The sequence below is a fragment of the Gossypium hirsutum genome, chromosome D11 (assembly GCF_007990345.1).
Source record: "Gossypium hirsutum isolate 1008001.06 chromosome D11, Gossypium_hirsutum_v2.1, whole genome shotgun sequence".
Lineage (NCBI taxonomy): Eukaryota > Viridiplantae > Streptophyta > Magnoliopsida > Malvales > Malvaceae > Gossypium > Gossypium hirsutum.
The window spans coordinates 7610872-7714912 of NC_053447.1; the positions used below are offsets into that span (position 1 = coordinate 7610872).

Here is a 104041-nt window from a genome sequence, read left to right on the forward strand (position 1 = left end):
TCAATCTCCTAACTTGTTCTTCCGATGTCTGAAGCATTGCTCTCAGCTTTCCAGTAACCAACTTGCAATCAAACAATTGTTCTCTTGCTTTGGATAGAACTTTACCCATTTCTTTAATTTTCTCAGATGCACTAAACAAAGTTGCATGAGAACACAAAATAAGGAACTGCCAGAATCAATAAGAGCAAAAACAGAGGTAACATAGACCACATAGCCAATGAGATTCAGGATTGAGTATCCTTTACCTGTGAGGTAGACCGGAATCAGCCGTTGACTCTCCTAAGGCCTGCTGAATCTCTTTCAGCCTAATTTGCAATTCTTGTTGCAATTCAAGCTTATTTTTCGACTTAGCTATACTGACATAAACCTTTGACATTATAATTTGATCCCTCATCAAGCGCACTGTGGAATCAGAGTTAACATTCTCATTTTCTCTCCTCCATAGATTGTATTTGCCCAAAACAGCAGAGTCTACAGCTTTGGATCGTTCAATGGCAGCACTTTCAAGTTTCACGGTAACTTTCTCATCTTGTTTCACCAATTCAGTGGCCCGCTTCTCACGTCTATCATCTCTAAGTTGCTGCAAGGTAAATAAAATGCCCATTTATTATAAAATTCTATATGACACTAAAGCAAGCGGTGCATCAAAAGAAGGTAATTACCCTTCGAAGTATTTTAGCAGGTGTATCATGTGAATGATCATCTGCATGGAACAGGCAGGTTAGCATGAGTGAATTTTTACAAAAAGCATTATGCATACATCTAACGGAGAAATAAATTACCATCTAGAAACTTTCCCTCTTTATCCTGGGATGTTTCTTGTTTCAAGTCTGTAGCCTTTTGGTTTGACTTTGAACATGTGAGGATCCAGCAAATATCAGTCAATCAGAAACTAAAATCGGAAAAATAGTTCCAGCAAAAGGATTGAGAAAAATGGGAAAGTGCCAATACAAGCGACAGGTTTATTATTCAAACCTTTGAAATAGCATTATGCTGAACCGAAGTCTCTACCCCAACAACTTTCCATGACGCAGACAAATTGCCTTTTCTAAAAGAATCAAGATTTAGTGGCCCCAAATCAGCCGTGCTTGTAGTTACAACATCAACAACCTAAAATTGATCAAGTGTGGCATCATATAATTGACAGTTAAAATCCAACACTTGTCAGAGCAAGAAACATGATTAGCTTGTACGGAATATTCTACAAGATGCATTTACCTCCTTAGTGAAAAGGTTTTTGATAGATTGCAGAGCCAACCTTTCTCTCCAATCAACATTCTGCAAAAAGCAACCATTTGAAAATCATAGAGAACGAAGAAGCCATCAAGTCTGTAACCTAAGACAACCAATGTAAACGGAAAAGCTTTAGAATAGGCAACCTGTTTGCTAAAATCACTTTGAATACTATTTTGATCTGCACAAGAAACAGAAATCGGTACAAAGGTCAAGTACAATCAAGTAGAAAAGACCAAAATGTTTGAAACATTGAAAAATAAAGAAATCAAAATGGATAAGAACGCAATTGACTTGATATCTCAATTTAGGAATCACAAAGCAATTCGACAAACTTTAGTTAGGTGAAGTGGAGAAACAAGTTAAAATTGAAACTTCCAAGGAACACCACAATTACCGACAAATGTAGTGTAACTGAAGTCAAGTAATTTGAACTTTTAGAATTTTCTAATCGGATCAGATGTCAAGAATTTTTGTATGGATCACTAACCAAAGCTCATAATCAATGAAAATGTAAGGTACTTTCCAAATTTTATAAGAGAGAAAAGACAAACACATATATATAAATCAAATATCAAAATCAAAGACGACGAGAGATCTGCTAATTGCAACTTAGAAATGTGAGTAAAAATAACAAACCAGAAATATAAAGCCCTCGACCGACAAAGAAAACAAGTGGCGCGAGAACTGAGAAGAAAACAAGAATGGCAATAGGCAATCGAGATCCAGAACTCCTGTTGCTTAGTACACGCACACTTGATAGTCCCCGCTTCAACGCCATTGGCTATCAAAGCCTAAGGAACAACAAGAAAAACACTCAGAAAAAGGGAAAAAGAAAAAAAGATACAGTGGAAATCCCAGAATAAAAAAAGTGAACGGATAATTACGAGTTAAAAAGTGAGGAGATCTCGTGAAACAGAGAGCAGCAGATCCGAAGCAAAAGCTAGTAGTAATGGAAATCCATTGAAAGCTAAGTGTTACTCAAATACTATCATTAGTTAAAAGAAAAAAAAGGATTAGTGTTACTTGGCGTGTAGAGAAAGGGAAGTGTGAACTGGTAGTGGAGTAGAGGCTTTAACAAAATTATATATCTCAACAGTGAGGAATTAAAATTTGGATAAGAATGTGTTAATCTGGTTGCCCTAAGCAAGCAACAGTCGATCTTCAATCACCGCCCTGGTTTTCGATTTTCATTTTTCTTTTTACCCTTTTTCACTTCACATATCATCTCTTTCCCTTCCCAAAGATAAGAGATGATATTTCATATTTGGGGATAATTGCTGTAATTTTAATAAATTATCTTCCGTTTAATAACTTTTTTCTAGCCAACACGTACGGTGTCGTTTTCGTAAGGAGTCTGGCCGGGGACGCCTGATTTTAATATAGCCAATATATGTACGACACTTGGCTGGCCTAAACTTATAACTACCCCAACTACGTAATTTGTATTTTCCCTTTTAAACATTTGATTGCAAACCAATTGAATTAGTGAATTGTGAGCGTAATGAGTAAGTAATTTGAGTTTGACTCCATCGCCCCTCCACTTTCACTTTCATCTTTTTATTTTTTAGTTTTGTTTGAATTGTTTTATTTTCAACGTGAGTGAATTTATTAATAATTATATTTTAGGCTTTTAAATTATATTTATTTTTTCATTTTAATAAAAACATATATCTCATTTTAGTACCTTCTAAATCATCATTTTCATCTCAGTTGACCTAAAAGTTGTCAATAAAAATATTCGATATGGCAAATTCTTATTGGGATAAATTGAGATGAAAATGATAATTCATACACCGAAATGGGATAAAAAAATTTGGGTATTGAAATGAAAAAAAATGTGTGTATCTCAAGTGTCAAATTGTGACTTAAACCTTTAATTTAGTACATAATTCTACAGCTTCATGAATCCGATTGTAATTTTAAAATATATTTTAACATAATGAATATAAAATAAATAAGATTTTATTAATGCTTTTTGATATAATATCACCCGGTTTAAACTCATGTCAATTAGGTATTTGATAAAAACATTAATTACTATCAATGAAATTGGGTTAAGTTGACAAACTGAAGCCAAATTTTAAACAAATCTCGGAAGGCCACCGTTAAGTTGCACTGAAGTTTCCATACGGTTAAAAATGCTACCCAAAAATCTCAAGCTACATTACTAGATCCATCTTACAAAGGATTAACAAGTCAAGGACCATTGAAGGTTCCCTACAAGGATCACTACCTTCCAAACATTCTACAAAGTTCAATCACACAATACTTGCATCTTCTTGATGATTTCCTTACATAGTAGGATAAACTCATGGGAAATGCATTGCAGCACCTCCCGATCCAAGTCACTTATCGGACAGAAGAAAGCTCCGATGACATAATAGCCACATCCAAGTAATCTCCAATCTGCATATGTCAACAAAAAGATCAATGCAAAGCTTGAGCAGATGTAAGAGACTAAACAATGCTGTTTCACGGGAGATCCAGCCTACCTCAAAGCTAAGTTCACCCAAGGTTTTGCTGTCATCTAATCGCCTCACATTACTGTAAGAAAAGGTCTTTCCCACCTGACGAAGGAATAACTTACATCATTAATCGTGCAAACTTTCTCATAGGAACAATTCATGTATCAGCTACATAATACATGCATTAATATACAGCATAAAGGTGTCTTATCTATGTGGAAATTCCAGTCCTTATCATCATAAGTTCATAAACTTTACTACATAATGCATACATATCATCACTAATGTGTTACCAACGTGACAGAGTTTAGCCTCACAAGGTTTCCCCCCAACCCTCGCGGGGCACTATCAGCCTCACAAGGTTATTAAAGCCATAGTAAAAGTTAATCTCAATAAGTCATCATAGGAACAACAACATACTGAACTCAGTTTTCGAAGTTATATGGATACACAAGGATGCAAAATTATGCAGGCAAGAGAAAAAAAAATCTAACCTCTCTCACCACAAAACGTCCATTCTTGTCAGGATATACAAATGCAAAGGACAGCCTTGCATCTCTTCTCCTTGCTGCTGGAGCTACCTCTTTCACCTGTAAAAGAAGTAGAATCAATAGAGTCAAAAAGCTTAGGAAAAAAGAAGAGAATGTTGCGTACCAGTAAAGTTCAAAACAGTACTGACAATTGAACAAACTACATTAAACTATTAACATACCAGATCAGTCAACTCACGAAGCGTAGCATCCTTCCATGTATAAATCTGAACCTCATCCTTGGGTTCCTTGCCTCTCACTGCAAAATCTTCTTTAGAATGATGACCACCAATCTGCGGATTTAACAACAAATTGTAAAAAGCTTGAAGAACTTCTCCATGTATAAGAAACAGGAAAAAGACTAATATTCCACTTCTACGAATTATTGTCTTTTCTTGAAAGTATTCCTAACAACAATTAACAGATGCTAACTGTTGGACACTGCAAACTTTCACCATAACAGTACCACTTAAAAGAGTATGGACAAATTGACTGCGAACTAACGTTTTGCTCACAGGGACTTATTCATCTTACCCAAAAGACCAAGGTTCTCTAATGTGCGTATGAACTTTAAAGTGTTTAGCTATTGGAAAATATAAAGGGAATAAATTTATGCTTAAATCTATTGATACTACAAGTCTTTCCAATCACCTTCTCCAAGTGTCCTGGACATCAGTTGACTTTGTAAATGTGATTTTGAAGTTCCTAAGTAAAAATTTTAAATATCTCCTAAACCATGGAAAAGGAACTTCACCAACAATGTAGGTTTCTATGGCTCAAGGCACAACTAAAGTGATGGGAGAGTTCAAAATCATCTACGCGGATCAAAAAAAGCATCTCATATTAAACTAGGAAAAATGAGGTCAGAGCTCTGAGAAATGAACATTACCTTAGTGAAAACGCGAAGCAATAGAGGACAAGTCTGCATTACAGAAGAAAAAGAAAAAGAAAATCATAACCCAAAGGATAGAGCTTTGAAACCCTAAAAAGATCTAAGCATTAAAAGACAACTAAGTTCCTCTAATAGAAACCCTATGCAACATTACAGATTAGCGATTCTAATTCAAGAATACGTAGATTAAAAGCCTTGAAACCCTAGAATTTCAAATATATAGGGGGTACAGAAACAGAAAAAACAGGGAAGGGGGTACCTTTTCGCGATCAACAGGTTCAAAGCGAGGGCGAGGAGGAGGAGGCGGACCTCTCGCCGATGGTGGGAACGGTCTCCCGCTCTGGCGTTTTTGTGGTTCAGCTGCTCCCGCCATGTTTTCCCCCACAGAAGTTTGTAATCGCAGTTTGGGCTTGCTGGTTCTTGCTTCAATTACGGAAAAGCTTAGCACAGCCGCGCTCAAAGATCATCTCGCCATCTTTCAGCTGATGATATATACTGCTATCTGTATCTGTAAAGTAAGTAATATTTGGGCCCTATTGGAATAAACTTTGAAGTCTTAAACCCTTAACTCACGTTACGGTTGCCAGGATTTCGGTCCAACCCTGCATTGCCTTACTAGCCCATTGCCGAGTTACAACTGCCCAACAAAGAAGATACCTTCCCACCCATCTAGCTAGGATTAGGGGTGAACAAAATCCTATTCAATTCGGAAATTTTTTCTAAAAAATTTAAATTTTGAATTGAGTAGTATAAATTATTCAAATTAATCAAGTTATTTGGATCAACTTAAATAAAAAATTAAAATTTTCAATTTTAACTCGAATATGAATTACACAATTTGAGTTATCCGAAAATCTAAATAAAAAAAACAAAACTACGCCGTTTTGATAAATGTTAATCTTTTCTAAAGTTAAAAGACAAAACCATTATATTGTTTATATAGTTAAATAATCTTGTACTTCATCTACTAGTTAAATAATCAGTCCATTTAAACGCAACATTAAATATAAACAATAGGATTCATTAACTCGACTCAAAATTTGTTTATTCGATTCTACTCGAATAAATCGAATGGTCACCCATAACTAGGATTACACCTAAATAAGTCAGCTTTTTGGTTATTTGGTTAGCAGTACAATGGCTTTTTGTTCATAACCCTCCCAATATATTTTAATTACTAGAACTCATATTCTGATTACCATATCCCTACCCAATACTCATATCAAACCAACCCAATTAATCTAAGCCCTAACAATACCCAACCCAAATTTTAAAACTGAAAAAAAAAGCCTCTAAGAACTAAAAAGGCAAATTTTATAAATATTAACATCGAATCAATCCGATGCACATCCTAATATTTTATCTCCAGGTTTCAAGCTTTCTTTCCGTATTATTTATAGATTACAAAACTCTTTCACAAATTATTACCATGCTTGTCACACAATCACATATTTATTGGAGTTTAAATTCAATCTTAGGCATTTTGATCTTATTTTCTCAAATTTTAAAAATAATTATTTGATAAAATAAAGAAAATCCAAAGTGAAAGATAAGTGTTAAACTTTGATTTATGCAAATGCAATTCAGTGGTGTAGAGAGAAAAGGCTTGAGAGAGGCACCCACACCCTGTACTGGATGTAGGCTAGGACAGTGATGTGCAGCAAATTGCAGTCTGTGCTACGGTTTTGTTTACCACCCATCTATCTTGGGGAACTTATTTGTTAAGCGGTTAAAACTTTAGACATAGAGGTGTATAACACCACTTCACAAACAAGTCAAGCTCGAAAACAAGTAAGTTTACTAGGGGACAAATTTGACATGCCATGCATCAATAATTCCATCTCGTCCTTGAGAAAGCTCTAATTTAAATCCCATTTGAATTGATTTGACGAAATGATTGTTATGCTTACTACGAAATTCGTACTCTATTACCTACGAAAAGCATGAAAAACAGAAAGAACTTTAGATAGAGCGCACCTTAAACATCTTTATTCCGTACTCTAGTCACAACCTTCACATTTAGTCCTTTGCTTATACATAATATTTTATTAATTAAAGGACTTGCAAATATGTACATACATTGAAACTCTTTTGATTTACTTCATTAATAAGTGTTAGATTCTTTTTTTCTTTTTGCATGAATCATACGTGCGGTTTTATTTGGTCCATATTAATCATATTCTCACTTATTTAGAAGGTTATAATGCTTCTTAAGTAATCAATCATTACAAGATAAGTGTAGATTAGGTGTGTAGACCTAAAGGCAAGAGATGATCATCTTCGCTTATAAATATCTATACTTGGCCTTTCGAGGGATATTATTCTCTAATTCACTACCTCTCATGCTTTATACATACGTCTTCTTCTCCTTTAACGACTCTTAGCACCTCACCACGGTGTAAACCACCACCTTTCAACTCTTTCCATTTTTGTTCTTTAAGATTTGGTATGTTGAGCACAATTTGAATATGTGATCATGAAATTGGCCAAAATGATGTTAGTTACTTTCTACATGAAGACCAATTTCCCAACTCCTATGGGCATGGGTACATGGGTTCAAACCTGTAAATTTGTTGGATAATTTTAATGTCCCTACAATTGACACAAGCCAAACTAATCGACCTAAGGGGACAAATGTGAGCAAACTAATCCAAAGATGTACTAATAACAAGACAAAAGATGGTCAACCATGATAATATAAGCGCAAGTCACATATGAAGACTTAGGGTAAAGAGATGACCACCTTCGCATATAAATACTTATCTTTGACTTTAGGAGAGATATTTTTCCCCAACTTTCCTCCTCTCATGCTTTATATACTCTTTTCCTTCTCCTCCAATGGCTCCTAACACCTATGAATCGTCATCTTTTATCTCTTTCCACTTTTGTTCCTCAATAAACGGAAAATTTGAAGTTAATATACCATTTGATACTTGACTCCAATAATTAACGTGGTATCCAAACTTTTTTGTTTTTCAATTAAGTAACTCAAGATTGGATGACATGGAGCATATATTGAAAACATGGTTTGATAAATAATAAAAGGGTAAACGAAATCAAGAGACTTTTTGGAACATTTTGGGATAGGGGATCTTTGCTGTGGACGGAAGCTTGCGAATTTTGAGATCGGTACGAGGGTTCTTAGAGATTTTAGCTGCTCCATTTTCAAACAAAATGATTTTAGTTCGATTTCCGTGACCAAATATCAGCATGTTTACCAATTTCTAGATCAGTGTTGTGGAATCCACATTGCCTACGACGGTAACTTTTTTGCTCTTCTGCATCTTATGTTTACTTGATAAACACTTTCAAGATTTGCATCTCACATCCCAACAGAATGAACAGTTTAAAATTAATGTCATTAAGCCGTTAAAGCTAAGATACTATTTTATGTAACTCAAATCAAACTTGAGTACCTAATTGGAAGAACCACACTCAAACTATGAAATGATATACTATCCCAAAAAAATTTGGGAAAAGAATAGTGCTTATTGGACTGTGTGCTAGCTGTTCCATCTAGAGCCCCAAAGGATGATGAGACACAGCATGCTTTAGCGTTAAGAGCTGAAAGTTGAGCTGAAGGTGAAGGCAGGGCATAGCAAGAAATGGAAATATGTGCTTTAAAAAAAGCTTGGCCCTTCCATCAAAGCTTTCTTAAAATGGTAAGCTTTTCTAACCACTACCATCACCCTCGTATTCTTGTATTAGTGAACCCATTCAATGGATAATGTCATTGTCTTTGGGGGCAGTTGGACCCACTAAAAGCAAAATTATCCTCAACCTTCACTCTTCAGTGTTCATTCCCTTTTAACCCCATTGTTCTTTTTAGTTAAAGTATGCTTTTTAAGTCATTTTAGAATTTAGTCTTCTTTTTTCTTCAAATAATTTAATTTTTTATTTTTTGAATTTAATAATTTAAATTTAATTGTTAATACTGTTAATTTTTTTTCGTTCAATTTAAGTTTGTTTTAATGTTATTTTTTTATTACATGACTATTAAATTATTTTTTTATTTTAAAATGTTACACCAATGAATATAGCAAAATAACTTCAAAAGTATTATGAATTGAATTTAGGGATAAATATCAATTTTATACATAAACTTTGTTTTCATGTGTAATTTGATACATAAAGCTTGGATTGTGGTTCATATGTATACATAAAATTTTGATTTCGATTTAATTGTATAAATTTAAAAAACAACAAACACATACTTTTGTTTTCATATTGGATTAATATAATATTTTGTTATGCAATAGTATTAACATAAAATAATGTTAATTTTATCATATTATTAGTAATTTTTAAAAATTTAATCAAATCAAAATTTAATGTATAAAATCGCATAAAATTAAAATTCATGTATAACATTACACATTAAATCAAAGCTCGTGTATAGTTTTAATATTTATCCCTTAAATTTAAATTTTAAAAGATAGAAGAAAAATAAAGGAATTAACATTCAAATGTATAAAAATAAATAAATTTGAATCATATTTTAATATTATTTTTTTATATATTCTTATTTAATCCCTTTTACGTCAGATGGGCATACCATTTTATTAAAAGTAATTTAGCATTTTTTGGTTGAACCATGTGCTACCCTCGTAGAGTACAAAGTTGTAGAAAAGGAATGTTTAAAATGCTAATTTTGAACTAATAGAACTTTGGACAACCGAGAGTTTTGGACTAAATTACCAAATCGCTTTGCCTTTAAGCCATTGGTGTGGGTTTAAGCACGTACGCTACAATCCCAAATTATTCTAATTTACCTTTTCCTCTCTTTTTTTGAAAGGAAAAAAATTAAAAGAAAATAGGATGTGTTTGGTAAGAAAAATAAAAAATTGAAAGAAATTAATTATTATTTTATAGACCCAAATTTTGAGAGTAAAGTGAACGAAATTTTTGAGAAGTGAATAAATTAATAAAAATTAATCCTAATTTCATTTTATTTACTGTTCACTTTTTCACTCTCTGAATCCTCTTTTTCATTCAACCAATCACACTTTGAGAAAACTTAATAAATTTAATATGCAAATTTCAATATTGATACTTTATTCCATTGATTCTATTATACCCAACTAAGCTAGACCCTAATCATTCTACTTGATGCCTATGCTTGATAATAGAATTCGACGAAGCTTAACCTCGCGATTTAGCCAAAAGCTTAGTCTCAGATTTACCAAACATTGTGTTACTAAGATATATAAGGAAGAACACCTATTAGTACCAATCAATCCATCACATCTCAAGCTTGACGTTGTTTTGTCTAGTCATCTCAGGCCGACTCCAACAATGTTCGAAGTTGACAACTCACCATTGTTGTCTACACTTGAAGAATAGAATGTTTAATGACTTGGATCCACACTAAGCCAACTTCCCTCCAACATCAAATAAGAGGGACAAAAGAATTCAATCACTTATTAAAAAAACACTAAGCAATCACTCTTTGTCTCTCTCTTAATTATCAAATACAACTTAAACATCCATTAATAATGGCTCTTCGCAACTCGTACCATATATAGTTTGAAACTTTGAATCACCTTATACACACAAATTTTGAGTCAAGAGTTAGACTTGAAAATTTAAAGTCAGTTTTATTGATAATTTCAAAAGAGTTACAATCTTCAAAATAGCTATGGTGTTTGTCAGAGTTTCTTCTAAGTTTCTTGAACTATGTAGCATGGCTTAGATAACCCCTTTTTTATAATGTCAAAGAGAGTTTAGGTGGAATTTAACTGTTTATAAGAATTTAAATTATTTTATTTATTACTTATCTCTAATTAATTATAATAATCATTTAAAATTATCACTTAAATTAATGATAATGTAAATTTTATTATTTATTTCTTAATTAATTTAAATTAATTAATAAAAATTAATTATGACACAGATTCCATCATTTTTACTCGTGATAAATTTGATTTAACCAACAATAATTTCAACTTAAGACGTGTTACTTTGTAATTGACCTGTAAGTTTTCTTCGTCTACACACCTCCATAATCTATCCCTCCCTCCGTTCTGTAAAACTTAATTGTCATACTAATTTTGAAATTTTTATAAGGGAGATTTCCTTCCAAACACAGTTCACCCTTCGAGACCAATTTGCTAATCCGACGGCAAAGGGTGTTCCGTTATTTTCGAGTGTCATAATCTTCATTAAGGCCAAGCTGCCGTACTAAAATGCACAAAAATGATGATGCGATTCGAACGCTAATTAATGGTAGGTTTGGATGAAATAATGTTAGATGAGATACAAATTAGATATTTAAATTCTCGTTATTGCACAACAGGTAACTAAATCTTGCATTTTTAGTCACATCTAATAGAGTGGACAAACACCCATGTTTAACTATAAATGACAAAATCAGTAGTTTTAGTATTAATCAATTCATGTAATCATAGGCTTAACCAGCTTTATCTCAAATTTCGTTTAAATTAAGATTTATTGCTTATCAGACAAGATATAGATATTTCAAGACAATCTAGTTTGTTTTGTCACGTGTAAAATTGAATTGCCTCTTTTACATACAACTCACTAAATAATTATCAGCTTAAGATTTTAATCATCCCTTTTGGTTTCTTACACGCTTTCGCCTTCTCTTAAGGGTTTTTATAGGAATTTACTTATCATATTTTATATTTTTCTCTAATTTTTATACTATTAATATTTTAATAATTTAACTGTTAAATTTATCAAAATATTTTTACTTATCATACATGTAAAATTTAGAATAATTTTGATATCTCTATTATATCAATCTAATATATTGTATATTATGAAATTCGAACGTCGATAATGACAATGAATCGCAAAGAAAGAGAAAAAAATAGAACACACAAATTTTACGTGGAAACTCTTTAGGAAAAAACCACCAGCAGAGAAGAAAAAAATTCACTAACTATTGAACTTGAATAATACAAGAGGAAAGATGACTACGTCTATTTATAGGTTTAAAAACCTTATTCTAATCAAAATCTAATAGAAGCAATACAGTAAGGTTGAAATATAAGGAGTGTACTTCTATACGGATTCCACTTGTGCACTCTATACCGGGTGACACGATCAATGAATAGGTCTATGCATGAGCTACATGAATAGAATATGATACATGATAATTGAATGATTAAGTATTAATTGTATAAAAAATTAAATATAAAATCATTTTAATTTAATATCAATGTGTGAATTCTTCCCATATTACTCCTATAATGTTTTATCTGTACATTGCATTTTGCTTATTATTATCATCCGCATGTTTAGGCCCATAATCACGCTCTTGTTGCCAAATAATTATAGGTTTTTTTCGACAAGTAATGTTTGCAAATCCAATCACCGAAACTGATGAAAGAAAAAGAAAGGGAAGCTTTTCAAACCCGAACAGCGTTTTGACATGAAACGCAGCAACAACAATATTTATACAACGATATATAAAACGAATAACCTAAGGTCTTCCTTACATGACACGTGTTCAACGTTTTTCCTTATTTCTAGACATGGCAAGATAATGATTATATTTCAGTTTTAATCCCTCTAATTTTTATAGTTAAATTTTAATTTTGATTTATATATTTCACTTAATTTTCTCTTTTTTTTTATATAAGAAGATAATGACTAAATTTTAATTCTAATACCTCCAATTTTTTATGATTAAATTTCAGTTTTGGTTCGTATATTTCACTCAAATCAGCTCTAATATGCCCAATGTTTTCTCTTTGTATTTTGTTTGACATGACAAATTCATGGTTAAATTTTAATTCTAATTCCTCTAATTTTTATGGTTAAATTTTAGTTTTGATTCATATATTTCTCTCAAACTTGAGATTTAATCTCTATACTTTAATTTTAACATAATTTTGTACTTCACATTTTAAAATGTCATTAGTTAGTCTAAATACTTTATTATGATTAAATGCTTATGTGAATTTTAAAAATTGTTAACACCGTTAAATTAAATTCGAGCCAATTACAATGACATTTTTTTGTTACACAGATATCAAGTGAGTATTTTTTTTTAATTTTAAAATGTCACATCAACAAATTTAACATAATAATTTTAACGGTGTTTACAAATGAACCTTAATTTTTAAATTCGAAAAGTAAAGGACTAAATTTCCAAAAATAAAAGTATGCATATTAAATTTTAAATATATGAGGAGTACAAGAACTTTGAGCATATTGTAATATTTAAAAATTTACTCTATAATTTAACAAATAAATAAATAATTAACTCAACACGCAACGTGAGTGAAAACCATACAAATATTTATGGTTTTGGTAATCTTCTATTTTTACCATTGCGAGGAACCATCATAATAACCCATATTTTAATCAATCGTCAATATTAAAAGTGAAGAGGCCGGTTCAATGTAAAATATCCAAATTTGTTAAGGAGCTTTTAATTTTAATTGATAAATAAAAATGTGTCGAAATAGTATAATTTAAAAATTCAAAAGGAATTTTTAGTATTTATTGTATCATTTTATTTATTTAATTATCTTTTCTATTTAATTAGATCTAGAGATTTTTTAATTTGTGTTTTCTTAAAAGATAATTCCTTTATTATAATTAAACTAACTAGTTGTAGATAAAATTCAACAAAACAAAAAAGGATTCTTTTATCAATTTCATTGTTTTGTATGAGTTTTATGAATAATAATTATTTTGTATACAATAATAGAATTAAAATTTTTTACAAGTGAAAAAGGATTAAGTATTTTTAAATTGTATTAAGAATAATAATTAATTACATAATTTTTTATTCATTTACTAGACTTGATAATCTAACCTAAATTTAAAATTTTGATTTAATCAATTTAAAATTAATTTATTTTTTCAATAAATTCGAAGCGAAATTCAATTAAAATTCATGGTATATAAAATCAACCCAAACCATAATACTAAGAATATATAGAGCTGCAAAAATTGAACTTGTTTGAAATAAAAAAATAATGTGAAATTGTTATACATGGGAATCCTTGTGATTTAAATGATAAAGCAACCTTTTAGGACAAAAGTTTGAAACATATCACCTAACCTTGGAATAATGAGCCTCTCGTATGTATTCCAGAATCTAGATAGCAAGAGAAGACAAGGGAGTCCAATTATTTTTCATATTATTACAACATTTACAGGGTATAAGTACGATAATGTAGGGAAATAAATGAGATAAAATTTGAAGGCCAATCTAATTGATTTATATAATAAAATTAAAGTTTAATGTTCAATGTCCTTAAATTGTTATTCTAAGTTTGAATTTGGATTTCCTCTTAAATTATTAATTATATTATACATCGATAATATTAATAGGAATGATCGCAAAATAATAAGAAAAAAGAATAAGAACGCGCAGATTTTACGTGAAAAATTCTTATTTGGAAAAATCACGGGAAGAGAAAGAAAAATTAACTAAGGTTGAAAAACAACAATACAAGAGTTTTGCGATAATGCGCAAATTTTAGACTTAGTTTAATATTAATTCTTAAAAGTACTTTTGGGCCAAAAAAACACAAAAGCACTTGTGAGCAAAAATTAAAATTTTCTACTTTTGCTTTTGCTTTTGGCTAAAAAAGTGTTTTTACAAATTGTCACAAAAATACTTTTGGAAAGCTTAAAAACATTTTGTTTAGTAATGTTTTTTATCTTAAAAATATTTTTTTGTCTCAAAAGTGCTTTTTAGAAGCAATGTTAACCTGACTCTTAAAGGGTTAAACAATCTGTTCAATAGAAGAAGTATAGTCCTTGAACCTTCGGTCCACAGATCCTCAATTTTACTTCTTTATTTTATTTCTTTAAAAAGTGAATTATACCTCAAACCTTTTAAATTGGATTAAATAAAATTCGGATCACACAACTCTAACAACATTATTGAATCAAGCTAGTCCACGAAGACTTTGAGGCAGGCTAAGGGTTGTCTAAGAAAGAAAAACAAGTTAGTTTAAGTGGTATAAAATGGGAAATTTTCCACTGTGTTTATTAATGCGGGTTGAAAATATAGGTCTGCATCATTAAGGAAGAAGAAACTATTGAATTGAGTACTATGGTGAATGAAGTTAAGAACAAGATTTAATATGAGGTTCCGGCAAAGACCATCAAAGGTCCAAAAGGGAAGAAACAAAGTTTGGACCCCTAAAAATATGTAAGTGGCATTTTATTTAATGGTTGTGCAGTGCAGCGAATGATGTAGACTATATTATTATTAACAGCTACAGTGCAACAGAAGAGGAATATGGGTTCTCTCAGTCTGTCATTGTCTCTACTTCCTAAAATGCATATTTCCATTTTCAAACTCATACAGAGTGTATGATGCAACAGCAAACATAGTGGGAAAACAAGCAAAAAAGGGGATAACAAAACTACTCCATTGCCACCCCATATATTTTAACTTTTAAACCTCTTGGCTTCAATTATTTCCCAATCAAGGAAACAGCAATAATGGAATTTACCATATCATGCCAACTGCTAGTGCTATATGGTTTTCCTTTTTAATCACATCATCAACCATATCTTGTGTTTGTTTAATCATCCATCTAATTTTTTTGTATTGAGTGATCAAACTTTTTTCTTTTTTGGAAAACGGTATTGCTTTTTCTTGGAGGGAAAGTGTTTAATCAGTCCCCTAATCAACTCACCTCCTACGGGTAAATTTGAAGGATATGCCAATTTTAAATAATATTTAAGGTTTTAAGCCCTTCTTTTTTTGGATATTTATTATTTTATTTTTTATAAATAAAAAATTTAAAACAATATGAAATAAAAAATGTAAATCTGCATAGGAAAGAAATTAAACCCGATATTCAAGAACAAAACCACTAACATTTAACCAAAAAACTGATATGTTAAATTAGTAATGAAAACGCTTTTTTGTAGGATGCGTTTTCAGACAAGTCAACAAAAAATGCTTATTGCAGGACGTATTTTCTATTCTCTCCAAAATCAACCTATTTTCCTAAATATTATTTAAAATAGGCATATACTTCAAATTTACCCCACTTCCTAGTTAGACCCCTTTTTTTTCCAGAAAATAAATTAATGGGATTGTTGCTGGTAAAAGTACCATGGCAGTCCCTGAGTTAGATTGCATTTTGTCTCTTTTACTCAAAAAATGTGTAAATTAATCTTTGTATAATATATCGTAGAGCACACTGGTCATTTGTTAAAAAAATCACCCATTTTTGTTGTTAAAAACAGGGCATGCCATTTACCACTGTGCCAGTTTTTCACAGTACAAATAGATGAAATTTTAAACAAAAATTACTAAATTGCTCTCTGATTTAAACGCATAGAGACTAATTTTTCCTTTTTTGAGCAGCGAAAGCAAACTGCAATTTGACTCTTAGTAAAAGGACCTCCATGATACTTTTACCTATTATTGCTAAAAAGTAATTAAAGATGAACTGGTGTAATATTAACTGTGACTTTGAACTCAAAAACAGGAATTAGGAAGACAAAATGGAATCACAACAAATCTTCTCTTCTTCATTTTTTCCCAAGAAATACATAAGTCGAAATTGTAGAGTGTCCCATACATCCCTAAATGTCTTGAATATTATTTAATATTTTAGGGTTGTAATCTCATTTTTGTTATGTTGCTTGGTTGTTTTCAATTAATTAAATTTGGTTTTGTATGTTGTTAATTGAATAATGGAATGTGAGGGTTATGTTCTCTGATTTGGGTTTATTCTAAATATGCAATGCAATGGGACAATATATATAATTACTAGGAAAAGGCAATGTCCAGTACTTATTGCAAATTCTTCGTTTTGGGTATGATATTTTCAGCAGTGTGATATATAGCGTACTAATGATTGGGGAGTGAAAACGAGTGGTCTTTCAAGTAACCAAATTTTAAACCCAAATGCTAATTGTTAATGCCAAGTTAAAAGCATCGTTTCATCAATTTTAATTTAATTGACATCGACAATTTTTTTTGGTATACTCTCAATTAAGGGTTGAGAGAAGTTATGCCTGATTTTAGGTATTTTATGTGTATAAACTATCAGACAAAAGGGCAAATAGGGAAATACACCATTTCTATTTTTAGTACGCTTTGTATTGATAATTCAATTTCAACCTTGTGATAGAATTATTAAATTCATTTGAAATTAATATTTTTAATGATTTAATTTTTTTACACACGGTGATCTAAAATAAAACAGTTAGATATGGAGAATATTTTCAATTATTAATTCAATTTTATTTTATTTGTTTTAATTATATTATATTACCCTGTAAAAACTTTACATTTAAAAATTTTGGTTTGGGTTTAAAACAAGGTAAAATGTTTAAAAATTAAACATAAAATGTAGAATATATATATATTTGTAATTTAAAATTTATATTCATTAAAATTTTAATTATATTCAATAAATTCAATATTTAAATTTTCAATACTTAATTTTCCAGCTTTTTGAAATACAAGTCCCTCAAATTTGTTATAATTTTTTTTAAATCTCTTAATAAGAAAAAATTTAAGGTATGGAGATGATGGTGATAAATTTTTTGTGGAGTTGGTTTTGCTCATAATTATTTCCAGCAAAACTATTTTTGTACAATCATCATGAAATTTATTGATGTAATTTGGGGCAAGGATCACGTGTACACGCGAAACATCCAATTACTTGAAATGCCGCAACTACTCATTTTTCTCAATTATTCCTATAACATTAATCTTTTTCTTTTTCTCAGCTAAAATAAGAAAAATTATTAAAAACATCAGTACTTTTTTTTCATATAAATAAACATTCGATTTGCTAAGTCCAGCATTTGAGTTGGGAATCCAATTTTCAAGGCATTGGAACTGTATGTTTCCTAACATTAGAATATATTTGGATTATTATATAATCTAATAATTATATAGATTTATTTATAATTCTAATTTTAGTTATATTTTTAATTTTTTAAAATAATTCGATAATTATTAGAAAATAACATTAAATTCTTAATTTGTTGTCTAGCCATACCTATTATTCCAAAAAAATATATTTATATTTTATAATTGAATTTAAATAAAAATCCATATATAAATTGGATTCACTTCACAAGAATAGTCCTAATTAAGAGAAAACAAGACACATTTGATAAATTTTAATCTTTATTAATAAATAGAGAGAATTGCTAAAAATTAAAACTGAAAAGAGAATAAAGAGAAAAGAAGAGATACAATTGGATTTCCATTTTATTGCAAAAGAAGATCCAGTAAGCTTCCTGCTGCACATTTCTATTTTTGCATAATTTATATAGCCTTTTAAAACTTTCACTTCTCTCTCAGACCAAGCAATTATTTAGTACACTCCTTAGTTTTATCTTCTTCATCACTATTTTTGTATAACACCAAAACCCCACCTCTCAGACACCACAGCCATTGTTCTAAAACCAAAAAAAAAATGGGGAGAGGAAGAGTGGAGCTGAAGAGGATAGAAAACAAGATCAACAGACAAGTGACCTTCTCTAAGAGAAGAAATGGTTTGCTTAAGAAAGCTTATGAGCTTTCTGTTCTTTGTGATGCTGAGGTTGCTCTTATCATCTTCTCTAGTCGTGGCAAGCTCTACGAGTTTGGCAGTTCAGGGTAGGGAATACATATATGTATGTATGTTACTATATAACCAAATGATGTTTCTTTATTAGCTGATTCTTCTTCTTCTTCTTCCTTCATTTTCTCTGTGGGTTTCTTAATTTTGCTTTCTTCCATCTTTCTCTATTCTTTAGCTTTATATACTGGCAAATTACTAGTGTTTTTCTTTTACTGTTAAGATTAATGAGTCATTTACATATACTTTAGTTATTTGTTATCTCTGACTTAACTGCAAACATGACCAAAATCTGGGCCTTGTCATGAATTTCCTTGGCTTTTACGGGATCATTCATGGGAAAACCTGAACTTACCAGTGACCGATCGACACGTTTCATCTCATATCCGAAACAATAAAAGAACTTCCTTTTATCTCTAACTCTTAACCGGGTCTTCAGCTGCCTTGTGAAGTGTTTTTAGTTTTTCACTCATTAGTGTTGGAATACTAGTACCAAAACTGACTCTTTCCTTCCACTTGAAAGCTGAAAGAAGGATAAATAGAAAAGGAAAAAGAAAACCCAGTATGAATTATGATGACTTTTCTCAGAATCCAATAAAAAAGACTAGGTTTTTGCCTTATGACCTCTTAGGCTATGTGCAAGATCTAGGGTTTTGCTTCTTTTCCCTTTACATTCTCCAGATAAAACAAACAAACAAACAAACAAAAAAGAAGAAGAAGCATGAACTAGTACTGAGTAGTCGGTGGAGAAATCAGGATGGTTCTTTTGTCTTCACGTCTTTTAATCCTTCGATCTTCTGGTTTAACCATTGCTTCTACTTTCTACTTTTCCAGTATTTTTCACCACCAATAATATCAATGTTGCGGTGGTTGTAGGGGCTTAGAAAATCAAACACCCCCTTCAGCTTTCGCTTGATTCTGGGGGATTTTTAAGGATTATTTTGCGCTTCAACCCAAGTTTTTTTTACTACGAATTCTTGCCTTGTTTTATATATCGTCCTCTTGGACTGTTTGTTTTCATCACCCTCTCTTTCTCTCTTGTTTTACGCTTCACCCAATATATCTGGATTCTGCTTACCATTAACTAAAATACACACTAGTTTAGACCACGCTTCTGTTTCATTCTCCGTAGTTCTTTTTTTTTCCTTTTTCGTTTGAACCCTTTTACAAGGTGTAATGTAAAATTTGCAGCTTGATGAGATCTAGGTTTTACTGTTAGAAAAAAATGGTGCTACATGGTGTCTTGTCCAGCTTTAACACAATTCTTACATTTAATAGGTTTATATATAGAGAGATGATATAGTAACTTTGTAGTTCCTTTTTTTGCAGTATGAGCAAGACCCTTGAGCGATACCAGCGTTGCTGCTTTACTCCTCAAGACAACAGCCTTGAACGCGAAACACAGGTTTTTTGGTCACTACATTTTTTCTAATGTCTTGTAGTGATTCCAGTATTCCAATTATTACGTAATAAGGTTATCTGTTTTCTGTAAATATATATACTGCCATTATTAGTGATGAGCTTGACTTTGTCTTCTTGCATATCGATACAGAATTGGTACCAAGAGGTAACCAAGTTAAAGGCAAAATATGAAACACTGCAACGCACTCAAAGGTTATGTTGTTTTCAAAGCAAAACCATATGATTTCTCAAAAAAAAAAAAGGTTTTATTGACTTGTTGAATATAAGTAATGATCTCTATTCATTTTATATATATATGTTTATATCAGGCATTTGCTTGGAGAAGATCTCGGACCATTGAATGTTAAGGAGCTGCAAAACCTTGAGAAACAGCTTGAAGGAGCTCTTGCACTGGCTAGACAAAGGAAGGTACTATCTTGCATGTCTTTATAAACAAGCCCTACTAAGTTTTTTTTGCTACTTTCACAAGGTTTATATTATATAATATATATTAAGCTATTCCTAGTAATTTTATTCACTTACATGCATGTGAATTTTCTGGCATTCATTTTTCTTAACTGCAGACACAGATCATTATAGAACAAATGGAAGACCTCCGCAAAAAGGTACTTAAGCAAGTATTATTAATATTATTATTATTATTATTATTATTATTATTCCCCAGTAATAATACAATTTTACCAAGATATCATTCCAATGGTGCTGAAATGTTGATAAACTTTCATCTTATTTACCCAATTCCTCACAAACAAGGATCATGCTTAACGTCTTTTGCTTTACACCCAAGGTTTGGCTTCATGAACTCATATCTAACAGCTGCTTTTCATGTTTTGGCAGGAGCGTGAGCTTGGAGACCTTAACAAACAGCTGAAAATCAAGGTTAAACTTGATTAGCAAACATCCCTTTTTTACTTAAACTTTCATCTTATGTACCACCAGTAAATGAAAAATGTTAATAGATTTCACATTTGCACTTTGGACACTATATATAAAGCTAATGTTTTCCCTGTATTTTGGGAGTTTCAGCTAGAGGCAGAAGGACAAAACCTCAAAACAATCCAAGGTTTATGGAGTAGTGGTGCAGTAGCTGAAACTAGCAACTTTCCTCTGCATCCTTCTCACCCACATCCTATGGATTGTGATCATGAACCTGTTCTGCAAATAGGGTAACCATTGTTATATACACAAACAAATAATTTGAACCTGTTTGGATGGTATGAATCCATAAGTGCACAATTTCAAGATACAGTCGGTATCCCTCAAAACATAATCTATATAACAAGCTCTACAAACCAAGGGGCAACCCCTCTTCAATGCATAACAACAGGAACTAGATGTTATGAGGAATATGACCATGTGAAAGAAAACCATGACATTGGATATTATTGAATGTTAAAAGCTCATCACAATTTTTTTGTTCTTTTTTTCCTTTTTCATATTATTTATTTTAGAAAACTTGTGAGTTCTGACCAACTTCTGCGTGTTGCATCAGGTACCATAACTTTGTTCAGGCTGAAGGATCTTCAGTCCCAAAAAGCATGGCTGGTGAGACCAACTTCATCCACGGATGGGTCATTTGAGCCCTCTCCTAAAAACAACACAGCTAAATATAATATATATATAAAATATTTTTCTGATTTTGTCTCTTGTTTTTTGTTTGGGATTTGTATTATTGCCATCATATATATAGAGAGAGACAGCTTGTTCAAGTGTACAACATAAGAAAACATGCATGGATCTTAAGGAGCATTTCTCCTCTATTGTGATATATACTGCTTTTTACTGTTATATTTCAATTTCAGGCACTATTACCATTTAAGCCTTCAAAATTGTTTCTGTTAATAAGGTTAAGTGTGTGGTATTCAATCAACCGAAACATCATGAGAAAAAGAGAATGTTCAATAATTGAGTATTGATAGCCATTCAAATTGGATTTAAAGAAAGGAAAAGCAAGTTGAAACAGTGGGTTGAATGTCTCTAGTCCCAAAAGTGGGTTGAGCCAGCAAAGCCCAATATTAATATGTGGATTACTGCCCATATACTCCCACCAGAATTTTTTGCCTTTCATTTTCAAACGCGGAAGTTTCACTCTCCACCAATCTTATAGCAATCATACCGTCTTAGAGCATCGATTTTTCGTTCAACTTATTGAATCCTTGGCTCATGAAAAAATTTAAAAATTTTAATTTATAAAAAAATAAAATATATTCAATTTATTTTTTAATTAATTTATTTTTTAATCAATTCGACTTATTTTTATATATTCAACTCTTCATTAATTTTAAAGTAATGATTAAATTGTGGATTTTTATTTCAATTAATCAACCCTGTAATGCTTTTACCTCAAATCTTTTTCCTCTATTTATTCTAAGGTGAATTATTAAAATAATCACTTTTGTTTATCTCCAGTTACATTTTAGTCACTTACGTTAATGTGTTATAACATTTTAGTCACTAAGCCGTTAATTGTCGTTAACGGTGTAACAATAAGCCGTCATGGCACGTTAAATCGTCATTTTAAACAAAAATTTAGGTTAAATTATACAATTGGTCCCCATATTTTTTTTGTTTTGAGCAATTTAATTTTTTTTCTTTTATGTTCTTTTAACTTTTTTTCTTCTTCTTTTTCCAATCTCTTATGCTTATCCCTTGTTTTCCTCCCTTCTCCATCTCTTTTGTTGGAAAAATTGTAATTTATGGAAACTTTGAGGCATATTCTCAATTGATAAAGGTGGAGAATTGAATCATAAAATTATGGTTTCATATTCTACTCCATGAGACCTTTACAATGGTATATCATATGCTCAAAATGGTTGAGTGATGAATGAGAAATTGATGTTCAAAATAAGCTACTTGGAAATATTTGTTGAGGAAAAGAAAAGTTTAGATCCCACATTAGTTAAATACCAACTGTGAGATATGTATATATATGAGAACTCACTTAAAAAGTGATTGAATGACTAAACTTAAAACCCTTGCAAACGTGGTTGGGGTGCAAATCTAAACCCATTGGGGTTGGGGTACATTCATATGACTTTAGGTTGTGGATATTTTAGCCCAACACGAATTTTTTTTCCAACAAATATATACAAAATCTCATTTAAAAGGACATATATCTTGATTTTATTTGATTCTAATCAATTTGATTTAATTACCCTTTTAATGCAGATTTTGTCTCCTTATACATAGATATTTCCAAAATTTCTCCACTTTGAATGCCTATAAAAGGCTAAGATTTCTTCAAATTTTTTTGCTTAATCTCACCCTCACATCGAGATTATTTTCTCTCCAAAATTCTTCTATTTTCCTCTCCATATTTTCCAATGTTTCGGTGATGGAAAAAGGCATTGTTTGTTCGTTGATCACTACAGAGGTCCTACTACTTCGATCATCGTGTTGTATCCTAGGAGACATTCGACCAACATTTCTCTAAGTACTGTAGGAGTGGCTGAATTTGTCTTCAGGAAATTGTGTAAAACAGGCCTTAACATCTAGTAAAACTCGTTTCTTCTTTTTGATTTCTAATTTTATTATGTTATTTATTTGTAACGACCCGATAGTCACAGGTACCAGAAAGTGTATTTTTTTGTCTCCATTTTCGTAAAACAGGCTCGTAAATTTTATTAAAAATATTTACGAAGCTAGTTGTGTAGTTAATTAGGTTTGGTTAGGTGAATTTGCATGAATTAAGAGTAATTAAGTATAAGGACTAAATTGCATAAAAGGTGAAAGTTGAATTATAGATTAAAGAAAATAAAGGGACTAAAGAAGTAATTAATCCTTATTTCAACAAGTGGATGGTGTTGGTAAGTACATGTGTAAAATTTATATACATATATTTATTAATAAATTATACTTACTTAATATTTAAGTATATAATTATATTATATTATATTATATTATATTATATTATATTATATTATATTATAAGTAAATGAAATAGTAATAAAACAAAACAAATAAAATGAAAAAGAAAAAGAAACAATTTGAAACCAAAACAGAGAAGGAAAGAAAGAAAAGAAAAAGAGAAAGAAAGGAGAAAAAAGCTAGGGTTTCAATTGTTCAAAGCTTAATTGGTTAGTCAATTTAGTCCATTTTCTTGTAAATTTTATGTTTTTATAATCCTGGTATTAAATACTACCCGGCCCATGTTGAAATTTTAGAAATTATTGAGTTTTTAAATGTTGTCTATGTTGAATAATTTGAGTATTAGGGACTAAATTGATAGCTTTTTAAGTTAGAAATGAAAAAGGATTGAATTGTAGAATAAATTATAAAATTTGAGTATTATGGACTAAATTGTGAAAAATTCAAAATTTAGGGATTTAAGTGAAATTAGAGAGTTAAATCTAGTTTAAAGTGGAAATTGAATGAAAATATAGAATTAATCATGAAGAAGTAAAGTTAGTCTCGGTTTAGGGACTAAATTAGAATTTAGGCAAATGTTGAATAAAAATTGAAAAATATTCAATGTGAAATTGAATTGTATTGTATTGATAAATTTTAATTGTTTTAATTCTGTAGCTAATGTTGCACCAAAACCCTCAACTAAGAAGGGAAAAGATAAAGTCAAAGAGGAATAGCTCGGAAAATTCTGGTTTGTATTTCTATAATTCGAATGTAAATATTAATTGTTGTATTTTGATTTAATGTTTATGGTAAGTGATTGAGGTGAGTATTTAACATTTTGGTATTGAATTGAATTTATATGAATTTGTGATTAATGTGAAATTTGAGTATTGGATATTTGTTGCATTTGAAAAGTGAATTGAAACCCTATTAACTGTATCGGGCTGAGTCGGATATAGATGACATGCTATAGGATTGAAAGAGTTCAGGGATTACTTCAACTTCGATTCGATGAGACACTGGTGTCAATTTATTACTTCGGATTAATTCGATGAGGCACGGGGTGCCAATTTACTTCGGTTTAGCCGATGAGACACTGGGTGTCACCTTATTGCTTCGAATTATCCGATGAGGTATTGGGTACCAAACTGGTGTGTTTGGTTGGATCCGTGTATCCGTCAAAGTCCGAATTGAGTTAATAGGGGTAATTAAATGAAATGACACTATGATTGTTGTAACAGGCCCAATTGGCCCGGGCCCATACAAAACAAAGCAGACAGTCCAATTTTTTACAAAGCCCAATTATTAACCTAAGCCCAATGACAATACATCAAACCTAAACCCTAGCCCAACAAGCAGCCCAATGCACCCAACATTTTCAGCAAGAAAAAACAAACAAAAAACCCTAGGTAGCTGCACGCCTAACAACAACCAAGTGCGTTGTCGTCCCCGCCATTTACGCGCCACGCCTCCACGTATGCCGTCACGTTCACCTGCAAAACAGATTCAAAAAGTCCAAACAATGTAAAACAACAAAAAAACAAGGAAATAGGTTGTTTTTGGGCTATAAAACAGCCGATCTTTTGTATTGGAAGGGGGTTAAAAAAAATTGAGACGAAATTGATACAAAATTCCTTTTGAATATAAAATGTGATTTTTTTCGTTTTACTTTGTGTTCGTCATTCACAGTTATTCTTTTTTCATTTTTGTTTTTTTTGTTTTATTTTTTTATTTATTTCGCTTAAAATATAAAAAAGAGAGAAGGGAAACTTATCTCTTTTGCCAGAGTCATCAAATCGGTGCCACCTCCGTCGCGATCAGAGCCTCGGCGCGCGGTTGAACGGCGGCGCAAAGAGCGGGTTGAAAGAAACCCTAGCAGAGCCACTTTTTTTTTAAAAAAAGAGGGAATAGAATGATTTTAATTTTTTTTCTTTCAGTTTTGTTTAATTTAAAGAAAGCCAAAACAGCGCCGTTTTGAAAGGTCCAGATCCGTGCATCGACCCGACCCGCTAGCAGGGTCTACGCGTTCTAGCCCTGAATGGGGAATTTGCGCATTTAGACCCTTCTTTTTGCAACGCGTTTTAAATAAACCCATTTCTTTTTCTTAATTTGGCCCGTATGTTTCTACCTTTGTTCATTTCGGCCCACATCGCTACACACCGTTTTGGGGGGCGGATTATTTCCATTTTGGCCCCTCATATAATGCGCGCGTTGCAAATTGGTCCACCGTTTTATTTTAATTTCATTTTTTATTTATTTTCTTCGTTTTTTAAAATTTTTATTTTTATCATTATTATTATTATTTATTATTATTGATATTGTAATTTTTATTTTTCATGCACATACAAACATTTTTTTATAATATATATATACTTTTATATTTTTAATTTCAAAAACTTATTTTTACTTTTGTAAATATGTACATACGTATACTTCTATTTTTTATATTATTCTTCATTATTTTACAAATGTACATTATATATATAAATATACATACCCATTTTAGAATACACATACATTTCCCATATTTTATAATTTAAAATATACATTCATTTTCTATAGTATATATATACCATTATTTATATTCTTAAATTATTACAAACATTTTTTTATTGTTCTATATATTCCATTATTTTATACATATTGTACATACATATAAGTATTTAAATACATACCTATTTTCATGATTTACCTATATATACTTATACATTTTTATTCGGTAAATATATGCACATATACATACTTTTATATATATTTTTATCTTATTGCCACAATTTTCTCATACATATATACATACATATATATTAGAAATTATTATAAGTTTTTGTTTTATATATTTCATTCTTTTTTATGTATATTAATATGTATTTTTTTAATATATGCATACACATATTTTCAAATTTACCTATATATTGTACTTATATATATATACATATTAAATATATATTAAATATTTGTAAATACATTTACATATATAATTCATTAAAGTGTTTGTTTTAGGTTGTATATTAGCATTTTATCATTTCTTTTTAAATAAGAAGATATATTTGGTTTTGTCAAAACATTAAAATCGTTTTTTTGTTCAAAGGTTTTTAAGATTATGTAATGTTTGATATTTGGGATTTTCGAGAAAATTGAGCCCTAACGTATGGGGTTCCAATGTTCCTTGTTAACCCTAAATAATCGAGAATATTTTTTTCAAAACGCATAAATAAAAATCATTTTCAGGAATTCAACATGTTGTATCCTAATGTATTGGGTATGACATATTGTTTTCTTGAGATGAAATTTTCCTATAAAAAGGGGGTAATATTCAAAGTTTGGGAGATTTGAGAAATTGTACTCTAACGCATTGAGTCTCGATTTCTTCATCTAACTTAAACAATCGAATGTTCCCTAAATAAGGGGATTTCAATATGCATACAGGTTTTCAAATACAAAGACCATATTTTAAAGCTTTTGACATTACAACATTAATAATCAAATTGGTACCGATTTTGGGCGTTACGAGGGTGCTAACCCTTCCTCGTGCGTAACTGACTCCCGAACTCGTTTTCTCAAGTTTCGTAGACCAAAATAATTTTTAAGGTGAGCCGATCACACCTCAATAAAGGATCGGTGGCGACTCCAACTTTTTGTTTTTTGAAAATTTTATTTTCAAAAAATGGTTTCGACAATTGGTATTGGAAAATATCGAGTGTGAAATGGATATAAGATACAAGAATTGTGTAAATATAAGAAGTGACTATGTTATAGATGAATTATTTATGAATTGATTAATTGAATGATTATTGTTATGGTATGATTAAATGTGCATATTATATTATTTTGTTTTAAAATATTCGGATTATAGAAATACCACTGAGTTTATACTCAGCGTACGGTTTTGTTTTCCATGCCCAGGTTAGGTACTTAAGTGTGATCGCCGATTCAACATCCAACAACGGTTCCAAACTCAAACGCGGTGATGTTATTTCTTTTTGTGTCGGCATGTACCTAGGGCGTCTAAATGTTAACTATTTTGTGGATTGATTGTAAATAAGATTATAAGTTAATATTGGTTGATTATATATATAAGTGTATGTTTTATGTTAAAGTTATGGTATGGTATGTTTTAAATTAGTGCATAAATGTTCATGAATTAGGTAAAAGTTGATTGAATTTGGTAGGTTTATAATATGGATTACATTGATGTTTCGATGACTTGTCTTGATAATATAATTGTAGTACCTATGAGGGTACATTGGTTAGATATTTAGGTTGATTGTTTTGACATGTTTAAAATGTATTTGATCGTGTTTTGAATTGGTTGAATGAATGATTTTTGAGTTGCTTAGTGTCCAAGATTGCAAGGAATGGTAAACTTGATGTTTAAGGTTCATTTTGAGTCCATACGGCCAGACACACGAGCGTGTGACTGGACCGTGTGAGACACACGACTAACACATGAGCGTGTGGTTTGGCCGTGTGTCCCTACAACTTTAATATTTCAAAATAGAATGCTCAGGTATTTTCATATGGACAGAGACACGGGTGTGTGTCTCAGTCGTGTGTGGCACACGGCCTAACACACGGGCATGTAACTTAGCCGCGTGACCCATGCACCTTAATATTACAAGTCAGTATACTCACACGGCCTAGCACACGGGCGTGTGGTGTAACACCCCCTTACCCGTATTTGACGCTAGAACAGGGTACAAGGCATTACCAGACTTGAACACAATCAAACACACAAATCCGGACCATAAAATTTCATTCCATTTAAAAACATTCAATCATATGCTTAACGTCCCTTATACGGGCCTACGAGGCCCAAAACATACATTGGGAATAGTTCGGGACTAAACTGAGAACTTTCGAAACTTTTGGGAAATTTAGAAAAATTTCATTATCTAACACTACCACCACATTCAATTTACTTTACATACTTAATCATTCATACTATTACATTATCACTTCAACTCCTATACATGTCATATAAATCAAAAGGTTGTTTAACAAAATCTACCGGGGTAAATCTGGATAGTGTGATCCTCGATGTAGATCCGATCCTTCGAATGTATATACGTCAATCTACAAAAATAATAAGCATACACAAGTAAGCTTATAGAAGCTTAGTAAGTTTATTGGCATAGAAAGTAAATCTTACCGAACATTTAATAACAATCATATAATATACAATTTCACTAATTCCTCCTGTTAATCATAAAATTAGTGATAGGTTCACTTGATTGAATTCAATATCACTTATTTACAAATTTTAATCTCTTAGGCCCGTTTATCATTTACCTCTCTTAATTAAATTAGGGGACGACTACGAAATTGAGTACTTCGTTTTCACAATGCCATAGTAAAACTTTGGTCTTGCACCTTGTCACATATCACGCACCGAAGGCATAGCCTAGCCATGGTCTTATACAGATCACATATCACATTGATTCCATATCCCAGATATAGTCTTACACAGTAGCACATATGTCATATCCCAGATATGGTCTTACACAATAGCACATATCACACCAATGTCATATCCCAGATATGGTCTTATATGGAAACTCATAATCACATTACACCGATGCCATAACCTAGCTGTGGTCTTATACGGAAATCACATATCACATGTTGCCATGGTCCAACCAAGGTCTTTTCCGTCAATTCGTCTTGGCCTCTGAACGAAAGTATTCAAATCCATCGTTCCAACTAATTTGTACTTTTACTTGAGCATTATTTTACAATAATCAAAATTTTATAACATTCATACACAATAATATACCATAATATTCATGAAATTTTCATAACAAAATATTAAATTTAGCCATATAAACTTACCTGGCTAATTTGCAAAAGTTGTAGAAATTTCAGGGACTATTCTGGTAATTTTTTTCTTTCCACGATTCACTTCGGGTTCTTGATCTATAATTATAAGATCATTCAATTATTAGCATTTATCAAAATTTTACTCTATTTCATACTTTCTACCCTTTAATTTTTTAAATTCCACTTCTACCCCAAATTTTACAAATTTTACAAATTAGTCCCTACTCAATTATTCCATCCATTGATCTAAATATTCTTAATGAGTACTTTATCTAAACATTATGAACTATTTCACAGCCTTTGACATTCAACATTTCAACACAAAACCCTAATTCTAAATTCTTCCACAATTTAGTCCTAAATATCAATTTCTATTTAACTATCTCCGTAAAATCATCACAAAAATGAAATTAAAGCTTCAATTCCATGCTAAATCATCATAAAATTCCATAACTTATTCATGGAAACTTTCTAAATCATTCATAAAAGAAAAAAAACTAATGAATTAGATAATAGGACCTAGTTGTAAAAGTCTCAAAATCACAAAAACTACAAGAAATAATCAAGAATTGAGCTTACATGTAGTAAAATATGAGAAACCAGCTTAAGAAAACCCTTCAATGGTGTTTTTGGCTGAGAGGATGAAGAAAAATGAAGAGAATTCTAGATATTTTAATTTAATCCAATTTTTAACTATTCAATTTCAACTCAATTACAATTTTGTCATTAGTTCACACCGTTTCTGAGCCTTTTCCTTACCTAACAGGCCAGCCCATTTTATTTTGGGTCAAATTGATCTTTAAGCCCCTCTTATTTATTATTTAAGCCACTTAACCCATTTCCATAATTTTACATCTTATTCAATTTAGTCCTTATCACTTAATTGACTACCAAAATGTTAAAATTTCCTAACGAAAATTTAATACTAACTTATTCACACTCCTTAAATATTCATAAAAATATTTATGACACAATTTTTAATTCTGAGGTCTTGATACCTCATTTTTATCTTAATTTATCTAATAATTTCCTTTAATACGCAAAATTCACTAATTCAAAAATATTTCTAAAATCACACCTAACTTTTACTTATTAATATCTAAACTCACATGTCAGATTTAGTGATCTCAAATTACTATTCCGACACCACTGAAATTTGGGTCGTTACATGTGGCTTGGCCGTGTGACTCAAGTCAATAAGCACCTAAATTTGGACACAGGCTAGGACACGGGCGTGTGCCCCTATTTCGAATGTTCACACGGCCTAAGAGACAGGCGTGTCTCTTGACCATGTGAGCAACACAGCCTGGTCACACGGGCATGTGTCCTTTATTTCTTTGAAAATTTTTTATGTTTCCGAAAAAATTTCCAAGTACCCGGTTTAGTCCCTATTTGTTTCTAACATATTTTTGAGCCTCGAGGGCTCATATAAGGGACAATATGATTGATTTATGACATGTATGTTAAATAATATGTAATGTCTGTTTTTGATCTAAAAAGTTCGGTAATGATCTGTAACCCTGATTCGGCGACGGATAAGGGTTAGGGGTGTTACATTATTGATTTTTTATATCCAATAATTTAATTATAGAATTTTCAATTTATTTTATTTTTTATATATAAATATTTGTTTATATTTATATATTTTTGTTCGCTAACGTGTTTTGTCCAACACTTTTAACGTAGTTTTTCTATATTTTACATTTGTTAAAACTAAAGGGGAAGAAGAAAAGGAAAATAAATAAAGAAAAAGAAAAAAATTAAATTGGTCAAAAAATAAAAGTATAGGCATTAGTTTTAACAAATGGAAAACATAGAAAAACTATGTTAAAAGAGATAGAGAAGGGAGGAAAAGAGAGAGAAGCAAAAGAGAATAAAAAATAACGAAAAAAATAGGAAAGTTAAAAGAATATAAAAGAAAAAAAATTAAATTGCTCAAAAAGAAAAAATATGAGGACCAATTGTATAATTTAACTTAAAATTTTTGTTTGAAATGATAATTTAATGTGCCACGTTAGCTTACTATTACACCGTTAACGACAATTAACGACTGAGTGATTAAAATGTTATAACACATTAACACAAGTGACTAAAACGTAATATTTCAAACATAAATAACTAAAATATAATCGAGGTCTGTAAAATGCAAATGATAAATGAAAAAGTACCAATATTAACACGTTGTTAAAGAGTCTTATTGGGTTTATGGAATTGGAAAGGTTTAAACCTTGGATTTTAGACTTAATAGCATGCAAAATCAAATTGTGCCATCTAAATGTAAATCCGAGATTTTGGCCTTTGGTTGGTTCGACACTATCACCATATCCTCCCTTCTAGGGCTACGCTCGACTCTCAAAGCTAGCTAGGAAGGAGTAACCCTCCTATCTCCAGCCATCCACCCTCAAAACGTCGTCATTTTGCTCTCTCGCTTCTCCATCTTGACCATTGGAGATCCTGAATGATGGGCCTTGAACGAAAGCTCGAGTTTTTTGAGGTTGCTCATGGCAGTCGACTGTTTGGCCGTTGAGTAGCCGATTGCCACTCCCTTCGCCATATCCTATTCACTTCCATGTTGCCGGCGATCGACCATTTTCCAACAGGAAAGGAACGATATTTCGAAATAATAACTTCTTGACCAGGGGTGTAGCCTTGATTTAGCCTTACGGAGTGATAGCTTTCACGAAATGAAATATTGTATAATAATAATAAACCTTAAGAATTTCAAGGGAAAAAATATCATTTGCTGATCAATTAAATCATTAGACCCTGAACCAACTTTCTTAATTAATATCTGCACAAATATATAGAGGTTAATACAGATGTGGGATCGTTTCAATGCCATCGTCTAAATATAAGGATATAGCAAATCTTAGGTCATTCATGCTCGTACGAGTTTTTTAATGAGCCATTTCACTTGCCATGACGTTGCTGATCTGAACTTCTATTTGATGCTAATGCAACAAAAAAGACTGATTTCTTAATAAATGAACTTTTTAGCATGCATGGGATAAGTTGGCAATGCCATCAATCTGTTGAGTTGGGTTGCACGATCCGTTTAGCTCTCCCTTCTGGTAGTCCGATGAACAGTTCAGTCTCCACGTCGGAGCTCGGACTGCTTTCATCATTTGCTTCTTCATTCTCATTCACCTCCTTTGATCCTTTCCCTGGCAACATACCGTACTGACAAACACGGCATTTTAGCTAATATCAAAGGCATAGATACATGAGACAATGTGCTTGCGATCAAATCCCAATTACTTATGGGCTTATTGCAAAGCTAAGGCTTACCTTTTCACAAAGCATTGCATTTTCAGCGGCTAGGACTTCCTCCTGAGATTTGGCCAAAAAAATTAACACAGTTGTTAGCTAACAGCTCGTCACTCATTCAAGGAAACTGATATGGACGCTTTTATTGCAATAGGAGTTTTTAGTTTTATTTATTATATCAGGTTTTATTAAGAGTTTTAGTTTTACTTATTTTCTCTATTATATAAGGGTTTTGTTTCCTTCATAAACTCTAACTTAGGAATGCTATTTTATGTCAATTAGGACTATAAAAGGCTGCCAATATGAAATAAGGAGGTAAGCAATTATTCTATAAAAAAGAAACATTATTTTGAGAGGGGTTCAGTCAAGGACGAATCTGCCTTTCGAGTAACCATAGGTCGAAGCAAGAATTCTTTCTCGTCTAGACCTGTGATTAGATCCTACGCCAAGGCACATAACAACTTATTTGAGCCAGCTGTCATGGGTGACGAAAAGACTTTGACAGCCAAGCTGGAGGCTTTCATGGAACAAATGACTACAAGGCAACAAGCATTAGAGGAGCAGTTGGCGATATTATCTCTTTTGGTCCAAAAGATAACGAAAGGAGATTCAGAGAAGAATAATGAAAAACTGGGCAGCAGCGGAGGCAGGAAATGGAATTTAGACTTGCAACACGGTGGGTGCATGGTGCCACGATACTCTATGATGGAATTTTCCACTTATGATGGTGCTGGAGATCCTTTAGGGTGGTTGAAAAGATGCGAATTGTTTTTTGGCAATCAACGAACTAACGAAGAAGACAAAGTAAGCTTAGCATCATTCCATCTAGGCACAATTGTGGTTTGATCAAATGGAAGAAGAGTAGGCAAATCTTGATTGGGGGCGCTTCAAAGAGTGTTTTCATGTAAGGTTTGGACCACCTATGAGTAATAACTCCTTAGAAGAACTTGCCAACTTGAAATAAACTGGGACTGTAGAGGAATATCAACTCCAATTTCAATCACTATTGGCTATTGATCTTAAACCTCAACAACAAGTAAACCTTTTTACTGCCAGGTTGATAGAGGAACTTAGAATTGATATTGAGGTGCAACAAGCGAAAAACCTTAGAGTTGCAATGAATATGGTTCGAACATTGGAACGTAAACAAAATGTTTCTTCCAAACTGTCATCTCAAGCCATCCTGAATTGGCCAACTTCCCAAAACACTGGCAACAATTCAATCATTCCAACAACTTAAAGAGCATTGCAAAGGGAGGGGGACAAACAATAGAACCAACAGGGAACAACGGCAACATATGTTCTTCTGCACCATTTATTAAGAGATTGACACAGACAGAAATGGTGGAAAGAAGGGCTAAAGGGCTGTGTTATAATTGTGACAGATCTTATTCCATGGGACATAAATGTAAAAGGTTATTTTGGATAGAAGTACCTGATGTTGAAGGCAAGCAAGTTGATGATGAGATAGATGATTTTGGATAAGTTCTGAAGTTTATTCTGAATTTGAGCTTGAGGACAAACTTAACTCTAAGAAGGGGAGTAATGATATGGATGCTTTTATTGCAATAGGAGTTTTTAGTTTTATTTATTTATTATATCAGGTTTTATTAAGAGTTTGTTTTACTTATTTTCTCTATTATATTAGGTTTTTGTTTCCTTCATAAACTCTAAGTTAGAAATTCTATTTTATGTCAATTAGGACTCTTTCCATTGTTATTAATAGTCTATAAAAGGCTGCCAATATGAATTAAAGGGGATAAGTTTTGAAGTTTATCCTGAATTTGAGCTTGAAGACAAGCTCAACTCCGAGAAGGGGAATAATGATATGGACGCTTTTATTGCAATAGGTGTTTTTAGTTTTATTTATTTATTTATTATATCAGGTTTTATTAAGAGTTTTAGTTTTACTTGTTTTCTTTATTATATTAGGTTTTTGTTTCCTTCATAAACTCTAAGTTAGGAATTCTATTTTATTTTAATTAGGACTCTTTCCTTTGTTATTAACGGTCTATAAAAGGCTACCAATATGAATTAAGGAGGATAAATTCTTAAGTTTATTCTGAATTTGAGCTTGAGGACAAGCTCAACTCCGAGAAGGGGAGCAATGATATGAACGCTTTTGTTGCAATAGGAGTTTTTAGTTTTATTTATTTATTATATTAGGTTTTTGTTTCCTTCTTAAACTCTAAGTTAGGAATTCTATTGAGGTAAGCAATTATTCTATAAAAAAGAAACGTTATTTTGAGAGAGGGTTCAGTCAAGGATGAATTTGCCTTTTGAGTAACCATAGGTTGAAGTAAGAATTCTTTCTCGTTTGGACCTGTGACTAGATCCTACGCCAAGGCACATAACAGAAACTTGTATTTATATATTTTAGTATGTAGAGGTCTTATATCATGTTATTCAGAATGCTCAACACCGAGGCATTACCTTTTCTTTCAATTTCTCTATTTGGTCCTTGAAAACTTTGGCCTGGAAAGTAGAGAATGGGTTAATAACAAGTTTAAGCTTTCGAATTTGTAGGATGTTGGTTGGTATTGTTAAATGTTAACCTTTCTGGCTCTGACGCGGGTTACGCTCCTTTCTAATTGTTGTTCAATCTGTTGTAGTCCTTCTAGAGTGCATGAACCCAGATTCTCTCCCAGCAGCTTCCTGAGGCAAATTCACACTCAAATCTCCCTTCAGTCTTTCAATGTATTACACATCACTAACCACCAAATTTAAGAAAGGAGAGGGCGGGGGGACTAGGTCTAATACCGTCTTGAAACTTCAAGAAGCTCTATTTTCTTCAGCATCTTTTCTGCTTCAGTCTTCAGATGCTGCCATTTCAGTCAATGTGCATGAAAAGAAAACAACTAAACCCCGATCGGTATGATACAATTATAGGCCGTGTTATAACAGACAATACTCCTCATGACCAATCCAAACTGGCACGTTTTATGGTCTCCGCTGTTGCAATTGAGGGCAATAACTAGCCAATGGATGTACACTCACATATATTACTTTGGATTCGAATGAATGCGTTAAATTAAAATCAGGTATGTTCAATATTTTTTTAGTTATATATATATATATATAAACATCACTGTTCAAATATATATCAAACACGAAAAAAGTGTAAATCTTTTTTTTTTTTAAAGTGACTATACGTAATATATAGAAAAAAGAGACATGCATAGAATTTTACTAGGTGAAAAGGTTAGGGTTTCACCTAAGGTGTTGACATGTTCCTCGCTCATAATTAACGAAAACTTACGCATGGAATATATTTCGATTAAAAAGTAAATAAAAGGGGTAGAGGAACCTTAACCTGCATGCTTTGTTCAGTTGGCTTGACTCGATTATCCTTGGTATGCCTCAAGTAACGTTCGATTGTCTCCTGCATGCTAAAGAATGAAATCCAATACCGACCCCAATCAATGCAAATCTCTTATTTCAGAAAATAAGCAACACCACTCCAAGTATTAAAAGCTTCAAATAAGAACATAGGAACCATGCAATAAAAATATAGACCAACAGTTCCCAGAAAAGCATATGGTCTTGTATGTTGACTCGAAAGGTAACCAGCAGGTAAACTATTGTTCCCCTCAATTTACATTAGTTGAAAGAGCCATCATTGGTTTAAACTATGTCATGCGGAGACAAAGTTAAAATGATGACCTACTTAGTATTCCCTGCTAATTATGCTAGAAAAAATTGTGTAACTGTGAGTCAATTATTGCATGTGCTTCTCAAATAGGACTGGATGGATATGTCAATTGCCAAGGGACTGGTTGGTTATTACAATAGTCCTTTGCACTTTCAAAAAATAAATAAAAGGATAAACCAATCAACTTTAACTATATAATGGTTTTCTTTATCCATTATAGATCATATCATCGTCATGCAATAGTGAGCTAGTGACAGCCACAAGTAAATTTTAGGCCCCTATTTATATACAAACATGCAATGGTGATTGCAAACAGTACTGAAGACCAAGTTTTAACTATTTTGATGGTGGGTTTGGATGGTTGAAGATGTGACTCCCAAAATAGTCTGATATAGACAAAGATATCTACTAACAGCACAAGCATTGTTTCCCACATCAAAAGTCAAAGTAAGTCACCCTTCTACTTTAGGAAAGGGTAGATTGTCTAAAGTTACCAACTCTTTGGTCCCTACCTACTTACCAGTCTTGAAATTGAAATAGTGTTATGCTTATACACAAGAATTTCTTTATATTACCCTAAAGTTAATAACAGTGCCTGATAGGTCAACAAAAGTTGTATCTAATTTTCTTGGGTAAAACATTATGGTTTTGGAGAAGGAATAGGTTAGATTTCACTTCTTCATAGCTCACAAGCTATCAATTGAGTCACTAAAAGAACAGACATTTCTTAATTGTTCTTACAATTAATCTTATGTTAAAACGGCATCAAATATAGTTTGACTTGGTTCTTGGAAACCCCACATCAATTAACAACATTAATCTTGACAGGCATTTACACATCAACTCAAACCTGTATTGTATGAAATATTGAAGGATACTTTAAACAGTTTTTGTTAGATCAAATAACCCTAGGTTGCAAATCCTGCATATAAACTAATATTATATTATATATACACACATATATGTAATTGATAATTTATTAAATGGGGGGGGGGGGATTGTCAAATTAACTAGAGAAATGGGAAGCACAAATTAGCAGGATGTTTAAGATGCAAAGGTAATCGTACCTAGAGCTTGCAAATTCATAGGGCTTGCCTCTGGGAGAGAAAATTATAAGAGCAACCTCAACATCACAAAGAACTGATAGCTCAAACGCCTTCTTTAGCAACCCATTTCGACGCTTAGAGAAGGTCACTTGCCTGCTTGTAGGGTTCTCTATGCGCTTCATTTGAGTCTTTCCCCTCACCATCTTCACTATAGACAGCAACAAAAAAACTAACAAAACATGAAACATAGCAAGAATGTTAGAAGAAATCCAACCCGATAAAACCCTGAAAACCTTTTTTTCCCCTTTTTGGTTCTCTTTTAATGTTGTTAGAAGACAAACAAGCCAAGTAAACTGAGAAATAATAGAGATTTGTATGGTAATACGAGGGTGAGGGAACTGAGGGATAAGTCATGGTGGTTTCATTGCTTCAATGAAAACAACACACAAAAAACAGAATGTTCTTTGGTGTAAACTGTACTGAAAAAAAAACCCCAAAATTCGTGGGAAAAAATATCCCCATAGGCCATAGTCCATGATAAAATGAGAGCAAAAAGAAGAAAACCTTACCAGAAAAGCAAGGCAACAACTTCCAACTTCCTCTATGTTCTTCTGAAGAAAAAAAAGAAAGAAAAGAGATGAATAAGAACAAAGGAGATGAGGGAACAAAAGCTATAAAATTCAACAAACATTTTGAAGAAATTTAAAGCACGGAGTGTATGAATTATGATCTGATCCCTTCAAAGTTCAAACATAGCTTTGAAGAAGTAAACGCGAAAAAAAGAGATCATCAAACTAAAAAAACTTACATACCAAAGAAACAAAAAAAAAAAGGAAAGAAGAAACCCAGAAAGCCTAGAAAAGAAAAAAAAGACCAAATCCAGGAAAAAAACCAAAATAACAAAGAAAACTTGTTGTTTATGAAGATCACTCAGAAGACCCAAGATTAGAAATTATTATTTTGATTGGTTTATATGGACAGTCCCTTTTGTTAGTAACCAAAAAAAAAAAACCCAAAACCGACAAACATCAACCTTTTATTATTCATCTATCCTTTAGCTTTTATCTTGCTTCCTCTATCACTGTAGAGCAAAGAGCATATATTTGTATATATAGTAATTTAAAAATAAAATATATTTTTGTCTGAAACCTAATATGTTACTTGTTTTGGTAAACTCATAATACAAACCCAAAAGATAGAACATGCATAAAAATGGAAAATTTTACTAAAAGAATGTAAAGAAATGGTTTAAAGAGACAGAAACAGAAACCAACTTGCTGGAAAAGCAAAAGTCGAAGCTACTTATAATAATCAAACAAACAGACTTACATTGTGTAGTGTAAGAATAGCTGAATAGGGATTTTCCTTGATGCTATACCTTGCGGTTGAAGTTAAAATAAAGAAAGCAATTCGGAGGTAAAAATGGGAATTGCAATAATACAATACTAGAAACAGGTCGATGTCGTTCGTACAATTCCGTACTTCGGGCCAATGAGGTTTCGAAAGCTCACAAAACGTTATTTTCACTTATTATTTGTTTTCTGCTAAATACCTTGAAAAATAAGTTATACACAAAAACAAAGAGCTGAAGGAGGAGTGGAGGACCACTCCTCAATCATCCTTTTTTTCTGGTAAAGGGTAAAGCATTCAGGTTGATTAAAAATCCACTTTTAACAACAAAATAATTTTACCCTTTATTAATTACAATTCTGTTTATTACTCTATACTTGTGCGACCCCTTAAAATAAATTTTTTTTTATTTAGATTTTCTATAATTTATAAAATTTTAAATAATTAATGATAAAATTACACTTTCACCTTCTAAAAATTATAAAAAATTGATTTAATCTTTTAAAAATTATAAAGATATAAACTATTAAAATAGTGAATTTACGTTTTTACTATCGTAAAAACATACAATTTAATTTTGGCCCCTCAAAAAAATCTTCCAGCTTTGCCATTGTGTATCTTCTATTTTGTGAATGAAAGTTTATTACCTTTCGGAATTAATCTAATAACTATCATCAAAATTAATTATCATTGGATTGTTGAATTGTATTTTTTTTCAATCTACTAAAAAATGAGTAAATTAGCTTTGTATGTTAGATGGGTAAGTAAAACTGCCCTGCTAAAAATTTGGTGTATATATAAGGTATAATAATAATTTTAGCCTTCAACTTTTACACATTTATTTAATTTGATACCTATTCTTTTTATTGGAAGTAAATTAGAAAATTTTTAAACTAATAAAGCTAAAGAGTCATAGAGGTCTTAATAAAAAATTTTAAGAAAATTAATTAAGCCCTTTTAAAAATTTAAAATTATTTAAAAGATATAAATAAAAGTTATAAAAATGTTAAAATTCTTATTAAAAAATAACAATACTGACCCGGGTTGGTATTTTTATTTTTTTAATAAAAATTTTATAACTTTTGTTTATTTTTAATGATTTTTTAAATAATTTTTAAATTTTAAAAGGGTTTAATTGATTTTTTAAATTTGTTACTACTAATGCCTTTTTTACCCTTTAGCCCTATCAATTTCAAAAATTTTTAATTTACTTCCATTAAAAGAGTAGAGGTCAAATTGAATAAATGTTTAAAAGTTGAGGGCTAATTTTTTTATTATATATTGTACATAAACACCAACACAAACATTTAACGGTTCAAGTTTAACAGAGAGGTTGTTTTGCTCACTCATCTAATTTACCCAATTTTTTCATTAAAGTAACTAAAATACAATCTAGAGTATAGTACAGGGGGTTTTGTGGTCATTTTAACTATATATATTTCCTTTATTTATTTACGTTTATATCTCAATCATTTTTTTTCATTAAAAGCTTCTAAATAATGGTCACTAATTAGTTTTAAATAAAATTATTTTAATGAAATCATCTCAAGATTAATATATAACTAAATTAAAAATTTATTTAACATACTTAATTTTAATTAAATTTAATTATATTTTAATAAAAATAAAATATATTTAATTTTATACCACTTCAATAATTAAATTTTCATTATTTTGGGATTAAAAGAGGGAAAATGAATAAACAAGATAGAAAAAACATAAATAAATAGTAACAATAGTATAATTATCTTTTTATTTAAAATTTACTTAATTAATATATATAAAGCGAATTTATGAAATTTTCTTCGAACCTGGGCTGAGTATGCATTCTTGAAACATAGGGGATAAGTGTCTTTTAACGAACATTTTTTTATCCATCTTTTTAGAATTTTTAAAAAATATATATATATGTTCCAAAATATATATATAGATATATGATCTAATAATTTTGAACAAAATAAAATGGATTAAGTTCTATATTACTTTTCAAATTTTAAAACATTCTAATAACTCCTCAAACGATAAGGGATTGTATGAACAGTGATTCCATGTCATTTTTGTCCATTTCCAATTAAAGAATAATAAATTAAATTTTTCTTCCTGATTTATCCATTTTTAGTTGGATTTAAAATTTTTCAAGAAGAAAAACCTTAAAATCAAGAGAAAAATCTGATTTATCATTCTCTCATTGAAAAAGAATAATGATGACGTAAAATCATAATTTCATACAATCCTTTCCCCTCTAGTATGGTTCCAATAATGTCTTTTTGTTAGACATTAACTTCTTTATAATGACATATGTTTCCATATGATATTGTTATCTCCAGGGCTTGATTACAACTTTAATCCCCATCTTGGGGACATACGATGGAATTAACCTTATAATATTGAAGGAAAAAATAATAAAGATAAGATATATAGGCTAAATTACTAAAAAATCCTTCAAAAACTAATTGGGTTTATGGTAGGAAAGTGCAATTGATTGGACTCTTACTTAAAAAATAATAATTAATCGCCTTCTTAATTGTCATTTCCGTTAAGACTTCTGAAGAACCATTAAGTGTTAACATTGTGGGTCATGTGGCGATAGAGATGACATGAAGGGCTTAATTGAGTTAATTAAAAAAAATAAAAATCAAGTAAGCCATCCTTGCCAACGTTTTTCCATGTCACCCGCCATGTCAATAGCCACGTCATCAAAATTTTTATGTCAATCACCACACAACCCATCACCCATCACATTAGTACTTACAACATTTTTGGTTGGGTGGGGCCCACTTAAGACGCCTCTATGCCGTTGTTTGGTTCGTGGTTTTTCTATTACGGCTGTAATACGCGACTAACTTAATCGGTGAAATCTACCGATTTCTAATACACCCCATTTGCTCAAATTAGGCTCCGCATAGGTTTACCATCCCTGTTATACCCTCCCATCTGCTTCCCCGTTTCTCTTCTGTTCCTTCTAGCCTCTGCCGAATTCGTTGTTGGCAAGTTAATCCCCTCCAGATTTGTTTCACTCTGCTGATTCTGCATGTAATCGGTTTCCCCTTTTCTGATTACAGCTTCTTCTTCATCGCACTGTGCTCGGATTTGGTCATTTACAGGTTAGTGTTTTGGGTTTTTAAGCTTTCCATTCCTCCTAATTTATTCCTCTTCTTGGTTGCCTTGCCTGCGCCTAGTTATCGCCATTTCTGCTTCTTTCCAGGCTCCACTCAACGCTTCAATATATTTTAAAGGAAATCCATATTCATTACAGGTCAACTAAACCTTCAATTTACAAGCCATATGTAATCATGTTTCATTTTTTTTAATTTTGGGTCTCTGCAAGATTTGTTCTTTTTGGGGTTTTGAATTCTTTTTATTGTTATGTTTAGTTAATCCTTGAATTTATGTTGTTTAGAAATGGTGAATTTAATAGAAGTAATATAGTTGATGTCAGTATTCATGTCTGTGGAAGAAATGATTAGAAGAGTTAATTATAACAAGAGAAATGGAAATAAGGTACAATTCACTGCGTTAAAAACAGTACCTTTTCGTTGAACAAAACTCCACCAGTAGGGTTATATTTGTCGATAGATTTATGGATGAATGCCTTCAAGTCTGGACTGTTTTCTATCTCAAGAATCTTTAAGGCTGGGAAGTCAACAGTATAATCTTCATGGAAAAATCCAATGAGTTTCTGAAGATCTTTCAATTTGAGGGAGTTCAATCGAGGGAAGCAAATTAATCCTCTGTTTTAGAATGCTTCTTCGATCTGCTTCTCCATTGATATTATCTCCTGCATGCATTTGCATTCACTTACTTCCAAGCAAATTGATGGTAATTTGAATTACGAAATAGATTCAGTTTAAATAGTTTCTTGGTTTGCACGTTGAAGGAAATTGGGTTCTTTTCTGGGAGCATTTGTGATTTACTTTTGTAATACTTGTTGTAAATCTGTTCATAAGGAACTCATAAATGCTATGGCATTTACAACAATTTTCATAAGTTGTTCATAAGGATGAGGATGCCAAGGTTTTAGGAGTTTTCTAGGGGGATTCACTGCAGTTGAATTTCTGTTAAAAGATACAGCATTCTTTGGAATTTGAACTGGTTGCCTCTGTTTGCTTAAATGGATTGACCTAATGTTTCCCCCTGATTGTTGTAGCTATGGAGAACAGTGCTGTTGTTGCCTTTTAAGCTCATTACAGTATTCTTGCATGAAGCAAGTCATGCAATTGCCTGCAAACTTACCTGTGGTCATGTAAGAAAGCCCTTTCCTTTATCACATGTCATATGAAGGGTTTAAACATGTCTTTAATGTGACCATTAGATTTTGGCTGCATAATTTTTCTACTAACCCATCTTGCTGGTTTTAGTCTTTGGATTATGGTCTGCTCAATTATCAATGTTCCTTTATCAGCCAACTAGTCTAGTTGAAGTCCTATAGGTGTTATTTGGAGATGTGCGTGTAAGAAGTGACTGTATTTTTAATGTGGCAGGCACTTGTTGATGCCCCGGATATGGTAAGAGGCCAAATGAACTTCAAGAGGCTTACATTGACAGATATCACAATTGACATTCCACGTGTTCCCAAGAACAAATGGGTTGATCGAAGCTATGGAGAAGGCTGGTAAGGACGACGACAGCTTTCACCAGCATTTGTAATGTTGTTTCTTGAAGATATGTTTTCTTTCTTATCACTCTTATGTTAACTTGCAGATGTTAAGAACAAATGGGAAAGTAGCTCGTGGGGTAGAAAGTTGATTGTCCAGAAGAGAAGAGCATCTCTCAACGACTTTGACAGGTTCAAGCTTATGTTGGCTAAGATCAAGGTCAGTTTTCGATACACCCCCTATTGTGTCTACCCGTTTTATACCAGAGTTCTTTTCTTGAAAGCACTTCCTCAAAACTTCAATCGAAGCTTGACGAGCTGTAATACGGTTTTGCAGAGGTCTGGAGTCATCAAGCAAGAACTTGCTAAGCTGAAAAAGGAGAATGCATCTTGAATTTGATATTGAATCATGGATTTTTGTTAGTTTTTGTCATCAAACATTCTGCAGGTTGTTCTTTTTTGTAATTTTTTCTTTTATTTACAAATGATTAAAAAGATTAAAGATCAGTTGAGAGATCTTTGTTTGCTATATTACATATTTTATAGTGAGTTTAATAGCAGGATATTGCTTTGCTTGTTGCAATTTTTCGTATCAAAATTCTGGTATTTATTTATATTCCCTTTATAGAATAATGAAAAATAAGACACTTAAGCTGTTTAAGTTTATAAGCTTCAAAATAAAAAGTTTTGGTGTATTGTTTAGACAAACTCGAGCTGCTCAAGCTAGATATCGAGTTAATTATCTTACCTTAATTTATGTGTGTATATACTAAGGTTTGCTGATAATAAATATTAACCATTCATTCAGATAATTTTCCTATACATATGTATTTGTGTATATAAAATCATGCATTTATAAAGTAATAAAACACTGTCCAATACAACCAAGCATTTGGTTTAAATGATTGATACATGATCAAAACAAAAAGAATAAGAAACAAAGAATGAGTAACAAACAGTTACATGTTAATTTTAATATTAATTATTTCAAATTATCTTTTATAGTATCATATATTATGATTTGAGTAAATTCATATAAGAATATTGATTATTAAGAATTTTATTAAATTATATATTTTAATTATAATATATTTAATAATAATTATGTTAATTTATATTTTATAGTATCATATATTATGATTTGAGTAAATTCATATAAGAATATTGATTATTAAGAATTTTATTAAATTATATATTTTAATTATAATATATTTAATAATAATTATGTTTAAATATGATTAAATTATTTATTATTGATATTAATAATCTTATTAAAATTTAAATAACAATAACAATAATCATTTACCAAAACAAATTTATGCTAAGGGTATTTTAGTCATTTTAGTTTTTTCTATTACACCTCTATTCCATTCAACCAAACACAAGATTACTATTACGCCTCTATTCCATTACATTCAACCAAACAGTTGATTTGCTATTACACCTCTAATCTAATACAGCGAACCAAACGCACTCTTAATGATCTGTCAGGGACCTTAATGAAAATATTAGTTCGAAAGACCCAATTAATTGTTAATTTTTAAATTAAAAAGTGATTTTTAACTAGAATCAAATTGATTTTCGAATAGCGTAAGCACAGAAAATATATCAATATTTCATCCTAGAAAGTATATTAAAATATGATAAATAAATAAATAAAAGTTATATCGTGAGAACTTATTCAATCTTGTGTTTACTTGTTATCGAGGCAACGTTACATCTGATAATATTTATTTATTTCGTATCAAACGGAAACATATAACAGAAAACACGTACAAATAAAAGAATGATAAAGAAAATAAGATTTTAGTGGTAATATATCAATTGTAGGCCTTAAGTGGGTATTGGGTTAGGTTTCTTTAGTGTTTCTTTTCATGAATCTTCATTGAGCAAAAAGATTATATCCGAAAAATAGATCTAAACAAAAAATATCTGATTTGGTCTAAACTTTTTTAAGTTTGTAATATTTTATATTATATTATTTTTATATGTTATGTATTATATTACATATTACTATAATGTAAACATTAAGAATACTAACATAACTATAAATAAAAATGTTAAATATTAAACTAAAAATAATATAAATATATTTTCATTTTAAAAAATAAATATAGGTAAACTTAAAATGAACTTAGATTAAATATTTACAAAATAGATGAACTTAGTAGAATTTTATACCAATATTTTGATTCAAGTTAAGTAAATATAAAATATCTTAATATTATACCTAAATATGATCTCACCACTACATCTACGTTTACGCATTAAGCATAAAGTTCATATAGTTATGTAATTTTTCATGTTTCAAAAGGGCTAGGCTCCGATGTCTAGATTTATTTCATATTGTTAATCCATATTATTTGTACTTTTGTCTCTAGCTTTTTCTTTTGGGGGTAGACTTCTCCAATGGTCGGTTTGGTAGGCTTAGCCTGACTTAGATTAGGTTTAAATAAAAAAATTTGTATTCTGGCTTGGCTTGATTCGGCCTAATCTGAATTTAATTTAAATAAGAAAATGTATAAAATAGCAACTAAAAAATATGTTTTTAATATTTTATTAATTTTTAAATAATAAAACGGGATTTTTAGATGACCCAATCCAGTTCCAAAATAAGTCTAGGCTTGAAAAATAGTTTGAAACTAAACCTCCGCCCAAACCAATCCAAGGAGATCCCATCTATATTAACCGTCTAATTTTTTTAGTGGTTTATTTTGTCTTCAATTTATTATAATAGCCCGATAGATATAACTTCTTTAAAAACTGGACATACCGGTACTATGGCACATTCTAATGTGAAAAACCCTTGAAATATATATAAGATAGATTTTGTAAGAATAAGAGCAACTTTCGCTTGTTAAGATATGGAAAATGTTTTATAAAATAATAGATTAGAATCAAATAACATAATTAGTTATATACAAGTATTTGATTCATAAAGCACCAAATTTTTTGACCAATTGAACATCAAACTCAACCATAAATATATCATTCAGGATGATATGGTATGATTTTGCACACACCTAACTTAATGTCAGTATCCTCAGCTTCAGCCAATAGAAGCTCCCAGTTTTATCCAAATCTTATGGGTTGAAATATCTACTCTAATGCACAGCCTCCGCTGTTATCCTTCCATCCCAAGAAGGCGTTGCCTTCTTCAGGCCCCCAATTATCCATCAAAACCAAGGAATTTTTAAAAGGAAAATTAAGTACCAACGCATTTATTTAATAGATAGCATGTATTGGGACCAAGTAAGCAACGTACAGAACAAGTTAAACAACATACTAGTACACAAAAATCTTATCAAGTCAACTGCATCAGCATGGCTCATCCACCCCATCAAACAATATCCTCCAACATCTTATCGCCAGCTTTTGACAAGTTTTTACGCAGCAACCTGGGTGAGAAAATTGCTATCACCAATGGGTTCTTCCTCAGGCAGTAAAAGAAATCATCTCTGCTCATCCTCCCATCGTTGTCCGTATCAAATAGATTGAACAGCCCTTGGACCTACAATTACCCACTGCCGCACTTAAAAATACTTTTCACAAAAAAATTCCCATTTAGTTTCTTTTCTTTACCTCATCATCATCCAGCTCTCGAAATGTGTGTCTAAGAACATCTGCCAACTGAACCAGAAGCAATAATACACAAAACCGTTAATCTTTTGATCCTAAAGGCACAAAGGTCTAAACAGATGAAAATGACCAAGTACGAAGTACAAACTATGGGAAAGGAAAGAACCACATACTTCTTTCTTCGTACAAAAGTTATCTCCATCTGTATCACATTCAGCGAAGGCTAGTTCACATGCTTGCCTGAAGAGTGGCAGCTTCAGAACATGAGCTGATCCAAATAAGAACTGCCAGGAAGAATAGAAGGTGAGTCATCTGTAGAAGCAAAATTTGCTTAAGCTGCCTTTGGACCAAAATTCAGGTGAAATTTTCACATCGAAATCAAGCACAAGAATAGAACAAGATTGAAGCTGACAGGCTAAGCAATAGCTTTCTTGTTTTATAAGGAAATCGAAAATAATCCAATTTTTCAATTTTGTCAGGCAACCAATAACGAAAAACATGAGTGGGGTTTCATCCGTAACACGAGTATGCCTCTAAAGAGTTACCATCTATATATCTGCTCTTAAATTTTGCTCTAATATTGAGCCATCAGCAGACTACTAAAACTTTGTATCTATATTCTATAGGCAATACAGCAGCAGCATTAGCAGTAGTGGCAATAAATCTAATTAGTCCATGCAGGAGAAGAGAAGTTTAGGTCTTCAGGTAAATAAGGTTCAATTGACGGGAATGTAGTTCATCGTGTTCTTAAAGTAAAATGATTCTCTAGATATGATCAGTGCGCTATAGCTCTATATTGATATGCTGCAATGATCTTGGTCAGGGAGCAACATACTAAAGTGTAGTGCTAACAAGAAGACACAAATAAACAGAACTAGGAAATCCACCGGGAGGCATGGGCAGTTGAACTACCTGCTTAAATGTAATGGATCCATTCTTCTCCACATCAAGGAACCCAAAAATCTATATTCGAGAAAATAATTACAATACAAGAGAAATGAAAAAAAAAACTCATGAGAAAGAAAATATTACTAAGATACTTATAAGTAAACCATATCCAAACATCAACAGACAGGAAAAGGACAAATGACCTCTTCAGAAAGTGTACAAGCCTTTAGTTGTAGAACCCTTAAAAAATCATGAGGTTTAACACAGCCACTGCAAGAGAGATGATTCAAAGCTTAAAATATTACTAGAAAAAGAAAGGAACAAACATCGTTCAGGGTTTATGAATTAAAGGTGGATGGTTCTACAAGTCAGGCATTACTCTTGGTTGGCTCAGTAACAAGAAGTCAAGAATACTTCTCATCATAAATGCTTTGGCAATACCTAGGGTCTGGATTCATGGAAAGAAACTTATCCAGAAAGTCCACGGCCTCCAAGCTGCTTATGTGGTATAGCTGCAAAATGAGATAAAATGGTTTGAGGAGTAATTGGAGAAAAACACAGGAGTAAGCATTGTCATAGAAAGCATTATAGACATGGTTAAATGAACTTGAAAACAAAAATGTATTTTCAAGGGAAGACAGAAGAATATGAGTTTGTTCAACTTTAAGGAATTTCAATGCCTAACTCACCGATTCAATTCTGGCCATTTCAACCATATAAATCCAGGGCTTTTCCTGCCAAATTTATGTTGAAACAACTATTAGCAATTATAAAAGTAATGAGATCCATTTCTCAGTATAAATTAACGCAAATAAATAATCAAATGCCAAGATGTTCATTACAGGATCTTATTCCAGAAAGAAAGGTAGAGCAACCAATAATTCAGAAAATGCACTAGGAGTTAGTCAATTAGTGAATAATATACTTGCTCCTCTATATCAATACATACACTGAAAAGAAGTAACATGAATTGCACTTTAGTGGTACTAAATTAAATGCAGTACCTTCTCCATCTTGATTCTTTTTTTCTACCAATCTCCATCAAAAAAATTTTACAAAGCATGGACGTAAACTCAAACACCCTAAACTTTCTATACAAAACTAGTATGCTTCACCTACAATACTATTAGTAAATAGAGAAAAGTAGGGAAATATATATTACTAAAAGAATGTTCTTAAGAAACTAGAAGGTTTAATAATGCCTCTTCTAGCATACATAATTTACAAAATCACATCTGCAAATTTCTAGAAGATTTATCTTAAGTAAAAATCTCTATTTTCCACTAGTACCTAGTTTATGCAAGCTTCATTTCCAATAACTTTACTACAATAGAATAAAACAATTCCCTACCCATAAGCAATTGCATAAGCAGTTAATTTAAGATATCTTTACTTTATTCAACCCTTCGGCACAAAAATTCCCAATTGCACTTCAAGGTAAATTACATGTCATGGGGCCCCAATTTCTCATAAAGTTAACTCATTTCATCTATTTAGAAGTTTATAAACAACCAATGAGGGAGGCCAGACCTGTTGTAGCTGAGCAGCTTTCATGAGAAGCATTAAATCCCCATAAGAATGAGATGTTTGTACAACATTGAGTGCACTTGCCATAGCTCGACCAGTCTGCCCGCACACATATGAACCAGTAAATATTCTTCAGACCCCAACATAACCAGGAAAAACAAAATTACATGTAGACTACTTTGCATATCGAAATACATATACATGTGTATGCATGACAAGCCAATTTCTATATAATGTACACTGCATGTCTTCTATATAACTTCCAAAGACTCACCCTCTCAGCAAAGCGGACAGCATTTTGTTTTTGATGATCAGAGGGCATAATGAGAGGAAGATACTCTACCTGTCAATAAAGAAAACTGTGTATTAGATTTAACAGAATGTAAAATTCTCTGAACTGCAGTCACAACAATGAAAATTTAAATTAGATAAGGTAGGTCATATACCTCCATAAAATTGTGAAACTGAGTAAACATTCTAAACATGAGCTTAGGCAAAGAAATAAACCCCCTAAACAAGATAAAATAAAGATATTTAGACAATGCACAGAGAAAAAAACAAAAAGAAAGGACAGTATGCTTGACCGTAGAAACCAAGTCCTACCAAGATTGATCAAAGTGTACATGAGGATAACGAACAATTATGGGTTGAATTGGATGACCAGCAATGAATGCACCAAGTTGGAAAGAAATAAGGGCCTTTCCGTTAGTCGTAGTTCCCTCAGGAAATAGTAGCACTCTAGGAAATACATTACATGAAGCCCTTCTCTGTTTTTACAACCTTGAAAGCAATTTTCTGTATCAAATAGCTTATAACTTGATAAAAATCATATAAATTCACTTCATTTGAATTAAATAGGTTCATGAACAATTAATCAATTCTATTGTATTCATTACCTGACTTTTATGGGGTTCAAAACAACTATGCCAGACAAGCCAAAAAGGAAAAAACAAATGTCTTGAAACTTCCTACCTTTATTTCATTTACAGCATTCTTTCTTGATGTTGGTGAGAATCTATTGACATATATCACCTGCGAACGTGAAAGAATAGTTCAGTACACACATAAAGGAAATAGCAAAACAGATTATCAAAATTAGAATAGTAGATTACCTGCATTGCCCTAATAATAGTTCCAACAAAGGGTATCGAATCATGGGACTCTGAGGCAACAATTGTTGGAAATAATTCATAGAAATAAAAATTGGTTCAATATATGATACATGATTAGATACAACAACTGGAGCAATCTCCCTCGGAGCTGGTTTTCCTTTTCTTCTAATCCAATGATAACTGCAGGTAAAGACGAACAGAAACGGGAAGGGTTCCGTTCAACTTATGGTAAATAGTAGAAATTTCAACCTCAAAGTAATATTTTTAGATTATTTTTAACTTACCCAAAAGAGAATAAAATAAAGCGAGCGCAAACCCTAGTGACCCACATGAGTCTACACCTCCATTTGGGCATTGGGTTTTGCTTATCCCTCCACCCCGCTAACGCAACCTTGGTCGCCATATAACCTACTACCAAAAACGCCCCAAACAGGACTAACCTCGCTAAAGCAATCGGCAAACATAGTACGATCTTTATTACTTCGTAAATCCCGGAAATAAACGGCGTCTCGTTCCGAAACGGGTCAACAGTGGTGGATGCAGGAACCGAGAACCCGCCAGACCTCAGAAACTCGTAAGGATTCGGAGAGCTGTGGTGTCCATTCTCGTTGTGGGTTCGACCGTGATTGTGATTCTGATGAAGAATGGTGGTTGGGAGGGAAGATTGTAGATTGGAGGGTTCGGAGTCTTGGTCGTCGTGGACAGTGAGGACAGTCTGAGGTTGATACGAAGATGGAGAAGAGAGAAGCGGTGACGTTATATCAAGCTCCGCCATTTCACTGAACCAAAGGCGAATATCAGCGGAAAGGAACTCCTTTGTCGGGTTTCTTTCTGTGTGTGGGTTTGGATGAATGGAAATAAAGGAGGGATTTTATGCAGTGGGGCATGGGAGTTTAATTTGTTTCGTTTCTAATATAATTTTATATTTGTCGGCACGTGTGGATTATTATTATTATTATTAGCATTAGCATTAGCATTAGCATTACTACAACATTGGGATTTGGGAGGGCAGAAAGGATAATGGTTCATGGATTATTATAATCATATTAAAATTAGATTTGTCAACAAAAAACGGAAAACGCTTTGAGCACAAAAGAAAATAGAGGAACTACTTCGGAGCAATAGACGAATGAAGGAGTTCAAGATTATAAGGTTCGTTGTGAGCAACGAGTCTGGTAGAAAGTTGGTCTCTTATAGGGACACTTTATTGAGAGCAATAGTTAATAAACATGACTCGTGGTTTTTAGAAGATAAAAAGAGACTTATGAAAATAGATTCTAAAGGGGATGAACCTATTCCAAATAATGACGTAGTTGAAGAAGAAGGTGTAATTCATATCACTTTGTCTAAAGAGGAACGGAAACTCATTTGCAGCCAGTGGAGAAATATGTTGATTGTTAAATTGTTTGGGAAAATAACTTGGTATCAATACATTATATTCAAGTTGAGGCAATTATAGAAGCTTAAAGAGGACCTAAGGTTGACTGATTTGGGCTATGATTTTTTCTTTGCTAAACTTGAGAATGATAAGGATTACGAACAAGTTATCAAGGGAGGTCTTTGGTTCATTGGAGGAAGATTCCTTGCTATGCGAAAAAGGGCTCCAAACTTTAAAGCCTTAGAGGCAACGTTTGACTCTGTTGCAATGTGGGTGAGGTTACATGAACTTCCCATTGAATACTATGATCCAAAGATTTTCACAAAGATCGTTTGGAGTTTGAGAGTTCCATTGTGGACCGGCAGCTTTACTATGTCAAGTGAGAGGGGTAAATTCACTAGATTATGCATGCAAGTTGATCTAAACAAACCATTGAGAAAATAATTCATAATGGAAGAAAGGATGCAATACATCATTTATGAGGGAATTGATGCATTGTGTATTTTTATGTGACCTAGTAGGTCCCAAATTGGAGACTTGTACACAAAGTTCACCAGTTGTGAAGGAACAACCAACAACTATGATAGAAAATTTGACATCTTCATTGGCTACTGAAAATGGAACTCGATGAACTATTGATGAGAAGAATATTGTTGATACAATGAGCGTCTAAACTTTAGGTCGTAGATGCTAGTTAATAGACACAAACCCAAATACAAGAAAAGTTTAGGGGGCAAGGGTAAAGAAATTCCGAAGGCTTTAAAGCTTGAAAAACAAAAAGTAATGGAAAGAGTTAGGGTAGACTAGCACATGAAAGGAAAAAGGCACACTTTGCCCTCAGTTCAAATACTCACAAGAATTTGAATTCAAGAAGAGAAAAGACATCAATTAATGGAGTCGACGATGGTCATAAGAATCTGGGGAAAGAAAACCAACCCCCTAGTTTTGCTTTTGACTGTGCCACGACATACAAATGCCGAGCAAAGAATCAACATAAAATATCAAGACTTAAAACGACTTAACTGCAAGTGTGATAGGTCAATTGTAATATTTGTAAGTGTTATAATGGAACACTTAGAGCATTAAAATGATCTAACCCAAGAGAGATCATTAAATGCTAATTATACTAAACTATACCTAGGAGGACTAAATTGAATAGTAGACAAAAATGCATAAATATCAATTCAATGAGATAAAATGGTCAATTGATATCCATGTTGCTAGTTAATTCTTAGATTAAGGATAATAAATTGCTCAAACTCCTAATTGATCCAATATTACCTTTCAGTCACCATTTTACCCAATTAGACTATTTCGTACGGTTTATCTCTCGACCTCACTAAACTAAATCGAGACAATCAAATAGTCTGTAATAGATTCTCCTCTCGGTCTCACCTATCTTAAAGGCGTCAATTCTAGGTTTTGAAATCTATTCAATTTAGTCCAATTTTTATTATTTAGTCTCTAACTCAAAAACTAACCATACAACATTTCAATCAACCAACCACCATAAGACTTAGTGCCTATTCATCATCAACATACAAATATCAACCAATTTCATGCTTAGACGATTCATCAAATAAAACATAAAAAAGGAAAAGTTGTGAGGTTGTTAGGGACTCTTGAATAAGTTATTAGCAGCACTAAAAGTGATGAAAGCGCAATCAAATATGAGATTTTTACACTTTTGAAAGTTTACAAAGAGAAAATATATTGGATATTTTAAAGAGAAATCAAAATGACAAGAGAAAGTTTAGTATCTAAGTGTAAGAAAACTAAAGCTACAGTAAAAATGGTGAAACTAACAGCTACTAACTAACTAAGCTAAGAAAGGAAAAACCTATAAACTAAAAAAGGTGAAAGGAATAAAAGAGAAAACCAATAACATGATAAAATAGGCTCATTTTTTTTGGCATAATGACGCCCTTTATACAACCAATGTTATAACCCTAACATTTGACAAAAATACCCTTAGAGTGAATGAGTTGATTTGAGTTGGTGTTAGACAAAAAATTGCCCCTATAGTAATTTCACCCCGTCAGACTTCAGTATGGCGACACCTAAGCTTTGATGTCACGACATTCTCGATAGTAGGCACAATATTAGCTTGGGGGTTCTTGGTGTCGCGACACCCTTATTAATGGCCTTAGGCTCATTCACTTCAACCATCAGTTTGCAGTCGTAACCTTAAAGGCTTGAAGTCAATACATTGGGGTTTAGTGTCACGACACAACACACCTAGTGTTACGACATCTTTGGCAGACTGCTCCAGGTTGGTTTTTCATTGAAGTTTTACTTCGTTAAGGTGATGGAGGGTCAATGTCGCGATACACATGCATCAGTGTCGCAACATCCAAAGCAGTTGATGATTTCCTCAAAGTTTGGCCATATTTATTTCATTACACACACTCAAATCAACCATTAGACTCCCAATGACATAGTTTTGTCAATTTGAGTCTTAAAATGATCTAAATAAAAGAAATATTATCATTAACATTGAAAACTAAAAAAAATTTATTGAAAAGACTCATAAATTGCTTAAGAATAAACTTATTAAGTGTTCGAAAGAGCCTAATTTGACATATCAAATTAAGACAGATTAGCTTCTATAACAAATCTTTCTTTTAATATGAAAATTTTGGCAAATGGTAAAAGTGAGCATCATGAGAAAGACATTGTTGTTCATATTTCTTGGAATTCGGATGCTACTATTTTAAAAAAACCTTTGTTTGAAACTAGTAAAATTTTGCTTGTAAGAGCAAAAACTTTGTTGATTGGAAATGAAAAAAGCAACAAAGAGTTTTTTCAAAAAAAATTGAAAAATCCCAAAGAATATAATGGTTTATCAGAGAAGAATGAGGGGACAAATAATCCTTTAGAGGGGAAGTGGTTGTTCAATGAACATGTTTCAAGTAAGACAAAAGTAAGACAAAATGGGATATTGCAGAGTCAATGAGGGAGGAGAGTGACATCGATTCCTCATAACCTATCACCCCAAACTCAGGTACCGTCCAACTCTCTAACTTTAACCTTAATTTAGGACAACAATCTTCCAAGAACAAAAGGTTTATTTACTCAAAGAGGGGTGTGTAGACCAGTTTCACCACGAATTAGATAGGCCAAGTCATGTCAGGTTCTAAAGAAGGTTAGCGAGTGACTGGAACTTAATCCTCTTAGTGTTGATCATACCTCCACTAATATACAATTTTAAAAACTTCCACTATTCAGGTTATCATATGGGAATATTAGAAATGGAAACTCAATGGAACCAAATTCTTTGAAATTTAGAAGCACTAATAGCAAAGTTCAGAGAAAGGATAATAGAAGTTCAATTGTCAAGCATCAAATTACCAGTTCAAAAGCTAGTGATGGATGCTTGAAACAAAAAATTTTGGCTCCATTTTAATTCATTACTAATACTGGAGGTGAAGTCTCTTCATCATAGGGTGCAAATAAATCCAAGCCCAGAAAGGGAAATGAATCAGCCGAGAAACCAATGCCACAAAACTTTCGACATATCAACCCAATGTTAATGTTGATTTGGAATTTTAGAGGGGCTCGAAAGTCTAATTTCTAGAGAAATTTTAAGGATTTAATAGAGGTGCATAATCCATAGATGATGATTGTGATTGAAACAATAGTTTGTGTAGGGGTTGACCATTACATTATGAGCCAATTACATTTCGGTACTTATAGGAACTCAAACACAATTGGTATTCAAGGTGACATTTAGTTGCTTTGGTGACTTGATCAAGTGGCAATTGAGGAGTTGTGCAGCACAAAACAAGAGGTTCGCGCTTTTGTTAAGGTACGAACTTTTAACACTACTTGATTGCTTTCGATTATTTATGCAAACCCTAACTTTAGATTTAGAAATTTTTTATGGAAGAACTTGAAAATGGTTGCTCAAAATCATCATTTGCCATGGCTAATGGCGAGTGATTTTAATGAAGTTTTATCGAGTCATGATAAGAAATGTGGGTGATCGATCTCCGAACTCTATATAAAGGAGTTTCACGATTGCCTTAATTGTTGTGACATGATGGAATTAGGTTTTAAAGGGCCTCAATTCACTTGGTCAAATCCCAGATCTACTAGTTAGCTAATTCAGAAACAAATTGACCTCATCTTTGCTAACACAACTTGGAGATTACAAGACAATGATGCTACGATTCTCTATATTGCTAGAACAAAATTAGACCATTGGCCGGTTGTGTTACATTTATTCCTTGAATCTTCAATATCTAGTAGTAAACCTTTTAGATTTTAAAAAATATGGCTTGACCATCTCGATTTTGAATTATATTATTAACTTGGTTTAGAATTGTTCTAATGATCTGTTTCCTAGATACCATTTCTAATACCCTTAATAGTTAGAACCGCTGTACTTTTGGAAATGTGCCTAAGAAAAAGAAAGAGTTGATTACGAGATTAGGAGGGATTGAGAGAGCACTCAAGAGAGACCCTAATGGCTTCCTCATAAATCTTCAGTGAATTCTTATGAGCGAGTACCAATATGTTTTAAACCAATAATCATATTGGGGATCTAAATAATGACCAATGAAAGTGGGTTACTGGAAGAATGAACCTTGAACCCATTATAAATGAGTTCATGGACCTCTTATTGACTTCTAGAGTTATGGTACAAAAAATAGTCGACATTATTCCCTTGCCTTGGAGTTTTTTGTCTAGAGAGGAAAAATAGAGGCTTAAACTCCATCTACTTGATGAGGAAATCACGAAGTGTAACACTCCTAACCTGTATTTATTACCGGAATAGGGTTATGGAGTATTACTAAAACTTACGGAATGAATACAGACATTTTATATTATTTTATCATACATGTCGAAAATTTTATCGTAAAGTCTCGTATTAGGGCCCTCGAGGCCCAAAACATACACTAGAAACAAGTCGGGACTAAATCAGGAACTCAGAGAATTTTTTGCAAAATTTTAAAAATTTTTCTAGGTGCAAGGGTTACATATCCGTGTGGTCAGGCCGTGTGGCTCACACAGCCAAGTGACACAACTATGTCCTAGGCCATGTGGTATACGAAGTAGGTCACACGGCCGTGTCCCCAGCCCGTGTAACTCCCTGACTTGCAAAACATTAAGGTGTAAGGGTCACACAGCCAAGCCACACGCCCATATACCAAGCCGTGTGAAAAATACTGAGCATTCTGTTTTGAATTTCAAGATGCAGGGGCACACGCCCAGAACACACGCCCGTGTCTCTGTCCGTGTGGACAAAATAAGGTCATTTCTAAACCTTATTTCTCACCCATTTGATCATATACCTACACAAACATTTTAACAAATCCAAAAGCCAATCCAAAACATTTAAATAATGTAAAACTCAAGTCTCATACATACCATATCACTTCATAAATCCATGTTTGTGAATTTATCTATTTGACCAAATTTACTAAATATCAAACCTAAAATTAACTCATATGTTAATATACCAAAACACATTCATCACTAACCATTCCAATGGCTATTTACAATCAAAATATTTGTATGTCAACATTGGCTAACCAAAACCTATACATGTCATTATATCTAAAAATAATTTCATAATTATACCAAAGTAAGTCAATGGATAGTGTGAGTGATCTCCGCCAAGCTTCCAACCCAACGAGCTTCCGGGTACTATAAAATAAAAAAATAAAACTGAGTAAGCACTTTGTGCTTAGTAAGTTCGTATAACGGGAAATAAACTTACCATTCATTTGTACATTAAGTAAACATACACATGCATTCCAAACAACTTGGCCATAGCCTAAGCACACAATCTCATCAAATATGTTAGTTATTCATTTCATGTAAATATCAATAATAAATATGAGCTCATCAAATACCAAGTTCCATGCATTTCATATATTTTTTAGATATTGATTTCATTTTGATTTTCACTTGTATTCATGTCAAAATTTCACTCGTTGAATCATTTGAAATCTCGATGGATACGAGGGTAGTACACATAAAGTGTACAAATCATAAATCCGTCAATTCATGTTCGGGAGTACTCATTAGAACACTTTAACAGAAATCTCTCTCTCAAGCATTATAACGAAAAGATTATTGAGCCATGTAATAGGAAGTTTATCTGGGCTTAATAACGGGAAGCTCACAAAGAGCCTATATCGGGTAGTTTCGAAGAGCACTTAACGGGAAGCCCCAAAGAGCACTTAATCAGAAAGCACCAGATAGCCATATAACGGGAAGTTCAAGCGAGCACTAACGAGAAGCTCCGAAGAGCCTTTAACGGGAGGTTTACAAAGAACCTATAAACAGAATGCTCATAAGAGCGTTGGTGTGTCTACAACATATGCAGAACACAACCAGTCGGGATGCTCCGAAAAGTATTTATGTAACACCTCTAACCTACATTCGTTGCCGGAATAGGGTTTTGGAGCATTACCGGTCAAATAGATATAATTTCAATGCATTTCTTACCATATAATATTCAAGTCAAAACCAATTAAACTCATACATATTGTCCCTTATTCGAGCCCTCGAGGCCCAAATTACGTGTTAGATACAAATCGGGACTAATTCGGAAACTCAAAGAATTTTTCAAAAAATAATAAAAATTTTCAAAGCTGCAGGGTTCACACGGTCGTGTGCTAGCCATATGTTTCACACAGTCTGATCACACACCCGTGTGTCTGGCCGTGTAGACTCAAACTGTACCTTAAACAACAAGTTTACCATTCCCTGCAAGCTTGGACAATAAACAACTCAAAAATCATTCATTTAACAAATTCAAAACACGATCAAACATATCTAAAACATGTCAAAACAATCATACTAGGTGCCTAACCAATGTACCATCATTGGTACCACAATTATATCATCAATTTATATCATCAAAATATCATTCAAGTCCAAACTATAAACATATCTAATTTAATTCATTTTACTTAGCTTATGGGCACTTAAACACCAAATTAGCATGCCAAAATAAAACTTCAAACACAAACACATGTATATATATACCCTCTTAAACCCTCTTCAATGGCCGTTTTTGACAGAAAAATGATGAAGAAAATGTCTAAAAACTATTAGAATCACCTTTGGCCATATAAACTTTATTTTAATTCCAATTTTGCCCTTAATCACATAAAATCTTTGATTTTTTTAGGCAATGCCGCTTCAGCCATTTAAAATGAGTCCATTTGCCCTTTTAGTCCTCCCTTATTTAATTGTTAAGCTATTTAATCACTTTAGCAAGTTTTGCACCTTTTTCAATTTAATCCTTTTTAATTAATTGACTACCGAAACCTTAAAATTTTCTAACGAAGTTTTAATACTACATTAAAGACACTTTGTAAATATTTTTATAAATATTTACGATTCATTTTATTAAATTGAGGTCTCGATACCTTATTTTCTAAAACAATTAATCTAATAAATCCTTATAAACACAAATTTACTAATTCAAAATTATTTAAAAAAACATATTTGGCTCGTAAATATTAAATAATAAAATTTATGAGCTCATTTACCGAATTTGGTGGTTTCAAACCACTGTTTTTGACATCATTAAAAATCGGGCTATTATACAAAGGCTATGTTATTTTTTAACCCTTTTAAAGCTCTCGACCCCAATAGTTTCCATTCAATGTTCTTCCAAAAATAGAAAGTGTGTGAGTTAATTATAGAGGCTTTCAAATATGGCAAGGTCCCTTATGAGACCAATGAGACACTAATAGCGTTAATCCCCACATCGAGTGCTCATACCAACACTCAACACTATCGTCGCGACACCTCTTATAAGACCATTACCAATATCATTGTCTAAAGGTTAAGACCATTCCTGGATAAGATGGTTCTCTCATTCAAAGAGGTTTTATTAAATGGAGACAAACGTTTAACAATTCGATTATTGTTCAAAAGGTGGCGCATTCTTTCCAACAATTGAAAGGAAAAGTGGGTTCCATGATTGTTAAATTGGATATAGAGAAGGCATGTGATAGGCTAGAATGAGACTTTATCAATAAGGTGTTGATATCTTTTAATTTCCCTGTGAAATGGATTGAGTTGATTTTAAGTTGTGTTTCCGCTTCTTTGATGATGGTCTTAGTTAATAAAGGTAAACTTGAAAGGTTTGAACCTTCTACAGGGATCAGACGGGGAGACTCTATCTCCATATATTTTCATCCTTTATATGGAAAACCCTAATCTCTGTACTAAGGAACTTTGAAAGCTAAGAAATGGAAATGAGTTAATACTTCAAGACGGGGTCCAAAAGTTACACATCTATTCTTTGTAGATGATGTAGTTTTATCTTTCAAAACTGAGCAAAGTACTATAAGTGCCATAAAAGAGGTACTTAAGGACTTCTCCCAAGAATTAAGCCAAAATGTGAGTCTCTCAAAGTCTAAAGTATTATTTAAAAAAAAAGATGTGAGACCATGGAAGAGAATCATTGACGATTTGGGCTTCAAAAAAATAAATGATTTAGGAAAGCACTTGGGTTTCCCAATTCACAATGGTAGAATTAGGCAAAGTGATTACAACTTCATAGTTGGATGTGTTAGGAACAAGCTCGATACTTGGAAAAGTAATTGCCAATCGAGAGCAGATATATCCCAATCTACTCTTGCCGCTATTTTGAGTTATTACATGTAATGTCGCGCCTTACTAACTAGTGTTTGTAACGATCTTGATAAAGTTAGTAGGGAAATTTTGTAGGGTGACTCTGAATTAAGAAAAAATCCATCTCATTCGGTGGGAAAAAAAATGACACAACCAAATGAAGTTTGAGGACTTGGACTGCTTAATACTAGATAAAAGAATCAAGCTCAATTGATTAAACTGGGTTGGCGGATGATAAAAGAACCTAATAATCTTTGGGCTTGTATATCACTCTCCAAGTATCTTGATGGAAGAGGCCCTTATAAACCTCCAAGTAATTCGTCATTAACATGGAAGACTCTTAGAAAAATTAGTCCATTTCTTGAGAAAGACCTTAGATGGAAAGTTGGTAATGACAATAATGTTAATGCTTGAATTAACAATTGGAAATGTGAGGGACCCTTTCGAGAACTCTTTGTTGGTCCCTTGAGTAAAGAGGAAGAAAGGTTGACTTACAGGGAACTCAAACAAAGATGGGAAGAGAGTAGGTTCATTCCTATCTCTATGGATCTATATTGGTAAAATCATCAGTACACATATCACTTGTTATGCGGATAACAAGGATTCCATATGTTGGAGTTTTTCCAGTAATGAAGAGTTTAATTTGAACAATGCTTACTTGCTTGTGAAAGGTCTTAACCCTACAAGCATTAAGAACGATTGCGATTAGAAGTGGGTTTGGAAACTCAAGGTCCTAATTAAGCTAAAGTTCTTCTTTTGGGAGTGCATGCATGGTATTGTGCCCATTAAATGTTTCTTAAGCATAAGAGGTATGCGTACTATTCAAGAGTGCCCTTTGTGTGGTCAACAACTTGAAATCATTGATCACTTTTTTAGGTCATGTCATATAAATAGTGAAATGTGACATATTTTATTCCTTAAGAATTGCTCTAAATCTTAAGCAGATCTCTTTGGATGTAATGGTTGAGGGAGAATGCAAACATGAATGAATTTCATACTAACCACCGTATCCCAATAAGTACCATCTTTTGTTTTTTCATCTGGGAAGTGTGGTTACTTAGAAATTCTATCATTTTCAAAGGTAGAAATTATAGCAATGAGATGTCTAGGATGGTTCTTAGTTGAGCTGGTGAGTTTTTTGTGTTGTAAGGAAAACTTAAACAGATACCTTTACCTAGCTTCACACTTATTTTTTAGAAACTAGCTGAAAACGATTACTATAAATTAAATATGGATGGGCCTTTAGTTGGAAATCCCAGTAAGGGTGGTGTAGGAACTATTATCCGTGATAGTCATGGAAAATGGGTGGCCAGTTCCTATCAATTTATTCCTAATGCGACTAGTGTGGATGTTGAACTATGGGCATTTAGGGATGGTTTGAATCTGGCTTTACAATTAAATTTGAATAAGTTTGTTGCGGAGATTGATGCTCAAATTGTTATCAATTGCATGACTAGTTTTGACATGAATATTTGTTCTCTTAGAGCTCTTATTGTTGATTGTAGGTTACTCTTTTCTAATTTTGACCAAGTTCGACTTCAACATATTTACAAGGGGGAATCACGTTGCTAACGTGTTAACTAGATAAGGGGGTAGTGTTTTGAATAGTCGATTTAGTAAAAATTGTAAAACAATGATCTTTTGTGTTTTTGCTTGAATAGTAGTCTATTTAGTCAAACACAATGATTTAATCAAATAAATCCATCAATTTTTTTAAAATTAATGGATTTATTTGTTTATCTATTATTTGATTGGAAATGTTTGTATGGGAGTGAATATGGTAATGGAGCGGGGTCGGGATGGATGTTGTTAAATTCACTACCGTTTCATTGTTGGTACGCTTTACTTTATCACTTGCCCACTCTATTATGAATGTATAATTTTAAAAACCAATATCACCTCTATGAATGTTAGATGCATCTATTCCCACCCTACCCCACCCAATCTACACCACTCCAATTTAATTTTTGTTACTTATCATTAATATATATATTTGGTGAGGTTTTCATTAATATCTTCAATCTTATTAAATGCAAACAAATATTTAAATATAACTATTCAAAAAAATATTTAAACATAAAACTTAAAGATTTTTTATAATATTTATTATATTTTTACCCTTTCAATAATTATAATAGAAGAAGGCAAAATCTTGCATGTAATTACCATAACGGCTAAACCACCCAACTCGCTTTGATAACATATGTAAAAAGAATAAAGGTTTCTGTTAATACTTTAAGATTAACATTGATAACATATTTTAATGAGTGCCTCTAATATCTAAAAGCATTGAGGAAATAAAAAAATCTTTAGATAGTACCAGAGGCGGGCTTAGGCGAACTTGGTCCCTAAAATTTTGGAAAATGATGATTTTTTCTTTGAATTTTAAAAAAAATTAATTAGGCCCCTCAAATTTTTCAAAATTCTCTTTATACCTTTTAATTTTTTTTAACCTTTTAATTAAACTCATTTAAAATATTTAAAAATTCTCGTTAATTTCACAAAAAAATTAAAAATTTTAATTAGATCAAAATATTTTATTAAATTCTTAAAATTTTTAAAAATTATACTAAACCCTCCACAAAACTTAAGCGGAATATCCACCTGGCAGTAGAAGCAGAAGGAAACAAAAGATAACATTTAAGGACCGATTAATCGGATGCCAACAAGAACCAGATCTAGCGGTCCAAATTGCAACATCCATTCAGATTGAGGACCCACAACCGATAAACTTTGGAAGGGGAAACGAGTTCAAGCTCAGCCAGACCAAGGAGGTGGAGCTTAATAGTAGTTAGCAGCTGTTTTATCCAATTATCAAATGTCTAAATTGTCCAATCACTTGTCAATAATAGCTACTATACTAACTAAGCCTTAATCAAGGGCCAATTATGGGGCCACAGCCACACAACCCGCCGCTCAAATCCATCGTGTTTCAAACTCGGCTATGGTTTCCATCAGCTTCTTGTCGAATGGTGTAGAACAGTTTTCAAACACAGGTTCATGTTTCTTCGAGACGTTGGATTGCTGAGGGTGTGTGGTACGAGGGGGACACGCGTTCCTGACTCATCACCCCCGTTGCTATCGGGCTTTGTAAAAATGTGTGTCTTTCCGATGCGTGGCGATAAACAAGTCATTTTCTACCAAAATCTCGCTTTAGTCTGATTCTTTAAGGATACGAAACCTTCCAAAGGATCAACCACAACATAACACGCACCTATTTTCCTCTTGATGAATAAAATGCTCTGCTAAATATGACACACAAAAATTGTTGCCGACATGGCATGACAATATGAACTGATTTGAGAATTTAATTTTGACATTCCAACAACTTGATGATGTCGAGTCGTTTAGTGGCCTTCCATTATCTAGTTTTTTCGGCCTTAAAGAACAGACATACAAGATAGGTCCTAAACCGCTTCAATAATGTTCAAACAGTATTACAAGACCCTGCGTAAGAACTTCACAGACTAGTTTACGAGCACTTGCAATTTTGCACAAAAAGACACCGATAGTAAATATATGTTGGCACTTAGCACCAATCTCCTAGCATCTAGAGAAAAACGAATAAATATCTACTATCATTGAATGCAAGGGGAAAGAGTGAATGTTATGACAAAATGAAAGACCAAGATGCAATCTTGGTTGATGGCATTAGGTATTCCAGATCTCATATCATAAACAGGGAGATATCTTCATATACAGTTCCCAATTTTTTCCCTTTTCCAAGAGGAGTGAGAAGGCATATAATTACTTCACCTATGCAGTGAACATACAACACAGAAGCAGACCTACTGATCACTACTCTCATCGGAGATATAACACCTCTCCACGTCCCAGCTTGGGTCATCAAAAAATATTCAGTCAGTGATGGACAGTCCATTCTCTGGAAGGATTATAGTTTTTTCCTCTCCACACCACAATCTGCTCCTTTTCAACTGTGACAAAGATACAAGGAACCTGGTCTTGTAACAGATTGAATTTGCCTAATTAATTAAATATTGAAAAGCATTACAAGTGTGGAAGAACAGAAAGGCCACCAAAGGCAACTTAGCTTGCTCTTCCTTTCCCCTAGCAAATCACTTTATGGAAGGTTTGCTAGAAACTGTGGAATAGTATTAGTAGGTTTACCTTATATATATAAGCCCAAAAATCAGAATATATATATCATGATGCTACACTGCTAGAATTACACTAAACATTTGGGGAAGATAATAATAAAATCGAAAGCTGTAAAGAAAACCTAAATTTATTTGCCTTTTAGTTCTATTTCTCTGACATTTCTCCAGAAACTTCCTCTCAGCCTCAGGAAGAGGCATCCCCTGAATCGGCTCCCTCAAGAGCCTCCTCTTCTCCTCTAATTTCGGGTCCTCCGAGCCCTCCACGGATTTCACCTTCGGGTCCACAGACCTAGTCCGAACGGTGAGTACTTTGGTACTCTCAGCCCAATAGGCCTCACCGTCTAGATGCTCTCTGTGTAACTGGACTGAAAATCGAAAGCAAGTCAGAATGTATCGGCTTTATCTGATCAAGCGACGAAGGGGGTCGGTCTTCGGGTTTTGCTTTTTTGTTCGGTTTAGGGATCAGTTTTCTCGGTGTTTGGAGAAAGGGATGGTGGTGGTGGCAGAAAGGAGTAAATGATCTCGGAGTTTTGAGGCGGAGGGGGAGGGGGAAAGGTGGCGCGTATGGAGGGAGACGGTGATTTAGAGTATCGGCTTTTGGCGGGACAAGCGGGTAAATGAACTTATGAACATGAGGGCGGTTGAGGTTTAACGTTGTTAATTTCAAAAATTACGGTTGGGGCCCAATCAAAGATCAAGTAAACTGATCATTATTTACTCAGGCCTAACCCGATTTGAAGTCTCAGGCCTCAGCTCTTGTACAAACCTAGAATTAGTTCTAAATCAGTACAAGCCGATTTCTATAAAATAAAGGATAGACCATATAATTATTCATTCAATTATTTTTATTTTACTCATTAAATTATAAATTATTTTCAAATTTGTCACTAAAATTTTTAATTATTTCTATTTTGGTCACCTTTTGTTAAATTGTTAACGGGAATGATGATATAGTTTTTTAATTAGTATAATAACACATTTAGTCCTCAACACCTACACATTCTATCATATTGGTCCTAATTCTAACCAACTCAATAAATTTAACCCTACATATTCACAAATTCTATCAATTTGATCTTCAAACACATATTCATCATAAATAGAGATTATAAATATTAAAAATATATATCATATTTACAAATTCAATAGATTTGTTATTATTGCTGACATGGCATGTTGATGTGGCAATGTCATGTCAACAACGTTTGACTGAGTCGGTTTCGTTAATGGTCACAATAGGCGCACCATTAAATACTAACGGTCAACGTCAGTCAAAAGATTTATTTGACCAGTTTTGTTAATTCATGACTCAATTGAGTGCACAAAGTTCGAACGAGATTAATTAATTTTTTTGAAAAAGTTTGAGGGCTTATAATAACATTAAGCCTAAAAAGTTTAATAATGTCTTTAAATTATTTTTTATATTTAAATTAGTTCCTAAAATTAAAACATTCTAATTCAGTCTTCAATTTGTCAATATTATATCAATCAAGACTTACATCAACCTAATCGGTAATTTAGGCATTAAATAGTAATTCGAATCTGACTTATAATATGTCTAAAACACGTAGATCAAATTGTAGATGTGTGTGTACTTATCGTATGCATAACTTTAATCTCAAGCATAATATATATACAGTGCCAATAAAATGTAGGAAGATTATTTCTTTGTTTTTAATGTATATGAATCAAATTTGTCATGCAATAAGTATATACGTACTTACAATTTAATTACTTAGTTTAATTATGCTTCACGTCATATTTGACTTGCCATTTAAAGACCTGATTAATATCTCACTGATATTTTGAGAATTTAAATAGAACGTTTTAGAATTTACGTTATAGTTTGAGGATATCTTATGCAATTAATCTTAAAGTAAAATTAAAAATCAATAGATTTATCAGATATAAATTAGAGATTAATTTAAAAAATTAAAAATATTAGTAATTATGTATAGTGAAATTATAAAGACTTACTCTTTATTTTTTCCAAAGTGATATTGAGTTAAACATCTTATATGGGAAGGTTAGAGTTACTTTCAATTGAATTAATTTTATTTGATTTTGAAAGCTTTAATTGCTTGAATTAGAAATAAAGGCGTGAGGGCCCCTTTGTTTACAAGTAACTTCTCCATTTAATCTTTCATAATTTGTCGAAAGCTCCATAAATTCAAATTAAGCCTTCTCCTAATACAACCTTTTTGCCAATCATCTACACTATACTATACCTTAACCAAATCACATATTGAAAATGTACTTAATTAAGCCGATTAAATTTAAACTCGATTGATATAAATATTATTATCAATACAAAAAGACGCGAATATATTATCCTCCTATTGAACTTCTCTTGTATCGTTAAAGGAAAAAGCTTTACAAATCATACTCTATAATCTCGTTTACTCATTAAAAAAACAATGTTTAAAGTTAAATCTCAATATCTATAATATCTTTTAGTTGAAATATACAGGCTTGTTACAACAAAAGAAGTGCAGTACACGTTTGTTGTTTCTTATCTCATCCATTTTAGCCATTGTTGGTATTGTTGTCAGTCCAGCTAAAACCTGTCAATGGCTTTAAATGTGCTATTCTCTTATAAATCTATAGCTAAAGCTTCATCAACCTAACAAGGAAAGAAAACAAAAAAAGAACCCTGTAAGAATGAGAAAAGTTAGATTTATTTGCTCAACTCTTACCTATCAGCTTCTTCTATTGTTTTTAATAATTCTGAAAACTGTTTCATCTAAAGAAGAAGAAACAAAGGTGCATTCTCCTTTGTAATTGATATATATTGTCTTTATAACCCATTATCTGTCTGTAAATGTAACCCTACAAGTGTTCACGTGACAGAATTTTTACATTGTTTACTTGGGAGATGGTCCTTTGAGCCAAGCCTCTGCAGCTCGAAAACACTTGAGCCTTCTCAGCTCTGTCAAGGCAAGGTTAGCTTAGCTTTCTTACCCATACATACATTGATATATTTATGTACGTACGCATATCAGTTTGTTCATTGGGTTTTGAACAGTGAACATGATGCTAAAGAGTCCATGATTTATAGCTATACAAAGAGCTTCAATGCCTTTGCTGCAAAGCTATCTAAAGATGAAGCCGAAATGTTAATGGGTACATGAATTTTTTTTTCCTTTTTGGGTCCATTTAATTTCCATATTTTTTTGGACATTAATAAGATTTGGTATTCGAGGTGTTTAGAAGTGGATGAAGTGGTTTGTGTGTTGCCAAATCGATATCACAAGCTACACACAACAAAATCATGGGACTTCATTGGGTTTCCACAAACAGCTAAAAGAAATTTGAAGCTCGAGAAAAACATTGTTGTGGGTATGCTAGATACAGGTTTGAGGAAAACTTTGTTTATTTTTTTTTTGTTTATTTTTGCTTTACACAAATTATGTTTTAAAAATAAAAAACAATATCTGGGAATTAATATGATGTAATTCCACTTACAGGAATCACACCACAGTCAGATAGCTTTAAGGATGATGGATTTGGTCCACCACCCCATAATTGGAAAGGAACATGCCACCATTTTCAAAATTTCTCAGGATGCAACAAGTAAAAACCATGTTTTATTTTTTAATATATTAATTCTTAGATTTATCAACTTAATCCCATGTTTTATGTCGTATTGTAAAAATTTTAAAATTATTTGAAGCAATGTAATTATAAGATTGTTATTTTTGTAGTAACAGAGTGAGGTAAGGTTAAGTTTTATCAAATTATAATTTAAGTATTAAATTAAAAAAAATTAAGTACGAATTGAATGGAAATATTAAATATGCTTTATTGGTGCTTAATGTTGAATATTTTTTCCCTTGGACCACCTTGATTGAGTTCTATCTATAGCAAGCTAGTAGGAGCTAAATACTTCAAGCTTGATGGTAACCCCGACCCAGCTGACATTCTATCACCTATAGACGTGGATGGGCATGGCACCCACACATCATCAACCTTAGCAGGAAACCTAGTCCACAACGCGAGCCTTTTTGGGCTAGCCAAAGGCACTGCTCGTGGTGCAGTGCCTTCAGCTAGGATAGCTATATACAAAGTATGCTGGGTCAGCTCAGGATGTGCCGACATGGACATCCTCGCTGCAATGGACGATGCTATCACCGATGGTGTGGATGTTATATCCATATCCATAGGTGGGGCGACTGAGGATTTTGTCACTGATTCTATATCGGTCGGTGCATTCCATGCCTTGAAGAAGGGAATTATCACGGTGGCTTCTGCTGGGAACGATGGCCCGAGCTTGGGTTCTTTGTCTAACAATTCTCCATGGCTTCTTACTGTGGCAGCCACTGGGATTGATCGACAATTTAGGAGTGCAGTCAAGTTGGGAAATGGACAAAGTTTCTCGGTAGGTTTGATATGAAGAAAATTTACTTTTGTTGAATACTTGGAATCAAATCTAATTGGTTTGCTAACAGGGGATTGGGATTAACTTATTTGGTGCGAACGAAAAATTTTACCCCATTGTCAGTGGGGCTGATGTTTCCATGAATGCAGGAAGCAAGGAATTAGCAAGGTAGTACTTTGTTCATCATCATCTTCTAAAAAGTGGGAAAATTGACTGTTTGATTGTAATTACAGGTTCTGTTATGGTAACACATTGGATCCTGCAAAGGTAAAAGGACGGCTTGTTTACTGTATGCTAGGCCAGTTTGATGCTGATTCTGTTGTTAAAGGAATTGGAGGAATCGGCACAGTGGTCGAAAGCGAGCAATACCTTGATACTGCTCGTATTTTTATGGCACCGGCCACCGTGGTGAATATGACTGTAGGGGAAACTATAGATAAATATATACATTCCGCAAGGTATGAATATAGAATGTTAAATGATTCCCTGTTGATGATGATAAATGCTAAAATGCTCAAATGATGATTAGCAGATCAGCTTCAGCAGTGATATACGGGTCACATGAAGTCAAAGTTTCAGCTCCTTTTGCTGCTTCATTTTCATCTAGGGGCCCAAATCCAGGCTCACAACATCTTCTCAAGGTATAAATAAGCTTTGAATTCTGTCTTTAATTCAAGGGCTTCGATATCTAAACAAATATACAGCCTGATATTGCAGCCCCTGGTGTGGACATCTTGGCAGCTTACACTCTTATGAATTCCCTCACCGGGTTAAAAGGTGACACCCAGCATTCAAAGTTCACTCTCATGTCTGGCACTTCCATGGCCTGCCCGCATGTTGCTGGTGTAGCCGCCTATGTAAAGTCATTTCACCCTACTTGGACACCAGCTGCAATCAGATCTGCAATCATGACCACAGGTAAGGATAAAAACATAGACCCATCAATCATTCTAACTCGATTCACTATTTCAATCGTATCAAATCTTACACTTCTTTGTAATAAACTAATAATAAGCAAAACCGATGAGCCGGAGGGTGAACAAGGATGCCGAATTCGCCTATGGTGCCGGCCAATTGAATCCTACCAAAGCCATAAACCCTGGCCTTATCTATGACATGGACGAGATGTCTTATATTCAATTCCTATGTCACGAAGGCTACAGCGGATCATCTATAGCTCATTTAGTGGGCACAAAGTCCATAAATTGCTCCTCGTTGCTTCCTGGATTTGGCTACGATGCCCTTAACTACCCATCAATGCAACTTAACATGAAAAATGGCAAACAGCAAAGTGTAGGTGTTTTCATGAGAAGAGTGACCAATGTAGGTCCAGCATTGGTGTATAATGCTACCATTAAAGCTCCCAAAGGAGTGGAAATCACAGTTAAGCCCAAAAGCCTAATCTTCAGTCGTAGCTTGCAGAAACGAAGTTTTAAGGTGGTGGTGAAGGCAAAACCAGTGGCAAGCACTGCATTTACGGTGCTATCAGCTTCGCTTGTATGGAAAAGCACTCGCCACACTGTGAGAAGTCCTATTGTAATCTATACTCTCCAAGACTAAAATATTACTAGTCATATATAAAAGGGGCCATGCAAGTGCAACCCGTTCTATATCTATACTTTACCATACTATAATATTAGTTTCAGTGGCAAATTCAGCGGGTAGCAGGAAAATTTTTTATTTAGGTACATTAAAATTTTAAATTTGTAATAATAAGATTATATTTTGTCTCTAAAATAATAAAATTTTAATTTAATTTTTTAAAAATTATAAAAATATAAACTATTAAAATTACATTTTTACTAGCAAAAAAAAAATATAACATTTAATTTCAACCCATCAAAAATTTTCTAGTTATATGTCCATGATTACTTTCTCATTTCTTTATTAATATATTTGTATTATTATATTTAATACTACGAGGGTTTCGGTTACAGTTGAAGAAACTGCTTGTCTTCGGTATTTTCGCAGCGGGAAACATATGATCAAAACATTCCAATAGCAAAGCCTCTTTCTCTGCCTCTTTTCCCTCACAACCCCAGTTATTTCATTTCATTTTTTTTTTCTGAGAGAGAGATTTTCGTTTGGTTTGTGCTCTTTGTTGCTTTGGATACTAGGGTGTTTTTTTTTCCTCTTTTCAGTTCAATCATAGTATTTCAATCGAATTCTTCGTTGGAAGTTTGAAACTGAGAAACATAACTGAGTTTGGTTCCCTTTTTTTTTTCTTTTGGTTATATGTATGAAGAACAAAGTTGCCTTGGTTTTTACTTAATTTGATACAGTCTAATTTGATATAAGAATATTTGGTAAGAAATGGATAATAACCCACACCAACATCCTTACCCTTGTCACCATGGATACCCTCCAAATCAAGATCCTTATGCGGCTTTTCCATATCAATATCCTTATAACACTCCCCAATACCCTCATGCACCGCATATGTATCCGCCCTCAGCCCATGCCCCTGTTGCAGCTCCCATTGATTATAGACATGCTCATTCTCATTCTGGACAAATTCCTTATCAATATTCCCACCCAATACCTCCAAATCCTTCCCAACTCCAACATCATGGTAATTTTCAGTATGGTTCAACTCCTTATCCTTACCAGCAAACCCTATCTGGTCATTACCCACCTCCTGAAATTAATCCGCAATCATCCTCTACTTATCAACAGCCTGCACAATATCCTCCTCAATCATCATCCTCTTATCAACAACCTGCACAATATCCTCCTCCTGAAAGTAATTCTGATCACCTCTCTAGCCACGTTAGCTTCTCTGGTCATAACAGGCAGGACAGTACAAGTTCCTTAGGAGCAAATATGCGAAGCGCCTCACCTGCTTATCCGCCTTTGGATCATCAATTGAATAATATGCATTTGTCTGGTAGCCATTCGTCAGCTCCTGCATCACCCCCGGCACCTTCGGTGCCTATATTGGCCGCTGGTACTTCAACACCCGATTATGCGAGCAACTCTAGTAATTGGGAGGGGCCTAGTTTAGGCCGAGCTGATTTGGCTAATCGCTCTAGTTTTTCCCATAAGGAGTCATTTAAGGGATCACAACAAGTGCAGGGTATGCAGATTGTACCGTTCCAGAAAGGTTCATTGAGAGTTCTGCTTCTACATGGAAATTTAGATATTTGGGTTCTTGAAGCAAAAAATCTTCCCAACATGGATATGTTCCATAAGACATTAGGTGATATGTTTGGAAATTTTTCTTCAAATATCTCAAAAAAGATTGGAGGGCGCTCGGAAGGGAAGAATACAAGTGATCCTTATGTCACAATTGCAGTTGCCGGTGCCATTATAGGAAGGACTTTTGTGATCAACAATGATGAAAACCCTGTCTGGAGGCAACATTTCTATGTTCCTGTTGCACATCATGCTGCTGAAGTGCAATTTGTTGTTAAAGACAGTGATATTTTAGGGTCAGAGATTATAGGAGTTGTAACAATTCCAGTTGAGCAAATATACGCAGGGGAAAAGATTGAGGGATCCTACCCGGTTCTGAATGGTAATGGAAAGCCCTGTAAGCCTGGAGCCGTTTTGAAATTATCAATTCAGTACACACCAATGGAGAAATTGAGCTTCTATCATCATGGTGTTGGAGCAGGTCCTGAATATGTAGGGGTTCCTGGTACATATTTTCCTCTTCGGAAGGGGGGTAAAGTGACTCTTTATCAAGATGCCAATGTCCCCGATGGGTGTCTTCCAAACATAAAACTCGACCAGGGTATGCACTTTGTGCAAGGAAAGTGTTGGAGTGACATATTTGATGCTATTCGTCAAGCTAGGCGCTTGGTTTACATTACAGGGTGGTCAGTTTGGCATAAAGTTAGGCTGGTGCGCGATGCTGCTCCTGCTTCAGATTGCACTTTGGGTGACATTCTTAGGTCGAAGTCCCAGGAGGGAGTTAGAGTGCTACTTCTGTTATGGGATGATCCTACTTCAAGAAGCATCTTGGGATACAAAACTGTGAGTAACTTACCATTATGTTATTTCTCATACATAATAGCTTCACTGGTACCAGTAACGTAGGCAAAGTTGGGACTTTATTTCCTATCATCTGAATGTTAGAGTTAACTAGTTCCATATAATGAAGTGTTTAAACCTAATGACAATATAAGCAGATGGTGATCATTGTGCGTACTAGATTAATGGAGAACATGACATATTCAAAATGAATGATGACAATGAGAGTATGTAAACTTTTATCACTTCATTCGTGTATTGTTGGTACACTTTTTTTTTTGAAGATAGGAGTTTATCACTTTTTTCAACTTTGAAAAGATTTGCTTATTATGGTTGTTAATTAACTTCTTTAAATTGACAACACAGGATGGAATAATGACAACCCATGACGAGGAAACACGCAGTTATTTCAAACATTCTTCGGTGCACGTGTTACTTTGTCCTCGCATTGCTGGAAAAAAACATAGTTGGGTCAAACAAAAGGTTTGATCTAAACAACCATTTGTTTTAACTATTCTATCCCATAAATGCATTCCTAACTCTGCAATTTTCTCCACTTCAATTTGGCAACCATAGACATTACTGCTAGATTGTTGTATTATTGGGAAATCATTATCAGCCTTATTAAGATTCTTGAGTCACAGTTTGCACTATTATCGTATGCGTGGTGGTTGCACTTGCAATTTACTACCAACTGTGTATGGACAGGAGGTTTGGGAATCAGAAAGTGTATTCAGCATGGAGATTTCATACTTCTGAAGAAAAAAACTCTGGCTTCTTGACTGCCAAAAGTAGTATTTTCAACTTTTTACATCTATAAGTTGTTCTTCCAAACTTTGACAGGGTACAGCTGAATGAGGGAAATCCTATAGGTCTTTCAAATCCCTTTTTATGTATATATATTAGAATAATTCATAGACCAAATTCTAATTCCATTTTTGTATCTATACCATAATGGTGATTAACCTTTCAAAAAATAATTAGAGCCCTTTTGCTTCATGTTACTGTTATCTCATTTGAATAGGGACTGTGTTTTGTTGTCTAAATTTGATGGTGAATGCCATTCCAAGTCATTTTTTTGTTTCCCTTTTTTGTGGATTCTCAATTTCTCTTAGGCTTGTAAAATAGCAAATACTTTAGTTCTAAATCTGCTGAATGTCTTGTTATCAGTTTTTTTATTAGTGGCTGGTACATTTTATGAAGTTCAAGGGGATTGGAACCTTAGCCCTTAACCCTTCTGAGGGTAAACAAACACTAAGCCATCCCTAGATCATTGAGCTTGTTATATGGTATCTTGTTCCTTATGTTTGACTAAAGCACTATATTTTTCTAATACAATTAATTATCAGGAAGTTGGAACGATTTATACACACCATCAGAAAACTGTAATTGTGGATGCTGATGCTGGGAACAGTAATAGAAAAATTATTGCTTTTCTTGGCGGCCTTGACTTATGTGATGGACGGTATGATAATCCGGATCATGCTTTATTTAGGACACTACAAACATATCATAAGGATGACTATCATAATCCAACATATACGGTAACTATCTATCATTCTTGGTCTTTTGTTTTATGACATTTGGGCAGCAGCAAATTCAATGGTACTCTATCACAGTATATAAGATTTCCTGCACATTATTTAATTGCAAATTACTTGAGCAGGGTTCTACTGCTGGTTGCCCAAGAGAACCTTGGCACGATATGCACAGTAAAATTGATGGCCCAGCTGCATATGATGTTCTGGTCAACTTCGAGGAACGTTGGTTGAAGGCAGCCAAGCCTCATGGACTTAAAAAATTAAAAAAGCCCTTTGATGATGCTTTGCTGCGGATAGAAAGAATTCCAGACATTATGGGAGTTTCTGATTTTACTGAGAATGAGAACGATCCAGAAAGTTGGCATGTTCAGGTAATTTTGCTACTCGAATTTGGCTTTTTCATAAATGAGTTGGTCTAGTGGGGGAGGTTCAAATAAGTCACAGGTTGTTTTTGGTGAATGTGATTTTCAAAAGCTTCTTTGACTTATGCTTTTTAGTTTTCTACAAATGGTTTGTTTTTATTTATTGTTTGGGGGCTTCACGTGCAGATTTTTCGCTCGATTGATTCAAACTCTGTAAAAGGCTTCCCAAAGGATCCAAAAGATGCAACAAGCAAGGTAGAGAGAAGGTTGCCCTTTGATTTGCTTTTTCTTTTATTTTGGCTTAATCATATATTCTACGTATTTCCAGTGTAGAAGCTAACTGATTATTGTTTCCGTGACAGAATTTGGTGTGCGGTAAGAATGTCCTTATTGATATGAGCATACATACAGCATATGTGAAGGCCATTCGTGCTGCCCAGCATTTCATTTATATAGAGAATCAATATTTCCTTGGATCCTCCTACAATTGGAGCTCGTATAAAGACTTAGGTAAGACACTTAAATTAGATTTTGATGACCGTCATGTTTTGTGACTAGCGTAAGAAAGTTGATAATGGACCTTGCTTTGCAATAGCAATTTTGGGATGCTTGGTTGTACGAGTTATGCATTTGAATAAGGTTAATATACGGAGTTTGTTGGGGATCAGTAAATATTGGTTCAAACATTGCACCAATACTATACATTTCTGTTTGAATTCAGAAAGTGGTAAAAATCTTAGACTTTGATATATATATGTATAGAAGAAATAAAAGTAAAAAGATGAAGAACCAAACTTTTTGGTTAAACATATCAGTCAGATTATCAATGTATCAAGTCCATGAGTTAAAAACTAATAAGAATATTTCATTAGTCCTATTTGTTCCTGGCTTTATCTGATATTTCTTGTATTGGATGCTTCATGAAAATTTTCATGGGAATAATAAGGCATTTGTGCATAGTTTGGTTCGGGACGCAATAACCTTGCATTCTTTTCATAGGTGCTGACAACTTAATTCCAATGGAAATTGCTCTTAAGATAGCCAGTAAAATTAAAGCAAATGAGAGGTTTGCTGCATATATTGTTATTCCAATGTGGCCAGAGGGTGTTCCGACAGGCTCTGCCACTCAAAGGATTTTATATTGGCAGGTAGAGTTTTAATAAAAATCTTTTGTTAAATTGTTTAAAGCTTTGACTGTATTATTGTCATCATTTTTAGGCTTCATCAAGATGTCTGCTTTGGAGCAAGTCCTACACAAGCTTTTGCTTGACACTGTTGGTTCAATTCGGGCGTTAAGACTTTGTTATACTGCTTTGGCATGAACTAAAGAATTATGATTAAAACTAGATTTTAAAAGGCCATTGATCTTATTGCTGCTGTTGCAGAACAAAACCAGGTCAATGATGTACGAGACTGTTTATAGGGCTTTGGTAGAGGCAGGGCTTGATAGTACTTTCGTGCCAGAGGACTTTCTGAATTTCTACTGTCTTGGCAATCGTGAGCTTGATGGATATCAACCTCTTGCTGACGGAAGTCCTAGGGCTGCCAATGCTCCTGAGGTAATCTATACCAAGTCCCAAAAACCTTTTCTTTTTGGTAATTCAACGTCTTGGGCGATATCGTGGTATTCTAAGATCCTCAAACCTGACCCAAAAGCTTTGCCCAAGCTTCCAAGGCTGGTAAGAGCCATGATCGTATAGAATCAAGCCCATTTCACTTGAATATCTCAAGCATAACCCTAAAGTTCCTACACTACTAATATATTTTCCTGGTTTTTTGCATTCCAGGCTCTTAGTCAGAAGAGTCGAAGATTTATGATCTATGTCCATTCAAAAGGTATGATAGTTGATGATGAGTTTATAATAGTGGGATCTGCAAACATCAATCAACGCTCCATGGAGGGTACCAGAGACACGGAGATTGCAATGGGAGCTTACCAACCTCAACATACTTGGGCAGCAAAGCATTCTAGTCCCCATGGACAGGTAACCTTCTCCAATTACATCTGTATTAATGATACAATTCCCTTGTTAACCAAATGAACCATGTGATCCTGGCAATACAAACATGGTTGTTTCTTGTATTCTCACCATTAAAGTATGCTTAACTTTGTGTTGTTTATTATAGATCTATGGGTATAGGATGTCATTATGGGCAGAACATGTTGGAGTTGTCGAGGACTGCTTCGCTCAACCGGAGAGTCTCGAATGCGTAAGACGGATTAATCAAATGGCTATACTGAATTGGAGACAATTTGCTGCGGAGGAAGTGACAGAGATGAGAGGGCACTTAATGAAGTATCCGGTTGAAGTGGATCCCAAAGGTAAGGTCAAGCCCCTTCCCGGAGCTGAAACTTTCCCTGATACTGGAGGAAACGTTGTCGGCTCATTTCTTGGCATCCAAGAAAATCTTACAATTTAACCAATCTGCTACTATATCCACTATTCAAATACAAATTTGAAACTATATCCCTTTTATTTGTATAGTTCTTAAATTGTCCAAAGCAAATTTTGTAGTTACCTGTATTCATCGTTTGAAATAGAACTTATCATGCTTCTTTTGTTCGTATCCTTTTTCCTATTTTAATGTTTTCTTTAGTATTTCATATTAAAATTTCAACAGTGTAAACAATTATTATTATTATTATTATTATAAAATTCCTCTGTTTCAATTAAACAATTCTCCACAACCTACATCAAAATTGGTTTAATAAAATTATCCCCTGGTTTCTTTTGAGAATATATGAATTTGTGGGGACTAGGGATCGTAGAGAAACTTTACTAAACTTCAATATCAACCGTACACGTGTACTTTCCCCTGCTGAAATCCAGACTGTCTTTCCAATGTGGACTGAACCCCCCTTATTGTAGCCCACCAAAGCATAGATGGAATCGAATTGACACATTTTATCTTCTGTACCTGCCCCACATTTTATCCTCATACGATCCACCTCTTTTCTTTTCTATTTTTATTGGATTAATTCAACATATATCCACCGATTTTCAATTTTAAATTATGCCCAACACTTTTGATATTAATCTTGTAACACTTCATTCTATTAACATAAGTTATAGATGTTTTCTATTTTTTATATTTTTATAAATTAATTAAAAAATTGTATATGATGAATTGTGTAAACAATTTTTAATTTTTATATGAAATTTTAATAAGTATGTTTGTAATATAAAATTGTTATATATTTGTATATATTAATTTAATTTATATTTTTAAAATTTAGTATCATACATATTTTTTTTGTGTTATTATTAATTAATTTCAAACATACATTTTATTATTTTTACATGTATACATGTGTGATAGAATTTCTAATCATATTTAAAATACATAGATTATATAACAAATAATGCCATTAAAATTAAAGACTTATGTGATAAATACATTCTTATCCTTGTATTTTAAAAATATCCTACATCCAAGCTAATATCATATGTAGTATTAAAAAAGAAACTTAATAATTGATATGATACTAATAATTTTAAAAATAATTAGAATATTTTGAAATTTAAAATCTAAATCAAGACATATTAAATCTTATTATTATTTTACACCGTTGATCAATTCACTGATCCTCTTCTTCTTCATTTTCCTTTTCCTGCACATTAAAGAAAATTAATGACAACAACTTAAACTCGTTGGTAAGAAAATTAAGACAAATTAAATACCATCTACCACTCATTTTATAACAAAAACATATATTTCTAAATTCAAAATCGGAACTAAACTTTTATATGAGTTAAACTAAAACAATTATTTACATTTTACAAGTTAATTTCACAGACAGAAATAGAAATCTAGCAAAAGATAAACATGGCGGAAGAGCATCTGATGCCGCAGCCAGAATCATCATCATCTTCTTCTTCTTCTTCCATTTTTGATCATGATCACGTTCTCTCGTAGACCCTACCAACAAATAGCCCCATGTGTCAAATATTTTTTAAAAAAAGAAAGAGCTCCTACAATCAACAGCTAAGTTTCGGACACGTGTCAGAACTAGAGAGTGAGTAAGGTTTAGGCCCACACGCTGGATCTGACCACCGAACTAACCATAGGGACCACCACCTTGGGAAAAATGCAAAAATGGTCCCGTTGGGTCCACCCCTTTCTTCCCTATTGGGTCCCGTGCCCCACACCACATGACATGACAGTGGCCCGTTTGGCCCATCACAATGCACGGTCCACGGAATGCCCTCTTCCCCTGCTTTTTTGGTTCCAGTGTTGACCCACAACTTACGTGGACCCCACCTCCGCCTAATCTCTGACCCCACATTACACGTGCACACCTTTTACAACACCCGTCACGTGCACACGTGCTTCCGACTCCTTGCACCCCTTTAGCCCTTTTACGCCTCCTAACCTTTAGGCTTCGCTCGTTCGTTCATGGCGGATGCACCAATTACGAAGCCACCAATCAGAAGTGTATGAAATTGAAACCCAAACATAGCAAGGAAAAAGAAACACTTTTTTTTTTGTTCCTTCCCTTGTCATGGTTGCTAATCAATGCTTTGAAGATCGAGTCATGAACTGAAGTTCTTGTTTATCATAAATCTCCAAAGAAAAGTCTCTGAGCATCTGAGTCGTTGTCGTAGTAGTCGCACTGGCAGCAGAACTCGAACTCGGTGCCATAACCGACGTCGTCTTAGCCGCCTTGGAAACAGGAACCGTACAACTCGTAACTGCTACATTATTTTGAAGTTGACTTGGTGTTGCTGCTTGCATGGCGGACACGAACGACGATATGGGCCGAGCTGAAATGTTAATTACCGGTGTAGCTGTGGCTGGGAATGTGAATATATGAGGCTGAGTGGAAGGCCCGGCCATGGATGCCATAGGTGGTACCATGAAGAAAGCTCCTGGAACGACGGTGTTTGACGGTATGGCCCAAATTGGAACCAACCCCTGCGGCAAAACAGCTGCTTGTTGCTGCTGCTGCTGTTGAGGAGTAACAACAGGAGCCAAACCAGATGAAACTGAGACGGCGTCGTTTATGTCAACGTACTCGCTATTCGCGGGTCGTTTGTGCTTCTTTTTACTAGGGTCGCCGGGTTCAGGGTTAGCGTTCGAGGTTGTTGGGATTTTAAGGGTCCCATTAACCGACATAGCGATGGCGGGGACGGTACCGGTTCCGGTGGCCGCTATTATCGCTGGTTCAGCGTGCTCCAATAGCCAGCGAATAGTTTCCCCATCCGACTTGTGACCTAATTCTCGGGTCAGCTGAAAGATCCGAGCCGCACAAGTAGCAGGAATTCGGATCCTCCGACCACGTCCCTCGACTTTCGTGTGACGGTCCTTCGTGGACGCTCGTTTCGGCGCGGCGGGTGCTGCCGTGACTGGCGGTACGGGTACACCTGACGGCACGTGCACCGCCGTGGGCATCGCGCCTAAAGTTGTGTCTATGTCAGGCTCTTCTTTGGGGTTCTTCGACGGTGCGACGTCTCCACCGCCGTTGATGCTGAGAACAACTGCTCTGGGATCCGCATCCTCTTCAACCTCAAGTTTATGAATTGCAGCCATTAGTTTAATTTTAAGAAGAAGCACAAAACCACGTAAAACGAAAGAAAACAAAGAGGAGAGAAAAACGAAGCCTTGAATTTTATAAAGAGGATGAAAAGGAAAAACAAAATACTGTGGATTACATCTTACACGGGGAAGTCTTTTTGTACCCATTTTTTAATAATTTCGAACTTTAGATAAAACTCGTTTTATATTATAAAGTGATCAGCATTTAGTCTTACTGTGATAAATAATTAAATATTTTATTTTAAAATAGTAAATATTATTACGAATTTATTTTATTTTTTATATAAAAAACTTCAAAATAAATTAACAAATAATATTTATTAAAGTTAAAAATACTAAAATCTCTAAAGTTTACTTTTTTTCATTCATATATAATTTTTTTATAGAAACATTTTTTACGTGGTTGATCTAGTTAAAATTAAGATTGAGGTGGTTGTTTTTTTCTCTTAATATCTTGATGAAAAGAATCTACGGTTATCTACCGATTGTGGACTGTTGGACCCGCTAGATGATGACACGTGGTGGGCCCCGTTCCACAGGATTATTAGAAATCTGATCGTTCAGGGTCAAAGTTGGTGATGCGTCCGAATGTCCAATTTGCAAATTCTATCGGTATTTTTTATTCTAGAAATTTATTTGGTATATGTAGTCTTTATGTATTATTTTAAAATGTTCAAAGGTGGCATCTATTTCATGTCGACTGTATTAATTTAAAAATAAATATAAAGAAAATGGGACACACATGTGGTAATATTTTCATTAAGGTATTTTACTTTTTTTTAAGGTGCAATAAGTATAATATAATTATAATTATAACTTTGTGTAATTACAATTAAATTATTATTGTATAAACGAATTAAGAACTGATAAAATGTGGACTAAAGTCAACAAATTGAGTCTAATTAAACTAAAACTCCCATACAAGCACGGGTGTAGCTTCTAAAATATTAAATTAGTAAAGGTAAAATTATACGTTGATCCCTTAAAAAATAATAAAGTTTGGATTTAATCCTTTAAAAATTATAAAGTTATAGGCTATTAAAATGATGAAATTGTATTTTTACTATTATAAAAATTACAATTTAATTTCGGCCCCTAAAATTTTTTTTGACTTCACCGCTGCATATATAATGAGAATTAGAGACCAACGCATGAAATCGTGCATGATAAATTTCAAACCTAATATTCAAGACTTTTCAATGCCAAACAATCATCTTCCAATATTATTTTCTTTATTCATAATACTTGAACTTAAAACTTTGCTTCGAAAACATTAAATCTCCGATTAGATTATTATCTTAACAAATATATATTGCTAGTGCACTAAAAAAACTGCACAAGCAAATATAGGTTGGTACCATTTATTTTGAGTGTATTAAAATAATTAAAAAATACTTTGATATCTCTTTAAAGCCGCTTGTAGAGTTCTCTTACTACACAAATAATGGATAGACTAATCACCCATTCCCAATTGCGTATTATTACTAATATTGTTTTTTTTCTTTCTTACAAAGGTTAACTGTCCAAGAAAATCGAATCATTCCAATTTGCATGGGTGACCATGAGATTAGTGCCCAAGAAAATCAAACCCATGTTAAGTTATCCAATATATTACATTATTATATGGTTTAGATGTATTTTATTATTTAGTTGACAAAAGTATAATATTATCTAAGAGAATATGAGAAAGTATTTGGTATGCTGTCGGTGAAGTTTGTAGATTTCGCAAATAGAATCAAAGGTTGACAAATGTTTTAAAAAGTGTAATATTTATCCGAAGAATATTTCATTAAATTATCATTGTTATTGAATATATTTTTAACAATTTCTTCAATATTAATTAAAAAAATGTTGATATGAAAAATTATCAAACTTTTCCAATAGACTTTAAGGTCTTGTATTCTCATTTTTGTTATAGAAACTTAAATGTTAAATCTAAGAAGGGCGAAGTTAGGAAAAAATTTTAGGAGTCGAAATTAAATTGTCTATATTTTTATAATTTGTAAAGAATTAAATCAAAATTTTATTATTTTTAGGGGAGTCAAATTGCAATTTTATCTTTATTAATTTAAACATTTTAAAATTTTAAAAAGCCAAAATAACAAATTTTCCATTTTAGGGGAATTCCGCCTTTTAAATCTAACACAATATAAATGTAATTAGTATTTTTTCCCTTCAATCACTTATTTGAATAAATCAATCTCAAATTTTATTAATAAATTTATTTTATTAAAAAAATTCTAGTTAATTTTTAATTCGATTAATATACTATTTATATTAAATATGATAACCAATAAATTTATCTATTTTTTATTAATGTATTAAGTTAAAATATTATATTAAAAGAATTTAAAATTAGATGTACTTAATATACATACTTAATATAAAAATGTCAAAAATTAAAGGGATGAAGTTGATCAAAACTCTAAAAATGAAGGGTAAAAATGTCTTAAAATAAATATTACAACTGGAATCTGATATTACACGAGCAAAAATTGGTATTGAAATCAACCTTATATTTTGGAATCTATTGTAAATGTATAATTACATGTTGAAAACAATCTTTAGGAGCCAAATGTATGAATGTAAAAATATTCCCAAAATATAAATATGATTTTAAACAAACACTCTAAAAGAATTGTGTTAGTTTTTTTATAAGATGAGAGTCCAATTTTTTCTCATTAAAATATAAAAATTCATAAATATATTTAAAATAATTTTTATTATTAAAATGAAATTCGATTAATGTTAATTCAATCAAAAATTTCTCAGTGTAATGCAAAGTTTGTCCGTTAGTAAAAAATTCAATTTTATGCCGAGGAAAAAAAAAAGGACAAAAAGAGCAAGTGAGGTGAGAAGGACCAGTTGGAGGCGTGGGGGCCAAAATCTGGTATTTGTAGGAAGCATTAAGCATAGGAGGGAGGGGCGGTTGAGGGGTTTCCCCCAATCCCCACCACCATGCATGCGGGAGGTACCTTTGGTGGTTCAACTTTGACAAATGGAAGTCCTCCATTACCTCTCAGAATGCATCCCCCCCTCTTAACAAATGATCATCACTCCTTATTATTACTGTTAATTTTTTGTATCACTATTCACGCCCACACCACATGTCTTAAAAAATTACTGTTATAAACACTTAGCTGTTCACAACTTTTTAGAACTTTAACCCAACAAATTAAATAAAAGGTGAGAGATTTTTTGGGGTTGCTCAGCTGAGGATGATTCTCAAAAACTCATGAAATGAGAAACTGGGAATTAAGAAAATATGGAAATGGAAGTGAAACAAATGTTTGTTTTTTTTTTTTTAAATTTCGTAAATACCTAACTTATTTTATTACTCGACCAACTTTGTTTACTTATTTTTCCAGGCAGGGAAAATGGATTAATATGAAAGCATAAATGGTAAGCAAGAGTGTATGGGTGTCTGTAACAGACCAAGACTTAAACATCGAGCGACCCTGTTGTCTTGTAAGTTGTCGCCTGTAAAGGTACTCAACCAAGCTGTGGTGTACGGCAAAAGATCTAAGGTGGGGGGCCAATGCCCTAATCTGTAAATCCGACGGCTCCACCACTAATTTACACCCTTATAGTGGACCCTACCACATAGGACTCTTTCAGTCTAGGTAGGGCCCCTTTCAAAGCAATTGCTAGTGTGGTGGGATCCCACCATTTTCACTGATCTCGTGAAGGAGCAAAGCACCATGAACCATGGGAGCCCAACCAAGCCAAACCCCCTTTGGTGGTGGTGAGGTAGTATTGAGGGTAGGCCACAATGGGGTATGCCCACTGCCACCCCACTTGCTAGTTGCCTTTTAAATGTGGTCCCCTTATTGGATGGGGACCCCTTATTGGGTGGGGCTACATTTCCCATTTATTTTTTCTTTTTTAAGTGAATTTTAAATTTCTTTGTAACACCCCTAACCCGTATCCTTCTCCAGAATAGGGTTATAGAGCATTACCGGAGTTTACAAATTAATTTTCAGACATTTCATTTCATCAAGCATTCATATTTATAACCAATCAAAATCAGAACATTTATAAGTTAACATTAACCAATTTAACTATACAAGTCATTATAACTAAAATCAAATCATCCAAAATTACTGATAGAACCAATAGATAATGTGATATATCTCCCACAAGCTTTCAACCCAATCGAGCTTCCGATAATCATTTCAAAACATCTAATAATTATACATATTACTAATAATAATTCAATTTCAACAATAAAACACACACATATATATAATGTTCATTACCAAATAGCATTCAGTTCAATTAAAATTATACAAAATATAGTTCATACGAACTTATCAGGCTAAATTGCAGAAATACCAAAATTCAGGGACATTTTAGAAAATTTCTATTTTTTCTCGAATTTCCACCCAATCTTGATCTAAATTAATATTTCATTAAATTAAGTAATTTAAATAATAAAACAATTCATTTCATGCAATTTGGTCACTTTTTGACATTTTTACAAATCACCCTTAAAGTTTCACATTTGTTCAATTTAGTCCCTAAACCTAAAACATGTAAATTGACCATTTTTAATGAAAATTCATGCTAGTTGAGTAATCATATATTTTCCTCCTCCTCCTCTCCATTCCACATCCTTAATATATATAACATGCTTATATGTAGTATAATCTATAATTTCACATTTATTTATATTCATTCAAAGCTGTCCACTTGAGTCATAGTCACTAAATTATTTATATCTTAAGATACAGAACTCCAAATTGAGATCCGTAAATTTTTTATAAAACTAGACTCACATATCTTCTTACCATAAAATTTTCAAAATTTTTGGTTTAGCCAATAAGTACAGTTTATTCTCTAATAAAATCATTGTTCTGCTGTCTGACAGTTCCGACCCTTCTTCATTAAAATTTAATTATCTCTTCATACAGAATGCAAATGATGTTAGCATTTGTTTTTATTGAAAATAGACTCTTTAAGGATTTAAACATATAAATTTAAGACTCTAATTATTTTTCCCCAATTTTTGATGATTTTCTAAAGTCAAAACAGGGGAACACGAAATTATTCTGACCTCATCTCACAAAACCTATTATATCTCATAATTTACAATTCTATTACTTACACCGTTTCTTCTATGAGAAACTAGACTCAATAAGATTTAATTTCATATTTTTTTCATCCTCTAATTCAATTTATACGATTTTTTGTAGATTTTCAAAGTCAGACTACTGCTGCTGTTTCAAAACTATTTTAGTGTAAAATGTTGATTACTAAGTCTATAACACTCTTATTTTCCTTCTCTACACTATTTCTCAACACTTTCTCTTATTTTCTCTTCACTAACATATCAAGAACATATAACCTTATATAATAAAATCCAACATTAATATCAATCTCATACTTTTTCAATAATATCAAACTCAAAAATATATTGAAATCATGTTCTTACCTTGCTTAATTGACTTCAATCTTTAACTTGATTTTCTCTCTCCTCCAGCCCCTATTTCTTGAATCTAACTTGATATTCTAGCTCCCCATAGTCTCCTTGTCAATTTTATCTCTTGGTGGCTATGGAAATTCCTTTGATTTCTAAGTGAAAATGATGGATTTTTGGTGAAATGACCAAATTGTAAAGAAAACAAAGCTTTCTTTCTTCCCCTCTTCTTCTCACGTTAATGCATGCAAAAATGGGGGGAATGGCTGGCTTTTCATCCTTCTTTCCACACATATATATACTAAATAAATTAATAATAATAAAATAATATCATTTAAAAAAAATCAAATTAAAATATTAATAAACTAATATTTATTTATCAATCTAAAATATCTCCAACATCATCATTTTCTTCTAGATTTCTCTCTCTTCTAATTGACCATTTTGCCCCTAATGATCTTTTAAAATTCCATCCTTGAGTCACCACTTAATTTGGTAAAATTGTGATTTAGTCCCTCAAACTTCTTCACCTTTTTCAATTTGGTCCCAATCCATCCATTTTTCTTAGTTTCTAGATTATTCCACCCTTAAAATATTTACACCATTGGTCCTTCAACTTTTTCATATTTACACTTTAACCCCTTAACTTTTGAGTATTTACTCTTGGATAACAAAACTTTTCTCACTTTTGCGATTTAATCCTTTCTTGAATTAATATGTTATAATATACTTCCCAATATTGCCATAACTCAAAATTACCCATTTTTAGTACTTTATTTTCTTATTTTACTATATTAGAGATATTATCTTACTTTCCTTATTGTAGAAATTTTCAAGGTATTACATTCTTTGTGGTCTCAAATGTGTGCGTGTACATGTACCCCACTGCACCACATGTGTCTTTTGCAGCTGCAACGAGGGGACGGGCAGAGAGGGCTTTATTAGCCTGCATCACACCACAATCCACTAATGACATTGGGGCACCCCTTTTTGATTATTTAATACATGAGGGGCGCTTCATCTTTCTGGTGGGACAATGGGACCTCACCTCCCCTCCTCCACCCCCATCCGCTCTCAATAGTTTGGACCACTTCTTTCTTTTTGGTTTAATCAAGTACAAAGGGTTGATTTACAATTGAAACACAATTACAAAGTTTGGATCAAGTTTATGATTGGCATTTCCCAAAGTGCCTTCTTTTTTTTTTTTGGCTTATTTGAATGTGAGCTGATAAGTTCGGATCACATTAATTCCCCTCAATTTTAAGATTTAGAAATAGGGGTTGTTTAGATATTCAACCTGGAATTTGGTGTTAATTGAGACTTTATTTCAATGGAAGTCTTTTGTCACTGCATCATAGGCTCAGTTCACACTGGTATCTTATAAATTTGGTTAAAGAATACAACAGCAACAAAAACATGTATCCGACCAAAAAATAGAACTCACTGCCTTGAACCATGAATGCTTGCAGCTTCACTCTTTAAGATCCAGACATAAGTGTACCTTGTTTGAGCTCCAACTACAAGCTCAACAATTTTTTCTGCCAAAAGGACAACATCGAATATGTTAACTCTGCCTATATTAGCTTGATCAATAATATGGTTGGCATGATGTTAATGAATTCAAGATATTTTAAGGGGAAAGAATCTGTCCAGTGTACCTGCTAGGGTTCCAATCAGTGGAACAGGCTCCAATAGCTTTTCAGTATTTTCAAGTGTTTGCCTAAAGACCAAATATAGATTAGGAAAGGTATCGGAAAAAGAAAGACATAAACTAGGAAGTAAGTACGTGAAAATTTTATCAACTACTTGGTGTACTTGTTAAAGAACGGCTCTCTCTTTTTACCTGGATCAAATACTTCAAATCAGCAAAGCTCGAGTTTAAAGATGTTAAGCCAAAGGTTGATAGTTTGAAAATTATCTAATGATTCTAACATCATCCTTTCAGAGCAAGAAAGATGGAACTGTTGCTTTCTTCCACCCTTCCTTGGTATCGTAAGATGTGATACAAAGCCCATTCCAATAATGTCCACAGCCAGAGAAAGAAACCAAGGAATCCATGATCTAATACCATATCTTCTAATGAACAATAAGTGGCCTCGTAATAAAGAGTACCTCCCCGAGAATAAATACAGCTCCATTAACGCACTTCTCCGATAAAATCATGGAGAGAGTGCGCCTTTCAATAGTTGAAGCTGTAAAAGGAAAAATTGCAAATTTTGGTGAACTTTCCCCATCAATTTAATATAAGTAATAAATCACGAAATTTTAACAAAATAATCACTTTGAGGCTTCATAATTGCATGCTGTTGTTTACTTCTCTGCACCCATAATGGGTCAGATATCATTTGAGCACTCCCTCTAAATCGGCTCAAAAGGGAAGCCCCCAATTTTATGTTGTAAACTTGTATCATCAAAATCTTTCCAACATCTGGTGTCTCTCCTCCATGCAGAAGCATTTTATATCCACAGTTCCGGAATAAAGCTAATCTAACCGTCACCGTCATATACAGCAACTACCAAATTACTAGGTGAAGGCTTAACACCAAAATATTAGAAACAATAGCTTAGGTGAAGATTTAGACTTTGCTCGGTACGGTGAAAAGAAAATTCGAAAGATAGAAAATTGAAGGGATAAAAAACTAGAAGGATGGAAAGCATAAATTTTCTTTCCATAGGTGTGATTGGAATGAGAGATGGAAAAATGGAAAGAAATATGAAAGGCTCATCTTTTCAATTTGGAAGGATCGATTTTTATGCATTGGGATGGAAAATAGTGATCTTCCTATTTTCTTTTCTCTCACTTTACCTTCCAACCAAGCACACTCAAATTTTATTTTCCTTTCACTTTTACCCCTCTCCCATCCCTCCACTTTTCCACCCAATCAATCACACCATTAAAGTGGATATCTCAGATGATGAATGTTTCTTACTTGGTAGCTTCCTAACAGCAATAAAATTCCATCTCTTATCACCATAGTATTGCTCTGCCACAACTTCAACCAAAGTTCCCAAGTCCTTTAGTGCAGATATGTACAACCCATAAGGGAATGACAAAGGGTCAGCCAAGCCAGTATGGCTCTCTTCAGGGGCAGTATCGATTATATGCTCGTTGATGGCAGTGAGTGTGCCCAAAGTTGCAGTTACTACATAAGTGTACCAAATTGTTCAATAAGGGAAAAACTACAGACAACGAAAAAGAAGATACAACTTGCGGAAAACTTTTCATCTTCTCTACTTAGATATGCAGACACCAAGGAAGAAGGGATGGGGATGCCACATTTAAATATTTAATTGGATCCTAATTCCTAATAAAAATATACTCAAAACACTACAATTGGAGAACTCTTTATCAGTTTCTAAGCTATACATAAGTATCCAATGTTACCAAAGTTTCACAAAAACCTGCTTCTGGACCTATCTCTGAATTGGAGAACCTTTCAGGAAGCAGCCATGTCAATCCCTGTAGGACAAACTTCAATAACAGCATAAGATACCAATACTCAAAATTCAGAACACAGTCCAAAGTCTTTCACAAAACCTTGCTTGCATTACAAGCTCAAACATAAAAATCCATAGTCCATAGATACCAAAAACTTGGGAGATATATTATCCACAATGGTATCGAATATTAAATCTACCAGAGCTGCTAACTGGAAAACTGCAAATTTGCAGAGAAAATCATGGTATACAATTACGCTCCATTTAATGAGAGCTTTCTGATCCAATATCTCAAATAATACATGTAAAAGGCAATTTCTTTGTTCTTTTCATTTAATTTTGCGTTGCAAATTGATGTTCCTTCATTTTGCATTTCATTTATGGCAAAAGAAGGTAGAGACAGTAGCCAAAATTTAGACAAGCATAAATGAAACAGAGAAAGTCAGTCACTCTAAACTAATCAACCATATAAGATTCTAATATTTGGCAGCACAAGCAGTAACAATAGATTTAAAGCACTTGAACGTTTCAAAAACCAAAATTATAATCGTCATCAACTTAGAACAATATAAAATTAGCTATAACCTGCCGAAACAAGTGGAAAAAAATATACATAGAGAAAAGCTTATTGATATATGAATATTATGTTGATGTAAAATATAATTCTTAAGTTATTTATTACTTCTAATTTAAATGTTTATTCTAACAGTCACCCTCTCTTTGAGAAATCTCTCTCAAGTTATAATGAACAAAAAATTAGAAAAGGAAATTATAATCCAAATGTTGCACATCAAATTTATATATGAATATATGAATATTATGTTTGGATATTATGACATATAAACTAATGAAATTATGTAACTTTTTGTTAATATATGAATATTATGTTTGGATGTAAAATATAATTCTCAAGTTATTTATTACTTCTAATATTTTTTTTATTGTAGAATAATTAAATTATTTGTTTCACTAATGATATTTTAGCACATTAAATATGTATTGCGGTTTAAAAATAATAAAATAGATTATATATTATTTTTATATTATTATATATTATGATTTTAGTAAATTCATATAAGAATAATTATATTAAGATTTTTATTAAATTATATATCTTTTATTAAATTATATTTAATAATAATTATGTTAAAAAAATTAAATTATTTATTATTTATATTAATAATCTTATTAAAATTTAATAACAATAACAATAATCATCAACCTAAAAAAAATTCTGCTAAGGGTATTCTAGTCATTTTAATTTTTTTCCTTATGCTATTACAACATCATTCCATTCAACCAAACACAAGAATACCATTACAGTTCTATTCCATTCTATTCAACAAACAATTGAATTACTATTACAGTTCTATTTCATTACAGCTCTATTCAATAACAACTCTAATCCATTACAGCGAACCAAACGTGCCCTAAGGGTGTGAATGGATGAATGATGCGTTTATGAAAAAATAATATTGATGATGAGATTAGATATTCTAATAATAGGTGTAAAAATAACGTTGACGGTGAAATTAAATACTGTAATGTAAGACAAAAAGTAATTAAATCACCATATCACACCCCACCGCGCATGTAAATTCACCCTAAAAAGGAAAAGTCAGGCATAAGATATCGACCTTTTTGCACTTAAATGAGCAAGCATTGACTATACGCAATCATCAAGCTATATTTAATCTTCGATTTAAAAAAAAAACTTTAATGATTTTGATATGACAACCTATAATAGTCTACATGTAATTTCATATTGATATGACATTATTTATTTTATATGTTAATCTTAACAAATTTTTTTTAAAAGTATAAAAATTAAAAATATTTATAATTTTAAAAAAATATAAAAAAAAAATTTAAAAATAACATGAAACATATGTGTATTATTATTTGAATTGTCATATTTAAAAATTTAATATTTTAGTCCATATTCTCATAAAAAAAATAATTTGACTCTATTTAAAATGTTAACGATTAAATTAGACTTTTTAAAAAGATTAAAGATCAAATTTAATTAAAAAAGAATAAAAATTAAACAAATATATATAAAGATTGAGAGAAGGCTTTATATTTGTTGAAAAAGCCCATTTAGAAGTAGTTGAAGGCCAGCAATGACTAGACCAAAGAACGACGCGTTGAAAATGCATCTGACCCTTCTTGAGTTTGATTTTAGCGTGAACACGAAGTCAAAACGGCACCTAGTAAAATCACGAATTGTTTTTTTTTTTCTGCAAAATTGGTTCAAAATGCATTTGATCCTTGAGTTTGGGTAAGATTTGTAATCATATTTATCGGTTTTGTGTTTGCTTGAAATTGCGTTGTTCTTTTTCTATTTTGATCTCATAAAATCTTCTCTACTTATTTAGGCTTTTGGTTTTGCTTTTAGTCAAAATCAAATAGAATTGCAGCTTTTTGGTACTTTAATTCTTTGTGTGCAACAATCAATCAAAATGGTAACAAAAATATAAGAATAATCATGGGTTTTGCTTAAAATGTCCTAATTTTGCTCAAAATCGGTTGCTAACTAAGTTTCCTGTTTGAGCTAATAATCCAAGTTTATTTTACTTATTCTTGCTTCTGTTAATGTTTATTCATTGACTGATACAGTGGAGGCTTAGAGCTTTTATGTGTGAGTAATAAAGTTCACAATGTGAATTTTGATCTGCCTAAAGGAACTGATAAGGTATGCGTTTTTTTTACAAGAGCTCAGGATGTTTTAAGCTGCTTAATTTATGAGGAATTTAATGTAGCATATACCTAAGCTGACTCATGGTACGTATTTTCTCAGTTAAGCATGAAGGATTAAGTAGCTTGGATTCGTACCAATTTGATCAAGGAGAGACCTGAAATGCTCATGAAAGGGGAGTCTGTGTGAGTGTTTTAAAAGTTTAGTCTTTGAATTAGGATTGTAATTCTCCGTTGAAAGTTTAGTCTTGGAATTAGTATTTCACTTGAATTCCCCGTTGAAAGTTTGAAACTGAGAAACACAGTTGAGTTTGGGTTCCTTTTTTTTGTTATATGTATGAAGAACAAAGTTTCCTTGGTTTTTTCTGTTGTTTACTTGATTTCATACCGTCTAATTTGATATAAGAAATGGATAATAACCCACACCAAAATCCTTACCCTTATCACCATGGATACCCTCCTCCAAATCAAGATCCATATGCGCCTCCGCCATATCAATACCCTTATAACTCTCCCCAATACCCTCCTGCACTGCATATGTATCCACCCCCAGTCCATGCCCTTGCTGCAGCTCCCATTGACTATGGACATTCTCATTCTTATTCTGGACCAATTCCTTATCAATATTCACACCCAATACCTCCAAATTCTTCCCAACCTGCTCCCCAATATCATGGTAGTTTTCAGTATGGTTCAACTTTTAATCCTTACCAGCAATCCCTATCTGGTCATTACCCACCTCCAAAAAGTAACCCGCAATCATCCTCCACTTATCAGCAGCCTTCACAATATCCTCCTCAATCATCCTCCTCTTATCAACAACCTGCACAATATACTCCTCCTGAAAGTAATTCTGAGCTCCTCTCCACACACATTAGCTTCTCTGGTCATAACCGGCAAGACAGTACAAGTTCCTTAGCAGCAAATACGGGAAGTGCTTCACCTCTTTACCCGCATTTGGATCATCAGTTGAGTAATTCCGAGCTCCTCTCCACACACAATAGCTTCTCTGGTCATAACAGGCAAGACAGTACAAGTTCCTTAGCAGCAAATTCGGGAAGTGCCTCACCTGCTTACCCACTTTTAGATCATCAATTGAGTAATATGCATTTGTCTGGTAGCCATCCATCAGCTCCTGCATCACCTCTGGCACCTTTGGGGCCTCCATTGCCTGCTGCTACTTCAACACCTGATTATGCAAGTGAATCTAGTAATTGGGAGGGGCTTAGTTTAGGCCGAGCTGATTCGGCTAATCACTCTACTTTTTCCCATAATGATTCATTTAATGGATCACAAAAAGGGCAGGGTATGCAGATTGTACCTTTCCAGAAAGGTTCATTGAGAGTTTTGCTTCTACATGGAAATTTAGATATTTGGGTTCTTGAAGCAAATAATCTTCCCAACATGGATATGTTCCATAGGACTTTAGGCGATATGTTTGCGAATTTTTCTTCAAATATCTCAAAAAAGGTTGGAGGGCGCTCGGACGAGAAGATTACAAGTGATCCTTATGTCACAATTGCAGTTGCTGGTGCTGTTATAGGAAGGACTTTTGTGATCAGCAATAATGAAAACCCTGTCTGGATGCAACATTTCAATGTCCCTGTCGCACATCATGCCGCTGAAGTGCAATTTGTTGTTAAAGACAGTGATATTTTGGGGTCAGATATTATAGGAGTTGTAGCAATTCCAGTTGAGCAGATATACGCAGGGGGAAAGATTGAGGGAACCTACCCGGTTCTGAATGCTGCTGGAAAGCCCTGTAAGCCTGGAGCGGTTTTGAAATTATCAATTCAATACACACCAATGGAGAAATTGAGCTTCTATCATCAGGGTGTTGGAGCAGGTCCTGAATATGTGGGGGTTCCTGGTACATATTTTCCTCTTCGGAAGGGGGGTAAAGTGACTCTTTATCAAGATGCCCATGTTCCTGATGGGTGTCTTCCAAACATAAAACTCGATCAGGGGATACACTTTGTGCAAGGAAAGTGTTGGACTGACATATTTGATGCTATTCGTCAAGCCAGGCGCTTGGTTTACATTACAGGGTGGTCAGTTTGGCATAAAGTTAGGCTGGTACGCGATGTTGCTCCTGCTTCAGATTGCACTTTGGGTGATATTCTTAGGTCGAAGTCCCAGGAGGGAGTTAGAGTGCTACTTTTGTTATGGGATGATCCTACTTCAAGAAGCATATTGGGGTACAAAACGGTGAGTAACTTATTATTGCGTTATTTCTCATACATAGTAGCTTCATTGTTACCAGTCATGTTGGCAAAGCTGGGACCTTATTTCCTATCATCTGAATGGTTAGTCCGTTCATGGTTAACTAGGTTCAATATAATGAAGTGTTTAAACCTAATGACAATACAAGTAGATGGTGATCATTGTGCTATCAGATTAATGGAGAAATAGCATGTTCAAAATGAATGATGACAATGAGAGTATGTAAATTTTGATCACTACATGTGTACTATTATTACACCTTTTTTTGAAGATAGGAGTTTATCACTTTTTCAACTTTGAAAAGATTTTCTTATTATGGTTGTTAATTTAACATCTTTAAATTGATAATACAGGAAGGAATAATGGCTACCCATGATGAGGAAACACGCAGTTTTTTCAAACACTCTTCGGTGCAAGTGTTACTTTGTCCTCGCATTGCTGGAAAAAAACATAGTTGGGTCAAACAAAAGGTTTGGTCTAAACAACCATTTGTTTTAACTATTCTATCTCATAAATGCATTCCTAACTCTGCAAATTTGTCCACTTCAATTTGACATCCTTAGACGTTACCGCTAGATTGTTGTACTGTGGGGAAATCATTATCAGCTTTATTAAGATTCTCGAGTCACAGTTTGCACTATTGTTGTACGTGTGGTGGTTGCACTTTGCAATTTACTACCAACTGTGTACGGACTGGGGGTTTGGGAATCAGAAAGTGTATTCAGCTTGGAGATTTCATACTTCTGAAGAAAAAAACTCTGGCTTCTTGACTGCCAAAAGTAGTATTTTCAACTTTTTACATCTATAAGTTGCACTTCCAAACTTTGACAGAGTACAGCTGAATGAGGGAAATCCTATAGGTCTTTCAAATCCCTTTTTATGGATATATATTAGAATAATTCATAGACCAAATTCTAATTCCATTTTTGCATCTATACCATAATGGTGATCAACCTTTCAAAAAAATAACCGGAGCCCTTCTACTTCATGTTACTGTTATCTCATTTGAATAGGGATATAGTTTTGTTGTCTAAATTTGATGGTGAATACCATTCCGCAATTTTGTTTTTGTTTTCCTTTTTTAGTGGATTTTAAATTTCTCATAGGCCTGTGAAATAGCAAATCTTTTAGTTCGTATGCTAAATGTCTTGTTATCAGTTCTATTTATTGGTGGTGGCTGGTATATCTTAGGAGGTTCAAGGGGATTGGAACCTTGGATGTTAACTCTCCTGAGAGTAAACACTAAGCCATCCCTAGATTTTTGAGCTTATTATATGTTGTCCTGTTCCTTATGTTTGGCTAAAGCACTATGTTTTTCTAATGCAATTAATCATCAGGAAGTTGGAACGATTTATACACATCATCAGAAAACTGTAATTGTGGATGCTGATGCTGGGAACAATCATAGAAAAATTATTGCTTTTGTTGGTGGCCTTGACTTATGTGATGGTCGGTATGATAATCCAGATCATGCTTTATTTAGGACACTTCAAACATATCATAAGGATGACTATCATAACCCAACATATACGGTAACTACTTACAATTCTTGTTCTTTTGTTTTATGACATTTGGACAGCTGCAAATACAACGGTTCTCTACCGCAGTATATAAGATTACCTGCTCATTATTTAATTGCAAATTACTTCAGCAGGGTTCTACGGTTGGTTGTCCAAGAGAACCTTGGCATGATATGCACAGTAAAATTGATGGCCCAGCTGCATATGATGTTCTGGTCAACTTTGAGGAACGTTGGTTGAAGGCAGCCAAGCCTCACGGACTTAAAAAATTAAAAAAGCCCTTTGATGATGCTTTGCTGCGGATAGCAAGAATTCCTGACATTATGGGAGTTTCTGATTTTACTGAGAATGAGAATGATCCAGAACGTTGGCATGTTCAGGTAATTTTGCTACTTGATCTTGGCTTTTGTCATAAATGGGTTAGTCTAGTGGGTGAAGTTCAAATAAATCATTGGTTTTTCTTGGTGAATGTGATTTTCAAAAATTGCTTTGACTTTGACTTTGACTTTTAGTTTTCTACAAACGGATTGTTTTTATTTATTGTTTTGGGGCTTCACGTGCAGATTTTTCGCTCGATTGATTCAAATTCTGTTAAAGGCTTTCCAAAGGATCCAAAAGATGCAACAAGCAAGGTAAAGAGAAGGTTGCCCTTTGATTTGCTTTTTCTTTTGCTTGGGCTTAATTATATATTCTTAGGGTTTCCAGTGTAGAAGCTGACTGATTATTGTTTCCATGACAGAATTTGGTGTGCGGTAAGAACGTCCTTATTGATATGAGCATACATACAGCATATGTGAAGGCCATTCGTGCTGCCCAGCATTTCATTTATATAGAGAATCAGTATTTCCTTGGATCCTCTTACAATTGGAGCTCTTATAAAAATTTAGGTAAGACATAAATTAGTTTTTGATGGTTGTCATGTTTTGTGACTAAAGTGAGAAAGTTGCATGGACCTTGCTTTGCAATGGCAATTTTGGAATGCTTGGATGTACAAATTATGCATTTGAATAAGGTTAATATACGGAGTTTGTTGGGGCTCAGTAAATATTGGTTCAATCTTTGCACCAATACTATTCATTTCTGTTTTAATTAGAAAGTGGTAAAAATCTTAGACTTCGATATATATATATGTATAGAAGAAATAAAAGTAAAAAGATGAAGAACCAAACTTTTTGGTTAAACATATCAGTCAGATTATCAATGTATCAAGTCCATGTGCTAAATACTAATATGAATATTTTGTTAGTCCTATTTGTTTTTGGCGATATCTGATATTTCTTGTGTTGGATGCTTTATGGAAATTTTCATGGGAATAATAAGGCATTTGTTCATAGTTTGGTTCAGTACGCAATAACCTTGCATTCTTTTCATAGGTGCTGACAACTTAATTCCAATGGAAATTGCTCTTAAGATAGCCAGTAAAATTAAAGCAAATGAGAGGTTTGCTGCATATGTTGTTATTCCAATGTGGCCAGAGGGTGTTCCAACAGGCGCTGCCACTCAAAGGATTTTATATTGGCAGGTAGAGTTTTAATGAAAACTTATTGTTAAAATGTTTAAAGCTTTGACTGTATTATTGTCATAATTTTTAGAATTCCTCAAGATGTCTGCTTTGGAGCAAGTCCTACATAAGCTTTTGCTTGACACTGTTGGTTCATTTCGAGCATTAAGACTTTGTGTATACTGCTTTGGCATGAATTCTCTGAGAATCATATCTTTTTGTCTTAACTAAACAATTGTGATTAAAACTAGATATTAAAAGGCCATTGATCTTGAATTGTTGCTGTCATTGCAGAACAAAACCATGTCAATGATGTATGAGACTATTTACAGGGCTTTGGTAGAGGCTGGGCTTGATAGTACTTGCGTGCCAGAGGACTTTCTTAATTTCTATTGTCTTGGCAATCGTGAGCTTGATGGATATCAACCTCCTATTGACGAAAGTCCTAAGGCTGCCAATACTCCTGAGGTAATCTATACATGTCCCTAAAACCTTTTTTTATTTTTGGTAGTTCAACGTCTTGGGCATTATCATGGTGTTCTAAGACCCTCAAACCTGACCCAAAAGCTTTGGCCAGGCTTCCAAGGTGGATAAGAGCCATGATTGAATATCTCAAGCATAACCCTGAATATTTTTCTGGTTTTTGCATTCCAGGCTCTTAGTCGAAAAAGTCGAAGATTTATGATCTATGTCCATTCAAAAGGTATGATAGTTGATGATGAGTTTATAATAGTGGGATCTGCAAACATCAATCAACGCTCCATGGAGGGTACCAGAGACACGGAGATTGCAATGGGAGCTTACCAACCTCAACATACTTGGGCAGCAAAACGTTCTAGTCCCCTTGGACAGGTAACCCTCTCAATTACATCCGTATTAATGATACAATTCCCTTGTTAACTTAATGAACCATGTGATCCTGGTAACACAAACACGGCTGTTTCTTGTATTTTCGCCATTATATGCCTAACTGTGTGTTGTTTATTATAGATCTATGGGTATAGGATGTCATTATGGGCAGAACATATTGGAGTAGTCGAGGACTGCTTCGCTCGACCAGAGAGCCTTGAGTGCGTAAGACGGATTAATCAAATGGCTAAACTGAATTGGAGACAATTTGCGGCAGAGGAAGTGACAGAGATGAGAGGGCATTTGCTAAAGTACCCGGTTGAAGTGGACCCCAAGGGTAAGGTCAGGCCCCTTCCTGGATCTGAAACTTTCCCTGATACTGGAGGAAGCGTTGTCGGCTCATTTCTTGGCATACAAGAAAATCTTACAATTTAACCAAATTTGTTACTATATCTACTATACAAATAAAGTTTCGATACTATAAATGAAATATTTATTTATACTATATAGTTTTAAAAGTCCGTTTTATACAAATTTGTATAGTCAAATCCATAACAAATTTTGTACTTGCCTATATTCATCGTTTCAAATAGAAATAATCTTTGTTCTTTTGTTAGCATCTTTTTTCCTCTATTAATGTTTTATTTAGTATTGTTGTTGTCACGTTTTTCATATTAAAAAAATCTAATGACTAAAATCTTGACAGATTTAAAAAATATATTATTTTGATATTTAAGAATTCCTCTTTTTCAATTAAAAATTCTTCAATTATTAATATAAAACTAGATGTGTATTAGTTTAGTTTATAAAATTATTTTGTTGGTGTTGCGCTCGTGGTTTCTTTTGTGAATATATAAACATGAAACGGCTGAAAGCGTAGAGACTTGGGGGGGGGGGGGACGGCAATGAAAATTAAACTTCGAGAGTGACCACCACCACGCTGGATCTGACCGCCGAGTTAACCGTAGGGACCACCACCTTGGGAACAGTGCAAAACGGTCCCCTTGGGTCCACCCATTTCTTCCCTATTGGGTCCCATGCCCCACATCACATGACATGACAATGCGATAAGGTGGCCCCTTTGGCCCATCACAATGCACGGTACGGAATGCCCCCTTCCCGCCTGCTTTTTTGGTTCCATTGTTGATCCACAACTTATGTGGACGCTCGTTTCGGCGCTGCGGTTGCCGCCTGTGGGTAAAGGGTCACATATCATCCTTGCACCCTCTCCAGATCGGCTCAAAGCAGTCAACGCCCTTCCTTCAAGATTGCACGAGTTTCGGCCATTGTGCAATAAAAAATGTCCACGATCCCCATTTAATTGGATCCTAATAAAAATATATTTAAATCACTACAATTAAAGTGCTGTGTGCTAATACATTTCTTTCTAAGCTTTGGAAGCAATCAATTAGATAATTACTTTAAATCAAGTCGGGAGCAGGGTAGGTGACTCTTCATCAATTTCTAAGCTACAAAGTAGCCAATTTTACTAAAGTTTCACAAAAACCTGCTTCTGGCCCATCTCTGAGTTGGAGAAACTTTCAGGAAGAAGCCATGTCAACCCCTGTAGGACAAATTTCAATAACAGCATAAGATACCAACACTCTAATTTCAAAATACAGTCCAAACTCTTTCACAAAACCTTGCCTGCATTACAAGCTCAACCTTAACATAAAAAACCATAGTTCATAGATTCCAAAAACTTGGGAGATGTACCATCCACATTGGTGGAAAGACTGCAAATTTGTAGAAAATCATGGTTCTTACTAATAAAATAACGTTTCATTTAGTGAGCTTTCTGATCCAATATCTCAAAAAATACATCTAAAAGGTCATTTCTTTGTTCTTTTCATTTAATTTTACGTTGCAAATTGATGTTCTTCATTTTGCATTTCGTGTATGGCAAACGAAAGAAGGGAGAGGCGGTAGCCAAAACTTAGACAAGCATAAATGAAACAGAGAAAGTCAACCACTCTAAACTAATTAACGATATAACATTTGGAGAAAGGCAGATTAAATATCTAATATTTGGCAGCACAAGCAGTAACGATAGATTTAATGCACCTAAACGTTTCAAAAAAAACCAAAATTAGAAAGAAAAAAAAATTCTCTTGAGCGTATGGAAGCAAGTCTATCATAGTTGAGGGGATTCTTTTGAGTTTCTTCAGCTCTTGTTTTCTTGTTCGGTTGTCGTCGTTGTTTTTTCTGGATTGTATTCTTTGAGATTCTATTTAGGGTTGTAGAGAGATTGAAATTGGGGATTTGTGGATGGAGATTTCGGAAAGCTCTAGTCAAGTGATGGATTGGAGGAAGCTATTTGTTGCAAATAAGGATCAATCTCTGCAATACTTTCCTCCATTGAACAATAATGGAAGTACTATGGTTGCACCTCCGCCGGAAGTTTTCGGTGCTGGTGTTCAGGTCTTGCAATTCTCCCTTGTTGCTCAGTTTCTTGATAAATCGCCCAACTTCAGTTTACAGCGGAAGACGGTGAAATTACTTTGGGCAAAATTTGAAGCAACAAGGGAGGCTCGTGATTGGGTATTGGACCATGGGCCGTGGCACATTCAGAATAAACCAGTGATTGTTCGTAAATGGGAACCAGGCAAGAAACGACTTGATTTTGATTTGCATAAATTGCCTGTGTGGGTACATCTTAGTCATATTCCATTAGAGCTATATATTGGCATTGGAGTAAGCTATGTTGCTAGAGCCATTGGTGTTCCATTATACATGTACACAATTACAGTTGGACAATCTAGGTTGGCCTATGCGAAAGTTTGTGTGGAAATTGATGCTAATCAGATTAATCCTAGAACAATTGATATAGTCCTTAAGGATGACTCAACTGGAACAGTGTGGGTTGAGGTGCCATGGATGCCACATCGTTGTTCGAAGTGTTCAATTTTTGGGTATGTTGACAAAGGTTGCCCCAAAAAGCTAAAGGAGATTAATAAGGTGTGAGTTCCTAAGGCTAAAGTTGTTGAGGCAGTTGGAATTGGTAAGAGTAAGTTGGAGATTGAACCCAAGATGCTCTTTTGTCTGATTTAAGTTTGGTTGATGGAGTCTTTCCGGATAATGAAGCTCATAGTAAAAGTGATTTGGCTGCTATGGCTGAACTACAAGCAAAGGGTACTAACAAGGGTAAGCACAAGTTTTCTGGGAGCTCACAAGGAAAGGGTAAGGGTGCCTTGTTAGGTTCAACTAACAGATTTGCTTTGTTAGAAAACCAATGAGCCCAGGATTTCAGTGAGCATGAAGTGGACGAGGGACAACGAAATTCTTCTAGGAAACCTAGAGCAGTTGTTGCTGGGGTGGCCGATTTGATGAAGTTTCTTAAACAAAAAGGGAAATATCAAGTTGATAGAGGAAAAAGAGTTAATAAGGTAGTAGTATCTACCTTAGGAGGTCTTCCATCAACTTCTTAATGAAGTGGGTGGTTTGGAATGTTAGAGGAATGAACCATTCCTCTAAACAGAAGAAAATTGTAGATAGAATTTCTTTGCTTAATGTTGATATTGTATGTTTGTTGGAGACAAGGATTAAGCATAATAATGCACAAGTGTTTGTTGATAAGTGGTTTCAAGGGTGGGGATTTTTACATAATTATGGTGAAGCTGAAAATGGAAGGATATGGATTGTTTGGAGAAATAATGTTCAATTGCAGCTAGTGGCAGTTACTGATCAAAGTATTACTTGTAGTTTTCAAGCATCTTTTAAGCAGGGTTATTTTATAGCAATCTATGGGAGAAATGAGGGTTGAGAAAGAGGCAGACTTTGGGAACATTTGAAGGATATTCAATAAGCTGTTGGGAGTAATCCATGGTTCTTAGCTGGTGATTTTAATGTCATTGCTGACATTAAGGAGAGCTCGGGATCTCAATGCGGCAGTCAATTGATGAGGGATATAGAAAAGTTTCAGAAATGCATAAATGGTTTGGGATTGCAAAATCATTCATACTTTGGTCCAACTTACACTTGGTCATATTTACAAAAGGAGAGTTATTTAGCTAGAAAACTGGATAGAGTGATGATTAATGGAGAATGGTTTAATGCTTTTGCCCATTCTTTTGTTGAGTTTTTGCCTCCTCAGATTTCAGATCATTGTTTAGCTACTCCGGTTTTGGATAGAGAGGAATTGTCACATCCAAGCCTTTATAAATTTTTATATTTTTGGACAAAAAAGTCCAGAGTTTTTGCAAATAGTAGAAAATTCTTGGAAGGTGCCAGTTGAGGGTAATCCTTTGACTAGATTATTTCTAAGGTTAAAAAGACTCAAGGTGGACAATGTTGATCTTGCATTGGTGGAGCAATTAACGTATTTGTCTAAGCAGTACAGGGATCTTCTAGTAGCAGAGGAAAGTTACTATAGGCAAAGGTCTAGAATTAGATGGATAAGGGAGGGGGATCAGAACACCCATTTCTTCCACAATGTTGTAAAAAGTAGAACTGGTAGAAGCTCAATAAAAGTTCTAATGAATGAAAATGGGGATAGACTTAAACCTCAAGAAGAACTAGCAGAGGAGATTGTTGGATATTATAAAGAGCTTTTGGGAGTGAACGATAACAAAGAAGCAGTTCCTTCTGTCAAATTCCTAAAAGACTTGTTGCCAATGACTTTATCACAGGTTGAGCAGAGGGATTTGATGAAATCAGTGGGAAGAGAGGAAATAAAGGAGGCTATATTTTCTCGAGATGGTGATAAACCACCTGGACCAGATGGTTATGCCTCTCATTTCTTTAAGGTAGTGTGGGAGATTGTGCGTGAGGATGTGATAGAGGCAGGGCAGAGTTACTTTGAAACAGGAAAGCTCTTGCCTACTTTTAATTCTACAATTGTGGCTTTAGTACCAAAGAAGACAAATCCTATGTGCATCAAAGATTACACACCAATTTCTTGTTGCTCTGTAATTTATAACTGCATTACAGGGATTTTGGTGAATAGAGTTGTTAAGTTTCTACCAAGCTGCATTGCGCCTAATCAGTCAGCTTTCATTCAAGCAAGGAGTATTTCAGAGAATATACTCTTGGTTCAGGAGCTTGTTAGAGGATATGGAGGACTTCTCTTTCTCCTACATGCGCATTGAAGATCAATTTACAAAGGGCGTTTGATTCAGCGAGCTGGGATTTTTTGGATATTGTTTTCAAAGCAATGAGATTTCCTCAAATTTTTATTTCATGTACTTAGGGGTGCATTACTAAATCCAGGTTTTCGATATCGATTAACGGTAGTTTGGAAGGGTACTTTAAGAGGGCAAAAGGGATTAGACAAGGAGACCCTTTGTCCCCCCTACATCTTTATGATGGCTATGAATGTGCTATCAAGGTTACTAGATGAAGCAGCAGCTAGCCAGGTATTTCATTACCATCCTAGGGTCCGAAACATAAAACTTACTCACTTATGTTTTGCAGATGATCTTCTCATTTTTGTCAAAGGAAAGCTTGAGTCTATTGTTGGAGTTGAGTGCATTCTTGAACAGTTTTATACTTTTTATGGGTTGAAGCTGAATCCTTCAAAGAGTGAGGTTTACTCAGCTGGTATGTCTCAAGTTGAGTTGGAGGAGGTGCATAAATTTACTGGTTTTACATTGGGTTGTTTACCAGTAAGATATTTGGGGGCACCACTTGTTGCAAGGAACTTGACAGTAAAAGATTGTGCTCCTTTGCTGAAAAAGGTTGCCATGACACTAAAACTTTGTCTTACACAGGTCGGGCTCAGTTGGTTCAAATTGTTTTGTTTCA

General features: G+C 33.4%; 9 protein-coding genes and 2 pseudogenes across 44 annotated transcripts in view; 5 read left to right on the forward strand and 6 right to left on the reverse strand.

Moving 5' to 3' along the window:
* The window catches only part of LOC107911931 (polygalacturonate 4-alpha-galacturonosyltransferase), a 4267-nt gene extending 1756 nt beyond the window's left edge, over positions 1-2511 (reverse strand). The window contains exons 1-9 of the mRNA XM_016839929.2: positions 2121-2511; positions 1873-2027; positions 1380-1414; positions 1219-1278; positions 976-1110; positions 783-849; positions 663-703; positions 246-580; positions 1-131 (exon numbers count right to left, since the gene is read on the reverse strand). The exon at positions 1-131 is cut by the window's left edge and continues 227 nt beyond it. Of these exons, the coding sequence (XP_016695418.2) occupies positions 1-131; positions 246-580; positions 663-703; positions 783-849; positions 976-1110; positions 1219-1278; positions 1380-1414; positions 1873-2014 (946 nt within the window). The 5' untranslated portion in view covers positions 2015-2027; positions 2121-2511. The remainder of the gene's footprint in view (positions 132-245; positions 581-662; positions 704-782; positions 850-975; positions 1111-1218; positions 1279-1379; positions 1415-1872; positions 2028-2120) is intronic.
* An 864-nt stretch (positions 2512-3375) lies between these two features.
* On the reverse strand, positions 3376-5849 carry LOC107910889 (histone deacetylase complex subunit SAP18). Its single transcript, XM_016838813.2, has 6 exons — positions 5383-5849; positions 5121-5153; positions 4414-4524; positions 4196-4291; positions 3729-3803; positions 3376-3642 (listed from the first exon to the last, which is right to left on the reverse strand). The coding sequence occupies exons 1-6, from the start codon at positions 5494-5496 to the stop codon at positions 3586-3588; spliced, it is 486 nt and encodes a 161-aa protein (XP_016694302.2). The 5' UTR covers positions 5497-5849; the 3' UTR covers positions 3376-3585.
* Positions 5850-18385: 12536 nt separating this feature from the next.
* On the forward strand, positions 18386-21865 carry LOC107911932 (agamous-like MADS-box protein MADS3). 2 transcript variants are annotated; one of them, XM_016839931.2, is made up of 8 exons: positions 18386-18693; positions 19985-20060; positions 20208-20269; positions 20386-20485; positions 20641-20682; positions 20915-20956; positions 21104-21243; positions 21570-21865. In XM_016839931.2, the coding sequence occupies exons 1-8, from the start codon at positions 18512-18514 to the stop codon at positions 21655-21657; spliced, it is 732 nt and encodes a 243-aa protein (XP_016695420.1). In that variant the 5' UTR covers positions 18386-18511; the 3' UTR covers positions 21658-21865. The 2 variants fall into 2 exon arrangements, with proteins under 2 accessions (XP_016695420.1, XP_040961749.1); XM_041105815.1 differs by lacking the exon at positions 18386-18693 and adding an exon at positions 19137-19263.
* A 6929-nt stretch (positions 21866-28794) lies between these two features.
* Positions 28795-39122, reverse strand: LOC107911933 (MADS-box protein SOC1). 29 transcript variants are annotated; one of them, XM_041105821.1, is made up of 9 exons: positions 39038-39122; positions 38278-38319; positions 37730-37937; positions 36324-36399; positions 35771-35832; positions 35566-35665; positions 35444-35485; positions 33032-33073; positions 32503-32944 (listed from the first exon to the last, which is right to left on the reverse strand). In XM_041105821.1, exons 3-9 carry the CDS (start codon positions 37909-37911, stop codon positions 32768-32770), a joined length of 681 nt encoding a protein of 226 aa, XP_040961755.1. In that variant the 5' UTR covers positions 37912-37937; positions 38278-38319; positions 39038-39122; the 3' UTR covers positions 32503-32767. The 29 variants fall into 29 exon arrangements, with proteins under 29 accessions (XP_040961774.1, XP_040961773.1, XP_040961770.1 ...); XM_041105825.1 differs by having other exon boundaries at positions 35771-35823; positions 39038-39120; XM_016839933.2 differs by having other exon boundaries at positions 35771-35838; positions 39038-39120.
* Positions 39123-42502: 3380 nt separating this feature from the next.
* On the forward strand, positions 42503-44229 carry LOC107910890 (60S ribosomal protein L14-2-like; annotated as a pseudogene).
* A 2628-nt stretch (positions 44230-46857) lies between these two features.
* On the reverse strand, positions 46858-51646 carry LOC107911934 (lysophospholipid acyltransferase LPEAT2). Its single transcript, XM_016839940.2, is given in 15 exon segments — positions 46858-47163; positions 47235-47282; positions 47405-47515; positions 48144-48194; positions 48323-48389; positions 48561-48631; positions 48809-48853; positions 49650-49745; positions 49921-49989; positions 50093-50156; positions 50250-50413; positions 50619-50678; positions 50759-50850; positions 50853-50938; positions 51043-51646. Coding segments are annotated over 15 exon segments (1686 nt in total). The 5' UTR covers positions 51534-51646; the 3' UTR covers positions 46858-46992.
* Positions 51647-67460: 15814 nt separating this feature from the next.
* Positions 67461-70889, forward strand: LOC107911936 (subtilisin-like protease SBT4.14). 3 transcript variants are annotated; one of them, XM_041105841.1, is made up of 11 exons: positions 67461-67621; positions 67709-67800; positions 67884-67981; positions 68069-68212; positions 68326-68431; positions 68723-69236; positions 69307-69404; positions 69470-69694; positions 69766-69877; positions 69941-70154; positions 70252-70889. In XM_041105841.1, the coding sequence occupies exons 1-11, from the start codon at positions 67520-67522 to the stop codon at positions 70794-70796; spliced, it is 2250 nt and encodes a 749-aa protein (XP_040961775.1). In that variant the 5' UTR covers positions 67461-67519; the 3' UTR covers positions 70797-70889. The 3 variants fall into 3 exon arrangements, with proteins under 3 accessions (XP_040961775.1, XP_016695434.1, XP_040961776.1); XM_016839945.2 differs by having other exon boundaries at positions 69769-69877; XM_041105842.1 differs by having other exon boundaries at positions 68069-68197.
* A 269-nt stretch (positions 70890-71158) lies between these two features.
* On the forward strand, positions 71159-77682 carry LOC107911935 (phospholipase D gamma 1). Of its 4 annotated transcripts, none has more exons than XM_016839943.2 (10): positions 71159-73214; positions 73578-73694; positions 74561-74755; positions 74878-75123; positions 75301-75369; positions 75477-75624; positions 76114-76262; positions 76500-76793; positions 76902-77099; positions 77242-77682. In XM_016839943.2, the coding sequence occupies exons 1-10, from the start codon at positions 71550-71552 to the stop codon at positions 77533-77535; spliced, it is 3375 nt and encodes a 1124-aa protein (XP_016695432.1). In that variant the 5' UTR covers positions 71159-71549; the 3' UTR covers positions 77536-77682. The 4 variants fall into 4 exon arrangements, with proteins under 4 accessions (XP_016695432.1, XP_016695433.1, XP_040961778.1 ...); XM_016839944.2 differs by having other exon boundaries at positions 76500-76673; XM_041105844.1 differs by lacking the exons at positions 76902-77099; positions 77242-77682 and adding an exon at positions 76333-76388 and having other exon boundaries at positions 76500-76673.
* Positions 77683-78830: 1148 nt separating this feature from the next.
* LOC107911937 (transcription factor TCP9) lies at positions 78831-80802 on the reverse strand. The gene has a single exon (XM_016839946.2). It carries the CDS (start codon positions 80797-80799, stop codon positions 79630-79632), a length of 1170 nt encoding a protein of 389 aa, XP_016695435.2. The 5' UTR covers positions 80800-80802; the 3' UTR covers positions 78831-79629.
* Positions 80803-87511: 6709 nt separating this feature from the next.
* LOC107910891 (peroxisome biogenesis protein 16-like) lies at positions 87512-89641 on the reverse strand (annotated as a pseudogene).
* A 1959-nt stretch (positions 89642-91600) lies between these two features.
* LOC107911938 (phospholipase D gamma 1) lies at positions 91601-98915 on the forward strand. Of its 2 annotated transcripts, none has more exons than XM_016839948.2 (12): positions 91601-91790; positions 92129-92204; positions 92310-94414; positions 94783-94899; positions 95767-95961; positions 96081-96329; positions 96513-96581; positions 96689-96836; positions 97323-97471; positions 97745-97918; positions 98105-98302; positions 98441-98915. In XM_016839948.2, the coding sequence occupies exons 3-12, from the start codon at positions 92615-92617 to the stop codon at positions 98732-98734; spliced, it is 3393 nt and encodes a 1130-aa protein (XP_016695437.2). In that variant the 5' UTR covers positions 91601-91790; positions 92129-92204; positions 92310-92614; the 3' UTR covers positions 98735-98915. The 2 variants fall into 2 exon arrangements, with proteins under 2 accessions (XP_016695437.2, XP_016695438.2); XM_016839949.2 differs by having other exon boundaries at positions 91626-91790; positions 96084-96329.
* Positions 98916-104041: the final 5126 nt, after the last annotated feature.

Excerpts from the sequence above, each read along its gene's own strand:
- LOC107910889 (XM_016838813.2), bottom strand. The coding sequence starts at position 5,496 with ATGGCGGGAGCAGCTGAACCACAAAAACGCCAGAGCGGGAGACCGTTC. Across the intron at positions 5,154-5,382 it reads AACCTGTTGATCGCGAAAAG|ACTTGTCCTCTATTGCTTCG; the intron begins GTACCCCCTTCC and ends TCTGTAATGCAG. Across the intron at positions 3,643-3,728 it reads TGGGTGAACTTAGCTTTGAG|ATTGGAGATTACTTGGATGT; the intron begins GTAGGCTGGATC and ends TGACATATGCAG.
- LOC107911932 (XM_016839931.2), top strand. The coding sequence starts at position 18,512 with ATGGGGAGAGGAAGAGTGGAGCTGAAGAGGATAGAAAACAAGATCAAC. Across the intron at positions 18,694-19,984 it reads TACGAGTTTGGCAGTTCAGG|TATGAGCAAGACCCTTGAGC; the intron begins GTAGGGAATACA and ends CTTTTTTTGCAG. Across the intron at positions 20,061-20,207 it reads GCCTTGAACGCGAAACACAG|AATTGGTACCAAGAGGTAAC; the intron begins GTTTTTTGGTCA and ends ATATCGATACAG.
- LOC107911933 (XM_016839933.2), bottom strand. The coding sequence starts at position 37,911 with ATGGTGAGGGGAAAGACTCAAATGAAGCGCATAGAGAACCCTACAAGC. Across the intron at positions 36,400-37,729 it reads TATGAATTTGCAAGCTCTAG|CATGCAGGAGACAATCGAAC; the intron begins GTACGATTACCT and ends TTCATTCTTTAG. Across the intron at positions 35,839-36,323 it reads CAACTGAACAAAGCATGCAG|TGGCAGCATCTGAAGACTGA; the intron begins GTTAAGGTTCCT and ends CATTGACTGAAA.
- LOC107911936 (XM_041105841.1), top strand. The coding sequence starts at position 67,520 with ATGAGAAAAGTTAGATTTATTTGCTCAACTCTTACCTATCAGCTTCTT. Across the intron at positions 67,801-67,883 it reads CTCAGCTCTGTCAAGGCAAG|TGAACATGATGCTAAAGAGT; the intron begins GTTAGCTTAGCT and ends GGTTTTGAACAG. Across the intron at positions 70,155-70,251 it reads ATCTGCAATCATGACCACAG|CAAAACCGATGAGCCGGAGG; the intron begins GTAAGGATAAAA and ends ACTAATAATAAG.
- LOC107911935 (XM_016839943.2), top strand. The coding sequence starts at position 71,550 with ATGGATAATAACCCACACCAACATCCTTACCCTTGTCACCATGGATAC. Across the intron at positions 73,215-73,577 it reads GCATCTTGGGATACAAAACT|GATGGAATAATGACAACCCA; the intron begins GTGAGTAACTTA and ends TTGACAACACAG. Across the intron at positions 76,263-76,499 it reads AAAGGATTTTATATTGGCAG|AACAAAACCAGGTCAATGAT; the intron begins GTAGAGTTTTAA and ends CTGCTGTTGCAG.
- LOC107911937 (XM_016839946.2), bottom strand. The coding sequence starts at position 80,799 with ATGGGTACAAAAAGACTTCCCCGTGTAAGATGTAATCCACAGTATTTT.
- LOC107911938 (XM_016839948.2), top strand. The coding sequence starts at position 92,615 with ATGGATAATAACCCACACCAAAATCCTTACCCTTATCACCATGGATAC. Across the intron at positions 96,837-97,322 it reads GAGCTCTTATAAAAATTTAG|GTGCTGACAACTTAATTCCA; the intron begins GTAAGACATAAA and ends TTCTTTTCATAG. Across the intron at positions 97,919-98,104 it reads AGGCTGCCAATACTCCTGAG|GCTCTTAGTCGAAAAAGTCG; the intron begins GTAATCTATACA and ends TTTGCATTCCAG.